The 134419-nt window shown below is 43.3% G+C and overlaps 1 protein-coding gene across 1 annotated transcript; it reads right to left on the bottom strand.

Annotated features, from left to right (window-relative positions):
- Window positions 1-19962: 19962 nt before the first annotated feature.
- Window positions 19963-103708, bottom strand: LOC137522292 (uncharacterized). The gene is made up of 12 exons (XM_068242322.1): window positions 103684-103708; window positions 101334-101441; window positions 82790-82914; window positions 70989-71270; window positions 64432-64551; window positions 53991-54116; window positions 46635-46794; window positions 41229-41327; window positions 33305-33429; window positions 20461-20742; window positions 20253-20378; window positions 19963-20157 (listed from the first exon to the last, which is right to left on the bottom strand). The coding sequence occupies exons 1-12, from the start codon at window positions 103706-103708 to the stop codon at window positions 19963-19965; spliced, it is 1773 nt and encodes a 590-aa protein (XP_068098423.1).
- Between the last annotated feature and the right edge of the window lie 30711 nt (window positions 103709-134419).

The raw sequence follows: 134419 nt of genomic DNA, 5'->3' as shown, positions 1-134419 counted from the left end.
GATGAAGTTATTGAGAAATTTAAAGCAGGCTTAGGCTACAAAAAGATTTCCAAAGCCTTGAACATCCTATGGAGCACTGTTCAAGCGATCATTCAGAAATGGAAGGAGTATGGCACAACTGTAAACCTACCAAGACAAGGCCATCTACCTAAACTCACAGGCCGAACAAGGAAAGCACTGATCAGAAATGCAGTCAAGGGGGGCGTGGCCGCAACAGGAGACAGGACGGAGGTGTGAGGCAATAGCTCCTGCTTCGGCTACATTAAAACTGCTCACAGCATGGCCAATCCAGCAGCACACACCACTAAAACAGCAGAGGAGATGGAGGTAGAGCTGGACACCAGCAAGAAAAGAAAATTGGGTGCCCTGCGTCCTCAGAAGCTCACTGACTATTTTGCAGAGCGGCCCCAGCGGCAGACACGCAGGTCCCAAGATGGCGATAACCCACAACAGGGCCTGACAGACGAGACCACACAGGCACTCTCTGATCAGCGTGCAACCGAGCGGGCTGCAGAGACTCAGATTACACCCTCTCCAGAGCTCTCCCCTTCCTCCAGCCCAGCAAAGAATAAACCTCGGATGGAGCTTGTGGAAGACAGTAGCACGGTAAGCCAGCCAAATACACACGCTGAGCAAAATACCTCGCTCTCCACTCTTAAAGAGACAGCTACTATTGAAACTTTTCCTGCAACTGAACAGGCAGCTTCTCAGGCTTACATCAAAGATATTTTACTGTCTTTTAAGGCATCCCTGTTCTCTGAACTGGCTACTATCACTTCTAATCTACAATCTGATCTAAATTCCTTAGGAGACAGGGTAGATGCTGTGGAATGTAAAGTGAGTGATTTAGTGAGAGAACACAATACTATGGTGGATGTTTCTGACTCACAGACAAATGATATCAACTGGCTCAAAACTAAGGCTGCTGATTTAGAAGACAGATCACGCCGAAATAATCTTAAACTGAGAGGTATTCCGGAATCAGTCCTGCCCCGTGATTTGAAGCCTTACATACAAAAATTAACCAAAGCAGCTTTACCAGATGCTTCTGAAATTGAACTTATTATTGATAGGGCTCATCGCCTTCCTAAACCTCCAAATCTTGCTAATCACATACCACGGGATGTTATTGTGAGATTTTTGTGCTACCATGTGAAAGACAATCTATTGTTTGCCTTGAGGAAGAAAGGTACCCTGCCAGACCCATTTACTAAGATACAAATCTTTGCAGACCTGTCTCAGCATACTCTACAACGTCGCAAAGAGCTGCAACCTATCACAACGGCACTTCGTGCAGCTAACATTCCTTACAAGTGGGGGTTCCCCACGAAAATCGTTTTTTCTCTGAACAATCAAGTTCACTCAATCTCGTCTGTTGCTGCAGGCCGCAGCTTGTTAACCCAGATGCAAGTTCACATACAGGATAACCCTCCCAAACCTTCCAAAAACCCCTTCTCCTCAAAAATACAACAAGATTGGCGCACTGTCACCTCATAGCCGAGGCCCTGTCCCCCCATTGGTCAATTTCCTTTGAGTATATACTACTCGATAGCTGTCTTATACCAATCTACTTCTCTTTGGAAGTATTCCTATCCCCCCACTGAGTGTAGGACTTGGGACATTGGTTCTACTGATTAATGATGTTTAACTATGTTATATGGTTATTATGTTTCACCGTTATATCATATGTTGTTCTGAACGTTATCCTCATCCAGCTTTTCAACATGATTGTAGCTGACTTACAATGTCTTATACATCATTTGGGTCTAATTCAATGTCTTGTATTTACTTATCTACTATGCATAGTGTACCATCCATAAAAATATCTTCTATTAATGCCAGGGGCATCAACTCGCCTTTTAAACGAAATCTTTTATGGAAGGAAGCCCGCCAACAAGCCACACAGGTATTATTGGTACAGGAGACTCACTTATTAGAAAGAGATACCAAATATTGTGTGAATTCTAATTTTCCAGTATGTTACCATAGCACCTTTAGTAAAAAGAAGAGGGGAGTTCTGCTGGCCTTTCACAAGGACGTTAAAGTTACGCCTATCTCAATCACGATAGATGACGCTGGCAGGTTCATTATATTTGTAGGAACTGTTAATGATCAACTGCTCACCTTAGTAACAATATATGCTCCAAATACGGCTCAAAAGTCCTTTTTGCAGAGAGTCTTAAAAAAAGTTAACGCGGTGAAAAGAGGTCTTCTTCTGGTGGGGGGTGATTTTAACGCATGTTTTGCTGCTATGGACTCTTCCTCTACCAGGGAAACCTCTTTACTGCTCATGGGGAAAACTATTCAATGGCATGACTTATATGACCCGTGGAGAATTTTACACGCATCCGAAAGGGACTATACCCACTACTCCTCAGTTCACAGATCCTATTCGAGGATCGACTATTTCCTAACTGAAAAAGTTCTCCTGCAGAATGTACTTGACGCCTCAATTGGACATATAACTTGGTCCGACCATGCCCCTGTACATTTAACTATCAAAGACACCTTATCTGCACCCAGGCCTAATCAGTGGAGACTTAATCAATCTCTATTGTCTGATCCTGTCATTTCTAAAGACATCTCTGATCATATTAGGGAATTTTTCTTGCACAATACATCTCCTGAAGTTGGTGTAGCAACAGTATGGGCAGCCCATAAAGCATATGTAAGAGGTCTATATATCAGACTAGGCTCCCAGCGGAAAAGGGAACAATTGACTCTCTCCAATTCTCTTTTAACTCAAATAGGAGACTTGGAGAAAGCTCATAAACAAACGAATGATCCCCTCTTATATCAACAATTATTTAGACTCCGCCAGGACCTGCGTAGCCTGTTCCTCTCTAAATATGATTATTACCTTCAGAGAGCAAACCTTACTAAATACTCCCAGAGTAATAAAGCTAGTACTCTCTTAGCCAACTTAATTAAACATAGACAAGCTAAATCAAAAATCCACACAATAATCCACCCTATTACTAAAGATAAAATACAAAACCCGAAATTAATAGCTGATGCATTTGCTGCCTTCTATAAGAAGCTATATAACTTACATCAAGACGACAAGACTCCTCAACCCACAGAGGACATAATTAATGAGTACTTAGCCTCTATTAATCTCCCTAGAGTTCAACCCTCTCACCTAGAAAAGCTTAACAGTCCCTTTACAATTGATGAGTTAGTCCGCACTATTAAATCATTGAAAAGGAATAAGGCTCCTGGTCCTGATGGATATATTAATGAATATTACTCTACCTTCGCTGATATGCTAGCCCCACATCTCCTCGTTCTTTTTAATTCATTTATCTCAGGACAACAGATCCCCAAAGAATATCTAGCAGCAACAATTAGTGTCATCCCTAAACCAGGGAAAGACCCTCTATGCCCCGCCAGCTACAGGCCAATCTCATTGCTAAATACTGACACAAAGTTGTATGCTAAACTACTGGCCAACCGTATGATGCAGGTTACACCTGAACTACTAGCTCCTGACCAAGTTGGCTTTACACGAGGCAGGCAGGCACCGGATGGAACGAGAAGAATGTTGAATATTCTTAGATATATAGAGCTCCGTCGGATGCCTTCTCTGCTCCTTACTTTGGATGCGGAGAAGGCATTCGACAGAGTTCATTGGGGTTTCCTAAGAGCTACGTTACTTAAATTTGGTCTTCAGGGTTCAATAAATACGGCAATAATGGCACTATACTCATCACCATCAGCAAAAGTGAATGCTGCCGGTTTTCTGTCAGATAGTTTCGACATCACTAACGGAACCCGACAGGGGTGCCCCCTTTCCCCAATCATTTTCGTTCTATTAATGGAAACAGTTGCTCAAAAAATTAGACAAAACGTAAACATTAATGGAATCACTATGCCAGACTCTACACATGTCATTAGCTTATTTGCTGATGACGTGGCATTAGTACTCACTAAACCCTTAATTTCCCTCCCAGCTGTGCTACAAGAACTTCAGGACTTTGCTTTAGTTTCTTATTATAAGCTAAACCAAACAAAATCATATGTACTAGGTCTCAACGTACCACCAGACTTGGAAAAATTACTGAAGACCTCATATCCTTTCCCTTGGTCCGACACCTCGGTTCAATACCTGGGTATCCACCTCCCACAACATACCAGCGACCTCTTTAAATTTAACTATGTTCCCCTCCTAGCACAAATTAGAAAGGAATCTCAAGAGTTGACAAAATTTACACTATCTTGGTCAGGAAGGATCGTATCCTTTAAAATGTTCCTACTGCCAAAGATTTTGTATGTCTTTAGGACATTGAATATCCCGCTATATAAATCTTATTTTAACGACTTTAAGAAACTAATTAATCAGTTTATATGGAAGGGTGGTAGAACAAGAGTGGCATATAATACTATGACTCTTCCAAAAAAACAAGGAGGGATGGGTCTCCCTAACATCGAAGTATATTACTACGCCACAAATTTAGAAATGGCAAGATATTGGTGGTCTAACCCTCCACATAAAATATGGCTGTCACAAGAACAAGCTTTATTACAGACAGACCTGCGAGATATCCTGTCTAGTATTCTCATAGGCCATAAATCCTTGACCTCAGATTTTCTCTCTATTAAAGCAACCCTCTTATCTTGGGAGTACTTTTGTAAATATCCCCCCAAGACTGGGAACTCACTCACACCTCGTATACCTCTCACTACTATACAATTATTAACTCCTGATTTATCACTCACCGGCTGGAAAGCGCGAGGCATCCTCTCCTTAAATGCCTTATACAAAGGTTTAGATATTAAGTCCTTCCAGGAGCTCCGAACACAATTTGAGCTGCCAGACTCATATTATTTTGCATATTATAGAATTTTCAATCTTCTCAATTCAAAAAAAATATATATCCCAGATGTCAATGAACATATTCTCACGCTACTGAATTCTAAACAACATCCCACAGGTGGTACGGTGTGTATGGTATACATATCTTCTATCGCCCAATCAATCTCCATTGCAAAAATATCTACAGACCTGGTCATATGATATTAATTTGACCATTTCATTACAACAGATTCTCCGGGCAAATAGACTACTTTTGCAATACTCCAAATGCAATTCCCATTGGGAACAATTTCAAAAAATATTTTTTCGATGGTATATAACACCTAGGAAATTGGCAAAATTTTCCCCATCTGGGTCAGATATATGCTGGAAGTGCAATACAGAGACAGGTACCCTGATCCACATGCTCTGGGAATGCCCATCAGTATCCCAATTCTGGTCAGAGATTAAAACAATAATTCGGACGCATTATGACCCGTCCTTTATGCTCTCTCCACAACTAGCTATCTTATTGATTGACATTGAGAAGATTGACACTGCTCACCGACAGATAATTTTACATATCCTTATGGCAGCTCATCATATCATTACCTCTAACTGGAAATCTCAGGAGACCCTGAGCTTAGATCACCTTATAGCCCTGGTAACCCAAAATATGATTATGGAACGTAATTTAAAAAACAGACAATCCCCGAATAGACCCTATACTACACTACCAAACAGCTGGAAGACATTGTTCAGTAAAGTGTAATATTTCATTTATACATGTTAAAGCTATTTCATCGCCACTCAGATGCTAAGTTATTAGGCTCAATTGTGCCAGTTTTACCCGGCTGCTGTTTACATTGGTGTTTGTTTCTTAGTTGAGTTTTAATATGTTAGATGCAATAAGAAAGTGTACTTTAATCTTCTATATTCAGAAATAAGATATGGCCTATACTGGGTGGTCATATGCATCCTACCATGATAGGTGTGCAGCTAGTCCAGCCGCAGAGGCCTTGTTAATGGACGGCTAGGATACCAATATTCTTGGTAATATACTGTATACTTTCATTTCAGTATTGTTGAAAATAGTGTTTTTTATGTTTGAACCTACCAACATTGAAACTACTTCATGACATCAATGTTGTTATAATACATGTACTGTTGATAAAGATAAAACAATAAAAATCTTTGTTGAAAAAAAAAAGAAATGCAGTCAAGAGGCCCATGGTGACTCTGGACGAGCTGCAGAGATCTACAGCTCAGGTGGGAGACTCTGTCCATAGGACAACTATTAGTCATGCACTGTACAAAGTTGGCCTTTATGGAAGAGGGGCAAGAAGAAAGGCATTGTTAACAGAAAGCATAAGAAGTCCCGTTTGCAGTTTGCCACAAGCCATGCGGGGACACAGCAAACATGTAGAAGAAGGTGCTCTGGTCAGATGAGACCAAAACTGAACTTTTTGGCCAAAATGCAAAACGCTATGTGTGGCGGAAAACTAACACTGCACATCATTCTGAACACACCATCCCCACTGTCAAATATGGTGGTGGCAACATCATGCTCGGGGGGTGCATCTCTTCAGCAGGGACAGGGAAGCAGGTCAGAGTTGATGGGAAGATGGATGGAGCCAAATACAGGGCAAACTGGGAAGAAAACCTCTTGGAGACTGCAAAAGGCTTGAGACTGGGGTGGAGGTTCACCTTCCAGCAGGACAATGACCCTAAACATAAAGCCAGGGCAACAATGGAATGGTTTAAAACAAAACATATCTATGTGTTAGAATGGCCCAGTCAAAGTCCAGATCTAAATCCAATTGAGAATCTGTGGCAAGATCTGAAAACTGCTGTTCACAAACGCTGTCCATCTAATCTGACTGAGCTGGAGCTGTTTTGCAAAGAAGAATGGGCAAGGATTTCAGTCTCTAGATGTGCAAAGCTGGTAGAGACATACCCTAAAAGACTGGCAGCTGTAATTGCAGCAAACGGTGGTTCTACAAAGTATAGACTCAGGGGGCTGAATAATTATTCACACACCACTTTGCAGTTATTTATTTGTAAAAAAATGTTTGGAATGATGTATGATTTTCGTTCCACTTCTCACGTGTACAGCTCTTTGTATTGGTCTTTCACGTGGAATTCCAATAAAATTAATGCATGTTTGTGGCAGTAATGTGACAAAATTATTGCCCCTATTCTTTCATCCATCTTCAACGAGTCCCTTCAGAGCGGGAAAGACCCCGCGTGCTTCAAGAGGTCCACCATCATCCCTGTCCCCAAAAAGCAGGGCGTCACCGACCTCAACAACTTCAGGCCCGTGACACTTACATCAGTCATCATGAAGGTTCTTGAAAGGATGGTGATCCCCCTCCTCAAGCTCTCCACTGAGGCCATGCTGGATCAGCACCAAGCACCAGTTCGCATACAGAGCAAACAGGTCCATCGACGACGCCATCAATATCTGCCTGGAGCTCATCCATGATCATCTGGACAAACCTGGCACGTATGCCAGGATCCTCCTTCTCGACTTCAGCTCAGCGTTCAATATCATCAGCCCCAAAATACTCCAGGAGAACCTTGTCGCACTCGGGGTCCACCTCACTCTCCGCCTGTGGATCACAGACTTCCTCACCAACAGATCCCAGGTCGTCAAGCTAGGCACCATCTCCTCTCAACCTCAGATTACAAATATAGGAGCACCTCAAGGGTGCGTCCTGTCGCCGTTCCTGTTCTCCCTGTATACGAATGCCTGCAGATCCACAGCGGACTCCGTCAAAGTGATCAAATTCGCTGACGACACCACCATTGTCGGCCTCATCACTAAAAATGATGAGGAAGCGTACCGCCACCAGGTTGAGAGCATCTGCCACTGGTGCAGGGAGAACGGGCTGGTCCTAAACACGGCAAAAACTGTTGAGATGATTGTTGATTTTAGGAAGCACGCCAATCCGTATTGATAACAAAGAAGTGGAAAGAGTTCCCTGTGTCCGTCTTCTGGGCACAACCATCTCCAATGACCTGAAGTGGAAGGCAAACACCTCCTCCATCCAGAGGAAAGCCCAGCAGAGGCTATACTTTCTCCGGCAACTGAAGAAGTTCGGCATGTCCCCGAAACTTCTGACCAGCTTCTACTCTGCCACAATTGCATCTGTCCTCTGCTCTTCCATCCTAGTCTGGTATGCCAGCTCCTCCGCCAGCGACAGACACAAATTACAGAGAGTCATCAGATCAGCGGAGAGAATCATAGGAAAACCACTACCCGCTCTGGGCCTCCTCTACCACTCAAGACTGAGCTCCAGAGCTTTGAGGATTGTAAATGACCCCTCACACCCCCGCAACTGCTTTTTCAGCCAGCTTCCTTTGGGCCGGAGGTATCGGTCCATCTACACCAGGACCACTAGACACAGAAACAGCTTCTTCCCCTCAGCTGTAAACTCACTAAACTCTCTCCACGCACTCCCCACATCAACGTGATCATGTTTTTGCCGCCACACATATCCTTCACACACCTGGGTGCTGTGTATCTATGCATAAATTGAGTGCTGTTTGCTTTTTTTTTTTCTCTGTATGTAATGTCTAATATAGTGTTGATCCTTTCTGATGTATTCTGTGTACCCTATCCTCCTATCCTGCCTGTATCCTATATGTGCCAAGACCAATTCTGGGCACGACCCAGTCGTGCTTGGCGAAAATAAAGATTCTGATTCTGAAAATGTGGAAAACTTCAAGGGGGCCGAATACTTTTGCAACCCACTGTATAGGGGGGGGGGGCTCCGGGGCTTAGTGTAGCCTGAATGGCTACAATGTGCCTGCTGGCTGTGATGCAGATGGTCAAAGTTGACCCTCATAGTGCATTATGGGGCGAATCGAACTTCCTCAAAAAGTTCGCCTGAAACCGTTCGCCGGCGAACCGTTCGCTACACCTCTAATTGTGGAGAGCTTTGTAGGTTAGGGTTAAGAGTTTGAACTGAATCCTCTCGTTAATTGGTAGCCAGTGAAGAGCTTGCCATAGAGGAGCAGCAGAGGAAGAGCGAGAGGAGAGATGAATGAGTCGAGTAGCAGAGTTCAGTACAGAATTGAGCGGTGCTAGTCTGTTAGTTGGAAGTCCACCAAGCAATATATTGCAATAGTCCAATTGAGATATAATAAGAGCATGTACTAACATTTTGGTTGTGTCATGGGAGAGAAAAGGTTGGATGCGTGCTATATACATACATACACACACACACGCATACATACACACACACACACACGTGCTATATACATACATACACACACACACACGCATACATACACACACACACACACGTGCTATATACATACATACACACACACACACGCATACATACACACACACACACACGTGCTATATACATACATACACACACACACGCATACATACACACACACACGTGCTATATACATACATACACACACACACGCATACATACACACACACACGTGCTATATACATACATACACACACACGCATACATACACACACACACACACACACACACACACGTGCTATATACATACATACATACACATACACACGTGCGATATACATACATACACACACACACGTGCTATATACATACATACACACACACACACGCATACATACACACACACACACACGTGCTATATACATACATACACACACACACACGCATACATACACACACACACACACACACGTGCTATATACATACATACACACACACACGCATACATACACACACACACGTGCTATATACATACATACACACACACACGCATACATACACACACACACGTGCTATATACATACATACACACACACGCATACATACACACACACACACGTGCTATATACATACATACATACACACACACACACGTGCGATATACATACATACATACACACACACACGCATACATACACACACACACATGCTATATACATACACACACACACACATGCATACATACACACACACATGTGCTATATACATACACACACACACGCATACATACACACACACACATGCTATATACATACATACACACACACATGCATACATACACACACACACGTGCTATATACATACACACACACACACACGCATACATACACACACACACACACCTGCTATATACATACATACACACACACACACGCATACATACACACACACACACGTGCTATATACATACATACACACACACACACGCGCATACATACACACACACACACGTGCTATATACATACACACACACACACGCATACATACACACACACACACGTGCTATATACATACATACACACACACACACGCATACATACACACACACACACGTGCTATATACATACATACATACACACGCATACATACACACACACACACGTGCTATATACATACATACACACGCATACATACACACACACACACATGTGCTATATACATACATACACACACACACACGCATACATACACACACACACGTGCTATATACATACATACACACACACGCACACATACACACACACACACACACGTGCTATATACATACATACATACATACACACACACACACGTGCGATATACATACATACATACACACACACATGCATACATACACACACACACACGTGCTATAACTTCCTGGGTCGTGGCTTAGATTCCGGTTGGAGAAAGCTAGCAAAGGTGGGGAGCAGCAGGGTGGGGGGGGAGAGGAGGCACACTATGGAAGGGTAGCTGATTGACAAGCTCAGGTAGATAGCAGGCTAGTGGCAAGCAGATTGTCGCTAGCCTGGTGGTATTTTTTGGGGGGATGGGGGGGGGGGCAGAACAACACAGAGGCATGTCATGGTGCACAGGTCATGTCTCTGTGTCTTAAGATTTCATAAAATCCGCCTCATGTTCTTTTTAAAGTTCATTATGCTGTTGTTTATCTTTCAGAGCAGAGAGGAAGTTCTGAGTTCAGGTCTGCTTTAACCTCCTTAGCGGTAACCCCGTGTGTGACACGGGGTAAGCTGCCGGAGGGTGCCGCTCAGGCCCTACTGGGCCGATCTTCATAATTTTTTTTTGCTGGATGCAGCTAGCACTTTGCTAGCTGCGCCAGCACCCCGATCGCCGCCGCCGCGCGCCCGATCGCCGCTATCCGGTGCGGCGCGCGGCCCCCCCCACCCCCAGACCCCTGCGCTGCCTGGCCAATCAGTGCCAGGCAGCGCCAAGGGGTGGATCGGGTCTCCCAATGACGTCCCGACGTCGCTGACGTCGCTGACGTCGGTGACGTCATCCCGCCCCGTCGCCATGGCGACGGGGGAAGCCTTCCAGGAAATCCCGTTCTTTGAACGGGATTTCCTGATCGCCTGTCGCCGGAGGCGATCGGCGGGGCTGGGGGGATGCCGCTGAGCAGCGGCTATCATGTAGCGAGCCCTGGGCTCGCTACATGATTTAAAAAAAATAAAAATAAAAATAAAACTGCTCCGCTGCCCCCTGGCGGTATTTTTCATACCGCCAAGGGGGTTAAGTCCCTATACGCAAACAGTGCTGATTAGATAATTAGCATTGCTGGGGAGAATGAGGTAGGGGTAGGTGCAGAGCTGCTCCCTCATTGTCTGGTATGTACAGTAGGTGCAACTAAAAGTGACAGGTACAAACATCAATGAGTAATCAATGCTGCGGAGAGGATGATCAGGTCACCTCTGCCACCACTGGACCTCCGAAACACCTCCAGACTGAGGTCCAGGGCCAGCAGGATAATACGAGACCCCTCCCACCCTGGCAGTCATATTTTCAACCCTCTCCCTAGTGATGAACACAAATTTCACATAATCGGAATACAAAATTTCAGGAAAAATCATAATTTTGTTTGTAAACGGAATCAGGAACCGCACAATTTTACGTAATTTTTGTGTAATTTTGTACCAATTTTAGTGGTTAACAGACAATTAAAAAAAAAAAAGACCTTGAAGTTTTTGAGAAAAATCAATTTTAAAAATGCAACTGAAACATGGTTTTTAAACCGTAATTTTTCTAATTTTTCCTGAACATTTTTCCTATTTTCCCTAAAACTACTTGTTTTTTTGTATTGTTCCCACTATTCTCCATAATATACATGGCAATTTTGGTGACGATGGCATGTGTGGTGACTTTGCTATTGCCCGCTAAAGTCGCAAGAATTTACACAAAAAATACATGAAAATTGCTGAAATTACTAATGGACTATACAAAACCATTTGAATATCCAAATTGTAATTCTGTATGGCTGTAAATGCGACATTTCACGTAATTGTAATGAGCTGATTAAGATTGGCCTCAATTCACTAAGATCCTGCTGGAGATAATAAGGCAAGAGAAAACTTACCTCCACACAGTGAGAGAGTTATTTTATCTCTTCATTCCTTAAGTTACCTCCTCTGTAGTTAAGTTACCTCTTCTGTAGTTAATTTACCTCCTCTGTAGTTTTTTTCACAAACAGTTAATAAACAGCCTGTCTTTAACTTCTGGAGTTATTTTAAGGATTGAAGAGTTAACTTAAAGACAGAAGAGATAACTTTAGGTTTGCCTGAGGTAAAATGTTTCCTGAATACGACATGCCTCATCACCATGGTGATAACTCTAGAAATGTTATTAAAGACAGGAGATAAGCTTAGTGAATTGAGGCCATTGTCACTACTTCTCCCCTCAAGGCTCCGCTACAGAACCATCAAAACCAAAGTCCCCAGACACAGCAACACTTTCTTCTTCCAAGCAGTCACCTCCTAAACTCAAGCCTCTTCCCAGCAAAACCTCCATCGTCCCTTGCCCGCCTCACTGGCATCCTTGCATTACTGGATCATGGGTGTCATAATGTCTTTTTGCCTGTCTTCAATGTTCGTTACTCACTGTACAGTATGTATTTGCAGTATAGTATGCAGGCAAATAGATATGAGAGCGAGTGCACACCAATGCCTTAAAACTTATTTGCAAATAAAACAGCGGTGCAACATCCGGATGAAAAACAGCTTTTGTCTATAACATTGTGGAGAGAAAAAGAAAAATCCAGGAGCTACTCGCCATGATTTACTTCAGTAAAAATTCAACTTTTAATGCAATTCTTCCAATAAAACTTGTTCCAAAGGTAAAAGGCAAAAAACAGCAATACTTATCAGACAGGAGGTAGTACAATTGGTGCGGAGGCAGGTCGACGATCGTTTCACCCCTCTATGAGGGCTTTCTCGAGACCATCTACCCCCTCAGTGAATCCCCACTCCTATATACCGGGTGGCCACTCCCTCCCCATCCATCGCAGGCCAATGGCAGCAACTCACCTCCCTGGCACACCTGTATGGCATGAGTGGTGTCCGTACAACCTCCAATCAGCCACTCAGAAGCATCCTATCAACGGAGCACGCCGTGCGCCAAACTCACGCAGGCGCATACCAAGGCGGGGCGCATCCCTTTGTGTCATCTATCCCATACCGCTCGTCTATTGGGGCCGTAAGATGACGTCATCCCGTACGCGTCAATCAGACGCGTGGACGCATAGGGGGCTGGGACCGCCCGTCCAATGGGGCCGTAAGATGACGTCATCCCGTACGCGTCAATCAGACGCGTAGACGCATAGGGGGCTGGGACGGGTTGCTGCCATCTTGTGGACCTTTTACAAACTACATCCACATTACGTAAATCTTAGAATCCGCAACAATACGGAACCACAAAGCTGGTCTGGAGGCTCGTTATAGCCACCTAGTGGCCGCTAAACTAACTACATTGACGTTGTGTGATGGTATAGTCCATGCAGTGTGGGGCCTACATCTCAGTGGCCCAAAAATGCACTCATGACTATATACCAACAGCCTGCGATCTGACCGGGGCTCATAGCCCCCAATACTATAAGAGTGGGGCACACAAAAAGGCACACACACATCATAGAAACTATTAAAAACAATGTAACAGTCATTAAAGTATTTCTTAAATATGAACAATGCAAAACATCAATTAATGGGTATTTTCCGGGAGGGGTGGGGGTGCCGCTCGGGTCCGCCTCTGGGCCAGATACATTGATGACATCCTTGTGGTCTGGGCGGGGAATAAAGTTGAGTTCCAGGAATGGATGGAAACACTGAATGACAATGACATCAATGTACACCTCACCTCGAATTGGGGAGGATTGGAATTGGACTTCCTTGACCTAAAATTGAGTATAATAGAGAATGAGGTCATTACAACCACATACAGAAAGGCCACAGCATCTAACATGGTATTGCACGGTGAGAGCTTCCACCCAAGTCGATTAAAGGAAAGCTTGCCATATAGCCAGATGGTGCGTATGAAACGTAACAATACGATTCCAGAAAAGGGCAGACAACAAATGTTGGAAGTGAAAAAGAGATTTAAGGCCCGTGGATACAAGGAAGATGTATTGAACTCGGCATTGGTGAGAGCTGAGGGATTGGATAGAAAAACTCTCTTAAAGAAAAAGGAGAAAACCAGAAAAAATTGTTTCTTTATGCACTTTTCCCACTCTCCTCTGGGTGATCATATTGCAGGAGCAATCAAGAGGAATTGGGGCCTATTGAGGTCTGACCCCCTATTGAAGGAGAAGTGCTCTCAACCCCCGTGTATTTCATTTAAAAGATGCAAAAATTTAAAAGATTACCTAGTGAAGAGCGAGTATAGAACAGAGCAGACTAGGACTTGGCTCAATCGATCTAGAGTTTTGGGAAATTTTATGTGCAATAGATGTATGTATTGTAGTTATCTGAAGCAGGGAAAGTGGTTCTCCTTTTTGAATAGCACTTATAAAACCCAGAAATGTTTCAACTGCCGTACAGAAATGGTAGTTTATGCAGTAGTCTGCCCTTGCAACTTAATGTACATAGGTAAAACTACCAGATCCATGGGGGAAAGATTCTCAGAGCACTTTAGGTCCATAGAAAGTGGCAAGGGAGCCAAGAGACTTATTGAGCACGTTAGAAACCAACATGGGGGCAACCCCGAGTGTCTACAATTCTTTGGGATAGACAAGGTGGTACAGAGTAGGAGAGGTGGGTTTAATGGTGATGAGAAACTGGTACAGCTAGAGAGTAGATGGATAATTAGACTGGGGACAGAGGGCCCATCAGGGTTCAATGATCGGATTGATATGGGGATGTTTTTGTGATTGATGATTTTTAACACTATGATCGTAAGGCACATGGGGATGTTTGGATGTCACCCAATGTGGCTGTCGTGAGTGTTATAAATAACCCCTTCCTTCTCCTTTTTCCTTGATGTAACGAAGACCGATGATGTGGATCTTAGACTTGTGGCTGGGTTGCCTGTGTTCCCAATCACTCAATTTTGAGATCAGAGGTCTATTTGTATGTAGTTTGTTCATTAAGGTGTATGTACATAGTGTGTTTTTTCTATTAGACCAATGATAATAGAGGATATATGGTAGGAGGTTCCCTCTGTATCTGTCCTCAATGAGGTCTCGTTAATTGATGTTTTGCATTGTTCATATTTAAGAAATACTTTAATGACTGTTACATTGTTTTTAATAGTTTCTATGATGTGTGTGTGCCTTTTTGTGTGCCCCACTCTTATAGTATTGGGGGCTATGAGCCCCGGTCAGATCGCAGGCTGTTGGTATATAGTCATGAGTGCATTTTTGGGCCACTGAGATGTAGGCCCCACACTGCATGGACTATACCATCACACAACGTCAATGTAGTTAGTTTAGCGGCCACTAGGTGGCTATAACGAGCCTCCAGACCAGCTTTGTGGTTCCGTATTGTTGCGGATTCTAAGATTTACGTAATGTGGATGTAGTTTGTAAAAGGTCCACAAGATGGCAGCAACCCGTCCCAGCCCCCTATGCGTCTACGCGTCTGATTGACGCGTACGGGATGACGTCGTCTTACGGCCCCATTGGACGGGCCGTCCCAGCCCCCTATGCGTCCACGCGTCTGATTGACGCGTACGGGATGACGTCATCTTACGGCCCCAATAGACGAGCGGTATGGGACAGATGACACAAAGGGATGCGCCCCGCCTTGGTATGCGCCTGCGTGAGTTTGGCGCACGGCGTGCTCCGTTGATAGGATGCTTCTGAGTGGCTGATTGGAGGTTGTACGGACACCACTCATGCCATACAGGTGTGCCAGGGAGGTGAGTTGCTGCCATTGGCCTGCGATGGATGGGGAGGGAGTGGCCACCCGGTATATAGGAGTGGGGAATCACTGAGGGGGTAGATGGTCTCGAGAAAGCCCTCATAGAGGGGCGAAACGATCGTCGACCTGCCTCCGCACCAATTGTACTACCTCCTGTCTGATAAGTATTGCTGTTTTTTGCCTTTTACCTTTGGAACAAGTTTTATTGGAAGAATTGCATTAAAAGTTGAATTTTTACTGAAGTAAATCATGGCGAGTAGCTCCTGGATTTTTCTTTTTCTCTCCACAATGTTATGTATTTGCAGTATGACCAATGCCAAGTGTACCACAAATACTGTAGTTCCGGGTACGAGAACTGTCCTACTTGACGTATAAAGCTGATTCTGTGCTCCTTCTGAATACAGCAGTTACCAATATACAACAGGAAGAGACTGAGTTTAGTGACCTTTGTCCTGATCTATGTTTTGCTTTGTAAACAATAACCTCCAAAAGAATAATTTTACTAAAGATTTAAGGCTGTAAAACTGAAGGGCGGCGCAATGAAGACTTACTTCTGGCTGTTGGAACTCGGTATGGTCGGAAAAGCCCACTTCCGATTCCATGGAAATTACCATTTCCGCCAATGCCGGTCTCTGTATTTCTGTTTTTACGATTTCCTTTTACGTTTTCCGATTTTTGATTTTTAAAGAGTATTTTATTAGTCAATTTTTGCATTAGAGAATTAAAAAAAATGGGGAGAAATCGTCAGAAAATCAGAATTCGGAAAAATGGAAACTGGAAAAATGGAAATTTGAAAATCGAAATTGAAAAGTCTTGTGATTGGTCCAAATTTACCACGGTGATCCGATTTTTGTAGAAAAATTCTCCATCCTCTGATTAGTCCAGTGCTTTTGGGTTCTGTGATCGTGCTAAAATTACCGAGCTGCAGTAAATTGGATTTCTGCAGATTCCAATTTCCATTTCCCAATTTCCATTTCCCGATCGGAAATGCAGAAGTGTCAATGCCACAAAATCGAAATGAGCACCCCTAGTTAAAACGCGTCGATTGATTGGGGTTATTTAAAATAAAGGATTTTCCCTAATAAAGCAAAATAAACTGTTACCTAGAGGATCAGGCGGATAAATTGGAATTGAAAAATTCAGGTAGAAATCATCAATAAAGGAAGTTTCACCTGTAGGGGGAACTTCAGTGGAGTTATTTGAAAAGAAAGAAAGAAATTACTTTTCTAGATATTGTTCAAATTTACCCATCTGTTACACTATTGGATAGGCATTACGCAATATGAATTATTGATTTTATCACTGTTGTAAGATACTGAATCTCCGTCTCCTGTATGTAACGCACATCATAGATTGCTACTCTGGCCAGTACTGATAGTAAACTGGCTGCAGGGTTTACTGATCCAACTTTATTGTAAACAGTAGGAATGACAGCATTGTATCTGGAAATATTATGAAAAAGAGCTTGTGTTTAAGAAATAAATCATAAATAGGAAAAAATTACATTTTTGTTGATTACAAGAAAAATAATGTATACATACAAACATTACAGTATTTTCACTCCTTTATTTTTACACAAAAACACATTTATTTCACAGCAAAACGCCTATTAGGTATGTCAATTCACTTAGTACTGCAGTGAGAGTTGCAATGTCTTCTACTTCCTGTAGACAGTTGCATACCAATAAAGTCGGCACTAAGTTCTTGTTATAGAGTTATTTATTGCAGTATAATAGTAAATGCACATTTTTACAATGACATTTCTGTAAACTGCAGAAATAGAAAATGAGCTTCTTCTAAAGCTTTGAAGTGGAGGGGCTCCTGAGCCAAATCATAGCACTTCTTATGATACAGAATGAGCCTGGCCTGATGAAGCAGGTATAACCTGAGAAACGTGTTGTTGTTTGTACCTCATAAAATATCTTTTTAGTGATGCTTTGAGGTAAGCTTGTTTTTCTTACCCTTTTATTCTTTTTAACCACTTAAGCCTAACTGGACGAGAAATCTCGTCCAGTTAGGCTGCGCGCACTCCCGCGGGTCGCGCGTGCTCCCCCCCGTGCGCGCTCCCGCTATTTGCCGTTAACCCAGTGATCAGTGAAAGGGATTATAGATCCCTTTCACTGATCGGACCCCCCCGGAGAAAAGCCGACAGCATCTCCTTAGACGCTGCGGCTTTTCTGACTTCAAAAAGTTCCCCGTCTTCATTCTTCTTCCTGGGAGCTCCCAGGACTTTTTGACTGTGGCCATCTTGTGGCCAAATAGTAAAACTACACCACATACATTTTTACTTTACACAGATACACTTTAGTATAATAAAAATTAACTGTTTACCTCCCACACCAAAAATTACCCACACACAATTTTTAATTAAAAAAAAAAAAAACAACAATAAAAAAGAAAAAAAACAAACATAACTCGTTACCTAAGGGTCTGAACTTTTTAAATATGCATGTCAAAGGAGTATATTAATATATATTTTTCAAATGATGGGCTTGTAAATAGTGATGGACGCAAATAAAAAGAAATGCACCATTATTTTCAAATAAAATATCGGCGCCATAAATTGTGATAGGGACATAATTTAAATGGTGTAATAAGCAGGACAAATTGGCAAATAAACTACATAGGCTTTAATTATGGTAGCATATATGAATTTCAAACTATAATGGCCAAAAGCTGAGAAATAATGATTTTTTTCCATTTCTTTCTTAATATTCCTGTTAAAATGGATTTAGAATAAATTAATTCTCACCAAAATGTACCACCCACAGAAAGCCTAATTGGTGGCGGAAAAAACAAGATATAGATCAATTCATTGTGATGAGTAGTGATAAAGTTATTGGCAAATGAATGGGAAGTGAAAGTTGCTCAGATGCAAAAAAAATTCAACCCTGTGGGCTTAAGTGGTTAAAGTCAACCTGAGGTGAATATACACTGATGAGATAAACAATTCTTTGTATCCCCCTACTTCTAAAAATGATGTTTTTAAAGTATCCCAGGGTTTTCTTTTATATTTAAAAATGTTCAAAGAAGGTTGAATGTTTTACTTGTCTTTCATCAGTGGTAGCCTATTAAGTGTCACAGAGTTAGAAAAAGGTAATTAGTTCATGTATTGTACCTCTCCCTGCCCTCAGAAGTTGCATTCTGCCCGGAAAACGTTTATGGCTGTAATTTGCTTATTGGTGATGTTTACTATATTCCCAACAAGGTACCAACAAGACAGAAGCTGTCACTCCCATGCCTAGAAATTAACTCAATCAGGCAACAAAATAAATCACGTAAAACAGCCCGGTTATGATTATGTTTTGGACTGTACATACACATTTATCTCATCAAGTCACACGTTGCCTCGGGTACACTTTAGGAGTTTTATGACAATAGGGGCACCTCCTTCATGCAGTTTCATACAGCTTTCTTAGATGAGTACTGGCAGTTTACAGTAGTTCCCACTGACACACTACCCATTTCTTTTCCTGGAGACTGACCCATATCCAACACCATCGGAGTAAAGACACACTTACCCTAGTTGCTGTCTTAGCCACTTGGGTTGGTGAGTACCCTTCTTCTTCTGATACTTTTTCCACTAGTACTTACATATTATACTATACAGGCCTCCTGTTTTCTCTCTGTGGGCCATATGCAATTCAGTTTTTCACCTTAATTTTCTCCTAGGTGATATTTTGAAACTTGTCAATAAAATGCGTTTTAAACCCCTAACAAGCAAAAAAATACACAAAATAATTTTGATAGTGCCTTTCTCCTACTTTTTGGTACTTTTTCCTTTGCAAATTGCTGAAAACATATTCTAAATTGATGAAAAATTATCTCCTAGGAGAAAACTCAGGAGAAAAAGTGAATTGCATATGGGCCATATTCTTTAGTACGTTACTCCTCCCTAAAGCGTTGAAGTAACAATTTCAGTAAAATAAATGTAACTTACTTGTGGTGATGTTGTTTCTTTTTTCCCCAAATATAAAATTGGTTACATCAATTATCTGAAGGTATTAAAGTGTTAATTGGAGTTCTAAGTTAATATTCATATTCCATAAGAGAACACTGCTTCCCACATACCTAAAAATCCATTCACATCTTCAGGATGTAGTCCATCTACTTTGAAGACCCATCGGCCAGTCACATTGACGTTACTCGTGGAAGATAGATTTACGATGTCTAGCGTCATGGAGCCCGGGAGTGTGTAGTATCCCGTGCTGTATCCACTATTTAGACCAGCCTGTAGAATGAATAAATAAGAAATAAAAATGGTGATTTGCAAGTTGTATCTAATCCGAATTACACTCATAGTTGCCGAAAGAATCACAAACTTACCAGTGCCAAAGGACCATCAGTTAGGTTGCTGCTGGCATTCACACTTGACCACTGCAGGTCATCATAATTTAATAAAACAAACGTGAGATTGCCATCAGAGCACAAAATGGCTTGGAAAGTGTTCACCTAAAGAATAAGAACATTGTATCTTATCAGATAAACAACTCTTCAGCATCACATTTTGCAGTTAGTGCAAAATTCAACATACTTTGTCTGTTGTAGATCCATAATAGGCAACTCTGTTCCATGTTGCCACAAATGCCCACTGGGCCGTGAAATTCACATCCCGGAAATAAGTCATGACATCAGAAGTGGCCCGAGACAGGAGATCAGGATCGGTGCTCTCACGATAATATACATCACCCGCCAACTGGTTATTTATGTTTGCCCAGAAGAGAGCCACAAATGGATTTCCAAAAGCCACGGGGAGAGCTTGTGGTGTATATTGTCCAATTTGAAAGTGAAAGGACAAGAGGCCATTGTTATTCACCTGTGTGGGATACAAAGTTTCAAGATTTACAGACTTTTTTCCCCACCTAAATACAAAGAGAATCATCTCTTTCAAGGCCAACAACTGAACAATATTACTTATATAACAATGAGCCACAAAATATTATATTACACATTATATTACACAAAAATATAGAATAAATAAAGAAAGGGACATGTGTATGTCCACAATGCTATTATCATTATCATAAAGTTTACCTAACATAAGTACTTGAAGAAGATAATTTTTCGGACTATAAGACTCACTTTTTCTTCCCCAAAAGTGGGGGGAAAAAGTTCCTGCGTCTTATAGACCGAATACAGGGAGTTTCCGACATACGAACGCCCGCCGCTACGAACCGCAGCCTTGCCGCGTTGTCGTGGACTCCCTGTAATGTCTGAGCTGTTCTCCTGCACTGCCCATATGTAAGGCGAATAGCGGCGGTTATCTCCTGTTAAGATAATTAGCATTGATCCCCGGCCGCCCACTGTATGTAAGCTAGATAGCATTCAATGACGCGCCTCCCGAACGGGCAAGTAAATTAGCATTCAATGACGCGCCTCCCGTCCGTGTTATCTAATTAGCATTCAATGACTCGCTGTTATGATCGCTTCTGCAGCGTTTACTGCTGACTGCAGTGGTATTGCAAACCAAGCAGTTCTAATGTCATTACATGCATTTGCTTGCATAGTTTGGTTTGCACTTAAACTAGTTGCTGATTCCATCTGCAGTCGCTCTGAAGTTAATGACAGTTTAATATGCTTTTGTGTAAACAAACATTGTCTGCTGCAGTGGAGGGGCGGTCCCTTTCCTGCAGGCTGCATATCATTGTCTGCCTTTTCCTGCTATCAGCCTGTGATTAATTACCATTCACTTGTGTGGGAATCTGCAGGTCTGCTCCCATTGGATGACCTCAGTATAAAGAACTGCTTCCTGCAATGCCTCATGGGCTATCATAGTCTCAGATTGTATCTGTTACTCTGCTCGTGCCCCACCTCGTTCCTGGTCCGTGTGGACTGCGCTGACTCCTGCGAAGGGGTCAGCGAGTCCTCCTAGTTCTGCTCTTGTTCTAGAAGTTGTTACTTGCTTGTCTTGTGTCATATATTGGTTCATCGCCAATATATACGCATACTTGCGCATTTTGTTATTTTCCTTGTATCCGTGTTACGTTGATATATCAGTGTTGCTGATATATACGTACACGAACTGTTTATTTCCTGTGTTCAGTTAGTCAGTTTTCCAGCACGTTTTGGTAGTTTGCGCGTATCGTGAACACCCGTGCTGAGCTAGTTATCCTGTTCCTGGTCCTGTTTGTGGATTGCGTTCATCTCTGCGAAGAGATAACGAATCCTTCTGAATCCTGTTCTGTTACTGTTTGTGGATTGCGTTCATCTCTGCGAAGAGATAGCGAATCCTTCTTAGTCCTGTTCCCTGTATTACTCCAGTCCTAGTCAGCGTTCCTGCTTATGTCATATATCGGTTCATTGCCGATATATACATATGTTAGTCAGACCTTACAAATAGTTTCATTGATAGCTGTAATTGTAATACGCTAGGAAAACATACTTATTGTATATTTATCTGTGTTACGTTCATCTATCTCGATCCTGCTATTTCCTGTCTCTCCTGTCCTGTCTTTGTGAGGCACGCCATCGCCGCAACGCATTGGCTGCCTCATTCCAGTCTGTCTGGTTTTGGACGCTTGCTGTCGCTAAGTAATCGCTAGCTAGCAAGCTTTCATTCTGTCTACCTGTCCTGATCTCCTCAGTCCTGGTTTATGCGCTCAGCGCTACTTTGCGCTGAGACGTTATTACGAAAGTGTTGTTTGTGGCTGTTCAGATCTGCACCGGCTCTGTGCACCACAATCTCCTATTGGAGTCAGTCCTCTCCTCCACTAAACTGGGGATATCCTGATCCCTTGTGCTGGTGTGTGTACCTCCTTCACGTCAGCTTATGTGTTGTATGCTGACTGTGGAGATTACACCTCCAAGCGTGACATTATGATAGCCCCATTACCAATCCCTATTGTGGGGGGAATTTCCAGAAATTATGACACTGTTTGTCAGGGGTCCTGCTCCTTTAAAAAATTTGAAAAGCTTGGTCCTGAAGTTACAGACAAATTTATATCAGAATTGGTTAAAGTTCTGGCCAATCCCGACTTTCGGGCTTCTGCAATTTCTACCTGGTCTGATTGGATCGTTTGTGCTCTTTTTAAGGGCAAACTTTTTGATTGGGCAATCGATGTCTTAGATCACACTCAGTTTAGACAAAGTCCTTTGCAATTTATAGCTTTTGTAATTCACAATTGGTTGCGCATAGATCCATTGCCTTTTCCTCTTAATGAACTCCTGGCAGCAGGCCAATCAGCTGCTCCTTCAATTGCTTGCAAGAATGAGCAGCAAGCAGAAAGTGTTACTGATAACTTTTCTTCTGCTAAGGCAGCAGGGTCTAAAGCCAAACGTAAACGCTCCAAAAGAAAAGCGTTACAATCAGCGGAGTCGTTGCCCTTAGCGACTGCGCATCAGATCTGTAACGAGACTCCACCATTAGCAGATAATGAAATTCAGTCACCATTCAGGGGAGTCAAATGGACCTATGAAACTACTAATGAACTTTCATTGCTAGCCAGGGAAAATAAAGGTTCTTGTTTAAATGAATTATCTGAATATGATTATGAAGATATATTACAGAGTATTGAACAGATCAATTTATTCGTGCAGCAAGGGAAATTTGCATACACTACAGTTCAACACTTGCTACAGGTACTGGAGATCCTTAGGAATAAGAAATCGGCCAATCACCTGCTAAAAAACCCAATGTATGTTTCTGCCACTAACACATTTGCAAACTATGATCAGCCGGAATGCTCAGCTGTTAAATATGCATGGGATCCTCCATTTGAGAAAGGAGAGATGGAAGCCCTGGTCTATGAATGGAAGAAAGATGCAAGTTCATTTTGTCAGTTTTACAGTGCAAAAAGTGAATTAGTATTGAATGCATGCATTAAGTCTGCCTATAACCTAATAAAAACTGGTGTGTGTGGGTATGACTTTGTGGCTCCATTGATCGATGTGTGGAGAATGATTCTGGACGATTTTTATGCGATTCAATCAGTTGATACCAGGGAAGACACACTGTCAAGTGGAGATTGTTCCACTTCCTCAGTTCCTGAGGACTCGCCTGCTTCAGCACCTTTGGCTGATTCAGCGAGTGATTCAGAGCTCCTTTTGTGTGAAATTGAAGTTCCTGTAATTCCACCCTGTACCATGGATAACTCAGTGTTACTTCCCAGTAAGACAGAAATTACTGATACTTCCTTAATCTTGCCCTGCACAAATTTCTCAGCAGAGGACCCAGAGGTCCTGCTGACTTCTGAGTCCAGCCTAGCCAGTACTCATGAGTCTTTGTTCAGTGAAACAGACACCAGAAAAATCTTGCCTGTCTCTGCAAACACTTCTGCAGAAATTACCTGTGTTAATAAAGTTCAACTCCTGTCTGATCCAGCAGATGCCAATAAATGCACTACATCAGTTTCTGAGTCCCAGCAATCCTGTCCAGAAATCTCAGAACCCCAGCATCTGAATTTTCCAATTTCACAATTGAATGGTGATTTAGATGCGCAAACATTGTGTTTTGATCTTCCTGTTTCTACACCTCACTCTAGTTTCAGGAATAACCCAGAGCGTCTGCTATGTGAGTCCGAAGTCGCAGAATTATTACCGTGTTCAGAAAAAGTTCCAGTGAACTTGCCCTGTACCATGAATTGTGCAGTAGATCTCTCCAATGAAACTCAGGTCACAGGATCATTATGCTGTCCAGCAGGTGCTTCCATGGTTTTGCCCTGCAGTGTGGACTGTTCGGTGATCCTGTCCAGTGAAGCTGTGGTCACAGAGTCTTATGCTTCACCCAGTACTTTGGATACTTCAAACCCTCTAGCAGAACAGTCTGAGGCACTGCTTACCTCAGTTGGTGTTGCAGTAATATTCACTTGTCTAGCAGCTGTTTTGGAATTACAGTCTGCTCTAATAAAACTTGATGAATTTCTGCCCAGCGAAGCAGAAGCCATTGAAATATTGTCCTCGTCAGCAAGTGTGTTGGATACCTTGCCCTGTACACAGTCTGATTTAACCAATGTTGTTGAGTCCCTCTCCGGTGTTGTAACAGCCGAGGAACTCCAGCCCTGTCCTCTGAATGTTTCAAAAGTCTTGCCCTGTAACATGGATAATTCTGACTCGCTGGAAAAAATAATAGAAATCTCAGAATTTCAGTCCGGGTTAATGAGTGTTTCTGAAACCCAGCCCTGTATCCTGGAAAATTCTGGTTCTCTGGCCGGTGTGGCAGAAGTTCCAGAGCCCCCTTCCTGTCCAGTGAGTTACTCAGTTTTGCCTAGTTCAGTGGGGATTGCTGCAATATTGACTTGTTTTGCAGCCTTTCATGAGCTCCAGTCCAGTGTATTTGATGAGTCTCTGTCTAGTCCAGAAGAAGCTATGGGAACCCTGTCTAGTTCAGTGCATACATCAGAAGATTTGCCCTGTCTTGTAAATGCCCCTGAACATGATTTGTTAATAACCCTGCTGGAATCAGCGACATCTAAGTCTGATCCTGCAGTTTTTAGTGAGAATCCAGTAACTATGAAGTCTAGTCATGATGATTTTTTTTTGCCCAGTTCTGGTTTCGGTCCTGTCTTGACTGACTTTGAGGTTCGCAGTTCCTTGACATGCCCAGAGGTTTCTCTTGTGCCGGTGTGCCCAGATGTGCTTCGTATGCCAGACTGCCCAGATGTGTCTGTGTTAGCGTGCTCACGTGCTTCCCTAGTGGAGACATGTTCTGATGTTGCCGGTTGGCCTGCATGCCCGGAGATGGTTCTGGTCCCTAAAAGCCCTGATCTTGATGTTTGTCCTTGTGACCCTGACTCTGGAGTTGCCCTGGGTTCCATAGGGGTTCTTGATAGTTCTCCATGTGAGCCTAAGGGGCGTTCTGACCTGTGGGGATCTCTTTGGAGCTTCCAAGTGTTCTGGGAGATCTCTGAGGAAACTTGTCCTGGTACCTTGGACTGGTTCAACAGTGGGTTTTGTGTTGGTAAGGACAGTTCCGGTGGGCATTGCAAAGGCTTTGGCGTTTTTGGACAGTCCTTGGAAGGCGGTGGGTATCGCGCAGAGAGTTTCTTGGGGTTGTTTTCTGGAAGTCGTGGTTCTGATGGGTGTCACACTGAGGCTTGTAGTGCTGACGGGCATGGTTCGGTAGGTTCTGGTTCCAATTGGTCTAGTTTTGGTGAGACTGATTCGGGAATTTGGTTTTGTCGGACGGATCCGACCTTCATGAATTTTCAGTCAGATCAGTTTGCTGGATTTCCCACTTCTGATTTTTTGGTTTGGGTGGTTCAGGAGAAATATGTCAGTTTTCATAGGCGTCCAGAGGCCGCGTTTAAGGGAGGGGGTACTGTTATGATCGCTTCTGCAGCGTTTACTGCTGACTGCAGTGGTATTGCAAACCAAGCAGTTCTAATGTCATTACATGCATTTGCTTGCATAGTTTGGTTTGCACTTAAACTAGTTGCTGATTCCATCTGCAGTCACTCTGAAATTAATGACAGTTTGACATGCTCTTGTGTAAACAAACATTGTCTGCTGCAGTGGAGGGGCGGTCCCTTTCCTGCAGGCTGCATATCATTGTCTGCCTTTTCCTGCTATCAGCCTGTGATTAATTACCATTCACTTGTGTGGGAATCTGCAGGTCTGCTCCCATTGGATGACCTCAGTATAAAGAACTGCTTCCTGCAATGTCTCATGGGCTATCATAGTCTCAGACTCTATCTGTTACTCTGCTCGTGCCCCACCTCGTTCCTGGTCCGTGTGGACTGCGCTGACTCCTGCGAAGGGGTCAGCGAGTCCTCCTAGTTCTGCTCTTGTTCTAGAAGTTGTTACTTGCTTGTCTTGTGTCATATATTGGTTCATCGCCAATATATACGCATACTTGCGCATTTTGTTATTTTCCTTGTATCCGTGTTACGTTGATACATCAGTGTCGCTGATATATACGTACACGAACTGTTTATTTCCTGTGTTCAGTTAGTCAGTTTTCCAGCACGTTTTGGTAGTTTGCGCGTATCGTGAACACCCGTGCTGAGCTAGTTATCCTGTTCCTGGTCCTGTTTGTGGATTGCGTTCATCTCTGCGAAGAGATAACGAATCCTTCTGAATCCTGTTCTGTTACTGTTTGTGGATTGCGTTCATCTCTGCGAAGAGATAGCGAATCCTTCTGAGTCCTGTTCCCTGTATTATTCCAGTCCTAGTCAGCGTTCCTGCTTATGTCATATATCGGTTCATTGCCGATATATACATATGTTAGTCAGACCTTACAAATAGTTTCATTGATAGCTGTAATTGTAATACGCTAGGAAAACATACTTATTGTATATTTATCTGTGTTACGTTCATCTATCTCGATCCTGCTATTTCCTGTCTCTCCTGTCCTGTCTTTGTGAGGCACGCCATCGCCGCAACGCATTGGCTGCCTCATTCCAGTCTGTCTGGTTTTGGACGCTTGCTGTCGCTAAGTAATCGCTAGCTAGCAAGCGTTCATTCTGTCTACCTGTCCTGATCTCCTCAGTCCTGGTTTATGCGCTCAGCGCTACTTTGCGCTGAGACGTTATTACGAAAGTGTTTGTGGCTGTTCAGATCTGCACCGGCTCTGTGCACCACAATCTCCTATTGGAGTCAGTCCTCTCCTCCACTAAACTGGGGATATCCTGATCCCTTGTGCTGGTGTGTGTACCTCCTTCACGTCAGCTTATGTGTTGTATGCTGACTGTGGAGATTACACCTCCAAGCGTGACACTCGCCTCCCGCCCCTGTAATCTAATTAGCATTCAATGACGTGCCTCCTGCCTGTGTAAGTATATTAGCATTCAATCTCCCGGTGTAAGGTATCGGTAATTAGCCGCGGGCATCACTCACCTGAGACAGGAAGCCTGTGATGAACAGCTGCTTGTCTCGCTCACACCTTCCTCTTAGTGACGGATGGTCGCGTATGTAATGACGCAACCAGGAAGTGCCGGCCCGGCAATAGGAGGAAGTTGTAAGCGAGACAAGCAGCTGTTTATCGCAGGCTTTTAGTCTCAGGTGAGTGATGCCGGCGGCTAATTACAGATACCTTACACCGGGAGATTGAATGCTAATTTACTTACACGGGCAGGAGGCACGTCATTGGGTATCATTCATAAAGAGGCTTTCGGTAGTGCGGGAAAACACCGTTCTTCTCCGCAACCGGTAATTAAGTCTTCTGGGTGGGCATTCATAAAGAAGTTGCCTGTTGCGATACAAGTGCGGAGGTTTTCTGGAGGAAGCTGGCGGTAGCGTGGCGGAAGACATGCGGAAACATAAAAGCTGCCCGATTCCCTCCGTGCGCTCCTCTGTCTGATGCTGCTTGGGAGGTCCGTCCCATTCATTTACATGTAATCCGCCCGCCTATCGCTACTGTCGAGCAAGCGGTATTTTCCTTCCGGATACCGCTTGCTCTAATCTTTATGAATGGACGTGTTTGTAACTTTTTCTAGATAAATCTAGAAAAACTCCGCACAAGGCGGAAATGTATCGCTCTGTCAGCTTTTCATGCGGAAAGAGCCTTTATGAATGGGGATTATGCTGAGTGGTCGGTAAAGTCACCGGTATTAAGCATTTCCGCATGCGGAAATGCTTTATGAATGATACCCATTGAATGCTAATTAGATTACAGGGGCAGGAGGCGAGTCATTGAATCGTAATTTACTTACAGGGGCGGGAGAGGGGTAATTAAATGCTAATTAGCTTATACAGGGAGGATACATGTAGCTAATTACCAGGGGAGAGATACTGGCTCGGGGGCAAGAGGAGGACATGAATGGGGACAGGAGGATGACTCCAAGGGGGACAGGAGGACACAAGGGGGACTGGAGGACATAAGGGGGACTAGAGGAGGATATATAATTGGGAAGAACATCTACAAGACGCTCCTGGACCATGGACGCACCAGATTTAGTATTTTTATTTTTTTCCCTGGTTTTTGCTCTCTAAATCTAGGTGCGTCTTATAGTCCGGAGCGTCTTATAGTCTGAAAAATACGGTATACATTTTTAACCCATTGTCAGTTCACAGACACAGCTTAGTTTCTTCTAGATACACTATCAATACAGAATATTGGTACCAGGTGCAATCTAGTCAACATCCAGAGACTATCTTTAATGTTTTTAGTACAAACACACAAACACACACACACACACACACACACACACACACACACAGACACATACACACACACACACACACACACACACACACCGTACACACACACACACACACACACACACACAGACACATGCACGCACACACACACACACACACACACACACACACTCACACACAAGCACACACACACACACGCACACACAGACACAAGCACACACAGACACAAGCACACACACACACACACACACACACACACACACACACACACACACACACACACACGCATACACATGCACACACACACGCGCGCACACACACAGACACACACACACACACACACACACACACACAGACACATGCACACACACACACACACGCATACACCACATACACAACACACACACACGAAAATAGCAGAAGAGGTAGAACAGGTCCTCAGAACCACAAATTGGACCTTGTTTGATCTACAATCAGCCTGCATGTACAGCCTGCTCACAGACAGGAAACTGTCAGGACCTAGGTCCTGACATCACACCATGGGAGGGGTGTCACTACAATATCAGCCATAAAGACCCCCCTGAATATATTCCAGAAAAGGTAAACATTTCTCATGGGAAATGGGGTCTCTGCTACTGATTGGGATGGAGTTCAATCCTTGGTTACACTTCCCTTTTGAAAGGACAACTGTAGCAAGAGGACTATGGAGGCTGCCATATTTATTTTCTTATAAGTAATCCCAGTATTTGGCAGCTCTGCTTATCTATTTGGCTGCAGTAGTGTCTGAATCACATCAGAAACAAGCATGCAGCTAATTTTGTCAGATCTGACAGTATTGTCAGAAACCCCTGATCTGCTGCATGCTTGTTCAGGGGTCTATTGCTAAAAGTATTAGCGGCAGAGGGTCAGCAGGACTGTCAGACAACTGGTATTGTTTAAAAGGAAATAAATATGGCAGCCTCCATATTCCTCTCACTACAGTTGTCCTTAAAAGATGATCAATGAATGCAAATAGTTCTGAGTTGATTCAGGATTATGCAAATTATGTATGCATATTTATACATCTTGAAAATGGACCAAATGAATTCCACCTTTATGGTATTTGATTGGTGCATTTTCAAACTGCATACATTTGCATACAGAGTTTGCATAATCCTATATCTCAACTCTGAATAATTTGCATCTCATTACCATGCCTATTGGTAGTGCTGCTGCTGCAGGTATAAATAATGAACAGATATATACCTGTAATTAATGACAGATAGTACTGTGCCAAATTCCTTCATTGCAACATTTTTCATAAATGCTTTAAAGCGGAACTGAATACTAAATAAATAAAGTGTTTCACTTACCTGCGGCTTTTACCAGCCAGCCCCTTCCAGCTGTCCTGTCCAGTGTCGGTCCTCCTTGATCCTCCGTTTTCCCACCTCCAGCTACTTTCATTACTATTGATGCGGCAACTGCACCTGCATGCCCTGGGCCACGTGTATCTTTCTTCACGTTCACACCCGCAGTAGCATCATGTGCTATTACCGCAGGACGCTATTGCGGGTGGGAACGCAAAGAAAGATACTTGTGGCTCGGGCAAAGTTGCCGTCGACTTACAAGTTGCCAGTAATGATGGTAACAAAACTAGCTGGAGGTGGGAGAACGGAGGATCGTGGAGGACCGGCGCAGGACAGGAAAGGCTGCAAGGGGCTTGCAGAAGCCGCAGCTAAGTATTTAGTATTCAGTTCTGCTTTAAGTAAAGTTTAAGTAAAGTTTGAGCAAAAAAAAAAGTGCCCAGTGTGGATACTTGCCTCAGTAGAGGGAAGCTCCTCTACTCTAGAGGCTTCCCCCATTCCACTCCTGGGGCACTCTGAAGCTCCCCAACAAGGGCTTGTCCATGGAGCTCACCCACACCGTGCAGGAGCAGATAGTTTGCTTCTGTGCCGTAATATGAAACCAAACAGGCTCAACTTTTTCCACCAAGTTCAATCAGTAGCTATTCTGTGTTGCACAATTCAGGTGCATTTGTTCATGTACAGTGGGTTGCAAAAGTATTCGGCCCCCTTGAAGTTTTCCACATTTTGTCATATTACTGCCACAAACATGAATCAATTTTATTGGAATTCCATGTGAAAGCCCAATACAAAGTGGTGTACACGTGAGAAGTAGAACGAAAATCATACATGATTCCAAACATTTTTTACAAATCTATAACTGCAAAGTGGGGTGTGCATAATTATTTGGCCCCCTTTGATCTGAGTCCAGTCAGTTGCCTATAGACATTGCCTGATGAGTGCTAATGACTAAATAGAGTGCACTTGTGTTTAATCTAATGTCAGTACAAATACAGCTGCTCTGTGAGGGCCTCAGAGGTTGTCTAAGAGAATATTGGGAGCAACAACACTGTGAAGTCCAAAGAACACACAAGACAGGTCCAAGACAGGTCAGGGATCAAGTTATTGAGAAATGTAAAGCAGGCTTAGGCTACAAAAAGATTTCCAAAGCCTTGAACATCCCAAGGAGCACTGTTCAAGCGATCATTCAGAAATGGAAGGAGTATGGCACAACTGTAAACCTACCAAGACAAGGCCGTCCACCTAAACTCACAGGCCGAACAAGGAGAGGGCTGATCAGAAATGCAGTCAAGAGGCTCATGGTGACTCTGTACGAGCTGCAGAGATCTACAGCTCAGGTGGGAGACTCTGTCCATAGGACAACTATTAGTCATGCACTGTACAAAATTGGCCTTTATGGAAGTGTGGCAAGAAGAAAGCCATTGTTAACAGAAAAGCATAAGAAGTCCCATTTGCAGTTTGCCACAAGCCATGTGGGGGACACAGCAAACATGTGGAAGAAGGTGCTTTGGTCAGATGAGACCAAAATGGAACTTTTTGGCCAAAATGCAAAACGCTATGTGTGGTGGAAAACTAACACTGCACATCACTCTGAACACACCATCCCCACTGTCAAATATGGTGGTGGCAGCGTTATGCTCTGGGGGTGCTTCTCTTCAGCAGGGACAGGGAAGCTGGTCAGAGTTGATGGGAAGATGGATGGAGCCAAATACAGGGCAAACTTGGAAGAAAACCTCATGGAGACTGCAAAAGACTTGAGACTGGGGCGGAGGTTCACCTTCCAGCAGGACAATGACCCTAAACATAAAGCCAGGGCAACAATGGAATGGTTTAAAACAAAACATATCTATGTGTTAGAATGGCCCAGTCAAAGTCCAGATCTAAATCCAATCGAGAATCTGTGGCAAGATCTGAAAACTGCTGTTCACAAACGCTGTCCATCTAATCTGACTGAGCTGGAGCTGTTTTGCAAAGAAGAATGGGCAAGGATTTCAGTCTCTAGATATGCAAAGCTGGTAGAGACATACCCTAAAAGAATGGCAGCTGTAATTGCAGCAAAAGGTGGTTCTACAAAGTAATGACTCAGGGGGCCGAATAATTACGCACACCCAACTTTGCAGTTATTGATTTGTAAAAAATGTTTGGAATCATGTAGGATTTTTGATCCACTTCTCACATGTACACCACTTTGTATTGGTCTTTCACGTGGAATTCTAATAAAATTGATGCATGTCTGTGGCAGTAATGTGACAAAATGTGGAAAACTTCAAGGGGCCGAATACTTTTGCAACCCACTGTATGAGGGGGAAAGTGGCACCCAAGAAATAAGATAACTGAGTTAAAAACATGGGAAAAAATGAGGTGGCTTACTTTAATGACGACAAATTCATCAGATTAATTCATTTTAGTGTTTACTGGCAACACGTTTGGTGGGTCTGCGTCCACTTGCTCAGGATAAATGGAAGTATATAAAGTGCCAAAAAGTGCTTCAAGACAAAATTCAGGAACCCTTTGTGGCTCTGCCACCTCTAGAACCATTTGAATGTTTTTGTAACAAGAGCACGACCACAGCAGTTTGCCTGGACACCGTGATCGGCAACCTCCCCTTGTGAGTACAAAATGTATGGCATCGGAGCTCCCGTTGTCTCTGTGCTTTTGATTTTACGGTTTTGTGGTGTGCCTTTTTGAATTGTGATCACCCTCCACAGTTGTTCATGTATGAGAGCGTGGCCACGAGCTTCCAGGGGGTCCCGTGCCCTGACGGGGTCTGCAGGAGGATGTAGGAAACCTCTGGAGCTTCCAGGGGATTCACTCTACCAAGGTAATTATCTAACTTTTGCCTCTCGTAAAGTCACAGGTTTACTTTAAGGCTTCTGCACCGTGTCGTATATTCCTACTCATCAATCATCAGCACCTCGGTATGTCGTTATACAGCTAAAAGTCACACACAGATTGTATGGTATGTTACACAGCTCTGTGGATTCAGTTTAACAAACTCACATAGAGATACGAGCGCCGACTGCCGAAAAGAGGGATTGCTGCGGAGAGAGAAATGACCGGAGATCCTCCATCATCAGACTTTATATTGACAATATCAATTCCTGGGCCGTATGGATAGAGAAGGTCTACAAAAAGAAAAAGAGAGAAAATTAAAACAAAAACAAACCAAAACACATATATTCACTTCCAGCTTGATGCACTCTTTTCAATTGACGCCTGAAATGAGAGGGATATGGGGGATAATGTATTTATTTCCTTTTAAACAATACCAGTTTCCTGGCTGCCCTGCTGGTCTTCAGCCTCTAATACTTTTAGCCATAGACCCTGAACAAGCATGCAGATCAGGTGCTCTGACTGAAGTGTGACTGCTTTAGTGGTCTGAAACATGCATGTTTCAGGTGTTTGATTCAGACACTACTGCAACCAAAGAGATCAACAGGACTGCCAGGCAACTGGAATTGTTTAACCACATGAGGACCACGGTGTTAACCCCCCCCCCCCCCCCCAGTGACCAGGCCATTTTTACAGAAATAGGACACTGCAGCTTTAAGTCCTCGCTGCAGGGCCGTACAACTCAGCACACAAGTGATTCCCCTCCCCTCTCCTTTTCTCCCCACCAACAGAGCTTTCTGTTGGTGGGGTCAGATTGCCCCCAGGTGTGTTTATTTATTTTTTATAAATACTTATTTTATTTTTTTTTCAATTAAATTTCCCTATTTTTTTTAATTATTTTAATACCCCTCCCTTCCTCCCCCTGTCTGCCTATCACAGCGATCGGCTGTGATAGGCTTCAGCCTATCGCCGTGGATCGCTTCTGTGGGAACAACCTTAGATCGCAGCGCTGTACAGACTTATTAGACGGCGGTTTTGCCATCTAACAGTCTCTGAGCTGTGATCGCCACTGGGAGACTGAAGGCGGACCTCCGTCATCGGAGCGGGGATACTCCCCTGCAATCCCCATTCCATGCCATTCACGCCACTCAACATGGAGTGGTCCTGGAGCTGCCGCCGCGTTCACGCCAAGAAGTTAAAAGGAAATAACAATGGCAGCCACCACAAGCTTTTTACTACAGGTGCAATTTTGCAACATCTACTTGAAGACCAACTAATCAAGACCTTTTTTTGTGAAAGGAATAGGAAGCTTTGCATGGTTAAAGCTCTTGTTTGCATTCATTTTTCCACTTTCTTAGTTCCACTATCTTAGTCAAACTTACCAAACAAACTAACCAAAATTTGGTAAGTGTGAATACTACATTTGGGACTTATGACAAATAGGTAAGAGGTCTGCTAGAAGACCCCAGCACTCATTATATGACTTTTACATTATTTTATTATTGAGGAGATTGGATAGCTTGGCACCATAAGCTTTCTCCATTTCATAAGTGGACAGCTCAGCTGGACCAGTTGGTTTCTGAAGAGTTCTCTGTTTCATAAGAAGTGGACATAATGCAGGGAAGGAAAGGGACGGCGGGTGCCATCATTACCTTAAAAAGTGGGGTAGTAGCTACAGTCAGGGAGGGCCTGCTTGATGACCAAAACTCTACTTATCGTTGGGAAAAGATTGCTAAGGGGGATAGGGTAAATTTACTAAAAGCAGGGATGGATTTTTACTTATTAACGCCCAAGGCCCACTATCACCTCACCAGCTGCCCCGAGACCAACAGCATCCTAGACCCCCCCCCCCCCCCCCCCCACATGTCAGGGATTAGATTGTAGATTTTTATTAGAAAAATATTATTTACTATTATAATACAAATAAATAAATAAAATAGTTTGACCAATTAATCATATCAATTGTAACAAAAAACAAGATCAAAGAAACAAGAAAAAACTGTCAATTCTGCATATATATGCGTAAATAAACGCAGGACTTCTATGTCCAAAAACAACAAAATCAAGATAACATTATAATACAATATTAATTCATTATGAAGACCTGAGCAGAAGAATGCTCAAACATACCACCGATTCAAACAACGAGACATGACTAATCAACACAGACCCAACACCTGAACGTATGCAACAAAAAACAATAACCAACACCACACAATACCTGACATCACCTGACAACAATCATACAAAATAAATGCACAAACACTTACAATCAAACCACCACATATTCAGGAAAAGGGCAAGTGTACACATACAACGATAAATAATCAAAAACCTGCACAAGACACACACAAAAAAAAAAAAAAAAAAACCCTTATCTCCAATACAATAAGAATAAGCTGAAAGGAAAACACCTCCAGTATGTCTGCGGCCAGTCATTTACAAAACATTTAGAAAAAGATTCAAAATCTAAGCAGTCTGTGATGAGAAATACAAAGCTCACCCAGAAGAGACGTCAATAGGCTAAGGAGGCCTAATGTTCTGCCAGGCAAGAACCCAGGCACCTCTGCCCATCCTACGCCTCTCCAAGCACCGAATCCTAGAAACCTCACCCAGAATACTGTTCACCACCACCTGAACAGGGAGGAATTTCTGCCTAATGCAAAGCTGACACCGTGCTAACCATGTGTGATGTCTGACAGCTAAACTAACTAAATACAAAGTGCACAAATCAAAACCCTGGCAACGTTTGAATGCTCCGTATGCCCACTCAGCATAACTCAGATGTGCCAGGAAAGGAATACCTAGGCTCCCACCCACCTGTTTACATACTTCCACATTAAAGGGGCAGTGAAGCAAAAAGTGGTCCATGGACTCCTCAGCACCACCACACTCCTCACGAGGACATCCATGTGCTTCCACCTTTAGACATTTCACGTTACCCTTAACGTAAAGCTTGCCTTGAAAGGAGAGCCAAGCGATGTCCCACAATTTGTTGGGAATCCGCGGCGAATTAATGAGCCGCAAACCCCCTCCAGATGCGTGCTTGGGCAATCTCTCAATTACAGTGAGTCATGAAAGTATGAGTCTACCACCCGGACTGAGAGTGCACGCCTCCCGACCGATTTGATATCCTCCACAGTCAATCCCCACTGCCTTAGCTTTCTCAGACACGGGGCAACGTAGGCCGGAAGATAGTCACGACGCGATGCCAAACTCTTCACTGGACCACTACTTTCCCAACTCGTGAGAGAAGTCCCAAACCAGTCACGAAAAATGCCTACCCAGTCAGGCGGGTTCTCTGCAAGCATGTTACCAAGATTATGTTTGATAAAAAGCAGAGAAAAGAAAACAATCGGGTTGACCATACCTAAGCCACCCTCCTGCCTGACTTTGTAGGTAATGTTTCTGCGCACAATGTTTAACCTGTTTTTCCAGAGCATCTGGAAAAACAGGTTGCATATCCTCGAATACAGGGATTGAGGCAAAATTGCAACATAGCTATTAGGGATTAGATTGTAGGCTCCTTTGAGGACAGCTAGTGACATGATGGCAGTGATTATATTGTAAGCTCCTTGGCGAGTGGCCAGAACATTCGATAAATGACAGGCAGCTTAGAGATCACTATAAGTGCCCGTTTGCTGCCTCTTCATCCTCCAAGCACCATATTTGGCTGTTGGTAGCCGCCCAGTGCTATGTGCAAACTGTGTGTCGCAGGACTAATGTTCTTCAGGCTAACTGCTAATGCCACCCTGCTGCCCACAGTCCGCCCCTCGCTTTCCTGGTTCCCTAGGCCATGGCCGTTTTGGCCTTGCCTGAAATCCGGCCTGACTTAGAGCCATGTTATTGGTCATGGTAGTACTCTCCTTTCTCTGGTTCCAATTTCCTGACAACCCAAACGTGCATGGTGGATAAGGGGTTAAGTTGTTTTTAACAAGAGCACAATACAGTAGAATGTTATTTTAAGATGATGCCATTTACCGGTTGACTCAAAAAAAATGATCAGTGAGGCTTCACAAGGGTTGTTTGCAAACTTTTGCCTAAGTCATTTGCGCATCGTCATTTTACCCAATATTACAATAACTATCAGTAACACTTCCTATATATTGGTATGTAGTCCTGTCCTACCAGTAATATTAAGCCTAGGCTACTTATTTATGGCAGCCATCTCCTCCCAGTGCACTCTGGGAGACCAGGGCCCAATTAATTTTATCTCCTGCGTTTTCGTCTAGGTGACATTTATAAGCTTGTCAATAACATGCCCTCTAAGCTACCAGAAAGCAAGAAAATGCTCTAATTAATTTGGATAGTACTTTCTCACCCACTTTTTCGTATTTTTTTTTTGTGCTGAAAAGTTATTTTAAATCGAAGATGAAAGATTATCTCCCAGGAGAAAACTCAGGTGAAAAGGTGAATTGCATATGTGGGCCCCGGGGGTTGCTTTTTGCATAATTCAGAACATACAACAAACATTGTGCAGGGATGTAACTGGCCAGCATCTAAGATGTCACCACCTGTGATAGATTTAAAGGGGAACTGAAGAGAGAGGTATATGGAGGCTGCCATATTTATTTCCTTTTAAGCAATACCAGTTGCCTGGCAGGCCTGCTGATCCTCTGCCTCTAATACTATTAGCCATAGCCCCTGAACAAGCATGCAGCAGATCAGGTGTTTCTGACTTTAAAGTCAGATCTGACAAGACTAGCTGCATGCTTGTTTCTGGTGTGATTCAGATACTACTGCAGAGAAACAGACCAGCAGGGCTGCCAGGCAACTGGTATTGATTAAAAGGAAATAAATATGGCAGCCTCCGTATACCTCTCTCTTCAGTTCCCCTTTAAGAAAGTAAAAGAGGGCGAGGCAAGATTTTAAAATAAGCAAACACTGACTAAATAATTTATAAATAAATATTGTAAAATATAAACAATTCTAATCTTTTAGTTACGTTAAGTATTGTTTTTCTTAAAAGTACTAAAGAGCTATATGCATATGGACTTACAGTACAGTCTTTCCTTACATTTTTAATGTTAGACTTCAAATGGACTTTAAAGGGCCATTACCACAAACAATTATACAATGAAATTAAAATACACGTAAACACATAAACACATACAAATAAGAGGTACAGTAAGTCTGACAGAACTGACATGTATTGGACTAGTTCATCTCTTCAGAGCATTGTTCATTCCTTACAAACACACGCTCTGGAAAGAATCTATACAAAGATGCAGGCCACCCTCCCACCTATTGCAACACTATTTTGGCAGTTGAACTGAGCAATGACCATTTACTGAGTGCTTTTAATAATAAAGAAAACATTAGAATCCCCCATAAGGAGATGGGCTAGTCCAAAACCTGTCAGTTTTGCCAGATTGCTTACTACCTACCTACTGTAAATGAAAACAGCAAAGGAGAAATGTTTATAGCTCAATTACTCTGTAAGAAATGTACTTCTTACATGCATTTGTTTACATGTACTTTAAATGTTACAATTTTCACAATAGTAGTCCTTTAAAGGGGCACTATGGCAAAAAATTGTAAAATTTAAAATATGTGCAAACATATACAAATAAGAAGTACATTTTTTCCAGAGTAAAATGAGCCATAATTACTTTTCTCCTATGTTGCTGTCACTTACAGTAGGTAGTACAAAATCTGACAGAAGCGACAGGTTTTGGACTAGTCCATTTCTTAATAGGGGATTCTCAGGGATTTATTTATTTTGAAAAGCACTTAGTGAATGGAAGTTGCTCTGTCCAACTGCCAAAAAACTGTGTAGCGAGCAGGGAAGCTGGGCAGCATCATTGTTTAAATCCTTTTAGTGAATATCTTTATAAAGAATAAAAGCCTTGCTGAGAATCCCCTATGAAGAGATGGGCTAGTCCAAAACCTGTCACTTCTGTCAGATTTCTACTACCTGCTGTAAGTGACAGCAACATAGGAGAAAAGTAATTTATGGCTCATTTTACTCTGGAAAAAAACGTACTTCTTATTTGTCTGCACATACGGTATTTTAAATTTTACAGTTTTTCGCAATAGTGCCCCTTTAAGTATTGGAGTTACAGCACTTTTTGTATTTGAATGAGGATGTTGAAAACTTAAAGTGAACCTCCGGACTAAAAATCTACTCACCAGAACTGAAAAGGCTTGGTATTTCTTTAACAGTTTCACAGCATCAGAACTTTGTTTTTATTACCAAAGCATCATTTTTAGCTGCATTTATAGCTAAGCTCTACCCATCAAAGAAAAAAAGCCCGGGTTTTTTTCCCTGATGCTGTGTAGAGCATGATGGGATTTCCTATGTTGCCTAGCAACTGGGAGAGGTGCTCAGGACACAGGACAGTTGGAACTGTGTCTCATACTCCCTGTCACCTCCTTTCAACCAAAAAGATGGCTGCTGCCATCATGAAATCAAACATTTGCCTGTTCTTTTAAAACAGGGCGGGTAAGAGATTATATTACCTATCTATTTTAATTAACATAACTAATGTAACTTAATGACAGTATGTTTGTTTAGGCTGGAGTTCCTCTTTAAAGTAGATCTGATAGAGTAGCAGAAATGTGGAATGAAGTAGTATAGGGATCTAGGGATGAGAGATCCCAGTGTGCATGTGCGTCATTGCCATGGCAATGGCGTTACCACGTTTTCTGTATCTGTGTATTTCCACGACAACGATGCATATGAGCACTAGGCTCTCTTATCAGTGCCACTGCCTAGCGTCTGCCTGCAGATATCTGCGGGGTCCTCCCTGTGCGGATCTCCCGCAGTTGACTGAAGTTAGCTTGCGGCAGTTAAAAATATATATCGGCTAAAACGGACGATTTTCCGCATACAGGAAGCTGCCATACTGTGCAGGGAGGCACTAAGCAGCAGTTAATTTATGTGGGGGGAAAAAGGTTATTTCAAGCTCCCCTTTCACTTGGCTTAGCCAACATTGTCAGACGTCAGTGTTACCATTAGAGATGGCCTGAAAGGTTCGCACAAACAAGACGGGTTCGCGTTTACATCGAAACGCGAACTTTATGCGAGTTCAACCCGCCCCCTATACTACATCATTGGGCTAAACTTTGACCCTCTACATCACAGTCAGCAGACACATGGCAGCCAATAAGGCTGCACTCCCTCCTGGAGCCCCCCATTTTTCTGGTGCGTGTACATGCCTAATTTTTCTGGCTGCACTGCGGCTGCAACAACAAAACAGAAGGCATGTACATGTGTCAATTCCCCTCCGCGATCGTTACCTTGCCGCGGTAAAGGGGCTTGCGTATCAAAATAAAGCAATGACCGGCTATAGGAGTGTGTTGGGGGGCAAACCTGACCCAAGATAATAAGGTCGTTGCTTCATTGTGGACAGACCAAATTCGATCAGCTGGACAGTCAGTCACTGTTGTTCTGACATTGAGCTACCCCAGCCCGACCATATGGGCTTGAAAACCGCCATCGCCTGCACTCTGGTCATGTTGCGCACCAGTCCAGCACGGCCGTCACTACACAAACAGCTGTTTGCAGTGCGTTACACAGTGAGTTTGGTGTGTCAGTGTGAAGCAGAACTCTAATTACACTCCCTGATTGATGTATACACATGCAAGATGTTTTAAAGCACTTTTTGCTTCCAATTTAGTAATGCAATGTGATTTCTGCCCTTAAAACGCTGCTGTGCGTCAAATCCGTAATTTTTCCTGGGACCTTCGGTGTCTTTCCCACTCCGCCATGCCCCCCTCCAGGTGTTAGACCCCTTGAAACATCTTTTCCATCACTTTTGTGGCCAGAATTAATGTTTGTAGTTTTGAAAGTTCGCCTGCCCATTGGAGTCTTTGACGGTTCGCGATGTTCACCAGTTCGCAAACTTTTTCGCAAATTCGTGTTCGAGGTTCGCGAACCGAAGATCGGAGGTTCGAGACATCTATAGTTATCATTCATTGACTTTGTAATGAAATTTAATTAAAACTATTTTTTTTTAATCTAATTACCCCTTTCTTTATAACTATTAATTGCTGTCTATATGGTCTGGTTTATATTTTTTACGTAATTTGTGACTGATGTCCTTTAGCAATGTCTGGTTTAAAATATTTTTGTAATACATGCTTATACCGGTTTCAAATATTGGCTGATGTTGCTGAGAGAAGATGGACAATTCAACGATGGGGATTGGAATATCTGTAGCCTCCACAGGCACATCAGTAGCATTATCTGCAAAAAAAGTATAGAGATGAATGAATACGTTGTAGCGTTATTTTGCTTTCCTTTTAGTTTATTAGCTTACCTTCATAGTTTTTACATGAGTAGTGTTACCACTATCCTACTAATATAATAAATGGGAAAGTTCGGATGTTTGGATGTTTGTTACTCGATCACGCAAAAATGGCTAAACGGATTTGAATGAAATTTGGTACACACATAGTACATTACCTGGAATAAAGTATAGGATACTTTTTATTCCCATAACCAAAAAGGGGGCGGGTCATAAGTGGGCGGAGACAAATACAAATTTTACTGGGAAAATGTAAACAGCAGCCATTCTTACACTGTTAATAGTAGGGTTCTTAAAGTTTGCACAGTTGGTTACTGGGTGACTGGGGTTAATATTCAGAAAAGTGGGTGGAGCCTACAAAAGGCAATCAAAAATTACCTATTGATTTTTCAGGGGAATATTTTATTGCTGCCATTCTTGCACTGTTAATGGCACAAGCCTCAAACCTGGTACAGTTGATCATTGCGTGACTGGGGTTTAAATTTATAAAAGGGGGTGGAGCCACAAACACCCAATATGAGTTGTTTCATTTTAATGCAGGTTATTGATGCCAAAGACAGCAAAGCTCACAAACTTGGTAATTGAGTAATTGATTAATTGTGTGTTAGGGTTAGGAAAAGTGGGCGCAGCCAGCACTTGCAAAATACATAATCGGGCAATGCTGGGTCATCAGTAGGCGGAGACAAATGCAAATTTCACTGAGAAAATGTAAACTGCAGCAATTCTTACACTTTTAATGGAAGGGTTCTCAAACTTTGCACAATTGGTCACTGGGTGACTGGGATTAATATTCAGAGAAGTGGGTGGAGCCTACAAAAGCCAATCAAAATTCACTTATTGATTTTCAAGAGGGAATATGTAATTGCTACCATTCTTGCACTGTTAATGGCACAAGCCTTAAACCTGGTACAGTTGGTCATTGGGTGACTGGGGTTAAATTCAGACAAAGGGGTGGAGCCACAAACAGCCAATCATATTTGTTTAATCTCAATGCAAATAACTGATGCCAAAAACCACAAAGCTCACAAACTTGGTTATTGAGTAATTGTGTGTTAGGGTTAGAAATAGTAGGCAGAGCCAACACCAGCCAAATACAAATTTCACTGAGAAAATGTAAACTGCAGCAATTCTTACACTTTTAATGGTAGGGTTCTCAAACTTTGCACAATTGGTCACTGGGTGACTGGGATTAATATTCAGAGAAGTGGGTGGAGCCTACAAAAGCCAATCAAAATTCACTTATTGATTTTCAAGAGGGAATATGTAATTGCTACCATTCTTGCACTGTTAATGGCACAAGCCTTAAACCTGGTACAGTTGGTCATTGGGTGACTGGGGTTAAATTCAGACAAAGGGGTGGAGCCACAAACAGCCAATCAGATTTGTTTAATCTCAATGCAAATTATTGATGCCAAAAACCGCAAAGCTCACAAACTTGGTTATTGAGTAATTGTGTGTTAGGGTTAGAAATAGTAGGCAGAGCCAACACCAGCCAAATACATACCCGAACAATGTCAGGAAATCAGTGGGTGGAGAAAAATATTTCATTGCGCAAATGTAAACTGCAGCCATTCTTACACTGTTAATGATAGGGTTCTCAAACTTTGCACAGTTGGTCACTGGGTGACTGGGATTAATATTCAGAAAAATGGGTGGAGCCTATAAAAGCAAATCAAAATCCACCTATTGATTTTTAAGGGGAATATTTAATTGCTGCCATTCTTGCACTGTTAATCACCTGTACCTGGTACAGTTGGCCATTGTGTGATTGGGGTTCAAATTCAGAAAAGGGGTGGAGCCACATCCAATCAGATTAATTTTATTTCATTGCAAATTATTGATGCCAAAGACCACAAAGCTCACATACTTGTTCATTAAGTAATTGTGTGTTAGGGTTAGGAAAAGTGGGCAGAGCCAACACTAGCCAAATACATACCCGGGCAACGCCGGGCATCCAGCTAGTCTATAATAATTACAAGCATCACTAATACAGAAGTCAAGTGGGTAGTCCGTAGTGTTATAACTTTCTGAATCAGTATTGCAAAAGTCCAAAGTCCATAGGAGGTTAGCACACTTTGGGCCATAACCTATTAATGGTGATAAGTAGTTTGCAGATGCAAGCTACTTATCACTTTCCCATTACACGAGGATTACTGGCAAATCCTATTACCCATTTTCTGCGCGCGATGGACGATCATTAGGGAGCATTACTCAGGCGAATGTTTTACTCTTAAAAAAACATAAAAGCAGAGCGATCAACAGTAACAAGAACTGCAACACTAATGCTGCTAAGTAATCAATGTCCTCTTTGGCGTAAGCCTAATGCTGTCCAAACAAAGTTCATCCACATTTGATAAGTATAGGCTCTTCACTGTAAAACTTCCTCCAAAGAAATTGATAAATTTCTGTCACAGCGCTTATCACTATACGCTCACCAGATCGGTTGGCCAATCTTTTCAGATCAGCAGTCAGCGTTTTTGGCCTTGCCAGCAAGAGATTCCTCCGATCACTTCACCAGCCTCTCCAGGAATCCGACCATAGGCTCAGAATAAAACAAGGGAAATGCAATAGTGTGATACCATTTGGATAGAGCTTAATATTATCACCAGTGCACCCCTTTTCCAGAACAGTGCCACCAACGTGCTTCCACCATAAACAGATACACAAGGCGCTCACCAGATGCACTGGCCGACCCGCAACAGACCAGCAATATAGCGTGTTGTTATAACTTCAGTTTTTGGGATAAAGGACATCCTAGGACTCAAACAAAGCCGACCATAGCATAATTCCGTTTGATTTTAATAAGTAATAAAAGTAGTGCACTTACAAATTTGCAGTAAAACATGCGCATATAAAAAAACGTAGCACAGGATCCTCCAGCGTCTCCTCAGCTCCTTAGGCTCCGCGGAGCCTAAGGAGCTGAGGAGACGCTGGAGGATCCTGTGCTACGTTTTTTTATATGCGCATGTTTTACTGCAAATTTGTAAGTGCACTACTTTTATTACTTATTAAAATCAAACGGAATTATGCTATGGTCGGCTTTGTTTGAGTCCTAGGATGTCCTTTATCCCAAAAACTGAAGTTATAACAACACGCTATATTGCTGGTCTGTTGCGGGTCGGCCAGTGCATCTGGTGAGCGCCTTGTGTATCTGTTTATGGTGGAAGCACGTTGGTGGCACTGTTCTGGAAAAGGGGTGCACTGGTGATAATATTAAGCTCTATCCAAATGGTATCACACTATTGCATTTCCCTTGTTTTATTCTGAGCCTATGGTCGGATTCCTGGAGAGGCTGGTGAAGTGATCGGAGGAATCTCTTGCTGGCAAGGCCAAAAACGCTGACTGCTGATCTGAAAAGATTGGCCAACCGATCTGGTGAGCGTATAGTGATAAGCGCTGTGACAGAAATTTATCAATTTCTTTGGAGGAAGTTTTACAGTGAAGAGCCTATACTTATCAAATGTGGATGAACTTTGTTTGGACAGCATTAGGCTTACGCCAAAGAGGACATTGATTACTTAGCAGCATTAGTGTTGCAGTTCTTGTTACTGTTGATCGCTCTGCTTTTATGTTTTTTTAATATTTTTGTGAGTGTTACACACACTTTTTATGCAGTAAGCGAACCAGATTGATATAGGAGAGAGGAAAGCAAGGAGGTAGCGAGGAGCGCCAGGTTTTATGTTTATTTGAATGTTTTACGCTGTGGTTCTGTCCTTCAGTACCATGGCCTTGTTCCCCAGAAATTGGCGTGCACCCACCAAATCATCTTCCACCACTGCATCTGGGGGTCTCTTTTAATAAGGAGACCCCCCAGAGCTCCGGCCACCTCACATCACCAAAACCCCCTGCAGCTGCACTGTCACCCCTGATCAGTTTACCTACCACCGCAAAACATCAGTCGCCCCTTGCCGCAAGTGGCGATGCTGTAATTACAGTCTCTTGCCCCCAGCAAATAATCTTTAACCACTTGAGGACTGTGGTGTTAAACACCCCCAGTGACCAGGCCAATTTCTCATAAATGGGCCACTGCAGCTTCAAGGCCTCGCTGCAGGGCCGTCCAACTCAGCATACAAGTGATTCCCCCCCCCCCCCTTTTCTCCACACCAACAGAGCTTTCTGTTGGTGGGGTCAGATCGCCCCCGGAATTGTTTATTTATTATAAATATTTATTTACATTTTTTTTATTAAATTTTGCTATTTTTTTATTAATTTCATAACCCTTCCTCCCTCCGTCAGCCTATCACAGTGGATCGCTTTTGTGCCTCCCAGGGGCACAGCCGTGTGCCACGGCTGTCCCCAGTGCAGCGCTGTTGTAGATCGCAGCACTGTACACTGTTAATAGATGGCAGTTTTGCTGTCTAACAGTCTCCAAGTGGCGATCGCCGCTAGGAGACTGATGGCGGAGCTCCGTCATTCATGTGGAAATGCGTGTGCATCGGGGCGCGTGCTCTCGTGCGATCCCCACCTGCAGCCATTCATGTGAGTGATCCTGGGGCTGCCGCCGTGTTTACGCCAATTGGCATGGATTGGTCGGCAAGGGGTTAAAGCTCCTGCCGGGGCTCCCCTTTGTTCCACTGTCTGGACCACTTTCATTGCTCTTTGCAGGTCTAAGCTAATGCTCATGTCTGATGGGAAGCATCGCTTCCCGGCAGCATGGAAAATGTAATAGGATAGGGTGTAAATAACTCGCTGGGTGATTATATTGCCCAAGGGAATTTTTTTTTACCACTCTGAGGGGGGGGGGGGGGGGGGTGTTACCTACAATTGGATTAGGCAATACTCCCATCGCCTAATTTAAGAACTCACTTTACTATTTACTTTTTAATTCTTCAATGCACGACTCAACAAATCAAGCTGGCTATTGTTGTGGGGCATCTGAGGGTCCCCTTTATAAGAACAAGTGCACTCACCTCAGTCTCTGGCCTCTGGTCGCAGTGCTCCATGCCTCTCTACATCCTTTCTGATACTACCTCCTTCACAGCCATAATAAGGAAGTATCGGGAGGATGTAGAGGGGTGTGGAGTGCTGCGGGGAGATGCAGCACCCAGAATGAGTGAATCCCCTCTGCTGCAGCCCGCATCTAAATGCATTGTTTCTGTTGTGACTCAGATGACAAACATTTACACTTTTGCAAGCTCATCCCTGTAACCCAGCAAAAGAAGCAGGCAAATTGCTGATAGATAATGCAGTCATTTTATTTAGAAATGTATATCTCTGAAAATAAGACAATATAATTTCCTTCTTACCCAATATTCCAGAGACATCCTCAGGGTGGAGCCGGTCCACTCTGAACACCCATCGTCCAGGCACATTGACGTTACTTGTGGACGATATATTGACAATGTCTAGTGAGAGGGAGCCGGGGATGGTATAGTACCCGGTGTTGTAGCCACTGTTTATTCCAGCCTAATAGAGAGGCACACAATAAAACACATGCAGATTAAGGGCTTGTTCACACTATGAGCATTTGCGTATTTATTTAAGCACTGGCGATTTTAGAAATCACCCTAAAAACGCTTGTGCAATGATTTCCTATGAGAGTGTTCACATATGAGCAGCTCGCTTTCAAAAGTGCTGCCTGTACCACTTTCGGAGCACTTTGGCTCAATGGAAGGTAGGGAAATCACAAAGCGCTTGAAAAAGCCCTTTGTATTGCGATTTCCTGAGCGCTTCTATGAATAAATACATTGGGCTTGATTCACTAAACCATGATAACTCAAATATATCACACCTTATCAAATATATCACACCTTATCAAATATATCACACCTTATCAAAGATATCACACTTATCAAAGTTAACATGCCTTATCAGAGTAGCATAGCGAGTGTTACAAACTTATGCCTGCTGATTGGTAATGGCACTCATCCTGCCCTGAGCCCCTGCGGGTTCGTAGTGCTCTCTATGCTACTCTAAGGCGTGTTAACTCTCTAGTAAGGCCACATCTGAAATATGGAATTCAGTTCTGGGCACCACATTACAGGAAAAATATTGCAGTTTTAGAGCAGGTGCAGAGACGAGCTACAAAATTGATACGTGGGATGGAAGGTCTCACTTACCAAGAAAGGTTAGATAAACTGGGTTTATTGGTTTATTTAGTCTAGAGAAAAGACGCCTTAGAGGGGATCTAATTAACATGTATAAATACATCAGAGGGCAATATAATAGCTTGGCGGATGAGCTTTTTGTCCCTAGGCCTTCTAAAAGGACTAGAGGACATGATGGGCATGGAGGAAAAACGTTTTAGCCATTTATTTAGGAAAGGGTTCTTTACAGTAAGAGTGATTAAGATGTGGAACGCATTGCCACAGGAAGTCGTTATGGCAAACTCTATACCTGCATTTAAAGGGGGCTTAGATGCTTTCCTTGCGTTGAAAGACATCCATGGCTACAATTACTAGGTAATGCCTAATGATGTTGATCCAGGGATTTTATCTGATTGCCATCTGGAGTCAGGAAGGAATCTTTCCCTTTTGGGGCTAATTGGACCATGCCTTGTAAGGGTTTTTTCGCCTTCCTCTGGATCAACAGGGATATGTGAGGGAGCAGGCTGGAGTTGTACTTTGTACTGGTTGAACTCGATGGACGTATGTCTTTTTTCAACCAAAATAACTATGTAACTATGTAACTCTGATAAGGTGTGATATCTTTGATAAGGTGTGATATTTGAGTTATCACTGTTTAGTGAATCAAGCCCATGGTATTTTTTCATTTCTGGGTGAAAGAGTTCTGACTGACATTAGGAAGTGAAAAAAATCATCTCTCTGCAAAAGCGCTTAGAAAAGGGCAGGGAAACGTGATTAAAATATTGCCATAAATGGCTCAGCGCTTGCGATAGCGCTGGCGATTTATAATGTGAACATAGCCTAGCTGGGATTTTTTTTTAACACAGTGATACTAGTTAAAATAGTTTTATTAAACTACTAATCCATTAACTAACCTGTAAATCTGAATATCTACTGTACATTATGTCAAAGATTTTTTTTTCATGCTTAGAAATCAGAAGGTTCTCCATTTAACACAACAATGTTTAAAAAAAAAAAAAAGATTTTGAATATTATTATTAATACTATATATCTGTGTAGTGCTGGTGTCTTCAACAGAACTTTATACAGACGTGTCTCTGATTGTCTATCAGAGAAACCTATTTGAGATAGAGATTTTCAGAGCAATTTTTGAATGAGTGCGCATTGTTGCACATTCATTCAAGCTGAATCACTCCCCAAAAAATGCTGCATGCAGCACATTTTCCAAGCAATTAAAAAAAAGCAATGCTTCTGTGGGAACACCCTCATAGGGTTACAGTAGCCATTTACTTTTCAAAGTGCTGGCAATTTGAAAAGCGCTCAGACGTGCTCTTGGTGTGCAGCAGCCCTAACTGGAACTGGAACTTCAAATTTCACTCAGTTGCAGCTGGCTAACTTCCTATTTGTTTGCCTGTATCATTAGGTGAACAGGATGGGGCCGAGGCAGAGGCGAGAGAGGCTCCAGCCTCAGGGCGCAGTGTAGGAGGGGGCGCACACAACTCACTCCGCTATCATTCCCCTATTGTGTTTAAAGCAGAGAGAAATAAGAAAAGGGGATACATGGTGGTGACTGCAAGCCAGATAACTAGAGATTAATGTGTTGGGGGCCCTGGGGCGCCTCTTAGTCTAATAGCAATCAGTGTGTGACGGCTGGGGTGGAAGGGATGGAGGGGCACACTTTGGTGTCTCAGCTTTGGGTGCTGGAGGACCTTGTCCCGGCTCTGGGTGTGAAAATCAGCGGTGCTCAGCAAGATTTCGGATATCCGAGTTACCCAGATAATCCAAACTTTTTCAGCTATCCGACCGGATTCAGATTCCGGATACCTGGGCCCAAATCCAGATAGCAATCCTCGGATAGCTGTCAGGCAATCCGGATATCCGCGGATATCCGCAGATATCTGCAGATATCCGACTATTTAGATACTGTAACTAAGAAGATGACGTCCATGACGTCATTGAGCCAATCAGAGGGCTCCCAGGGGCTCCCAACAGAAGCCCTAGCAACCGATCACAGAAGGGAACCCTGGCCAGCGACACCTGACCTCATTGAGCCAATCAGATAGGGCTCCCAGCCTAGCACCCAATCACAGAAAGGAACCCTGGCCAGGCCCCCTGTATAATAAGGAGGGCTGCCATGATGAGAAATATCGTCCTTGCTTGTCAGTGCTCACTGAGAGACATGCTCCAGTGCTGCTGGCCTAGCAAGTGCTGTATACAGTGATAAACCTAAAGCTGTTCAGTGATTAACCCCTTATCTATCACTACACTATTGTATTGGTAATTAGGTAGCTAGCTAACTTGATTCCATTCAGTGATAGTCAGAGTGAGTGCTGCAGGGCTGCTGCAGGCAGCTGCTATGTGTCTGTGTGTGTGTGCTGTGCACAGACCAGGCCAGCTGCTACCTGCTGGCCTGCTATTAGCATTAGCTACAGTATAGGTTAGGTTAGGGAATAGGATTACTGTGTTATTGTGTAGTTAGTACTGTAGTACTGCAGTCAGTGCTAGTTAGTTGTTAGAGTAGTAGTACTACTGTGTTAGCTTACTACAGAGCTGCTGTGCTGTGAGCAGTGCCAGTGTGACAGTTAGTGTGCACTAGTGTCTTCTCCTCTGCTGTCTGACTGTCACTTGGCACTTTGCCAAGTGCCAAGTGCCACGTGCCAAGTGCCACGTCCGGCATGCTCCTGGCAGATGTTACACCTGCTGCTGCTGCATTGCCCTGCACCTGCTGCCTTTGCTGCTCACACTGCCAGGGTGCCACAGGCCACTGCTGCTGTGCTGATACCACCTATATTTAACCCAAACCACAATTGCTGCATAATTTTTGGAGGTGTCTGGGTTGAAAACTGCCATGTCCAGCGGCGGTACAAGGTCCTCCAGCACCCAAGGCTGAGACACCAAAGTGCGCCCCTCCATCTCTCCCACCCCAGCCGTCACACACTGATTGCTATTAGACTAAGAGGTGCCACAGGGCCCACAACCTCTCCAACACCTTAATCTCTAGTTATCTGGCTTGCAGTCACTGCTATGTATCCCCTTTTCTTATTTCTTTCTGCTTCAAACACAATTAGGAATGACAGCTGAATGAATTGTGCGCCCCCTCCTACACTGCGCCCTGAGGCTGGAGCCTCTCCAGCCTATGCCTCGGCCCGGCCCTGGCCATGTCCCAAATGTGCGGTTGGACTTTGGACACAATGTGGGCTGCACAACTGCTATCTGTTTTTTTTTTTTAAAGGGAAACACTAATTGATGATGTGGGGACTTACCCCCCCCCCCCCAAAAAAAATGGCTGTCAATTAACATCAGAACTAGGTAGTCCTGATGTTAATTGACAGCCATTTTTTTGAGGGGGGGGGGGGGGGGCTAAGTCCCCACATCATCAATTAGTGTTTCCCTTTAAAAAAAAAAAACATGATGCTACAGGCCTCATTTACATAAAAAAAAAAATTAAAAGCAATTTAAAGGCCATTTCCGGTTTTCTATCCAGATATCCAAATACGGGCGGATATCTCGGATACTGGGTTCGGATATCCGATTCGGATTCCAAAAGTTCAAACTCAGATATCCGATTCAGATCGGATATCTGGGTATCCGGATCCGAATTCAATTTGATTCGATTTTGAAAAGCGGTATCCGAGCAGCACTGGTGAAAATGACATTTTCGTGTCCCAAGGCATCAGCCTTAGGTTTGTACATAGAAAAACTATCATTCTTCTCCAGGTGTACAAGGAATACCTTTTTACAGATCTTTGAATCAACCTGGGAATGATCAAGACATTGTAACACAATAGTAGGAACAACCCTGCTGTCAGAATCCGCTCTGCTGGCCTTGATTCCCTGGACAGTTTGTTGGTTTCCTATGCAGGTTGCATAGTTCAGTCCAGGGAAAAGAGGCCTTTTTGTCAGTTTGCAAGGCTGACTGATTTGCATTCACTTATCTTGCTTGTCTGCTTCATTTGAAGGTTTTCAGTATAAATGTCACTTCCTCCCAGAATTCCTTGCTCGTCATAGGTTCTGTTTGGTGAAGACTGACTTTAGAGCCTCAGCCTTTTTGTCTTAGTCTCAGTCTTATTGCTGAATATTCTAGTGTAGTTAATTATTGGGGAGTGCACTTTGCACTCCTATTAGTGCTGTCAGATTTGTGTATTATTTGTACTGTCTAGTTGTGTCTTGTCCTGTACTTGCGATTACACTGTCTCCAGTGGTGGCTGATAGTGAATCGTTTTGTTTGTTTTGTCTAGAGTGAACGCTTGCTGTTGTCTGGTGTTAGGCAACTGATTAGCAAGCGTTCGCTATTTGTTTGTATTTGTTTTCCGTGTTCATTTGTTAGTCAGGGTTAGTATGCTTTTGTCACTGTTGCGCTTAAAGCGGTATCGTCATCATAAACATCAAATGTTAACAGCAACTGGTCTGAGTGTATTAAGTTATAAAGATGCTAATGCTGCATTCAAAACTTTCAAAACTTTTTCTGCTGTTATGATTTAGAGTTATCACATACTTAAAGAAAACCTGAACTGAAAATTAAGCGACAAAATAAACATACACATGTCATACTTACCTCCTGTGTGGTCTACTCTTCAATTTCTTTTTCCTCTCCTGTGTCCTGTTTGTCCACTGTGATCAAGGGGAATTCTCCGTCCTCCATTTTGAAAATGGTTATTACCCCATAACAGCTTCCTGGTCAGCACACTGTTAAACTGTAACATTGCCCACTTGAGCCATAGGGAAACATGGACACATCAGTTCTCCTCTCAGCTGTAACTGACAGCAACTAATATATAACTGACAGCAACTGATATATTTCAGTTCTGACAAAATGTTGTCAGAACTGGAAGGGATCACTGTAAGAAGAAAATGGTGAGCTTCTGAGAGGAACTGATGGCAAGGTAACTATGTAATGTTCATTTGAAGTTATCTCATGGGTTTATTTTAAATGATTTTACTCAGTGCAGGTTCTCTTTAAGGAGCACTGGCCCTTTAGTAGTCATGCCAAAGAATTGCATGCTGGGGGTTCTTTTTATCTATAATCTATTCCTCCTCTTCCCTTTATTTCCCTGCCAGCTACTTATCTGAAACCTAATCCCCTACTCACTTGTGTTTACAAGCAAGGCTGAGGCAACTCAGCAATTGGAGGAGACAAGAAAAAAAGTAAAGGGCAGAAATGACATCACAAGTTAGCCTTAACTGTGGGCAAACGACATGGCCCCCACCAGGAACAGAATTCTCATCATTTACTATATAACATTCACTGAAATCAAAACGTGGACAGTATAATACATGTGTTATGTAAGTAGATCAAGTATTTATCTACTTATATATGTGTTTTTTTCCCTGGCATAGTATGGCTGATCCTACTGCTTTAAAGGAATACTGTAGGGGGGTTGGAGGAAAATGAGTTGAAGTTACCCGGGGCTTCTAATGGTCCCCCACAGACATCCTGTGCCCGCGTAGCCACTCACCGATGCTCCAGTCCAGCCTCCGGTTCACTTCTGGAATTTCAGACTTCAAAGTCTGAAAACCACTGCGCCTGCGTTGCCGTGTACTCCCTCCCACTGTTGTCCCCAGGAGCATACTTGGGCAGGCACAGACCATACTGGGCCTTTGCAGTACGCTCCTGGTGACATCAGGGAAAGCGAGGACACGGCAATGCAGGCACAGTGGTTTTCAGACTTTAAAGTCTGAAATTCCAGAAGTGAACCGGAGGCAGGACCAGAGCATCGGTGAGTGGCTTCATGGGCACAGGATGTCTGCGGGGGACCGTTAGAAGCCCCGGGTAAGTTCAACTCTTTTTCCCCCGACCCCTTACAGTATTCCTTTAACGTGCGGTGACCTTGCTATTAACACGCTTGTCACAGTTGCGCATATCGTGCGGTGACCGCGTTTAGTTAGTTCATTTGTTATTTTCTTTGGCGTTTAGATTGTGGTTGTTTGCTGTGTCTTTCATTTCTCATTCATGCTTTGTCTTTGTTCAGTCTTATGTTTCTAACAGCAATCGCCTTTCTTGCAGTTGGCTTTCTTACTCTGGTCTGTTCAGTTGTGATATGTCTACCGTCGCAGGGTGGGGACTAGATTAGTGGACATTCATACAGTCTGTCTTTGTTCGTACTCGTCTTGTGTTGCTGATAGCAATCGCCTCTCTTGCGATTGGCTTTCTCACTCTGGTTTGTTCTGTTGTGATATGTCTACCGTCGCCGGGTGGTGACTAGGTTGGTAGACATTCACATAGTCTGTCTTTGTTCTTGCTCTCTTCTGAGTTGCTACTTGTTTAGATTACCTGGTGTTGCTTTATCGTGCAATTTCAATCTGGCATCTGTGGATGTACAGAGGATTTGTTCCTCTGTACTCCACAGCACCACCTGTTGGTTGGAATTCCCCTCTACAAATATATACTGGGTACTCTGCTTCTGTGGTTGTGGGGGTTTCCATCTGCTTCAGCGCACTTGCTGTGCACTGACGGTGGAAAGCGACTCCAGATCATTACACCTGCCATGTTTGCTAGAATCATGCAATCTATGAGAGATTTCGAGAGAGTTTCCTTTCAGCATCAGGTAACCCCCAAAAAGTGAATCCCAAACTTACCAATGCCAGAGATCCAACATGTATTAAATCATTCCCTCCAAGGCTCGGCCACTGGATGTCTTTGTAATTTAACAAGACGTAGGTGTGATTTCCATCTGTGCACACAACACCTTGAAAAGTGTTGACCTAAAAAAAAAAAAAAAAGCAAGATCTGAAAATAAGTAATACCTAAAAGTGTTGTAGACTCGTCTATTTGAAAAGGGCGCCTGGAAAAAGGGGTGCCTGGTGTAGCCCATATATGCCAAATTCGGCTTCAAAAATGGCGCCTGGTGCAGCCCATATGCCAACTTCGGCTACAAAGGGAACCTGGAATAGCCCATATATGCCAAATTAGGCTAAAAAAGGCGCCTGGTGTAGCCCAAATATGTCAAATTCGGCTACAAAAAGGGCACCTGGTGTAGCCCATATTTGCCAAATTTGGCTACAAAGGGCGCCTGGTGTGGCCGAAAAAGCTAGTTTTAGTTTATAAAAAGGATGATGTTATAGGCAAAATTTGTTGGGCTATAAAAGGGCTCTAGATATAGCTGAGAAAAGTGATTACTATGTCCTAACTTCTCCCTACTCTCACACAGAACCCTCCCCTGATGGTGCCTAACTCTAACCCCTCCCCTGATGGTGCCTAACTCTAACCCCTCCCTGGTGGTGCCTAACCCTAACCCCTCCCTGGTCATTACTATGAACTAATTTCTCCCTACTCTCACACAGAACACTCCCCTAACCCTAACCCCCCCTGGTGGTGCGTAACCCTAAGACCCCCCCCAGGTGGTGCCTAACCCTAAGACTCCCCTGGTGGTGCCTAACCCTAAGACTCCCCTGGTGTTGCCTAAACCTAAGACTTCCCTGGTGGTGCCTAAACCTAAGACTCCCCTGGTGGTGCCTAACCCTAAGACTCCCCTTGTGGTGTTTCACCCTATGTCCCCCATGGTGGTGCCTAACCCTAACCCCCCCAGCGGTGCCTAACACTAAGACCCCCCCGCTTGTGTTGTCTAATCCATACCCCCCTGTCCCCCCGAATCAAAAATCTCGGCTGTAAAAGGGCGCCCTTTTGTAGCAGATTTAAAAACCTTGTAGCCAAAAACTTTGTAGCTGAATAAAAAATTTCGGCTACAGTAGGGCGCCCTTTTGTAGCCGAAAACCTTGTAGCAGAATAAAAAATATGGGCTACAAAGAGGTACTCTTTTGTAGCAGAAAACCTTGTAGCCGGAAAAATATGGGCTACCAAGGGGCGCCGGCTTGTAGCCTATATCAAAACTCGGGCGCCCTTTTTACCACCTTGTAGCCGATATTTGCAGAAATAACATTGATGTCTATGGAGACGCCCTTTTCATATAGGCAGCTCAGGCGCCCTTTTCAACTGATCCCGTTGTAGACATAAAATGCACTAAGCAGTGTTTATTAAACCTCAGAGCATCTCAACTAGGAAATGCACACTAATAATATAGTAGTTACATAGTTGTTGGGTTGAAAAAAGACATACAATCATCAAGTTCAACTAGAAAACAAAGTACAACTCCAGCCTGCTCCCTCACATGTCCCTGTTGATCCAAAGGAAGGTGAAAAACCCTTACAAGGCATGGTCCAATTAGCCCCAAAAGGGAAAAAATTCCTTCCCGACTCCAAATGGCAATCAGATAAAATCCCTGGATCAACATCATCGGGCATTACCTAGTAACTGTAGCCATGGACGTCTTTTAACGCAAGGAAAGCATCTAGGAAAGGCAATGCATACCACATTTCAATCACTCTTACTGTAAAAGAACCCTTTCCTAAATAAATGGCTAAAACTTTTTTCCCCCATGCGCAGGTCAAGTCACCTAGTCCTCCTTTTCAAGAGCCTAGGGACAAAAATTATCTCACTTTGTTTTAAATGTCTAATTTATTTTAATAATCACATTTTTTACTATTTGAAAGATTCATTCCAGGCTGCCATCATGTGCTGCATGTGCTAAATGAATGAATCTCTTGGCTGCAACAAAGCATGCTGGGAAATGTAGTTTTGTGTTGTAAGTACATCATCACAGAAGTGAAAACTTGCAGGAACTGGTCATCATGAGTCATGCTGTTCAATCTAATCTCTCAAGTAAAATTGAAAATTGTAGTTTCTGGGGGGGCTCAGCGCATCTCTGAGCAGAGGCCATTCAGAGGCGGCCTGGTGATTCGCTGATCTCACTTTTTTTGCGCAATTTTACTTGGTAGCGCGCCCAGGCTATGCATATGCATAGGTAGGATTTAGTTAGTGTTAGGTCCCCTCCCATGGAGGAAAGACTTCTTCGACAGTGGGAGGGACAAGTACTTAACAAGTTGCATGCAAGCTGTTATAGGAAACTAACATCCTCCAAGTGGTAGACAGGTCATGTGTATGCTCAGTGTGTATTTTATCCCATAAGTGGGGCTTGCACTCTTTTGCAGGTAAGCACTCATCTGTTTTTAAGTAGCGCTGTTCATTTCTTTGCTATGTTTTAATTTATTTCTGGTCAGCTGCTCCCACTTAACAGTTTTGCCTTTGGTGTATATGCAGAGCCTCTGTTTGGGTTCAAGGTGCGTTTGTAGTTTCTGGGGGGGCTCAGCGCATTTCTCTGAGCAGAGGCCATTCAGAGGCGGCCTGGTGATGCGCTGATCCCACTTTTTTGGCGCAATTTTCAATTTTACTTGGTAGCGCGCCCAGGCTATGCATATGCATAGGTAGGATTTAGTTAGTGTTAGGTCCCCTCCCATGGAGGAAAGACTTCTTCGACAGTGGGAGGGACAAGTACTTAACAAGTTGCATGCAAGCTGTTATAGGAAACTAACATCCTCCAAGTGGTAGACAGGTCATGTGTATGCTCAGTGTGTATTTTATCCCATAAGTGGGGCTTGCACTCTTTTGCAGGTAAGCACTCATCTGTTTTTAAGTAGCGCTGTTCATTTCTTTGCTATGTTTTAATTTATTTCTGGTCAGCTGCTCCCACTTAACAGTTTTGCCTTTGGTGTATATGCAGAGCCTCTGTTTGGGTTCAAGGTGCGTTTGTAGTTTCTGGGGGGGCTCAGCGCATCTCTGAGCAGAGGCCATTCAGAGGCGGCCTGGTGATGCGCTGATCCCACTTTTTTGCGCAATTTTCAATAAGTAACAAAAGACATGGCACCCAGGGGCTTTGTGCAGCAATAAGCTGTATTGGAGCAGCAAGGTAACACACACATTGTTTCGGGCGGAGCCCTTTGCTGCTCCAATACAGATTAACTTATACAAAAAAGGAATGTTTATAATGACCTTTCCTGTGTTTCCAATGTAATGATCCGTTCCAACCCCTAATATAAAATATTAGTTATACATATTTAATAATTAATATTTGTTGACATTTAATGACCAATATGTAAAATGTTAAATGAATAATATGTAGCTGCCACACTAGAAACCAGTTATTCCGTTATCCAGCCATTTATTAGCCAGCTATAGATACACCAACATTTCAGGGCCAGTATTATCACCTTCCTCAGGGAGCAAAAAAACCCCAACTATTTAAAAACTGACACAGGGGCTGTATTAGGTCCTGAAATGTCAGTGTATTTATTAGGTCCTGAAACGTCTGGGCGGCCGCTCTGCTGCGGTGCCGCGCCCCCGTGCTGTCCCCCTGTAGCCCTGGGATCAGTGAACGGGAACATGGTTCTCGATCACCGATCCGTGTCCCCAGCAGAAAAACCAAAGCGCTCTTACAAGAGGCTTCAGTCTTTCTGCACATAAAATGTTCGCGTCCCCCTTGTGCTTCCGGTTATCGAGAAGCACAAGGAGGGGAAAAAACTCAAGGTGGCCATCCTGTGGCCAAATAGTAAAACTACAGCTACATATTTTTTTACATTACAATTTACACATATAATAACATTAAAAAATAACTGTTTATTTCCCACACCAAAATATTACCCAAATAAAATTTTTAATGGAAAAAAAAATTACAATTAAAAAAAAAAAAGACATAAATAGTTATCTACAGGTCTGAACTTTTTAAATACGCATTTGAAGGGGGTATACTACGTTTTTTAAATTATAAGCTTGTAAATAGTGATGGACGCGAAACGGAAAAAATGCACCTTTATTTCCAAATAAAATATTGGCGCCATACATTGTGATAGGGACAAAATTTAAATGGTGTCATAACCGAGACAAATGGGCAAATAAAATACATAGGTTTTAATTATGGTAGCATGGATTATTTTAAAGCTATAATGGCCGAAAACTGAGAAATAATGAATTTTTCCATTCTTTTCTTATTAATCCTGTTAAAATGCATTTATAAAAATAATTCTTAGCAACATGTACCACCCAAAGAAAGCCTAATTAGTGGCGGAAAAAACAAGATATAGATCAATAAATGGTGATAAGTAGTGATAAAGTTATTAGCGAATGAATGGGAGGTGAAAATTGCTCTGATGCATAAGGTGAAAAATCCCTGCGGGCTGAAATGGTTAACAGTTGAGCCCATATGGGTCTAACTGGTTTCCAGAGTGACGTGAGCATATGGAATTTATGCACATTAACCGTCTCCCGACCGCCTAACGCCGATGTGTGGTGGGAGAGCGGCTCGCTGGGGACCGCCTAACACCGATTGAAGTCAAAGTGCGGTGGGCAGGATTAGCAGGGAATGTGCGATCGCTCACGCGCGTGTTCCCTGCCGAAACACAGAGCGGGGATTTGTCATCAGGCTGCCGGCCACGGTCAGAGCTGCCAGGCTGAAATAAGGGAAAAAAACAATCAATATGCGTACAACGCTGCGATCTAATGCAACACTGTACAGAGGAAAGCTCTGTCACTTAACTGTCCCCAGGAGAGGCTCACAATCTAATCCATATCATAGGCTGATGCCTATGTATGCATCATGTTGTGTATGGATCGCAGTCAGGGCCAATTTAGGGAGGAGGGAAATAAAAAAAATACGATTTTTAATAAAAAAACCTTTTAAATTATTCATAATAAAAAAAAAATTGCTGCAGCAATCAGAGCCCACCAATAAATGCTCTATTAGCGGCAAGAAAAGGAGGTAAAATTAATTTGGGTGCTAAGTTGTATGACCGAGCAATAAATCGTTAATGTGGCGATGTGCTGAATTGTAAAAAATTGCCTGGTCACTAGGGGGGGTATAAACCGCTGGTCCGCATTCAAGAGGTTAAAGTGTTTCTTTAAGACTCTTACTTATGACGTGGGAAAATACAGAACATTATGTTTATTCTATTTTTCCTTATACTTAAACCATTAACTACTTAAAATTAATTAAAAAAAAAAAAGGCAACACTAAAAAATCCTGACAGGCTCATCAGGTTTACCCTATCAGAAGGAAAAAGGTTGGGTGAGTTCATCATCATTTGTTAATCTGATGAATGTGTACTTTGGCTGCTAGTTATATTTGACAAGTAGGGTATGAGCTTGCTAATGAAACACATCTTTCTCCAGGCTCATACCATTCTTGTGAAATATAGCTTAAAGCAAACCTGAACTGAAAATTAAAAGTTAAAATAAACATACACACGTCATTCTTACCTTCCGTGTAATCTACTCATCAATCTCTTTCTTCTCTCTTTGTATTCTGTTTTTTCCCCTGTGGTCAATGGAATTCTCCGACCTCCATTTTGAAAATGGCCACTACCCCATAACAGCTTCCTGGTCAGCACACTGTTAAACTGTAGTATTGCCCGCTTGAGCCATAGGGAAACATGGACATTACTTTTCTCATCAGTTGTTCTTTCAGTTATAACTGACAGCAACTTATATATAATTAATAGCAACTGCTATATTTCAGTTCTGACAAAATCTTGTCAGAACTGGAAGGAATTGTTGAAAGAAGTAAATGGTGAGCTTTTGAGAGGAACTGACAGCGAGGTAAGTATGTAATATTAATTTGCAGGGGCATCATGTGTTTATTTTAAATAATTTTACTCGCTTCAGGTTCCCTTTAAGGCCAGATTACACATTCTGTGTAATGAGGCACCCACCCCACCTCTTGGTTTTTTCCACTTTGTTTCACTATTTTTCAGTTTTGCCTTGCTTTGCCAATTTTTAAAATAAATAGTTAAAGGTTTAAGTGACCTACATAAAATGTTTAGTGAAACGTTCTTCAAATTAAGGTAATCACAGAAGACACAGAAGACTCATAGTTACATAGTTTGGTTGAGAAAAGACATCCGTTTAACCACTTCAGCCTTCAGTTGTTTTTCACCTTATGCATTCGAGCACTTTTTACCTCCCATTCATTCACCAATAACTTTATCACTACTTATCTCAATAAATTGATCTAAATCTTGTTTTTTTCCACCACTAATTAGGCTTTCTTTGGGTGGTACATTTTGCTAAGAATTATTTTTTTCTAAATGCATTTTAACGGGAATATTAAGAAAAAAGTGGAAAAATATCATTATTTCTCAGTTTTCGGTCATTATAGCTTTAAAATAATACATGCTAGCATAATTAAAACTCACTTATTTTCTTTGCCCATTTGTCCCGGTTACTACACAATTTAAATTATGTCCCTATCACAATGTATGGCACCAATATTTTATTTAGAAATAAAGGTGCATTTTTACAGTTCCGCACCCATCACTATTTACAAGCTTATCATTTAAAAAAATAATAGTAATATTCCCTCTTCACATGTATATATGAAAAGTTCAGACCCTTTGGTTACTATTTATGTTTTGTTTTTTTGTAATTTTTTTTAAATTAAAACATTTATTTAAGTAGTTTTTGGAGTGTGGGGGTAAACAGTTAATTTTAAATGTACTAAATTGAATTTATTAAAAAAAATGTATGTAGATGTAGTTTTACTATTTGTCCGCTAGATGGCCACAGTCAAAAAAACTTTTTTTTAGTCCTGTAAGCGAGCTCTCTCGCTTACAGGAAGTGAAGGGAGGATGGGAAACTTTTTTTTTTTCTTTAGAAAGATCGGGGCTTCTAAAAGAAAACTGTGTTCCCATTCATTGATCACCAAGATAAAGAGCGGTGGCACGGGGGCCCACGGGCGTATGCGGGAGTGCGCAGCCACGCAGATGCAACCTTTTGGACGTAATAGCAACGTCCAAAAGGCGAAAGTAGTTAAATAATTACAATAATAATAATAATAAATACCAACCTGAACCTACACATATTCCAGTTGATCCAGGGGAAGGTGAAACACCTCACAAGGCCTGGGGCAATTAGCCTTAAAAGGGAAAAAATGCTTCCAGACTCCAGATGACAGTCAGTTAAATCTCTGGATCAACTCTTCTGGGACTTACCTAATAATTCTAGCCATGGTTGCCCTTCAACTCAAAATCGAAAAGCCCCTTGAGGTTTAATTAAATAATTTTTTATCATAATCTGTGAAAAATGTTCTTTCTTTAAAGGAAAGTGAGGTACTGAGATTGTGAAATCTTCTTTCACTAGTCATAGCACATACAGTAGATTATTTAAGTGGATTTGGATGTAGAAAACAGTAGAGCTTCATACCATTGGTGGGCCGAAATTTTGCATGTGCGAAATTTCGCATCGAAATTTGCCATTTTCCATCGTAACCGTAATGTGTAATTTATGGGAGTATGCGTAATAAATTGCGTGTGCCCCGTAATTATGTATCAAAATTTCGCATAACTTCGTAATTTCACGAAATTACGGTTCATTACGAAATGAGTCATTTAGTATCTTTTGACGCATATTTTGATTTATGTACGCTTACAAATTTCCGCAAGGTATTGTATAGACGCGCATGCGCTATTTAATGCGTATGTTTATACGCATTGTAAGAATGATTATATGCATTAATATACAGTGTATAGTATGCGCATTGGCAAGTTTAACGCGGTTTTTCAGGCGTAAGTAACGCGTTGTTTCGTTACGCAATTTGGTTTACAAGCGTAGTACTGTAGCCGTAATTACGTTATACCCGTAATGTCGTAAAATACTACGCGAAGTTTAATGCAAAGTTTTACGATGCGAAAAACTTCGCAAAATTTGCGAAATAAAGTCTTTGTCCATTACGAGCACCACTGCTTCATACATTTTCAATAAGATAAATAGTAAAATGATGATCCATAGCTTTTTTATGAATGCTGTGTGGGGTCAAGAAGACTATTTCCCATTTTTTTAAATATTTTTTCCATATCCTCTGAATAAGATGCAGTTTCTGAGGGTGGAGAATAGTGTTTTAACAATTACTGAACTTTACTTTTTTTCTCCCCTCTGTACACAACAATCAATATAACCAACATGTGATTCTGAATATCCTTATCCAGCCATCCACCACTGATAAAGAGGGGGGTGTATTAGCTGTCTATAGACCAGAGTTATAAGGTCAATAAAGATGTATGTAGATCCACAGTTGATTCCAAGAGAAATGGTCAAATTGCTACATTGTTCAATGGGTGTAGTAGATAACGGGCAAGGCATCAATCCACGTACAGGTATGTATGTATTTATGTATGTCCTTTGCTCTCCGCCTTTGCCATGTGTACCACAACCAATTCCGAGGACGCCAACAGCGTACTCGGCGAATAAAAGTGATTATGATTCTGATTCCACGCACTTAGGGATTTATGGTGGTTTTAGTAAGGGTACAAGAACACCGGCCTTACAGCCGTTTTGCGAGGACTCCTGCTTCCTCAGAGACCTGTTCATTTTGGTCTCTGAGGAAGCGGGAGTCCCTGCGAAACGGCTGTAAGGCCGGTGTTCTTGTACCCCTATTCTATGGTATGCCCTGTATGCTGAAACCACAATAAATTGCTAAGTGCATGGTTTGATGACTCGCCTGTTATCTACTCCGCACATTGATGGGTTCTATTGTGAGTGCACATCCAGGGGTGGGCAGCAAACTGAGTTGCCAGCATTTGCATTTGGTGCCGACCTCACCTTTCTACACACATATCCTTCCTTGTTCAATTCTTGTATTTATGCACCAAATAATGAGGTGCACATATGAATGATGAATCCTCTAAACGTATAGCATTTGATAAATTATTTTTTTGAAATGAATCCAAAAAACTAAATAAACGCACACTAGGGTTACATTAGCAAACTGACTCTATTGCTAAAAAAACAAACACAAAACCAAAAAACAAACAAAACCCACCCCCTGTAATATCCTAATGATTCTGTTCCCTCTCCACCCAAACTGTTTTGTTAATTGCTTTCTCAGGGGCTCGAAGAGGGATCAACAGAAGTAGCAGCAGCATTTATATGTAGAAGAGTAGCAATAATTTATCATTCAGTGTTTTCTAACAAGCAGGGCTTTTTGGTGCATGCCGCGTAGCGCCGAAGCTTGATGCAGCTATAGGAGAAATGCTTTAGTCCGCGGCCCGCACATGGGTAATTCAGGAATCTGGTGATTGCCGAACCACGAATTACTTCTTCCTCCGAGTTGCTACGACTCAGAGGGGGAATAGTAATTAATGACAGCAGGGTGAGCTGTCATTGAGCTCACCTTGTTTTGAAATAATGGGCAGCGTAATGCCATGTACGCATTTTCTAATCGCTGTAATGTGGTAATTTTAGTATCAAAAACCAACAAAAAAAAAACTAAATATAAAATAACAAAAAATTAAATTTTTCATAAATATGACTGGATAATGGATTGTAGTGGCATTGAGCTTTTTAACCACTTCAGTCTTCAGTCAATTTTCACCATCCGAGCAATTTTCACCTTCCATTCATTCACCAATAACTTTATCACTACTTATCACAATGAATTGATCTATTGTAATGCTTGGGGGGTATACTTTCTGAGTCAGCATGTGTGCTCAAGACTTTGTAGCTGGGTAATGGAAGAGGCTACACAGGTGGCCACAGGAGTAATGAACAAGGGAGCAAGATTGCCCAGAGCAACTGCAGCTCTTGGCTTCCGATACCGCCTATCACGCTAGATGCTATGTGATACAATACACAACAGACGTAGTCGGTAACAGGCTAGGGTCATACACGATAGATCAGATGGCAGTGGTACAGTGGACTAGACAGAATCAGAGTCAGTAACAGACTAAGGTCATACACGATAGATCAGATGGCTGCGGTACAATGGACTAGGCGGAATCTAAATCGGTAACAGGCCAAGGTCATACATGTTAGATCAGATGGCTGCAGTACAAAGGACTAGGCGAGAGAATGGTCAGTAAAGCTAAGGTCGTATCTAAGTCAGTCTGGCAGTCGCATTGAAATACATTAACTGAGTAATGAAAGTCGCATTAATATACAATGGCTGCTTAGTGCGACGCCACACTAATCCTCACGCTGAGTAACAGGACAAACAGACAGACGGAATGCTTTGCCAATCTAGTCGCTGCCCGAGGGACGGCAAACATTCACACTGACATAAACAAGACAAACAGGTAGGAGCGTAACTAATGGCAACCGCTGCTTCAGTTACGTCCTCAGGAACAAGGCAAGAAGGATAACTACCAGTCACCAGCATGGTGAAGGCAGTCTCCAAATAGCAGGATAGTGGACTTCAATTACCTGCCGTGGGTGCAGCAAACATCCAGCAGGCATGGAAATACAAAGCAAGGCAATACACAATATTTTCACAGCACGGACCCAGCAACAACTTAGGGAGCTGTACGCTATGTCGGGCCGAGTCTGAAATGGGAAGCAAATTCCCACACAGCTGAATGGTAATTACGGTACTCAGTCCTGAGCTGGCTTGAGTACAAGCTGCTAGCTGACTGTGAAAAATGACTCTCATAACAAATACATGAAATATTATGCAACAACATGCATGTAGAAAATCCAGAGCTATCTGGCTGCAGTTCAACTGCAGCAAGCAATAGGAGGAATCATGACAGCATCCTGAGCTGCTCTGAACTGCAGAGTAATTGCAAATTAAAATGAGACTTATTGCGAACCGAATGCAAGCGGATAAGTCAGAACTGCTGGACAGAACATGCTACAGGAGAGATCCTGACATCTACATCTTGTTTTTTCCGCCACCAATTAGGCTTTCTTTGGGTGGTACATTTTGCTAAGAATTATTTTTTCAAAATGCAGGAATAATTAAGAAAACAAAATGGAAAAAAATCATTATTTCTCAGTTTTAAAGGGAACCAGAGACGAAGCACTCTTGTGTATTTTACCATATATATCAGTAAGAACATTAGAGAAAACACTTACCATGCTCTCTGTTTCATCCTCACAGCTAAAAGTGTCTGTTATCAGCTGTGATAAGAATCCCGGACTGAGCATTCAATCTGGCTTTGCAGGGAATAATTATAGCTGAGTCATTATAGCAGAGCCACAAGGGGGCAGGCTTGGGCTTGAAAAGACACCAGAGAAGACAGACTCAGCTATAATCTTTCTGTAGCAAAGCTAGACTGAGTGCTCAGTCGGGGATTCTTATCACAGCTGATAACAGTCAGATTAAACAGAGAACAATGAAACAAAGAGCAGATTAGGTGTTTACTGTCATGTTCCCACTGATTTATAAGGTAAAATACAAGAGGGTGCTTCATCTCTGGTTCTCTTTAAGCCATTATAGCTTTTAAATAATACATGCTTCCATAATTAAAAACCCATGCATTTTATTTGCCCATGTGTCCCGGTTATTACACCATTTAAATTATGTCCCTATCACAATGTATGGCACCAATATTTTATTTGGAAATAAAGGTGCATTTTTTTTTAGTTTTGTGTCCATCACTATTTACAAGCTTATAATTTAAAAAATATTAGTTGTATACCCTCTTCACATGCATATTAAAAAAGTTCAGACCCTTAGGTAACTATTTATGGGTTTTTTTATTATTTATTTATTTTATTTTTTTTAGTTAAACATTTTATTTGGTTATTTTTTGGGTTTGGGAGGTAAACAGTTAATTTTAAATGTAATTTATTGTGTCTTTTTGTAATAAAAATGTATGTGCATGTGGTTTTACTATTTGGCTACAAGATGGCCACAGTGAGATTTTAGTTTTTCTATCCTGTGAGCGAGAGGAGGATGTGACATATATATATTTTTCTTTTCAGAAAGACTGCGGTCTCTGAAAACAGTTTTTATACCGGGGACTTAGATCAATGAATGGGAACAATGTTCCCATTCATTGATCTCCGGGCTATTGGGGGTAGCACAGGAGCACGCCAGCGCACGCATGATCGGCGGTTTCAGTCTCCGAGCAGCGATCGCCGATGGGAGACTGAAGGCGGAGCCTTCCAAGCGGAGATGCGCGTGCATCAGCACACGTGATCTCCTGCTAGCCACATAGAGAGCTGTTCACACCAATCGGCGGTCCTGGGGCTGCCGCCGCATTCATGTCAGTCGGTATGGAGCGGTCCGCAACAGGTTAAATTAGGGCATTGAATACTCGATTGTTAGGCTGCTTAACATCCATCCAATTAACACCCATCCAATGAAGGACATGGGTGGCATTTTTTTTTTTTGTGAGTCTATCCCATGTCCTCAAATCCATATTATCCAAGATTGATAAATGTTTGCAGACAATCATTTCATCATGTCCTTTTGAATTTAAGCCCCATCTACACCATACAGTTTTAATCTGGCATGTCCGATCGGGATTCGATTCGATTCAATTTGCCATTGTTTTGCAATGGCAAATTGAATCGAATCGAATCCCGATTGGACATGTCGGATGGAATTGAATCAAATCAATGAATCGAATCGGACAAAAAATTGTATGGTGTAGATGGGGCTTTAGGTTGAAGAATACTGGTTTGAGGACATGGTCTAATCCCTCAAGCAAGATGCACCCGTGACCTTGTCAATTGTTAGTGAAATAGTCTAAACATAGAAAAGTGAACAGCAAAATATATTTCCAATTATTTTTTTTTAATTAAGTGTGGATCTGCACAAACATGTAACAACTTACATGAGAGGTCCATTAGACCTTATAGCCCAAACAATGCCTGTTATATGTAAATAATGCTCTCTGCTCAACCAGCAGAATTTAAAGGGGAACTGAAGAGAGAGGTATATGGAGGCTGCCATGTTTATTTCCTTTTAAGCAATACCAGTTGCCTGGCAGCCCTGCTGATTCTCTGCCTCTAATACTATTAACCATAGCCCCTGAACAAGCATGCAGCAGATCAGGTGTTTCAGACTTTAAAGTCAGATCTGACAAGACTAGCTGCATGCTTGTTTCTGGTATTATTCAGATACTACTGCAGAGAAATAGACCAGCAGGGTTTTTGACATTTAAAGGGGAACTGAAGTAAGAGGTATACGGAGGTTGCCATATTTATTTCCTTTTAAGCAATACCAGTTGCCTGGCAGCCCTGCTGGTCTATTTCTCTGCAGTAGTATCTGAATAACACCAGAAACAAGCATGCAGCTAGTCTCGTCAGATCTGACTTTAAAGACTGAAACACCTGATCTGCTGCATGCTTGTTTAGGGGCTATGGCTAATAGTATTAGAGGCGGAGGATCAGCAGGGCTGCCAGGCAACTGGTATTGATTAAAAGGAAATAAATATGGCAACCTCCGTATACCTCTTACTTCAGTTCCCCTTTAAATGTCAAAAGGTATCAATGGCATAGTATTTAGTATTACCCAGTGACTCTACCTTATTCAGTAATCATCCTTGGTGGAGTCCAATGTTGTTAATGGAAAGAAAAAGCCATTGATAAAATGTATACTGGACTGTTTGCTTAGATGATATAAGTTACAGAAAAGTAAACAGAAGGTATCTGTGCATGCATTTATACTGTGACATAATTTCACATCAAAATTTGCAATGTGAAAAAGATCGTAATTAATTTTGTAATTGTAATAATTTGTAATTTTGTGTAATTTAATGCCCATACATGCTATTGCCACCAAAATACATTCTACATATGTTGAGGGGAATAATGGGTAGAAGTCAAAAAAATATTTCAAAAAGACCTTGTAGTTTTTGAGAAAATCTTCTGGCTGTAAATCCAGAGGAATTTAAATAGCCCCAGGGGTTTGAACCCGGGTTCAGTAAATTGCGAGTATATCAGTGATAAAGTGCAAAAGATCCCTAGTGGCAATTCGAGAAAGATGATCAAGATGATAACAAAAACCACACAGTGCTATCAATATGATGCAAAAAGTAATAATATGCAATATGATCATAACATATATTGTGAACACACAAATTCCTATGAAACTGAGATACACATTCCCAATAAGTGACTATGATACTGCATACTGCGCAAGTAATAGAGTGAACAAAAGAGCAATATACTTATCCGGATGGGAATGCAAGCAGCAGGCAGGCAAGAGGGAGAGAGGACCCCAGGCGGATGTGCTATTTAATGATCTATTATCACAATTAACTTTTTTAGTGCTTTATATATATACTAGCTGGACGCCCAGCGTTGCCCGGGTACGTATTTGGCTGGTGTTGGCCCCGCCCTCTTCTCCTAATCCTAACGAACAATTAGTTAATGACCAAGTATGTGAGCTTTACGGTCTTTGGCATCAATAATTTGCATTGAAATAAAATAAATCTGATTGGCTGTGGCTCCACCCCTTTTCTGAATTTGAACCCAAATCACCCAATGGCCAAGTGTACCAGGTACAGGTGATTAACAGTGCAAGAGGCCTGCGCCATTAACAGTGCAAGAATGGCAGCAATTAAATATTCCCCTTAAAGAGAACCCGAGGTGGCTTTGAAGAATATTATCTGCATACAGAGGCTGGATCTGCCTATACAGCCCAGCCTCTGTTGCTATCCCAAACCCCCCTAAGGTCCCCCTGCACTCTGCAATCCCTCATAAATCACAGCCATGCTGCTGACAAACAGCTTGTCAGAGCTGGCTGTGTTTATCTCTATAGTGTCAGTCTGCTGCTCTCCCCGCCTCCTGCAGAACTCCAGTCCCCGCCTGCATCCCTTCCCTCCCTGCTGATTGGAGGGAAGGGACGGGGGCAGGGACCGGAGCTATGCAGGAGGCGGGGGAGCAGCTGAGACTGACACTACAGATGTAAACACAGCCTCACAGCATGGCTGTGATTTATGAGGGATTGCAGAGTGCAGGGGGACCTTAGAGGGGTTTGGGATAGCAACAGAGGCTGGGCTGTATAGGCAGATCCTGCCTCTGTATGCAGATAACATTCTTTAAACACACCTCGGGTTCTCTTTAAAAATCAATAGGTAGATTTTGATTGGCTTTTGTAGGCTCCACCCACCTTTCTGAATATTAATCCCAGCCACCCAGTGACCAACTGTGCAAAGTTTGGGAACCCTACCATTAACAGTGTAAGAATGGCTGCAGTTTACATTTGCGCAATGAAATTTGTATTTTTCTCCACCCACTGATTTCCTGACATTGTTCGGGTATGTATTTGGCTGGTGTTGGCTCCGCCTACTTTTTCTAACCCTAACACACAATTACTCAATTACTCAATGAGCAAGTTTGTGAGATTTGCAGCCTTTGGCATCAATAATTTGCATTGAGATTAAACAAAATTGGCTGTTTGTGGCTCCACACCTTTGTCTAAATTTGAACCCCAGTCACCCAATGACCAACTGTACCAGGTTTAAGGCTTGGGCCATTAACAGTGCAAGAATGGCAGCAATTAAATATTCTCCTTGAAAATCAATAGGTGATTTTTCAATGTCTTTTGTAGGCTCCACCCACTTTTCTGAATATTAATCCCAGTCACCCAGTGACCAATTGTGCAAAGTTTGAGAACCCTACCATTAACAGTGTAAGAATGGCTGCCGTTTACATTTTCTCAGTGAAATGTGTATTTGTCTCTGCCCACTGATGACCCGGTATAGTCCGATTATGTATTTGGCTGGTGTTGGCTGCGCCCACTTTTCCTAACCTTAACACACAATTACTCAATTACTCAATGACCAAGTTTGTGAGCTTTGCGGTTATTGGCATCCATAACCTGCATTAAAATGAAACAAATAAAATTGTTTGTGGCTCCACCCCCTTTTATCAATTTAAACCCCAGTCACCCAATGATCAACTGTACCAGGTTTGAGGCTTGTGCCATTAACAGTGCAAGAATGGCAGCAATGAAATATTCCCCTGAAAAATCAATAGGTAATTTTTGATTGGCTTTGGTAGGCTCCACCCACTTTTCTGAATATTAATCCCAGTCACCCAGTAATTAACTGTGAAAAGTTTGAGAACCCTACAATTAATAGTGTAAGAATGGCTGCAGTTTACATTTTCCCAGTAAAATTTGTATTTGTCTCCGCCCACTTATGACCCGGCGTTGCCCGCTTATGTATTTGGCTGGTGTTGGCTGTGCCCACTTTTCTAACCCTCACACACAATTAATCAATTACTCAATTACCAAGTTTGTGAGCTTTGCTGTGTTTGGCATCAATAATTTGCATTGGAATGAAACAAATCTAATTGGCTGTTTGTGGCTCCACCCCTCTTTCTCAAATTGAACCCCAGTCACCCAATGATCAACTGTACCAGGTTTGAGGCTTGTGCCATTAACAGTGCAAGAATGGCAGCAATGTAAATATGCAATGCAATATAATTAATCCCAGTCACCCAGTGACCAATTGTGCAAAGTTTGAGAACCCTGCCATTAACAGTGTAAGAATGGCTGCAGTTTACATTTTTCCTCAATGAAATTTGTATTTGTCTCCGCCCTCTTTTTGGTTATGGGAATAAAAAGTATCCTATACTTTATTCCAGGTAATGTACTATGTGTGTGCCAAATTTCTTTTCAGCTATTTTTGCGTGATCGAGTAACAAACATCCAAACATCCAAACTTTCCCATTTATTATATTAATATTAGTAGGATATGTAATACTGTTTATGCTAATCATTATTGATGCTACAGGCAGCATGAATGTTTTTATTGTTTTTATGTTTCTATAGTGATGTTCTGAATTGTATTGCATAAAATTTGTATTTACTTTTGAATACTATATATGTGTGGTGCTGGTTTCTAAAGGGCCTAGTTCTGTTGTCCTCCTACAGTTTCAAAATCGGTCCTAGCACACATATTGATAGTGTTGCGGAGTCACTGCTACTGCCTTAAATCTTCTGGCTGCTATTGCTGCAGCTATGCCAGATAAACATTCTCTTTAAAAAGATAACATTTCCAGAGTAAAGCTTTGTGTACCTTATTCCCTGAAGACCCATAATAAGCAACTCTGTCCCATGTAGCCACAAACACCCACTGTGCTGTGAAATCCTTATTGTGGAAGTGGCTTCTGATGTCTGACGTGGCTCGGCTCAGTAGATCGGGATCGGTGCTCTGTCGATAATAGATATCTCCTGCTACTTGATTATTTATGTCTGCCCAGAAGAGAGCTAGGAATGGATTTCCATACGCCACCGGCAGAGGCTGAGCTATAAATTGTCCAGTGCGGAAATGGAACGATAGCAAGCCATTGTTGTTCACCTGTGAGGGCCAAGAAATACATCATTAGTGTGTCAATGTTTTTACCTTAAAGTGGACTCTTGCACAGAACAGAAGGAAAACAGAGAAATGCACCCTATATACATGTAGAGAGTTTGGTCTGTCTAATTTCCGCTCATCTGTGTCCAATCACAAGTTGTAATTTAATCTCTCAGCTGTGTCAGCTGACTGCCACGGCAGATAAGCTCATTTGAAAGCACAGGATGTTAACAATATGTCTGCTTCCATGAAAGCAGGAAGTAGACACACTGCAGATTTATTGCAGGATTTGTATCAGCTGCAACAACAACAAAAATGTTGTTCTTTAAAGGTTATTATGCTGGTGCTTCTCTTTTATAGCAGAGAGGAAGTTCAGAGTTCAGGTCCGATTTAAGATACTTTCGGAGTCAATATTGTGATTGTTAGGTAAGATTGAAGAATGTGAAGAGATTATTATTTATGCGCTGAGGGTGGAGTGAGTCTACTTTTTAGAGTAAGCCTGTGAATATCGTAAAATGTATTTTGCAGGAAAAATGTATTTTGTGGGAAGACATTATTGATAACCTTATCTGTGTAAAAATACAAGTGTTCCCCAAAAATTCTAGAATAGCCAAATTGGTCAAATTTGCTTGTGACTTCATGACTCCACCCACCTATTCCTCCTCCCCCCATCCCATCATCAACCACACAAGTAGTAATTACTAGGGGTGGTAAGAATTGCCGATACCACACATGTAGTAGTTACTAGGGGTGGTAAGAATTGCCGATACCACACATGTAGTAGTTACTAAGGGTGGTTACAATTGCCGATACCACACATGTAGTAGTTACTAGGGGTGGTAAGAATTGCCGATACCACACATGTAGTAGTTACTAAGGGTGGTTACAATTGCCGATACCACACATGTAGTAGTTACTAAGGGTGGTTACAATTGCCGATACCACACATGTAGTAGTTACTAAGGGTGGTTACAATTGCCGATACCACACATGTAGTTAGTAGTTACTAGAGGTGGTTAGAATTGCCGATACCACACATGTAGTAGTTACTAGTAGTGCTGTTCATCAGGATTCCGGATATCCGGGTAACCCGGATATCCGACATTTTTTCAGCTATCTGACCGGATTCAGATACCGGATACCTCGACCCAAATCCGGATAGCTATCTGCGGATAGTTGGCTGGCCAATGCCGATATCCACGGATACCACGTATATCCGGCAGATATCCGACTATTGAGATACTGTATGATGTCCAGGACGTCCTGGAGCCAATCAGAGGGCTCCCAGCAGAAGCCCTAGCAACCAATCACAGAGGGGAACCCTGGCCAGCCCCACCTGACCTCATTGAGCCAATCAGAGGGCTCCCAGCCTAAACCCTGGCACCCAAACACAGAAAGGAACACTGGCCTTCCCTGTATAATAATGAGGGCTGCCATGATGAGAAATAGCATCCCTTGCTTGTGAATGCTCACTGAGAGACATGCTCCAGTGTTGCTGGCCTAGCAAGTGTGTATACAGTGTAAACCTACAGCTGTTCAGTGATTAACTCCTTCACTATTACTACACTATTGTTAAATCGTTAATTAGCTTGATTTCACTGTGTGACAGAGTGTGAGCTCAGGGCCGCTGCAGCTGCTATGTGTCTGTGTGTGTGCTGTGCTCAGACCAGGCCAGCTGCTGCCTGCTGGCCAGCTATTAGCCTTAGCTAGCTACAGTATAGGTTAGGGATTAGGGAATAGCATTACTGTGTAATTGTGTAGTTAGTACTGTAGGTACTGCAGTCAGTGCTAGTAGTTGTTAGAGTAGTAGTACTACCATGTTAGCTTTCTACAGAACTGCTGTGCTGCTGAGCGGTGCCAGTGTGACAGTTAGTGTCCTCTCCTCTGTTGTCTGACTGTCACTCGGCACGTGGCACTTGGCACGTGGCCCTTGGCACTTTGCACTTGGCACGTGGCACTTTGCACTTTTCACATGGCACTTTGCACGTGGCAGGTGACACAAGGCACTTGGCACATGCAAGTGCCAAACACGTCCAAAGTGCCACATGCAAAGTGCAAAGTGCCACGTGCAAACACAAGCAAAGTGAAAAGTGCCACATGCAAAGTTCCAAGTGCAAAGTGCCACATACAAAGTTCCAAGTGCAAAGTGCCACATGCAAACATGTGCAAACTGCAAAGTGCCACATGCAAAGTGCCACGTGCAAAATGTCACGTGCAAACACGTGCAAAGTGCCACGTGCAAAGTTCCATGTGCAAACATGTGCAAAGTGCCACATGCAAACACGTGCAAATTGCAAAGTGCCACGTGCTAACACGTGCAAAGTGCCACGTGCAAACACGTGCAAAGTGCCACGTGCAAAGTTCCACATGCCACTTTGCACTTTGCAGGTGGCACTTTGCACGTGGCACTTTGCACTTTGCACGTGTTTGCATGTGGCACTTGGCATTTTGCACGTGGCACTTTGCACTTTTCACGGGTTTGCACGTGGCACTTTGCACGTGGCACTTTGCACGTGGCACTCTGCATGTGCCACGTGCCAAGTGCAAAGTGCCACGTGCAAACACAAGCAAAGTGCAAAGTGCCACGTGCAAACACAAGCAAAGTGCAAAGTGCCACATTCAAAGTGCTACGTGCAAAGTGCCACGTGCAAACACATGCAAAATGCCACATGCAAACACGTGCAAAGTGCCACGTGCAAAGTGCCACATGCAAACACATGCACAGTACCACATGGAAACACGTGCAAAGTGCAAAGTGCCACGTGCAAAGTGCCACGTGCAAACATGTGCAAAGTGCCATGTGCAAACACGTGCAAAGTGCCATGTGCAAAGTGCTACATGCCACTTTGCACTTTGCACTTTGCAGGTAGCACTTTGCATGTGGCACTTTGCACTTTGCACATGGCACTTTGCACATGGAACTTTACACGTGTTTGCACGTGGCACTTTGCATGTGGCACCCTGCATTTGCCACGTGCCAAGTGCAAAGTGCCACGTGCAAACACGTGCTAAGTGCCACGTGCCAAGTGCCACATGCAAAGTGCCACGTGCAAAGTGCCACGTGCAAACACAAGCAAAGTGCCACATGCAAACATGTGCAAAGTGCCACGTACAAAGTGCCACGTGCAAAGTGCCACGTGCAAACATATGCAAACACGTGCAAAGTGCCACGTGCAAACACGTGCAAAGTGCCATGTGCAAACATGTGCAAAGTGCCACGTGCAAACACGTGCAAAGTGCCACGTGCAAACATGTGCAAAGTGCCACGTGCAAACACGTGCAAAGTGCCACGTGCAAACATGTGCAAAGTGCCACGTGCAAACATGTGCAAAGTGCCATGTACAAAGTGCCACGTGCAAAGTGCCACGTGCAAACATATGCAAACACATGCAAAGTGCAAAGTGCTACGTGCAAACACATGCAAAGTGCCACGTGCAAACATGTGCAAAGTGCCATGTGCAAACACGTGCAAAGTGCCACGTGCAAACATGTGCAAAGTGCCACGTGCAAACATGTGCAAAGTGCCACGTACAAAGTGCCACGTGCAAAGTGCCACGTGCAAACATATGCAAACACGTGCAAAGTGCCACGTGCAAACACGTGCAAAGTGCCACGTGCAAACATGTGCAAAGTGCCACGTGCAAACACGTGCAAAGTGCCACATGCATACTTTGCATTTTGCAGGTGGCACTTTGCACGTAGCACTTTGCACTTTGCATGTGTTTGCACGTGGCACTTGGCACTTTGCACGTGTTTGCATGTGACACTTTGCATGTGTTTGCACGTGGCACTTGGCACTTTGCACGTGGCACATGTTTTCAGGCACTTTGCACTTTGCTTGTGTTTGCACGTGGCACTTTGCATGTGGCACTTGGCACGTGGCACTTAGCACGTGTTTGCACGTGGCACGTGGCAAATGCAGGGTGCCACGTGCAAAGTGCCACGTGCAAACACATGCAAAGTGCCATGTGCAAAGTGCCACGTCCGGCATGCTCTTGGCAGACGTTACACCTGCCGCTGCTGCACTGCCCTGCTCCTGCTTCCTGTGCTGCTCACACCGCCAGGGTGCCACAGGCCACTGATACCACCTATATTTAACCCAAAACACAATTGCTGCATAATTTTTTGGAGGTGTCTGGGCTGAAAACTGCCATGTCCCAGTTGTTAGACGTTGGACACAATGTGGGCTAGGCTGCACGACCGCTGTCTGAAACCTAGGCCTGATGTTAATTGAAAGCCATTTTTTTTTTGAGGGGAGATTTTAAGTCCCCACATCATCAATTAATGTTCCCCTTTAAAAAATAATGATGCTACATGCCTCATTTACCCTAAAAACCCTTTTCAAAGCAATTTAAAGGGGACCGAGGCTGCACTAAGCAATTATAAGGAGTGCAATAAAAATTGTAAAAAAGAAATTAGGAAGGCAAAAATTGAAGCTGAAAAACAAATCGCTAGGGATATCAAATCTAACCCAAAAAGTTTTACAAGTACATTAACTCTAAAAAAAGAAAGGTTGACTGTATAGGACTCCTAAAGGATGAGGGTGGGAACTCAATGGTGGATGACCAAGGTAAGGCAGAGTTATTAAATGCTTTCTTTGCCTTTGTCTTCACAAAAGAAACAGCACTGTTGCAAATTACAGAGGCAGAAGAGTCTCAATCTTCTAACTGTAATATTAAATACTTAACGCAGGAAGAAGTGAAGGCAAGACTAAATAAATTAAAAATAGACAAGGCACCTGGCCCGGATGGCATGCATTCTCGGGTTCTAAGGGAATTAAGTTCAGTTATAGATAAACCCCTTTATCTTATCTTTTGTGACTCTCTTTCAACTGGCAGAGTCCCAGTGGATTGGCATACAGCCCACAATTTCCCATTATTTAAGAAGGGCAAAAAATCAGATCCAGGAAATTATAGACCTGTAAGCTTAACATCAGTTGTATGCAAACTATTTGAGGGGTTACTAAGAGATACTATACATGACTTCATACTAGAAAATAATCTTATTTCTCAGCATCAACATGGGTTTACTAAAGACAGGTCCTGTTTGACTAACATGCTCAGCTTTTATGAGGTAGTGAATGCTAATATGGATATTGGGAATGCTGTAGATGTGATATACTTGGACTTTGCAAAGGCCTTTGACACTGTTCCCCACAAAGGTCGGGTGCAAAAGTTGAGGATGCATGGACTGGGGAAGAGTCTGTGTGCATGGATAGGGAACTGGCTAATGGACAGAAAACAAAGAGTTGTGGTCAATGGATCGTACTCAAAATGGGAGACTGTTAGCAGTGGGGTCCCACAGGGGTCTGTTCTGGGTCCAGTGCCCTTCAATTCATTTATTAATGACCTAGTAGATGCAGTAGTGAGCAATGTTGCTATTTTTGTAGATGATACAAAATTGTGCAGAATCATCAACTCTCAGGAAGATAGTGTCATATTGCAACAGGATCTGGATAGGATGGCTATATGGGCACATACATGGCAGATGAAATTCAATGTTGACAAATGTAAAGTCATGCATTTTGGACGTACTAATGGTCTAGCACCATAAAAAATAAATGGGATACAGTTGGGGACATCAAACTTGGAGAAGGACTTAGGATTACTCATCGACAACAAGTTAAATAATCGTATTCAATGCCAAGCAGCTGCAGCTGCAGCTAACAAAATTTTGAGGTGCATTAAAAGGAAAATAAAAACTCGAGATGCTAGCATAATATTGCCCCTGTTTAACTCTCTAGTAAGGCCACATCTGCAATATGGAATTCAGTTCTGGGCACCACATTACAAAAAAGATATTTCAGTTTTAGAGCAGGTGCAGAGACGAGCAACAAAATTGATACGTGGGATGGAAGGTCTCACTTACCAAGAAAGGTTAGATAAACTGGGTTTATTTAGTCTAGAGAAAAGACGCCTTAGAGGGGATCTAATTAACATGTATAAATACATCAGAGGGCAATATAATAGCTTGGCGGATGAGCTTTTTGTCCCTAGGCCTTCTCAAAGGACTAGAGGACATGATCTGCGCATGGAGGAAAAACGTTTTAGCCATTTATTTAGGAAAGGGTTCTTTACAATAAGAGTGATTAAGATGTGGAATGCATTGCCACAGGAAGTCGTTATGGCAAACTCTATACCTGCATTTAAAGGGGGCTTAGATGCTTTCCTTGCATTGAAAGACATTGATGGCTACAATTACTAGGTAATGCCTAATGATGTTGATCCAGGGATTTTATCTGATTGCCATCTGGAGTCGGGAAGGAATTTTTCCCTTTAGGGGCTAGTTGGACCATGCATTGTAAGGGTTTTTGCGCCTTCCTCTGGATCAACAGGGATATGTGAGGGAGCAGGCTGGTGTTGTACTTTATACTGGTTGAACTCGATGGACGTATGTCTTTTTTCAACCAAAATAGCTATGTAACTATGTCACTATGTATCACTTCCGGTTTTCCTATCCATATATCCGAATCTGGATACTGAGGTCGGATATCCGATTCGGATCTGGATTGGAAAATTTTGAAATCAGATATCCGACCTGGATCGAACGTTCGTGAACCGCAATAGACTTCAATGAAGAGGCGAACTTGAAAATTTAGAAACATTTATGCTGGCTAAAATGATAGAAAAGATGTTTCAAGGGGTCTAATACCTGGAGGGAGACATGGTTGAGTGGAATAGACATCAAAAGTCCCAGAAAAAAATCTGGATTTGACACAAAGCAGTGTTTTAAGGTCAGAAATATCATTGAATGTTCAATTGCAGGCCTACACTGCTTTACAACATCAGGAAGTGTAATCCAAGGGAGGAGGAGGAGGAAGGAGGGACTTCCTCCTCCTAATGAGGAGGAGGGTGCAGTGGCTGCATGGTGTAATGGTTAAGCGCTCTGCCTCTGATGCAGGAGACCAGGGTTTGAATCTTGGCTCTGCCTGTTCAGTAAGCCAGCACCTATTCAGCAGGAGGCCTTAGGCAAGTCTCCCTAACACTGCTACTGCCTATAGAGCACGTGCTAGTGGCTGCAGCTTTGGCGCTTTGAGTCCGCTAGGAGAAAAGTGCAATATAAATGTTATTTATTTGTCTTGTCTTTCAGGGAATTGTAGGATTTCAAAAGCCAGCTTACATAACTTGGCCGGGAATCGAACCCAGGTCTAGTGCTTGGTAGGCAGCTCTCTTCACCACTATACCACCACCAACACTACATGCTGTGCCATTATGATATATCCAAGAGAAAAATGAGCTTGCTTAGGGATTTGTAGGATTTCAAAAGCCAACTACCGCGTGGTAGCCAACTACCGCGTGGTATAATGGTTAGGATAGCAGCCTACCACTTGGTAGGCCTGGGTTCGATTCCTGGCCAATGTATGTGAGTTGGCTTTTGAAATCCTACAAATCCCTAAGCAAGCTTATTTTTCTCTTGGATATATCATAATGGTACATGCTAGGCTGGCCTCAGCATGTAGCATTGCAGTGTGTTGTGTTGGTGGTATAATGGTTAGGGTAGCAGCCTACCATGCGGTAGAGCCAGATTCGATTCCTGGCCAATGTATGTGAGTTGGTTTTTGAAATCCTACAAATCCCTAAGCAAGCTCATTTTTCTCTTGGATATATCATAATGGTACGTGCTAGGCTGGCTTCAGCATGTAGCATTGTAGTGTGTTGTGTTGGTGGTATAATGGTTAGGATAGCAGCCTACCACGCGGTAGGTCTTAGTTTGATTCCTGGCCAATGTATGTGAGTTGGTTTTTGAAATCCTACAAATCCCTAAGCAAGCTAATTTTTCTCTTGGATATATCATAATGGTGCATGCTAGGCTGGCTTCAGCATGTAGTGTTGGTGGTGGTATAGTGGTGAATATAGCTGCCTACCAAACACTAGACCTGGGTCCGATTCCTGGCCAAGGTATGTAAGCTGGCTTTTGAAATCCAACAATTCCCTGGAAGACAAGACCCTTCTCCTCCTCCTCCGGAGGAGGAGGAAGCTGTGGTGGGGTGCAATATAAGGAATAACAATCAACCAGGACCAAGCTAACTGTAACGATTGGTGTCAGTAAGCACAGATTTTCTGTTTATTGGTGATCTGCAGTATCACCAATAATACAGATGCTATATCTGATTATATGGTGATCTGCAGAATCACCAATAATGCAAGTATAGCGTGACATGATACTATCAGATGCAAGAAGGTGCTTGGCGCAATAGAGTATCTCTATAGGGCACAGAGATACTACCTCCAGTAAGCTGGAACAGCAGACAACAATAATATACAGTGTAAATTCACAAGTATGTGTAAAAGTCCACCACACAGTAATTCCTCAGAGGTGTGGTTACCTCTGAATGGGAATCCCGTGTGTGAGATCCTCCAAAGGACGGAGTGGAGGAGTCTCGGCCTCTAGCAGCAAGGGTTTGCTAGTGGCGGTCGTCTCAAAGAGGCAAGCCTCTGATAGAACCCTACAGTGGGAGACGTTCCACTCAAGGCAGAAAGGTCAGACACAATGAGGTTCGGCAACAGATCAGGCGGCAACAGTACAGAAACGTGAGACAAGAGAATAGTCGGAAACCAAGCTAATAGTCAATAACGGTACGGGCTGGCGAAGTACAGAATCAGGAAGCAGAAGAATAGTCAAGACAGGAACAGAATCATACACGATAAATCAAGACAGTATAATATGTGTATACAGTATATTGGCGATAAACCAGTATATAACACAATATCAAATACAAGGCTGACTAGGTGTGACAAGAGCCGGGGTCCTGCCAGATTATCACACGGGAACTGACTAGGTCTGAGTGCTGACACGGGGTATCGCAAACACAGACGAAGTGTGACTGAAAAGCACTTCCTTATATACTGCCTGGGAGAGAAGTCTCCAGATCAGCTGACACACTTTCTAGGGGTATCAAGGCGTGCCTGGTGCGCGCGTGCACCCCCTAGAGGCAAGATGGCAGAGCCCCGATGTGCAGCACGCCGGTGAGTGTGGCGCGGTGCACCTGGAGGATCTTGCACAGCGGATGCGGCCAAATTTCCGCATTCCGCATTGGAAACTCTCATGCTGGAACGGATGCGACCATATTTCTGCAATCCGTCCGGCGTCGTGGGATTTTCGTTACACTAACAAGCCTACAAGAGCCTAACTAAGCTTTCCCTAGCAGAGTCTGTCAGCAGCTGTCCCTTAACTAATTACTGTAGGCAGACGAGTGAGTAAAATGGCAGGAGAACCTTGCCTTTTATAAGGGGGGGTGGGGCTCCAGGAGTGAGTGTAGTCTGATTGGCGACAATGTGCCTGCTGACTGTGATGTAGAGGGTTGAAGTTGACCTTAATGGAGCATTATGGGGGCGAATCGAACTTCGGCAAAAGTTTGCCTTTGCCGGCGAACGCAAACCACCTAAAGTTCACCTGGAATCGTTCGAGGGCGAACCGTTCGGGCCATCTCTATTGCTGATACCACACATGTAGTAGTTACTAGGGGTGGCTACAATTGCTGATACCACACGTGTAGCAGTTACTAGGGGTGGTTAGAATTGCCGATACCACACATGTAGTTAGTAGTTACTAGGGGTGGTTAGAATTGCTGATACCACACATGTAGTTAGTAGTTACTAGAGGTGGTTAGAATTGCCGATACCACACATGTAGTAGTTACTTGGGGTGCGTAGAATATCCAATACCACACATCTAGTAGCTACTAGGGTTGGTTAGAATTGCCAATACCATACATGTAGTAGTTACTAGCGGTGGTCAGAATTGCCAATTTCCAAATCCGACAGAATTGCAAATTTCACCAGGTAATTCCAATTTCTGCCATTTATGTTACTGTAAACACCAGCAACTTTCACGGTTAATTGCAAAGCCTATATAAATGCAATCTTATTCTTCACCAAATTTGCCGGGTATATTTGCCCTTGCGGATTGATTTATGTGGGGATGACCACACAGATACTTAAAATGCGCATCTCTGCGCATAAGTCAGCTATCCGCTCGGGCACATCTGAACAAGCGGTTGCTAGCCATTTTTCTGCCTGTCGCCATAATGTTAGCCAGTTGAGGGTCCAGGTGATTGACTCTGTCCCCCCGCCACGCAGGGGGGGGGGGTGATAGGGTCAAATTATTATTGAGACGGGAGTTGTTTTGGATTAGGAAGCTGGATGCCCTTTGTCCAGGGGGTCTTAACCGGGAGTGCGAGTTGGGTCCATGTGTTTATAGATAGATGTCTTGTTGTTTATTGTTTGGTCTGGACGCCTGGAGTCTTCTTTTTGGGTTGGTTCTGTTTTTTTTCTCTGATCCTTCCCGACCTGCGGCCACAATTGGTGGCCGCCGGTCGGGGGGGAGAGGAGCTTATAGCAAAATTTATTATTATTTGTTTGAAAAAAATATTTATTTATTGACTATGTTGATTTGTTGGCTCTCCTGGACTGGCCGCCGCTGATATGTGGCCGCCAGTCCGGGTTGGCCTTCAAAGCATATTTTTTTTGATTTTTTGCCTGTTTCTTTCCCGACTGGCCGCCAGGGATGGACGCCAGTCGGGACAGAATTGGTAATTTTGTTCTCGCCAGCCCAGACTGGCCACCGCTATTAAGGCGGACGCCAGTCTGGGAGGGTGAGATGTGGTTTATTTTTGTTGTGACGTTCGGTGTCTGGCCGCCGCTGTGGGTGGCCGCCAGACACCTAGCGTGAGTTTTGTCATTTTTTCCTTTTTATTTTTTTCAGATTTTTCTTATTATATATTGTTGACACTCATTCCTATTAGGGTTAGGAGCATGTACATTTTTCAATCTGTAAAGATCAATTTTATGCGTAACCGGTATAGGCGATTGGATTGAAACGTCTATGGTTTAGACGTTTTTTTGCTTCCTTGTGTTTACACGTACGTTTATACGCATACGCATTAATTTTAACCATATGCGGATATCCAATGCGGATTTCCGCGTGGTTATAGTATTGGAATATTGTTTTTACGCGTACGTTTTTACGCATACGCATTGAACGCAACCACATGCGGATTTTCAACGCGGATTTCCGCATGACGGTTGAATGACATTTTTTCCATTCAGAACATGCTCTACCCTCATTGGTCGGCCCTCCAGCGGCCATTTTAAAATGATTGGAGTGTATAAATAGATGTAGTTCCCCATCAGGTCCTCCACCAGATGGGAGGGCCTGCAAGTAGGAACTTAACCTAATTGGTTGATGACAGGGCGTCCAGACCATTTTGATTGGCTCCCTAGTGGAGCAAGGACTATTTAAGGCTGATTGTGTTTCATGTATTCAGAGGGCTTGTCAGCTTGAGAAAGAGAGGAGGCGCCTCTTGAAACGTCGCACAGACTTGCCCTTTTTGTCTTTTTGATGCTTTAAATAAATAAAAGAGCTTATAATACACTTGAAGACGGTGCTGGGTCTCTTCTCTTGGGGTATATTTAGGAGAAAAGTGTGGACAATTGTAAAAATATTTCTAAAAAAAACCTTGCAGTTTTTGAGATAATCGATTAATAAACCATTAATTGAGAAACCATTATTGTCTAACTCACATAAACATAAGAGTGGTTATGTCCAAAAATAGGGAGATCAATGGAGAGAGGTATAGCTGGGGTACTTCCATCATCTGACTTTGGAGTAGTACCGTCTATTGCGGGTCCATAAGGGTAGAGGAGATCTAAGACAAAGAAAAATACTCAGATAAGTTAGAATTGTCATAACAGGTTACCGTATTTAGTATTTCTAGTTATAGAGGATTCACCAGCGTTCAAAACTTATATCACTGCAGAAATTATTGGGAGGTTTTGTGCAATAGCTCTGGGCATACAAGCAGTTACTGTTGCCTGAGTAGAAGAGAGGAAATGACCGGCATCAGAACGCATGTAGCAAAGATTGGGGGTAACAGGTGTTAGGATCCTCTGTGAAAGCCAGTGGCTCGGGGTGGCGCTGTTTAACAGTTGCGCGCATGGCGGTGGGGAGTATCCCTGGGGTGCGTTAAGCCCTTTATGCATATGATTATGTATTATGTGTGTGTGTGTGTGTGTGTGTGTGTGTGTGTGTGTGTGTGTGTGTGTATATCCTACTAATATAATAAATGGGAAAGTTTGGATGTTTGGATGTTTGTTACTCGATCACGCAAAAATGGCTGAACGGATTTGAATGAAATTTGGCACACACATAGTACATTACCTGGAATAAAATATAGGATACTTTTTATTCCCATAACCAAACAGAGACAAATACTGGAAAATGTAAACTGCAGCCATTCTTACACTGTTACACTGGAGGTGTGTTTAGCTTCTAAGGGTACAATGGTTAATTTGCATATATTCAGCAGTGTTGCTCTGGGAGACATCTCAAGCTCACTCCAACCTGAATTATCGCAAATTCTTTCTGTTTTAAGAAAGCAAACTTTTGTTTTTCTTAACATCTTAGTAAGGGGGCTTTTAGGACCATTGTAGTCCCTTATACACTCCAATGAGTTCTGGGTCACCATGACCTTGCTGGTTAGTCTGTACCTCTCGGTTGTTACAAGCCCTACTCCATAGAGCCAAATTATTCCATGCCATACACTGATGAGAATCAAACAATCCAAAACAGTCTGTATGCATGTTGCATTATTATGGCTCTGTACAAATTAACAAACTGACACATCATTGCATTCCAGTGGTTCTGAAGGTGTGTTTAGCTTCTAAGGGTAACAATGGTTAATTTGCATATATTCAGCAGTGATACACTGGGAGACATCTCAAGCTCACTCTAACCTGAATTATTGCAAATTCTTTCTGTTTTAAAGGGAAGGTCATCGGACGTCCGCCGGGCTGTACTGCGCATGCGCAGTAGTTCTGCGCATGCGCAGTACAGCCCGGCGGACGTCCGATGACGTCAGCGCGCCGGCGTGGGACGCAGAAGTCCCAGGAAATGGAGCGCAGAAGAGCCCGACCTGGCAGCCGGCCTGGCCAGGTCGGGTCGGGCACCGGAGACCACCGGGAGCCTGCGGAGCGGCGGCGAGGGCACCTCCTGCCTGCCACGGGCTGGAGGAAGCCCCAGGTAAGTGGAAATTTATTTTTATTTTTTTAATCCCCTCCCTGAACCTTCCCTTTAAGAAAGCAAACTTTTGTTTTTCTTACGCTGTGAATGGTAGGGTTCTCAAACTTTGCACAGTTGGTCGTTGGGTGACTGGGATTATTATTCAGAAAAGTGGTTGGAGCCTATAAAAGCCAATCAAAATTCACCTATTGATTTTCAAGGGGAATATTTACATTTCTGCCATTCTTGCACTGTTAATGGCACAAGCCTCAAACCTGGTACAGTTGATCATTGGGTGACTGGGGTTAAATTTCAGAAAGGGGGTGGAGCCACAAATAGCCAATCAGATTTGTTTCATTCCAATGCAAATTATTGTTGCCAAACACCGCAAAGCTCACAAACTTGGTAATTGAGTAATTGATTAATTGTGTGTTAGGGTTAGGAAAGTGGGCACAGCCAACACCAGCCAAATACATAAGCGGGCAACGCGGGGTCATAAGTGGGCGGAGACAAATACAAATTTTACTGGGAAATGTACACAGCAGCCATTCTAATGCTACGTACACACATGCGACAACGATCGTTCGTTAAGAACGACGAACGAACTTTTAATTGATGAAAGAACGACCTAAGTAAAGATAGTTTTAAAATGTGTGTAACGATCTGATCGTTAGAACGAACGTTACATCACAGAAAGCAACTATTGCGCCTGCGCATAAAAATGAGAAGTTCCATGGAGAAATAGTGAAATGCGCATGTCAAGCCTAGTACGAACGATCGTTTCCAACGATGTACTACTTTTGCAAACGATCGTCGTTGGTTAAAATCCGCCGAGACAGAACTTTCTTTTGTAGCGATTTGGCTCGTTCGTCGTTTGCCTTAATAGTCGGTGGTTCGTTTTTTGTAACGATCGTCGTTGGTAAAGATCGGGGAACGATCGTTACAAACGACTATAGTCGCATGTGTGTACGCACCTTTACACTGTTAATGGCAGGGTTCTCAAACTTTGCACAGTTGGTTACTGGGTGACTGGGGTTAATATTCAGAAAAGTAAGTGGAGCCTACAAAAAACAATCAAAAATTACCTATTGATTTTTCAGGGGAATATTTCATTGCTGCCATTCTTGCACTGTTAATGGCACAAGCCTCAAACCTGGTACAGTTGATCATTGCATGACTGGGGTTTAAATTTATATAAGGGGGTGGAGCCCCAATCAGCTAATCTGATTTGTTTCATTTTAATGCAGGTTATTGATGCCAAAGACCGCAAAGCTCACAAACTTGGTCATTGAGTAATTGAGTAATTGTGTGTTAGGGTTAGGAAAAGTGGGCGCAGCCAACACCAGCCAAATACATAATCGGGCAATGCTGGGTCATCAGTAGGCGGAGACAAATACACATTTCACTGAGAAAATGTAAACTGCAGCAATTCTTACACTATTAATGGCAGGGTTCTCAAACTTTGCACAGTTGGCCACTGGGTGACTGAAATTAATATTCAAAAAAGTGGGTGGAGCCTACAAAAGCCAATCAAAATCCACGTATTAATCTTTAAGGGGAATATTTAATTGATGCCATTCTTGCACTGTTAATCACCTGTACCTGGTACAGTTGGCCATTGGGTGTTTGGGATTCAAATTCAGAAAAGGGGTGGAGCCACAGCCAATCAGATTTATTTTATTTCAATGCAAATTATTGATGCCAAAGACAGCAAAGCTCACAAACTTGGTCATTAAGTAATTTTGTGTTAGGGTTGGGAAAAGTGGGCGGAGCCAACACCAGCCAAATACATACCTGGGCAATGCCGAGTCTTCAGTGGGTGGAGACAAACACAAATTTCACTGGGAAAATGTAAACTGCAGCCATTCTTACACTATTAATTGTAGGGTTCTAAAACTTTGCACAGTTGGTTACTGGGTGACTGGGGTTAATATTCAGAAAAGTGGGTGGAGCCTACAAAACACAATCAAAAATTACCTATTGATTTTTCAGGGGAATATTTAATTGCTGCCATTTTTGCACTGTTAATGGCACAAGCCTCAAACCTGGTACAGTTGATCATTGGGTGACTGGGGTTAAATATTTAGAAAAGGGGTGGGGCCTAAAATAGCGAATCGGATGTGTTTCATTTCAATGAAAATTATTCATGCCAAAGACCACAAATCTCACAAACTTGGCCAATGACTATTGACAATTGTGTGTTAGTGTTAGAAAAAGTGGCCACAGCCAACAGCAGCCAAATACATACCCTGGAAACATTAGGACATCAGTGGGTGGAGAAAAATACAAATTTCACTGCTAGAATGTAAACTGCAGCCATTCTTACACTGTCTGTCAATGGCAGGGTTCTTAAACTTTGCACAGTTGGTCACTGGGTGACTGGGATTAATATTCAGAAAAGTGGGTGGAGCCTACAAAAGCTAAGCAAAATTCACCTATTGATTTTCAAAGGAGTGGAGCCACAGCCAATTAAATTTGTTTCATTTCAATGCCAATTATTAATGCCAAAGACTGCAAAGCTCACAAACTAGGTCATCATCGAGTAATTGTGTGTTAGGATTAGAAAAAGTGGGCAGAGCTAACACTAGCCAATTACATACCCGGGCAACGCCGGGTGACCAGCTAGTATATATATATATATATATATATATATATATATATATATATATATATATATATATATATATATATATATTGTGCTTTGCAACTTATTGTGTGTATATTCTGCCTCTGAAGAAGCAGGTTGTTACCGGCAAAACAGCTGTCAGGCTTATACAGTGGCTGGATGGTGTAAGGTTAAGGGCTCTGCCTCTGACACAGGAGACCAGAGTTTGAATCTTGGCTCTGCCTGTTCAGTAAGCCAGCACTGATTCAAGACGAGACATTAGGCAAGTTTTCTTAACACTGCTACTATCTATAATTACACCCCCTAACAATGTGATAGACTAAAAAGTTGTTTTTATTTATAGATATACATATGCACTGAGGGAGATACGGGTACCTTGGCAGCTGGAAACAGCTGTTATTTTCCAAAATGCAACAAGGCTCACAGACAGGAAACAGTCAGGACCAAGGTCATGATATCACACTGTGGGAGGGGTTTCACCACAAAATCAGCCACACAGACCCCCCCCCCCCCCCCTGCCATTGATTTATTTGAAAAAAGGTAAAGATTTCTCGTGGGAAAGGGGGTATAAGCTACTGATTGGGATGAAGTTCAATCTTTGGTCACAGTTCCTCTTTGCCCAAATAAAGTCACTTGTTCTGCTCTATGTGCCATCTGCCAAACTCGATGTGAAAATGCAGTCTTGTCGCTTGTAGTAAGCCCCCTGGGGTTTTTGAAAGAACGACACAACAACAAAAAATTCCATTTTTCTGACATAAGTGTGTTAAACAGCCACAGGCTAAAAAGTTAATAGTCTTCTGTACTGCAGTGATGTATAATTACAACTAGGGTTGTCCCGAACAGTTTGCACGCAAACTTATTCTTGTGAACAACACAAGTTCATGTTCGCATCGAATCGCAAACTTTATGTGGGTTCGACCTGCCCCCTATACTACATCATTGAGCTAAACTTTGACCCTCTACATCACAGTCAGCAGACACATGGCAGCCAATCATGCTGCACTCCCTCCTGGAGCCCCCCCCCCCCTTATATAAGGCAGCAGCGTCGGCCATTTTCTCACTATGTGTGCTGCTGTATTAGTGAGAAAAGGGAGAGACATTGGAGAGATAGGGAAAGCGATAGTTAGGAGGTCTGTTAGCTTGCTCCTTGCTGATATTTGTTGATGAAAAGAACCCCAAAACAGCTCTTTTGAGAGCTAATGTTCTTGTGATGTGTTTTTTTTTGTGGCCCACTGACACTGCATATACAGCCCTGTCTGTCGCAGCTGGCCCTTGCTAATTGCTATACTGTGCCAGGCCCAGCACATTCAGTGCCTAGTGTGACTGCTGCACATTGTATTATAATACCAGTCACTGCATACATTTCACTGCATCTGTGTGACCGCACGCTGTTTTGAATACCACTCACTGCATACATTTCACTGCATCTGTGTAACCGCACGCTGTTTCATATACCAGTCACTGCATACCTTTCACTGCATCTGTGTGACAGCATGCTGTTTTATATAGCAGTCACTGCATACCTTTCACTGCACCTGTGTGATTGCACATTGTATTAGTCAAGTCAGTGCATACCTTTCACTTCATCCCCCAATATGGACAAAACAGGCAGAGGCAGAGCCAGCGGCAGGCCACCCGGCAGGTCTAATCGAGGTCGTGCTGTTGTGATTTCATGTGGCCCTCGACCAAAGTACAGTGTTCAGAAAAATGCAAGTGCCATCAACCCCCAATATTGTCAGGACGTAGTTGACTATTTAACACAGAACACCTCATCTTTCTCAGCTTCCGCACGGAACCATGACATATCTTCCTCCTCCTGCTCTGATTCTAGCACCCCACTTAACACTCCATCGGCAGCCATCACCAAAGTGCCATCATCCCAGGGTTCAGCTGTGTGGAAAAATTTTTGTGTGTGTCTGCCTCAGATGAGAGCAATGCCATCTGTACTCTCTGCCACCGAAAATTAAGCCGTGGAAAAATTAAGACCCGCGTAGGGACAACTACCTTACGAAGGCACATGATGAAAAAGCACAAACTGCAATGGGATGATCACCTGAAAAAAAGCAGCACACAAAAGCAAAGCCACACACCGCAGTTGAAGATAACAGGCTGCAATTATTTCTCAAAAAAGGCAAGGCAAGTGGTGTCATCTCTGGCACACAGTGTTGGGTCAAGGGTCCATCTGACCATGGATGCCTGGTCTGCAAAGCACAGTCAGGCCTGCTCGAAGACTAAGTCAGTCCCCACACACAGCATCTCTGCCTGCATGCCGTGTGACTGCCTGCACCATAAGTCGGTCCCCACACAGCATCTCTGCCTGCAGGCCGCTTGACTGCCTTCTCCACCACCACCAACAGGGTCCTGGACTCCAGGTGGATTCCTGAATTGTTAAGGCCGCTGCTAGCAGCGGCCGCTTTAATAATTTTTCTGGTGCCTGTACATGCCTAATTTTTCTGGCTGCACTGCGGCTGCAACAACAAAACAAAAGGCATGTACATGTGTCAATTCCCCTTCGTGATTGTTACCTTGCCGCAGTGAAAGGGCTTGCGTATCACAATGAAGCAATGACCGCCGGCTATATGAGTGTCTCGGAGGGGGGGGGCATACCCAAGGTAATAAGGTTGTTTGCTTCATTGTGGACAGACCAAATGTGAACATCTGGGCAGTCACTGTTGTTCTGTCATTGCGCTACCTCAGCCCACCTATATGGGCTGGAGAACCGCCACGGCCTGCACTCTGGCCATGGTGCGCACCAGTCCAGCAAGGCCATCACTAAACAATCAGCTGTTTGCGGTGCATTACACAGTGAGTTTGGTCTGTCAGTGTGAAGCAGTACACTCATTTCACTCCCTGATCCATGTATACACACACAATGTTTTCAAGCACTTTAGGCCTACAATTTAGGAATGCAATGTGATTTCTGCCCTTTAGGGATTATAGGGGTGCATCAAATCCGTAATTTACCCTTGGACTTTTGGTGTGTATCCCACTCCGCCATGCCCCCCTCCAGGTGTAAGACCCCTTGAAACATCTTTTCCATCACTTTTGTGGCCAGAATTAGTGTTTGTAGTTTTGAAAGTTCGCCTGCCCATTAAAGTCTATTGCGGTTCGCAATGTTTGCTGGTTCGCGCAAACTTTCTTGCAAGTTTGCATTCGCGGTTAACGAACCAAAATCCGCAGGTTCTCAACATCTCTAATTACAACAGCACAATTAGGGAAAGAGGCGCCTTGATTTGAATAAAAAAAATCCAGAAGGTCCGCACACTCAAAAAGTAAACTTCCAAGTTTTATTCAGACAACGTGACAACGTTCCATTCAAAAAAAACAACAATTCGTTTTGGGGCCCCGTGGGGTCCCCTTTGTCAAGGCACCATTCTGTTTGTGTTGTCCCGTTGTCTGAATAAAACTTGGAAGTTTACTTTTTGAGTGTGCGGACCTTCTGGATTTTTTCGTTTGACTTATATGGGTCCTTGCACCTCAATCGTGGTGTGCAATCTTACATCGATCTGCTGATTTGAATAAAAGCTTTTAAATATATGGATATATAAACGATCAAGATGAACTTTTTTTTAATTTTTAATTGATGATGTATACAATATCATCAATTGAAACCCCCCCCCCTTTTTTTCTTCTTCTTTTTTTTGTATATAATTTGTCATTTTTTCCATATATATATATATATATATATATATATATATATATATATTAGAGTAAGTGCCTCAACCTTCAAGCAAGAAGAAGAAGTAGCGCCCCGCCCCCAGGGCCGGTCCAAGCAAGAAGAAGGGGCTGGTCCAAGCAAGAAGAAGAAGTAGTGTCATATCAAACCAAGGGCAAAGAGGGATAATTTGCATATTCAGTAACAGTGCATTGTGGGTAACCACAAATGTTCACTTATAGCTGAATTATTGCAGATTTGCTTCTGTTTTAAGAAGGAAAATTACACCGAGCTTTGCTTTTTTTTAGTAGAAAGGCTTTTTGGTCTCTTTTATTCTCCTATACATTCTTAGTAGTTTGGGTCACCCTGAGCTGCTTGGTTACTCTGTTGTACTGGTCCAAGCCCTATCTCATACAGCCTTATCAATCCCTGCTATGTACTGATGAGGATCAAACGGCTGAAATAGGCTGTCACATGTGGGTTTGATATGACGGTGTAAAGCTTAAAGGTAACCTTAAGTGTGGCAAAAATAAATGATATTTTCTCACCTGGGACTTTCCTCAGCCCCCTGCAGCCGATCGGTGCCCTCGCTGTGTCTTGGAGATCCTCCCGTCCTCGCCGGCGACCACTTCTGTTTTCGCCGCCAGGACCCGACAGGCATGGGAACGCGAGTGATTATTCGTGTTCCCAGCCACAATATCGCCCCCTATGCTGCTATTGCGGCCAGGAGGCTGCAATAGCAGCATAGGGGGCGATATTATGGCTGGGAACGTGAAGAATCACTCGCGTTCCCATGCCTGACGGCCAAACCGGAAGTGGTCGCCGGCGAGGACGGGAGGATCTCCGAGACATGGCGAGGGCACCGATCGGCTGCCACACTTAAGGTTACCTTTAAAGCTATAGGCTTGCTTCACTTAGCAAGGGTGAAACTGAATAATTTGCATATTTAGTAGCGGTGCATTGTGGGTAATCACAAATGTTCACTTATAGATGAATTATTGCAGATTTTCTTCTGTTTTAAGAAGGCAAATTACACCAAGCTTTGATTTTTTTAGTAGAAGGTCTTTTTGGTCCCTTTTATCCACCTATGAATTCCGATTGGTTTGGGTCACCCTGAGCTGCTTGGTTACTCTGTTGTACTGGTCCAAGCAATATCTCATACAGCCTTATCAATTCCTGCCATTTATTGATGAGGACCAAAAGTCTGAAACAGGCTGTCACATGTGGGTTTGATATGGCTGTATAAAATTTAAAGCTATAGGCTTGCTATTAGAGATGGGAAGTTCGGATCTTTTCAATGATCCGGATGATTCGAATCGGATCATTGAAAAGATCCGGATCTTTGATCTGAATCTTGGATCATTTTACTAGGGAAGCATTCGGGGGGGTGAAATGACTAGCAGGGCAGGAGAAGGGGAGGGGGGTGGACGCACAGAGAAGGGGAGAAGATGGACAGAGGGCAGGGAGTGGACAGAGAAGGGAGGAGGGACGAGCAGGGAGCAGAAATGTTTGTTTGCACACAATACCCACATGCTGCAATCATATGCTTTACATATATTTCACCTATATGTTCATCTGTATACTCTGAATGCAAGTAAAAGAAAGCATTCCCAGAAGATGAGTGCAGCTGTTTAGAGCGAGTGCAGGAGGATCATATTGCTGCAATCACAGTGCCTGCAAAGTTACTGAGCCAAAAGTTTCCAATGTGTTCACTGTGCACAACTACGGAACAGACAGCCTATAATGAGCAGCACATTTCAGCCAGTATGTGTGCTCTACACATATCTGGCAGTGGCACCCACGTCCCCTCTACCTGTCCCTGCAAGGCTGGCTCCCCTGAGTCCCCTCCAACAGAGTGATCCATATCTGCTCTGCTTCCAGGACCCCGCTGAGAGGGGGCGTGTCGCTCCTGCTCCCGCCCCTTTTGCGATCCGAATCACTCATTTTGATGATTCGGATGATTCGACTCACAAAATAGATTCGGATCAAAGATCCGAATCGTTCATGATCCGGACAACACTAAACATCAGTGGTTCTGGATGCTTGCTTGGCCTACTAAGGGGAAAAGGGGTAATTTGCATATTTAGCAGCAGTGCATTGTGGGTAACCACAAATGTTCACTTATAGCTGAATTATTGCAGATTTCCTTCTGTTTTAAAAAGGCAAATTACACCAATACAGTGTGCGGCATTGTAGGAAGTGACGACAGTGGAACGCACGATGGAACACGGAAGAGGTGAGACATCCCCGCCCGCTGCCTCTTACTAATAGTGGCGGCTGCTACTGTGCTTAAGCAGGAGGGGGACCCAGGTGAGGGGGGGGGGTTCCTGCTGAGCTTAAGCTGGAGGGGGAGTGCACATGGGGGACGCAGTTGAGGGGGGGGTCCAACCCCCTCCCCGCCGCTGTGCCCAATACCCCCTTCCTGCCCTCTACCCTCTTTTGCGGCGTATGATACGCCACGGGTCGGCTAGTATATATATATATATTAGACTAAATCATCAAGTTTGCTCTTAGATATGAGACACAGTAGTGTGTTCTCCTTGATGTGTGTGTGCGTGCGCATAAATATGTGTTTGCATACGCACAGCATGGAATCAACTATTAGGGCATGGATAAATCTGCTAAATTAAATCATGTTACGCTATTTATTTATATGCACTCTGACCATTATTATTTTTATAATTCTTTATGAAATGTGTATATGTCAGCGCTGCGTAATATGTCGGCGCTATATAAATACTAAATAATAATAATAATAATAATAATGTATGTATATTGAGGAACTCTTCCTGCTGTTCTAGGCACTGTATTGGCCTGAGGAAGTGGGCTCAGACCCGCAAAACGCGTTGCCTGTGCTCAAAAAGAAATCTTTTGTAAGTTTACAGAGATTTCGTCATTGAGGTAAGATACCTCATTTTTCTTTTTCGTTTTTAAACTGGTTTTAAAAGCTTTTATTCAAATCAGGGCGCCTCTTTCCCTTATTGTGCATAGTTATACCCCCGTACATGTTTGTCCAAGGGGTGGTGACAGAACACCCGTTGTTTTACCACGGTTAATGTTTTGTCCATCCTTTTTCATCTAAGAGAGCGACCGCAACCAGGTCCGTCCAGGATCACCCCGAGTGGAGTCGGGTTTATGGTCTCCACCTGCTTCCTGTGGTCGGTTGCCCCTTGCAACCCTCCTTTGTGAGTAGCCCTTTCAATCAATTCATTTCTCCACACACCTATTATTGACATACTGCACTATCTGGCTCCCTTTTTTGCCTCCTGTATTTTTTTCCATAGGGTGCCAAGACACCCCAACCATAATTGCTAATTACAGCAGAGTAGTCAGAAAAAGAAAACCATATGCTTAAAAAAAATATTCAATAACATAAAAAGGCAGTAGAAGGGTATTGAAGGGATTGAGTGTAGGTAAGTAGCAAGAACCTACTGATTAAGGGCTGGTGCACACCGAGCGGCTTTTTGGGCGTTTTCAGATCCGCTTGCGGCTGCGGATCTGCTTGGTCAATGTATCTCAATGGGGTGGTGCACACCAGAGCGGCAGGCGTTTTGCAGAAACGAAAAATGCCTGGGTGAGGCATTTTTTGGATTTCGGATGCGTTTCTGCCTCAATGTTAAGTATAGGAAAAACGCAAACCGCTCTGAAAAACGCCTGTTCAGAGCGGTTTTGCAGGCGTTTTTGTTACAGAAGCTGTTCAGTAACAGCTTTACTGTAACAATATATGAAATCTACTATACTAAAAACCGCAGCAGCAATCCGCAAAACGCTAGCAAAACGCCTCATTAAAATAAAAAAAAGCGTTTAAAAATCTGCTAGCCTTTTGCGGATCTGCTAGCGGGTTTTGGTGTGCACCAGCCCTGACTTCAGGTAGCTAGTAACCACTATAAGCACAAAGAGAAAAATTGGACAAATTCATCTTAAGGTGGCCACTAACGGTCCAATTACTAGCGAAAAATTGTTTGAGCGATCAGAAATTCTGATCGGATTGGTTGTTGATGGGCTAGCTTCAGCTAGTAGTGTTGGTGGTACAGCAGTTAAGGTACTTGCCCACCACACAGTGAGACCTGGGTTCAATTCCCAACCAATGTGAGTTGGCTTTTATGTTACGAATCCTTAAAGGGAACCTAAACTGAGAAGGATATGGATTTTTCCTTTTAAAATAATACCAGTTGCCTGAATCGCCTGCTGATCCTGTGTCTCTAATACTTTTAGCCACAGCCCCTGAACAAGTATGCAGATCAGGTGCTCTGACTGAAGTCAGACTGGATTAGCTGCATGCTTGTTTCAGGGTGTGATTCAGCCACTATTGCAGCCACAGAGATCAGCTGGACTGCCAGGCAACTGGTATTGTTTAACAGGAAACATCCATATTACTCTCAGTTAAGGTTCCCTTTAAGCAACCTAATGTTTCTCTTGGATTGAGCAGAAATGGTACATGCTAGGCTAGCTTCAGTTAATAGTGTTGGTGGTACAGCGGTTAAGGTACTTGCCCACCACCCAGTGAGACCTGGGTTCAATTCCCAGCCACGGTATGTATGCTGGCTTTTGAAATACTATAATTCCCTGGCAGATGATACCTTCCTCCCTCCGGTAGGAGGGTGGAGGGAGTGAGTAATATACAAGAGCCTAATTAAACTCTCCCTAGCAGAGTGTGTGTAGCAGCTGTCCCTTAACTAATTAGTGTAGGCAGACGAGTGAGTAAAACGGCACAAGGACCTTGCCTTTTATAAGGGGGGGGGGGGGGCTCCAGGCGTGAGTGCAGTGTGATTGGTGACAATATGCCTGCTGACTGTGATGTAGAGGGTCAAAGTTCTGCTCCATAGAGCATTATGGGGCAAATCGAACTTCCGCAAAAGTTCGCCTTTGCATGGCGAACGCGAACCACCGAAGTTCGCCTGGAACGGTTCGCCGGCAAACCGTTCGCTACATCTCTTGCCTTAATGCGATCTTTGTGAAAAGAACAAAAAAAAACAACAACATTTCTAAACATTTTGTCAGTTTCCTCTATCAATTAGATTACCAACCAATGCTCTCTACTGGAGTAAAGAACTGTATTTAATACAGTAAGTCATATATATATATACATACACATATACATACACATACACACAGTGGGATGCAAAAGTTTGGGTACCTTGTCAATCGTCATGATTTTCCTGTATAAATTGTTGGTTGTTACGATAAAAAATGGCAGTTAAATATATCATATAGGAGACATCCACAATGCTATTTGAGAAGTGAAATGACGTTTATTGGATTTACAGAAAGTGTGCCATAATTGTTTAAATAAAATTAGGCAGGTGCATAAATTTGGGCTCTGTTTCAGCTGTCTGTTTCCACAGTTAGGAACATATTGAGGAAATGGAAGACCACAGGCTCAGTTCAAGTTAAGGCTCAAAGTGGCAGACCAAGAAAAATCTCGGATAGACAGAAGCGAGGAATGGTGAGAACAGTCAGAGTCATCCCACAGACCAGCACCAAAGACCTACAATATCATCTTGCTGCAGATGGAGCCACTGTGCATCATTCAACCATTTCGCGCACTTTACACAAGAAGATGCTGTATGCGAGAGTGATGCAGAGGAAGCTCACAGCACAAACAGAGCCACTTGAGGTATGCTAAAGCACATTTGGACAAGCCAGCTTCATTTTGAAATAAGGTGCTGTGAACTGATTAATTATTTGGGCATAACAGGGGGTGTTATGCATGGAGGAAAAATAACACAACATTCCAAGAAAAACACCTGCTACCTACAGTAAAATATGGTGGTAGTTCCATCATGCTGTGGGGCTGTGTGGTCAATGCAGGGACTGGGAATCTTGTCAAAGTTGAGGGATGCATGGATTCCACTCAGTATTATTCTGGAGACCAATGTCCAGGAATCAGTGACAAAACTGAAGCTGCGCCAAGGCTGGATCCTTCAATAAGACAACGCCCGTAAACACTGCTCAAAATCCACTAAGGCATTCATGCAGAGGAACAAGTACAATGTTCTGGAATGGCCCCAGACCTGAATATAATTTAAAATCTGTGGTGTGAGTTAAAGAGAGCTGTGCATGCTCGGAAGCCATCAAACCTGAATGAACTAGAGATGTTTTGCAGTGCATCTCATCAGGATTCCGGATATCCGGGTGACCCAGATACCCGAATTTTTTTCCACTATTCGACTGGATTCGGATTCTGGATACCTGGGCCCAAATCCGGATAGCCATCTGCGGATATTTGGGCGCATAATGCGGATATCCGTGGATATTGCGGATATCCGGATCTGAAATACTGTAACTAAGGAGATGACATCCTGGAGCCAATCAGAGGGCTCCCAGCAGAAGCCCAAGTAACCAATCACAGAGGGGAACCCTGGCCAGTCCCACCTGACCTCATTGAGCCAATCAGAGGGCTCCCAGCCTAAACCCTGGCACCCAATCACAGAAAAGAACACTGGCCAGCCCCCCTGTATAATAAGGAGGGCTGCCATGATGAGACGTATCGTCTAGCTTGCTGAATGGCCACTGAGAGACATGCTCCAGTGCTGCTGGCCTAGCAAGGGCTGTACACAGTTATAAACCTAAAGCTGTTCAGTGATTAACCCCTTCACTATCACTACACTATTGTTAAATCGTTAATTAGCTTGCTTGATTTCATTGTGTGATAGTCAGAGTGTATGGTGTGCTGCAGGGTTGCAGGCAGCTGTTATGTGTCTGTGTGTGTGCTGTGTACAGACCAAGCCAGCTGCTGCCTGCTGGCCAGCTATTAGCCTTAGCTAGCTACAGTATATCTTAGATTAGGGATTAGGGGATAGGATTACTGTGTTATTGTGTAGTTAGTACTGTAGTACTACAGTCAGTGCTAGTAGTTGTTAGAGTAGTAGTACTACTGTGTTAGCTTTCTACAGAACTGCTGTGCTGTGAGCAGTGCCAGTGTGACAGTTAGTGTGCACTAGTGTCTTCTCCTCTGCTGTCTGACTGTCACTCAGCATGTGTCACGTGGCACTTGGCACACATCACATGGCACTTGGCACATGTTACGTGTCACGTGGCACTTGGCACATGTTACGTGGTGCACGTGTCATGTGGCACTTGACACGTGCAACGGGACCAGTGCCATGTGCCACGTGCCAAGTGACAGGTGACAGGTGACACGTGCCAAGTGCCACGTGCCACGTGACACGTGACAAGTGCCACGTGCCAAGTGCCACGTGCCAAGTGCCAATTGCCACAAGCCAAGTGCCACTTTGGGATGTCTTCTTTACAAAATGGGATCATTTGGGGGGTATTTATACTATCCTGGAATTCTAGCACCTCATGAAACATGACAGGTGGTCAGAAAAGTCAGAGATGCTTCAAAATGGGGAAATTCCCTTTTTGCACCATAGTTTGTAAACGTTATAACTTTTACCCAAACCAATAAATATACACTTATTGTTTTTTTTTTTTTTTTTATCAAAGACATGTAGCACAATACATTTGGACAAAAATGTATATAGAAATTTTACTTTATTTGAAAAATGTCAGCATAGAAAGTAAAAAAAAATCATTTTTTTGACAAAATTCATCTATTTTTTGATGAATATAATACAAACTAAAAATCACAGTAACAATCAAATAGCACCAAAAGAAAGCTGTATTAGTGGCAAGGAAAGGAGGTAAAATTCCTTTAGATAGTAGGTTGTATGACCGAGCAATAAACTGTTAAAGCTGCAGTGGTCTGAATGGAAAAAAAGTGTCTGGTCCTTAAGGGGTTTTATGACTGCAGTCCTTACGTCATTAAACACCAGACTATGACCCATTACTGGCCTCACCTGCATGTCTGGGAACCTCCCTTCGACTATAATCGACTCATAGGGAGGTTCCCAGACATGCAGGTGAGGCCAATAATGGGTCTGGTATTTAATGAGCACCTTCAGGCAAGCGATTCAGCTCTGATCTGGGCTATTTGTTGCTGTGGGTTGTGGTGGGGGTTTATTATATTCCATATATCATGTGTAATTTTGTCATGACGAAACTCAAATGATTGAGTGAAACTAGCACTAGTTGATGTTTGCACTAGCACTGTATATATAGATAGCACCCTTGTATGTATCCACAGCAATCCTTATACCTTCTATGAAGGTTCTTTTTACTACTACGTAGATTGTGCACCAATAGACCTTTGACACCTCAGTGGTCTTTGACACGTTAAGACTGATCTCATAGATAGTATACCCGATATATATGTTCCTGGCCAGTGGGAATAGCTACACCCTGTTGTTGGGATATTTACACAACCACTAGTGTGAACCAATATACAGGGGGGATCAGCAAGGACCTCTCATAGACAGAACATATTTGTGAAAATGTGTCATATATGAGTGAGGGTTTCCCAAATCCAAACGGGCGACACGCATACAACATTTATCCCACACCAGATATATTGCTTGACACCATCTGCTCTGCTTATATTATATTTACTATTTATTGTCAGGGATGAGCAGAAACTACGCCAGTGCGAATTTACGCATCGTAGCTCGCATCTACGCATCGTAGTTCGTAGGCGAAGTCTCAAAACTACGCTTACGATTTTACGTGTAGCGAAGTACCGTTACGCGTAGTTTACGCCCCTACTCGTAGTTCTCATGTGTATTGCGAAGTAAACTACGAGTGCGTCTATTTTTCCGCGTACGATTGTATGCATACAAAATTACGCAATGGAAAGGGGAATGTACGCATAGAAGAGTTACTAGGACAATCATTTGCAGAGGAATTAATGCGTACATTTTTATGCATACTGGCTTAAGCGTCCGCATGTAATACGCTACGCACTATGCGTAATTGCGTATTTTAACGCGTAGTCTACGAAATGCATATGAAGCAAATATTTGATTTTGAAGCCGTAGGTTGGCGAAGCGTAATTGCGTAAAACTACGCGTAGTTCCAGCGTAGCGAAGTTGGCTGACTACGACCAACCCTGTTTATTGTATGATGTACTACCCGTAAACCCAGGTCGGTGTATTTTTGATGGGGTGATCGGTGGTGACAAACTCGCGTCATTTTTGGTACTGTAGGGTCAGGTCCTAACGGACAATAGTGTTTGATAATTAACAAGGTTGCCCAAACTGTCGCATCCCACTGTATATATATATATATATATATATATATATATATATATATATATATATATATATATATATATATATATATATATATATATATATATATATATTGCCCCAGGTGGCATCATTTCTTTGAAGTGGTGCTTCCTTAACATTTTATTATTTTAATTATTGTATTTTTGGGACTATAAGACGCTCCAGGCCATAAGACGCACCTATGTTTAGAGGACAAACACCAGGGAAAAAAATACTAAACCTGGTGCATCCATGGTGAAAGGGCTTCTTGTGGATTATGCCCCCTTTGTACCTCATGCCCCCTTGTACCTATTGTGTCTCCCTGTGTCCTCCTCGGTCCCCCTTGTGTCTCCATGTGTTCACCTCTGTCCTTCTATCTGCCACTTTGTGCCCCCCCCCCCCTTATGTCCTCCTCTGTCTTCCTTGTGTCCTACTCTATGCTCCTTTGTGTCCCCCTTGTGTCCTCCTCTATGCCCCTTTGTGTCCTCCATTTGTCCCCCTGTGTCCTCCTCTGCTTCGGCACAGTACAGGGAGTCCCCGACATTGCGGCGGGTTGGAGGTTGGTATTAGCAGGCGTTCACAAGTCAGGAAATCCCTGCATTTGGACTATAAGATGCGGTGACTTTTCTCTTTTTTTTACCACTTTTGGAGGAGAAAAGTGAGTCTTATAGTCCAAAAAATACAGTATTCTGTACACACCAGGGCGCCAATATATCTTCATATTGTCTAATAAGACGGTGTTTGGGGCAGTAGAAGTGTGACATAGGTTATTAACCTCCCTGGCGGTAAGCCCGAGCTGAGCTCGGGCTATGCCGCGCAGGGGGAGATCTCAGCCCCTGGTGGGGCGATTTGTGCGCTGTAAATTGCTGTGCGCGCAGCCAGCACTTTGCTAGCCGCGCGCACAGCTTGATCGCCGCCGCTCTGCGGTGATCGGCCGCACGCAGCGGCTGAAGAGGGCCCCCCGCCAGAGCCCTGCGCTGCCCGGATCAATGAGTTCCGGGCAGCGCTATGGGCTGGATCGGGTGTGCCTGACGTCAGGACGTCGGCTGACGTCCATGACGTCATCCCGATCATCGCCATGGCGACAGGAGAAGCCAAACAGGGGAACGCGTTATATACGCGTTCCCCTGTTTGCTATAGATGCCGGCGACGATCGGACTAGAGGGCCACATGCGCCCTCTAGTGGTGTTTCATGTAGCTACCACTCTGGTAGCTTTACATGAAACAAAATTTTTTTTAAAAAAAAAAAGGATTTTTTTAAATTAGGAAAAAAAAATTAACCGCCAAGGAGGTTAAACCAGTTATCATTTAAGTGTCTGATTATTGCTTTTTATTTTGAAATTGCCATTGCCCCTTCTTTTAGAGGAAAGCCAGACATCTTTTAACATTATTTGGTATGATCCATGCACAATTCCCTTTCACATTATAAACCTTAAATAAACTTTAAAATCACATTGAAAGCAGAACAAGATAAAAGTAGTTAAGCCTCGGCAAGTCTGATCCTTAAATCATAAAGATCCCTAGAAGATATTTTTTCATGTATTGTTTAAAATAATTTTTCAGCATTGCGTAATAGGAAAAATACCAAAAATTAGGTGAAAAGAACTCTGAAAAATGTATTTTCTTGCATGCTTAGCTTTATAATGAACACATGAATTTGCAGTGATATCATGGCATACCTTCTCCCAGAATGGTTGGAGTATCGGCTGATCCAGTTGCCAGCGGAGACTGTGAGTTGGTAGAAAAGGTTGTTACAGGCGTGCCAGTTAGAGGGTGGAAAATGGCAACTGGAAAATTAGAAAACATAAAATAAGTTAAAGCAACTTGCTGTATGTCTACTCTGGTCACTTTTACAGAGCATGAAGCAGCTCTAGGGAACTTAACAGAGTCAGGTATGATCAAATGTGTCCTGTGCCCTGCTGTGTGAATGCTTCACTTTCCCCTAATTTACCAATGTCGCCTGTCCTCATTATTATCTGTATCCAAACTGCACCCAAACTATCACGTTGTTGATCGGTAAATTGCATTGTGTGTACCTAGCATGATGTCCCACCATACTGTATTGTGCGTGGCTGAGGAAAAACCTATCAGAGATCCCCACTTTTAAAATCCTGGGTTTGCCCCTGTTATTGTACTGTGTGTGGCCACATTAAGCTGTGTCAATATAACTCAGCTTCTGGTCTTGCCTCTAAAGGGCAAAAGATATGTTACGTTAGCTACTATGAGACTTTACAGCAATAACACTATGCCCTTATTCACTTCCCTTTTTCACCTAAATTTTCTCCTAGGCAAGATTTTCACACTTTATCAGTGGTGGGCCGAAATTCGCAATTACGCATCATAATCGTAATGCAAAATTTCAGAGAAAATTGTAATTCATTTCGTATGTAATAGTAATATTTCCAAATTTCACTGATTTTTTTGCGTAATTTTGTGCCGATTTTAGAAACTAAGAGCAAAGCCCCATACATGCTATTGCTACCAAAATTGCTGTATATGTTAGGCAGAATAGTGGGTATAAGTCACAAAAAATAATTTTTCAAAAAGACCTTGTAGTTTTTAAGAATCTTGATTTTAAACATGCAAGGAAAAATGGTTTTTAAGCTGTCATTTTTCTAAGTTTAAAAACCATTTTTTACTTGCATTTTTAAAATCAAGTTTCTCAAAAACTATAAGGTCTTTTTGCAAAATTCTTTTTTTGACTTGTACCCATGAGTCTCCTTAACGCAAAATTTCACAACATTTTATGCAAAATTACGAATGAATACATGTAAATCGTAACTACGTATAATCGTAATTGCAAAAATGTACGTGAAATTTAGCAAAATCGTAGTTTGATGATTATAATCATCTAAAATACCTTTTAAGCCACCAGCAAGCAACGGAATAATTTGAACAGTACCAGCAGAGTGCTGGAGAGTATTTTGAAATAGAAGATGAGAAAATATCTCTATGGAGAAAATTTAGTAGTAAAACTGAATTGAATAAGGGTCATTGTTTATAACATGACAACCTACAATATTTTACCAAGAAAATCAGTAATATGGAAAATAGACCAACCTAGGAAGTAAAATTCAAATATGATCCAGAGGTCCATGTGTAATTTGGTGATTCTCTTTTCTCTATTCCACCATGCAGCCTTCTCTTATCTACTAAGAGGGAACAAAAACAGTTTTAAAAATAAACATGTAGAGATACCTTACTAATGTAAATGCATTTCATCCTCCACCTTACTAATGTAAATGCATTTCATCCTCCACCTCTTCCTGTAAAGTGTAAAGTTATATTTCTTTTGCCCAAAATGACCATTTCATAAATTCAGCAAATTCGAGGATGAGTCAGCTACACAGAAAATAGGGATAAATTCCGTTTTGTACAAATTTTTCTCATCTCACCCCTTTTCTGCTCTTTTTCAATAATGTAATTTTTATTAGGCACCAGACACTTGGTTGATAACGTGTTTCGCGGATTGCAGTCCATTTCCTCAGAACAGAACAAAAAGTGTCTTAAAGGGACACTATCAAAGTTTTACTTTTTTCCTTAACACCTTTAATAGGGAGAAAGGTGACATGTAGTGGTCGTAAAAGGAAAAAAAAAACATCCGTCACCTTATCAGACCTTACGTATGGAGAGCTAGGAGTGGAGTAGGGTGATGGGCTGTGTGCGGCAACAAGAATATGTAAGAAGCTTTCTCCCTCTGCACTGTTGTGTTTGGAAAAACAAATCCCGCTATACTAACAAGAGACCAAGGGCGTAACTAGAGGGGAACAGCCCCGTCAATTGTATGGAGCCAGAGCTGTGTGGGGCCCAACTACTAACTTCCCTTCCGGTGTTTTGTGGCTACACTTGTTATGGGTGTGAAGATCATGATGGCCACACCTGTTTTATAACCCTTGTAAGATGGGCTCCAAGGATGTAAAGGGCACCAAGGGGAGGCAAAAAAGTAAAAAAAAGTAAAACTTTGATAGTGTTCCTTTAAACCTGCATTTTTCAAGCAGTGAGCACCTACATGACTATTATTTGGGTTACTCTCTTCTTCATAGAGGTAAGCCATTTTCAAATAAGGCTTCTACACCTACACAACATTTTTTTGGGGCACCTCCTCCCTCCCAGTGGTGTAGCTCACACTAACTTCCCCCGACTTCACCTAACACTCACCCTCTGCCTATGCTTACCTTTAATTAACCTCCCCACTCTCCTCTCCCTAACACTATCCTCCCCCACCTATGCCTCACACTAACCTCCCCCAGGGCCAGGTTTACCATAAGGCACTGTAGGCACGTGCCTACATTCACCTGATCATGGAAGGGTAGCTCACTCCCCCCTCCCAGTGCATCCCTCCTTCCCTATGCAGAGTCCTGAGCAGATCGTAAATGAGAGGTTACTCACCCTGCTCTCGACAGTCCACTGACAAGATCTCCCTTCAGTCAGTAGCACCTCTAGCTACTTTATACTGAGGTTCTGCTAGCTATCTTATACTAAGGGGCACCTGTAACTACTTGTGATATATGAAGGGAAATAAGGGAGAAGTGACAGCCAGCACAGTTGCGGTGCAGTTTGGTGGGGGTTTGCAGGTTCATGGAGCATAAACTCTAAGGGGTCAGGACATCTGTGCCTATAAGCTCCTGTGGGGTAAATCCGGGTCTGACCTCCCCACACCTACACCTAACACTAACCTCCCCACCTATGCCTCAAACCAACCCTTTGGTAATGAGTTCTGTGCCACAGCCAATTTTCTCATCCCCTCTGCTGCCTCTGCTGGCATCCAGAGTTCAGCTATATAACAGCCAAACTCCAAGTGCCACTTAGTGGCCCCCATTGCTGCCCATGCTTGTAGCTGGAGAGTTTGGTGCTCAAATAACCCCATGTTCTGCTTACTCACCCCACCACCAATATCCAGAGTTTGGCTACACGGTGGCCAAACTCTGAGCCCTGCTTACTTGCCCCACTGCTACCTATGTCACTAACAAGAGTTTAGTTAGCTGAACTCTGGGGCCAGATTTACACAGTTAACACCGCTATAGATACAAATAACATTGTGGTCTATGGAGGTACCTGATATACCAATCGGGTGTATGCTCCATAATTTCCTGCCTTGACTTAGGTATGCCTGAGCAAAGCATAGAGATGGCCTGTGGTTAGTGTCTGCAGACCGTTCACAGTGAACATTTCCTGTTCTCATTTAATGCAAACTTTACGCAAAGTTTGTGTTTGACCCATACTTTAACTTTACACTTTATTACCAAACGCCTCCCCATAAAAGAAACAAACCTGGCAGCCGTTTTACATTCTGGTAGTGTAGGGAGAGCTGTGCTGCTGGTTGAGAGGCAGATAGATAGAAGTCCTGTGTGATCCAGTGCCGTGTAGCTGCTTCCATATTTAATCTGCTCCATGCACTTAACCAAAAACCTAAAAGGGACTCCAAAAGTCCCTTCGAAGACTGATCCTGCTATTATTTTGTTGTTGTTGTGTGTGGTGTCGTGTGTAGCTAGCTTATAGTACACACCACCAGTTTAATATAGTGTAGTGTGTGGCTGCATCACTTTTACAGCCCTTCACTGTGCTAATAAAGTGATTGAGTGGCCGCAGTGTACTTTAAAAAAAATGTGTCACCTGACATTGTCCCACAATGGCTATCATTCATAAAGCATTCCCACATGCGGAAATGCTGAAAACAGCTCACTTTACCGACCACTTTGCAAAATGTGTATTCATAAAGGCTGTTTCCGCATGAAAAGCTGGCAGAGCAATAAATTACCGCCTTGTGCGGTGATTATCTAGAAAAAGTAACACAATTTTAATTCATAAACATTAGAGCAAGCGGTAGGCGGCCGGGGGATTACCGCTCCCTAGGAAGTAGCGATAAGCATGCGGAATACATTCAAGTGAATGAAGACAGACCTCCCAAGCAGCAGCAGAGAGAGCTGCGCACGGAGGGACTCAGGCAGCTTCTCTGTTTCCGCAAGCTTACCGCCAGCCTACCAACAGCCTTTTTCTGGAAATCTCCGCACTTGTATCGCAACTGGCAACATTTTTATGAATGACCACCCAGAAGTCTAAACTACAGAAAGCGTTATTCTCCCGCACGGATTTTTGTTACCAACCACACTTTTATGAATGATTGCCAAAGTGTTTAAAGGAACACTAAAAATTAACATTTTTTTTAATTGAGATAGGAATTGTTTGGGAAGTACTGCTAAGTACTGTTTATTTTCTGTTATCAAAATACTTTCACACTTTACTGATGTCAAAACTGACGGCAGAATGATCCATGAGGGGTATGGGGAATTCCCTCACACTTCATCTGTTACCGCTATGTGTGTGTGAGAGAAGGCAGCAGCTGCAGCTTCTGTGTCCTGTGTCTCTGACTGAAGTGTCTGAAGAGAGCAGAGGAAATGTAACTTGTTATAAACATTTGTAGTTGTCTGTGACACCACAGCTTTTCATACTTTTTTGCTTTTAGAGAAAAATACTCTGTATGCAACACTGGCTGTGCGTTGAAGTAGACACCCCTTCTGCAGTTGATTTGTCCAAATAAAGTTCTACACTCAATAAATTAAAGTTTTTGCCTCTGATATTTAACATGAAAAGCAGGAAAATGTTTACACAGCTACTTAGACATTATTTCTACGTTGTCACTTTAGAATAGTTGGTTTGATAGTGTTCCTTTAACCTTTTCCGGACTGCACTAGTTGAAATCTACATCCTGTGTGTGGCTGCTTATTTCTGACAGGACATAGATTTGAACATCGCCATCGCACGTTCTCACAGCTCCTGCGATTGTGCCGCTCTCCCACCACCGCAGCTCACGCCCTCTGCTGTAAATATGATGGCTGGTCAGGATCTGATTTCATTGGCTCCTGACCACGTGATCATTGTGGGCCAATCCCATTGACTTACATTGATGAGTCAGGCCAATGAAAGTGGCTCCTGACCGGCTCACAGAGCTCTGCCGTCATAGCGATGGGAGAGTCGAGGGGGCCTGGGGCAATGGGTGAGCGGCGTGACCATTGAGAGCAGCTGGTCTGTGTGACCATTCGACGGTAAGCCGTGTTTTGTGGTACCAGCAGTCTCTGGTTCTTAAGGTGCCAGAGACTGCTGGTACAAAAGTGTTTAACATCACTGTCTTTGTAGTGCAGTGTTAGACCCACATGTGCAAACAGCAGATTGTGTGATCGCACTGTACTTGTGTCACTTCATCAGACGACAATACACAAAACATTTCACATCACTGTTGAGTCTGCAGTGCAGTGTTAGGCCCATACTTCACAAGTAACAATTTTCGGAGGGCATTTTGCCGTAAATTTCCCTCTGCCAGGTCACTGCCTGTGTTTTCAACACCTTTTTGAAAGAAATTGTTGCTGCAAATATGCACTGAAGGTTTTTGAAGTTCGATATTCAATGTTAATGTCAACAAGGTACGCCACAAACGTTTTGTTTGTTTTGTTCATCCATCACTAAGCGTACTGTTTCGGGGGAGGGTGGGGGGTGCAGAGGTATGGCGCACGATGGAGTGACAATTGACAGGCAGGGTAAGGAAACAATGTCTTAGTCCATCACTGTCACTTGAAGATTTGACTTGCTGGCTCATTAAGCAGCCTCAGGGTACAGTCTTTGCAAAGTTGTTATTATAAGTACTTCAACAGAGATATCCTAAGGCGTTTAAAAAGTAAATTTAACCTTGTGGAAGCCATGGGATAGCTTTAACCTTTATTGTTCAGGCAGAGATCAGCACACGCTGCAGCTACGGTAGCTTACATTTTCCAGTGAAATTTGTATTTGTCTCCGCCCCCTTTTTGGTTATAGGAATAAAAAGTATCCTATACTTTATTCCAGGTAATGTACTATGTGTGTGCCAAATTTCTTTCAAATCCATTTTTTGCATGATCGAGTAACAAACTTCCAAACATCCAAACTTCCCCATTTATAATATTAGTAGGAGATATGTACATACACACACACATATACATGTACATACATGTATATATACACACACACATATACATACATCCTACTAATATAATAAATGGGAAAGTTCGGATGTTTGGATGTTTGGATGTTTGGATATTTGGATGTTTGGATGTTTGTTACTCGATCACGCAAAAATGGCTGAACGGATTTGAATGAAATTTGGCACACACATAGTACATTACCTGGAATAAAGTATAGGATACTTTTTATTCCCATAACCAAAAAGGGGGCGGAGACAAATACACATTTCACTGGAAAATGTAAACTGCAGCCATTCTTACACTGTAAATGGCAGGGTTCTCAAACTTTGCACAGTTGGTCATTGGGTGACTGGGATTAATATTCAGGAAAGTGGGTGGAGCCTACAAAAGCCAATCAAAATTAACCTATTGATTTTCAAGGGGAATATTTACATTGCTGCCATTCTTGGACTGTTAATGGCAGAGGCCTCACACCTGGTACAGTTGATCATTGGGTGACTGGGGTTCAATTTCAGAAAGGGGTGGAGCCACAAACAGCCAATTAGATTTGTTTCATTCCAATGCACATTATTGATGCCAAAAACTGCAAAACTCACAAACTTGGTAATTGAGTAATTTATTAATTGGGTGTTAGGGTTAGAAAAGTGGGCACAGCAAACACCAGCCAAATACATAAGCGGGTAACGTGGGTTCATAAGTGGGCGGAGACAAATACAAAATTTTACTGGGAAAATGTAAACAGCAGCCATTCTTACACTGTTAATGGTAGGGTTCTCAAACTTTGCAGAGTTGGTTACTGGGTGACTGGGATTAATATTCAGAAAAGTGGGTGGAGCCTACAAAAGCCAATCAAAAATCACCTATTGATTTTTCAGGGAAATATTTCATTGCTGCCATTCTTGCACTGTTAATGGCACAAGTCTCAAACCTGGTACAGCTGATCATTTAGTGACTGGGGTTTAAATTTATTAAAGGGGGTGGAGCCACAAACAGCCAATCTGATTTTTTTTCATTTTAATGCAGGTTATTCATGCAAAAAAAGACCACAAAGCTCACAAACTTGGTCATTAAGTAATTGATTAATTGTGTGTTAGGGTGAGGAAAAGTGGACGCAGCCAACACCAGCCAAATACATAATCGGGCAATGCCGGTTCATCAGTAGGTGGAGACAAATACAAATTTTACTGAGAAAATGTAAACTGCAGCAATTCTTACACTGTAATGGTAGGGTTCTCAAACTTTGCACAATTGGTCACTGGGTGACTGGGATTAATATTCAGGAGAGTGGGTGGAGCCTACAAAAGCCAATCAAAATTCACCTATTGATTTTCAAGGGGAATATGTAATTGCTATCATTCTTGCACTGTTAATGGCACAAGCCTTAAACCTGGTACAGTTGATCATTGCGTGACTGGGGTTCAAATTCAGAAAAAGGGGGTGGAGCCACAAATAGCTAATCAGATTTGTTTAATCTCAATGCAAATTATTGATGCCAAAGACCGCAAAGCTCACAAACTTGGTCATTGAGTAATTGTGTGTTAGGGTTAGAAAAAGTAGGCGGAGCCAACACCAGCCAAATACATACCCAAACAATGTCAGGAAATCAGTGGGTGGAGAAAAGTACAAATTTCATTGTGAAAATGTAAACTGCAGCTATTCTTACACTGTTAATGGCAGGGTTCTCAAACTTTGCAATTGGTCACTGGGTGACTGGGATTAATATTCAGAAAAGTGGGTGGAGCCTAAAAAAGCCAATCAAAATTCACCTATTGATTTTTAAGGGTAATATTTAATTGCTGCCATTCTTGCACTGTTAATCACCTGTACCTGATACAGTTGGCCATTGGGTGATTGGGGTTCAAGTTTAGAAAAGGGGTGGAGCCACATCCAATCAGATTTATTTTATTTCAATGCAAATTATTGATGTCAAAGACCGCAAAGCTCACAAACTTGGTCATTAAGTAATTGAGTAATTGTGGGCTGATCCTGAGAGGGACAGCTGATATTTCTGGTGAGCGTATATATAACTGCTTGTAGCAAGAAAGGTGCAAAGTGTCATCCTTTTTGACAAAGCCTGGAGGAAGATATGGGACTGTTTGCCTGTTTTTAATAGTTGATGCAATGCTGAATGTTAATTTTAGGTTGTAAAAGTGTTATATGTACCCATGTGTTTTTAGCTGTATTTAAACTGTTGAGCGCCCTGTCCATACCATATATATCTAATTGTGTGTTAGGGTTAGGAAAAGTGGGTGGAGCCAACACCAGCCAAATTCATACCCGGGCAACGCCAGGCGTCCAGCTAGTATATATATATATATATATATATATATATATATATATATATATATATATATATATACCATCCTTCTTCCTACACGTGTCTGCCTGCTTCACCCACAGCACCAAAACTGGGTCACAGGCTGCTAAAACCCTCCACCTCCTACCCACAATTCACTGCTTTCCTGTGTCTCAAGCAGAAAAATAATGAACACAATACTAAAAATCACACGATTACCGCATAACTACTATCGCTTTTATGAACTTTTATCGAACACTCTTTGCATCAATTTACACCTCCTACCGGCAAACACTCCTAGAGGTCAGTAAAATAATGGTGAATTGCTCTAAAAATTTTAAATTACAGTATTTGGTAAAATACTCACTTTTTTTTCTATTACCGAACTTCGTCCTGTGAATTGAAGCTACTGCAGTAATATTATGTAAAGCTACAAAGGACCCATTACATCCACCCAGATGAGAAGAAAGAAATAGCATTCCCTTTTGTCACACATGTTATGAGTGTCTGAAAAGTACAGAATGCAGACAGATTACTTCTAGGAATTAACACGAGACGTTGTTGAAAGGCAGACATGACGTAACAACAGGTATGTGATTTAAACAAAAAAAAATATTTGTAGAAAAAATGTGACTTCTATCTGTGTTGCTGCACCCGCTCCCTCTGTCACATTGGCAGCACAGCATCCGTGTATGGGTCAAGAGGCAAATTCATTGGCTTCAGACCCCACAATTGCTGTGAGCCAATCATGGCAATCCCTCCTCTTGTGTTAAAGATACTCTGCAATGTAAAAAAAAAAACCTCTGTAATGTAAAAAAAACCCCAACCAAGAGCAGATACAATCGGGTTCGGCTATTTACGCCTAGCTCAAATGTCCGCCGACTACCTTAAGTAAAAAAAAAAGAAGAGTTTTACTCACCTGGGGCTTCCAGTAGCCCCCTGCAGCTGTCCGGTGCCCTCGCCGTGTCCCTCCGATCCTCCTGTCTCCGCCGGCAGCCACTTCCGGTTTTGCTGTCAGGAGTGGACAGGCTGGGAACGCGAGTGATTCTTCGCGTTCCCAGCCACAATAGCGCCCCCTATGCTGCTGTATGCTATGTGCTATATGCTATAGCAGCATAGAGGTCACAATTGTGGCTGGGAACGCGAAGAATCACTCGCGTTCCCAGCCTGTCAGCTCCTGATGGCGAAACCGGAAGTGGCTGCCAGCGGGGACAGGAGGATCAGAGGGACACGGCGAGGGCACCGGACAGCTTCAGGGGGCTATTGGAAGCCCCAGGTGAGTAAAAGTCCTTTTTTTTTTTGCTTAAGGTACGCTTTAACATTGATTTTCTCACGAAGTACAAGGGCTTTTTGAAAGATTTTTTTTCCTCGTTCCCACTCTTCTGCTTACCATACCCTGAAAATTTGTGTGTGTCTAGCACCTATAAGGGCTTTGAAATTAACCTCCAAAGTCAGTGGCATACCGTATATCGGTAATGCGAATTTCTGCCTTTTACATTTCCACCGACCTTAACATTGATTTTCTCAAAAAGTACAAGGTATTTTTGAAAGCTTTTTTTTCTTCTTCTTCCCACTCTTCTGCTTAACATACCCTAGGGGATTTGCTATTAATCTCTAAAGTCGGCGGCATACCTCATATCGGTAACGTGGATTTTCTGCATTTTACATTAGTTAATGGTCACCATAGGTGGTAGAAGGTAGAAGTACCACATTTTCTAGGGTTTGTTAAGCAGAAGAGTGGAAACAACAGTAATCTTTCAAACAGACCTTGTGCTTTTTGAGAAAATCAATTTTAAAGTTGGCGTAAATTTTTGTGAAAATTTCCGCAATTTACGCCAAAATCCACCTACCACACTTTTATTACCGATTTCTGAATTTCAATGCGGAAATGCAATTTCCGATCGGAAATGCGGAAATTGCATTTCCACGAAATCCAACCAAGCATCCCCGCTGACAATTACTTTAGGATAAGCAATAAGCTTGTACTGTGTAGGAGACCTAACACGAGGCAAGGCTAAGGTAAGCAGAAGGGTAAGTTACATAGTTACATAGTAACATAATTAGTTTGGTTGAAAAAAAACTGGGTCACGGGCTGCTAATACCCTCCACCTCCTACCCACAATTCACTGCTTTCCTGTGTCTCAAGCAGAAAAACTATGAACACAATACTAAAAATCACATGATTACCGCATAACTACTGTCTCTTTTATGAACTTTTATCGAACACTCTTTGCATCAATTTACACCTCCTACCGGCAAACCCTCCTAGAAGTTAATAAAATAATGGTGAATTGCTCTAAAAATTTAAAAATACCGCATTTGGTAAAATACTCACTTTTTTTTTCTACTACCGAACTTCCTCCTGTGAATTGAAGCTACTGCAGTAATAATATGTAAAGCCAGGGCCGGATTTACCATAAGGCACTGTAGGCACGTGCCTACAGGCGCCTGATGATGGAAAGGTGGCTCACTCCCCTCTTCCAGTGCAGCCCTCCCTCCTTCCCTATGCAGAGTCCTGAATAGAGTGTAAATGAGAGGTTACTCACCCTGCTCTCGGCATTCCACTGATGAGCTCTCCCTTCTGTAAAGGGCATCTCTAGCTACTTAATACTGAGGTTCCTCTAGCTACCTAATACTTGGGGGCACCTCAAGCTACTTATTGAGGGTACTTCTGGCTACCTAATGCCAAGGGACACCTGTATTTACCTATGACGTGCAAGGGAACTAAGGGAGAAGAGACAGCTGGGACAGCCAGCACACTCGTGGTGTGGTTTGGTGAGGGTTTGTCGTTCATGGAGGGGGGAGACTAAGGTGCCAGGACATCTGTGCGTATAGGCTCCTGTGGGGTAAATCCGGGCCTGTGTAAAGCTACAAAGGACCCATTACATCCACCCAGATGAGGAAAAAGAAATAACATTCCCTTTTGTCACACACATTATGAGTCTCTGTAAAGTACAGAATGCAGACAGATTACTTTTAGGAGTTAACACCAGACCGATCGGAAATGCGGAAATTGCATTTCCACGAAATCCAACAAGCATCCCTACTGACAATTACTTTAGAATAAGCAATAAGCTTGTACTGTGTAGGAGACCTAACTCGAGGCAAGGCTATGGTAAGCAGAGGGGTTTGTTACATAGTTACATAATTAGTTTGGTTGAAAAAAAGACATTTGTTCATCAAGTCCAACCAGAGACAAAAACACACCATCCTGAACCTGCACATAGCCCAGTTGATTCAGGGGAAGGCAAAAAAACTTACAAGGCCTGGGCCAATTAGCCTTAAGGGAAAAAATCCTTTCTGGCTCCAGATGGCAGTCAGATAAATCCCTGGATCAACTCTTCCGGCAATTATCTAAACATTAAAGCCGTGGATACCCTTCAACGCAAGGAAAGCACCCAAGCCCTCTTTAAATGCAGATATAGAGTTTGCCATAACGACTTCCTGAGGTAAGATGTTCCAGATTTTAACCACTCTCACTGTGAAGGACCCCTTAGCTTTTGTATCGCCCACTGATGTATTTATACATGTTGATCAGGTCACCTCTCAGTCGCCTTTTTTCCAAGCTAAATAAGCCAGTTTGTCCAACCTTTCTTGGTAAGTGAGATCTTCCATCCCTCTGATTAATTTAGCTGCCTGTCTTTGAACCTGTTCCAGAAACTTAATGTACTTTCTATAGTGTGGTGTCTAAAACTGTATTCCATACTGCAGATGTGGCCTCACAAGGGATTTATACAGAGGGAGTAGTATACTAGCATCTTGAAATATTATTTCCTTTATATGCAACCCAGAATTTGCTTTAGCTACCGCTGCTTGGCATTGTGTAAGATTTCTTCTTATCAACCAGTATTCCTAAGTCCTTCCCCAAGTCTGATGTTCCCAGCTGTGTCCCATTTATTTTATATGATGATCTACCATTGGTAGATCAAGGTGCATGGCTTTACATTTCTCAACATTACATTTCATCTGTTCATTCTGGATCTACATACCTCTGTGTGTTGCCTGCTCCTCTCCACATCCCCCCCAGTCCCGGTAATCGATCTTTGAAAAAAATTGACTTTTATCTAAAAACTTTCAGACAGGAAGAGGCGGGCTTGTGGCAATGTTCCCTCCTATCACCCTCCCATTTCCTCCTCTTCCCCGCCCCATTCCCTCCCCTTAAGAGAGTGATTACAGGGCCTGGAAGAATGAGGAGATGATGAACAGACAACACACAGAGGTATATGGATGCAGCATGAACATACCACTGTGGTTACCTTGCGTAACTTGATCGAGTCAGATTTGCCTTCTTAAAACAGAAGGTACTTGCAATAATTCAGCTTTAAGTGAGCATCTGTGATTACCCACAATGCACCGCTACTGAATATGCAAATGGTCTCATTATGCCCCTGTAGCCAGGATTGCATCTAGAACCGCTGGTGTCTAGCAGGCTATAGCTTTAAATTTTACAGAGCAACATCAACCCCACATGTAGACAGCAGTGAAGCTCATCCAGATTCCAGATACCTGAGCTATCCAGATATCCGAACTTTTTTATGGTATCCGAAATGGGATACGGATTCCAGATAGCTGGATAAATCCGGAATGCACTACCCGAGTGAATCCTGACACGTATTAGGTATCTGGAAATCCGTCCAGATACATGTTCAGGTTCCCGGATCCGGATAGCGTAATCACGGAGATGACGTCCATGACGTCATTGAGCCAATCAGAGGCCTCCCAGCCAAAGCCCTAGCAACCAATCACAGAGGGGAATCCTGGCCAGCCCCTACTGTATATAAAGCGGGCACCATGATGCAAATCTCGTCCTTGGTTGTGACTGCTCACTGAGAGACATCTCCAGTGCTGTTGGCTAAGTAAGTGCTGTATTACTGTGCTAAACCTAGCGTTACTGCTCCTAAACACCTGTACTACACCAGTATTTTATTGTTATTTAGTTAGCTAGCTTGTATTTTGATTTTAGTCAGTGTGACAGTCAGACTCAGTGCTGCAGCTGCTAGGCTAGGTTAGGGCCTGCTGTGTGCACAGGCTAGGCCTGCTGCCAGCCATAAGGTGCGTACACACATGCAACTATAGTCGTTTGTAACGATCGTTCCCCGATCTTTACCAACGACGTTCGTTACAAAAAACGAACCACCGACTATTAAGGCAAACGACGAACGAGCCAAATCGCTACAAAAGAAAGTTCTGTCTCGGCGGATTTTAACCAACGACGATCGTTTGCAAAAGTAGTACATCGTTGGAAACGGTCGTTCGTACTAGGCTTGACATGCGCATTTCACAATTTCTCCGTGAAACTTCTCATTTTTATGCGTTGGCGCAATAGTTGCTTTATGTGATGTAACGTTCGTTCTAACGATCAGATCGTTACACACCTTTTAAAACTAACTTTACTTAGGTCGTTCTTTCATCAATTAAAAGTTCATTCGTCGTTCTCAATGAACAATCGTTGTCCATGACTGTACGTAGCATTAGCTACAGTATAGCTTGTAGGTTATTAGGGATTAGATTACTGTATTACTACTAGTCTTATATTGTGTGTAGTTAGTTGTTAGAGAGAGTACTACTACTGTGTTAGCTTCATTTACTACAGATAGTTACTGCAGTGCTGCTGTTAGTCAGTCAGTGTGTGACAGATAGACAGTTAGTGTGTGTTCCTGTCACTCCGTCAGTTGAAGTTCTACTAGTACTACTACAACTAGTCTACGACTACCAGTTATATATAGTTAATTTGTATTGCGTTAGCTTACTTTAATTGCAGTGCTGTTACAGTGTGACAGATAGACAGACAGTTAGTGTGTCAGTGTGTGCTACTCTGCTGCCTGTCACTCTATTAGTTGAAGTTCTACTACTGCTACTATCTACTAGTACTACTGATCTGAATAAAGTACAAGTACCCCACTTCATTTGGACGCATATAAAGTTGTACTATGTCTGCTGGCACTGGCAGCCGGGGGAGGGCAGCATGAAAAACAAGGGCAAGAGGAGAGGGAGCAGCATTGCCGCCACCGTCGGCAGTTTTGCCACGTCAGTGTCCATTCCACTGCTAGCCACTGGCCATGGACACACTGGGTGCCCAGCTGTTAGGGGGAGTCACACTGCAGAGGTGTAGCAGCATGTAGTAGCTGTTTTCCAGCAGGGTCGTCGGCGCACATTGGAGGAGAAAGACGCCGAGCCTGTGATGGAGATGATGGTGGATGAGCAGGCCACCACCAGCTCTACAACAGAGATCTCTACCCACCGCCAGGGTGCACACAGAACAAATCTTCTGCTGCCAGTCTGCCACCAGCTATTACACCACTACAATAGCTGTAATTTGTTGGAAAAAAAAACCTGTTTATATTTTTTTGAGATATCTGGGCTGAAAACTGTGATGTCCCAGTCGTGCATTGGACACAATGTGGGCTGCACGACCGCTGTCTGGAACCTCCTGATGTTAATTTACAGCCATTTCTTCTTTTTTTTTTTTTTTTTTTTGTATTATAACTCCCCACTTTAAAAAAAACACAATGCTTCATGCATCATTTACTATAAAAGATGCGTTTTGGAAGCAATTTAAATGCCACTTCTGGATTTCAATCCGTATTCTGGATTTCAATCCGGATATTGGGTTCGGATATCTGGATAGACTCGGATTTCCAAATGGTTCGAATTCAAATATCTGGATTTATCCAGATTTTTTGCTATCCGGATCCGGAACAATCCAGATATCAAAAAGAGGTACCTGAGCACCACTGGTAGACAGCCTGTTTTGGACTTTTTGTCCTTATCAGTACATCAGTACATAGCAGGGATTGATATGGCTGTATGGGATAGGGGTTTGGACCAGTACAACACAGTAACCTAGCAGCTCGGGGTGAACCAAACCAATACGCAAGTATAGGGGACTAAAAGAGTCAGAAAAGCCCTCCTACCAAAGATTTTTAGTAGGAGGGCTTTTTAGTAGGCAAGCTTTTTGGTCTCATAGATAGTTTTTCCTAGCGGTTTTGAGTCAACCCGAGCTGCTTGATTACTCTGTTGATCAAGTCAGGTGTCCTTCACATGTGGTTAGGAGCAGGCTTGCTCAAATCCAAATTTGGGAGACATCCTGATAGTTCTATCCGGATATCTCCCAGTAAAGCTGTGCGGGGGGGGGGGGGGGGGGGGTGTCAATCTTACCTGTATGATGTCTTCTTCAGTCCATCCCTGGCACCTCCCACGATGCGTTCCATGCGGCGGTCACGTGACTACACACACTTCCTTCTTCCGGGTTGAAGGAGGAAGTGTTTGTAGTCACGTGATGCTCGTGGACCGCATCGTGGGAGGAGGAAGTGTTTGTAGTTACATGACCGCCACTTGGAGCGCATCGTGGAAGGCGCCAGGGACGGACCGAAGAAGACGTCATACAGGTAAGATTGACTCCCCCCGCACAGCTTTACTGGGAGATATTCAGATAGAACTATCCGGATGTTTCCCAAATTTGAATTTGAGCAAGCCTGGTTAGGAGCCAATTCAGTGGCAAGATTTTTGTTTTTTTGGTTTTGGTTTTTGTTACCTTCTCTCTGTAAACAGCATAAATACTTTGTATATAGTTTGGACAGCACAAGTGTGCCTGTCCCAGAAAGCTAAAGCCCTCCCAACCTAAACCCTGTGTTACACTAGGCATAAACTTTTATAAAATCAGAAAAATAGCAGACTTACTTTGTCTTGAAAATCAAATAATAAGCAAGAAAAAATACAATGCAATGAGTGATCAGTATTGCTTGCGAATTTTCGCCAAAGTAATTTTCGCGTCGAAAATAGCATTTTCAATTACAAGGAAGTATTCATGAAAATATATTACATTTTCGCAGAACGGTCAAAGGAAGCAAATTTGCGAAAATTAACAGAAAACATGAAAGATCGTTATTTTATCACGAAAATTCACAAAAAGTGCAAAATCATTTCTTTTTAGCATGAAAATTAGCAAATATTTGAAAAATAATCTGTAATAGCGAAATTATTTTTGATGGCCTTTTTCTCTTAAAAAAAATCAAATTTAACATTTTCACGAATATTAATGCAAAAAGAATATCAGCATTTTCGCTCATCACTGTGAGTGACATAACCTGGAAAATATTTGTATTTAAAGAATCATAAAATAATTTTTTACCAATCACATATCTCTTTTACCTTCTGCTGTGGTTGTGACAATGGAACAATTGTTTTGTGAAATTAAACTGTAGAAAAATCACCACCGCCACATTCCGTAATCTTTAGTAACCTTAAATAGAATTGTACCGTGGGCAGAGTCAGTGCTGGGGGCAATGCATTACAATGGATTGTGGTAATACCTCACATACTGTACTGTTGACGTTGACGTACAAATGACGTTGTTGCACATATTAGGAAGATGAAGAGAAAAATGATAATAGACTAAAGCACCTACATAACTGACAACCAGTTTATGAGCATACTGCACACTTGATTCTCGTAAAACAAAAAGCAGACCTACTACATTCTGTTTTGCACAGAGGCGTCGCTAGAGCTTTCAGTGCCCGGGGACAAAGACCATTAACGCGTCCTCTATGGAGGGGCCGCACCAAAAGAGGGGCGTAGCCATGCAACATAATGTGGGTGTGGTAATGGGCGGGGTCAAATATACATGACCTTAGCAGTGGTGCAAAAGGTCTGCCAGGGAAGTTTGAGCTCTGCCATAGTGTTTCCCCCCAAAATACATGTAATCTGAGACAGCATTTCACCAAAACTACATGTAATTTGGCAGAGGTTCCTACAAAATACAGATAATATGGCAATGGTTCCCCCAAAATAGACATAATCTGGCAGCAGTGGTTCCCCCCCAAAAAAATAGTTAATCTCTCAGCAGTTCCCCCCAAAAATACAGTTAATCTGACAGCAGTTCCCCCAAAGTAGGTGCCCCCAGTATAGGTAACCAGGTCTATAGGTATACCCAGTGGAAGTAACCAGGCCTGTAGGTGTCCCCCAGAATATGTAGCCAGGTTTATATGTGTCCCCAGTATAGGTAACCAGGTCTATAGGTGTCCCCAGTGGAAGTAACTAGGCCTATAGGTGTTCCCAGAATAGGTAGCCAGGTGTATATGTGTCCCCAGTATATGTAGCCAGGTTTATATGTGTCCCCAGTATAGGTAACCAGGTCTATAGGTGTCCCCAGTGGAAGTAACTAGGCCTATAGGTGTCCCCAGTGGAAGTAACTAGGCCTATAGGTGTTCCCAGAATAGGTAGCCAGGTGTATATGTGTCCCCAGTATATGTAGCCAGGTGTATATGTGTCCCCAGTATATGTAGCCAGGGGTATAGGTGTCCTCAGTATATGTAGCAAGGGGTATAGGTGTCCCCAGAATAAGTAGACAGGTCTATAGTAGTCCCCAGAATAGGTAGCCAGGTGTATAAATGTTCCCAGTATAGGTAGCCAGGTCTATAAATGTGCCAGAATAGGTAGCCAGGGGTATAGATGTAAATGTAGCCAGGGGCATATGCCCCCAGTATATGTAGCCAGAGGTATATGTATCCCCAGTATATGTAGCCAGGTGTATATGTGTCCTCAGTATATGTAGCCAGGGGTATATGTATCCTCAGTATATGTAGCCAGGGGTATATGTCCCCAGTATATGTAGCAAGGAGTATGTGTCCCCAGTATATGTAACCAGTGGTATATGTCCCCAGTATAAGTAGCCAGGGGTATATGTAGCCAGGGGTATAGATGTCCCCAGTATATGTAGCAAGGAGTATATGTCCCCAGTATATGTAACCAGTGGTATATGTCCCCAGTATATGTAGCCAGGGGTATATGTAGCCAGGGGTATAGATGTCCCCAGTATATGTAGCCAGGTGTATATGTGTCCTCAGTATATGTAGCCAGGGGTATATGTCCCTATTATATGTAGCCAGGGGTATATGTCCCCAGTATATGTAACCAGGGGTATATGTGCCCAGTATATGTAGGCAGGGGTATATGTCCCAGTATATGTAGTCAGGGGTATATGTCCCAGTATATGTAGCCAGGGGTATATGTCCCCAGTATATGTAGCCAGGGGTATATGTCCCAGTATATGTAGCCAGGGGTATATGTCCCCAGTATATGTAGCCAGGGGTATATGTGCCCAGTATATGTAGCCAGGTGTATATGTGCCCAGTATATGTAGCCAGGGGTATATGTGCCAGTATATGTAGCCAGGGGTATATGTCCCCAGTATATGTAGCCTGGGGTTTATGTCCCTATTATATGTAGCCAGGGGTATAGGTGTCCCCAGTATATGTAACCAGGGGTATATGTGCCCAGTATTTGTAGCCAGGGGTATATGTGCCCAGTATATGTAGCCAGGGGTATATGTCCCTAGTATATGTAGCCAGGGGAATAGGTGTCCCCAGTATATGTAGCCAGGGGTATATGTGCCCAGTATATGAAGCCAGGGGTCTATGTGCCCAGTATATGTAGCCAGGGGGATATGTCCCAGTATATGTAGGCAGGGGTATATGTCCCCAGTATATGTAGCCAGGGGTATATGTCCCTATTATATGTAGCCAGGGGTATAGGTGTCCCCAGTATATGTAACCAGGGGTATATGTGCCCAGTATATATAGCCAGAGGTCTATGTGCCCAGTATATGTAGCCAGGGGTATATGTCCCTAGTATATGTAGCCAGGGGAATAGGTGTCCCCAGTATATGTAGCCAGGGGTATATGTGCCCAGTATATGAAGCCAGGGGTCTATGTGCCCAGTATATGTAGCCAGGGGTATAGATGTCACCAGTATATGTAGCTAAGGGTATAGGGGTCCCCAGTATACTCAGCCAGGTGTATAGCTGTCTCCAGTATATGTAGCCAGGTATATGGTAACAGGAAAAAAGGGCGCCGGCAGCTAGTGGACAAAAAGGGTGCCACCATTCACTCCAATAATAAATATCGTTTAATGGGCGCCGAACAGGAAAAAAGGGCACCGTAGATTATTAATGCTTTACAAACGGCGCCTGGAGATTTTTGATGTTATATAACTGTGCTTGTGATGATTTAAGTTTAGAAAATGCACCCGTGACAAATAACGTTTATAAAAATACTAAACATATTAATCGTATTTAACTAAAACAATATTTAAAATGTTATCCCTTACTGTTTGTAAAACATTATTATTCACAAAATAAAGCGATCAGTACGTAAAGTAAATTGCAATATATTTTTTACAGTCACTATTTGTAAAACATTATTATCCACACAATAAAATTAATAACAATGTTATTCTTTAATGTTTGTAAAACATTATTATTCACAAAATAAAGTGATTAGTACGTAACGTAAATTGCAATATTTTTTTTACAGTCACTATTTGTAAAACATTATTATCCACATAATAAAGCGATTAGTAAGGGAGGTGGTTAGGGTTAGGCACCACCAGGGGGGTGGTTAGGGTTAGGCACCACAAGGGGGTTCTAAGGGTTAGGGATAGGTACAGGGAGGGTTCTTAGTCAGAGTAAGGTTAGATATAGTTACAGTACAATATACACCACCAGGGGGGTGGTTAGGGTTAGGCACCACCAGGGGGGTGGTTAGGGTTAAGCACCACCGGGGGGGTCTAGAGGTTAGAGATAGGTACAGAGAGGGTTCTGTGTGAGAGTAGGGTTAGGTATAGTTACAGTAGAATATACACCACCAGGGGGGTGGTTAGGGTTAGGCACCACAAGGAGGCAAGGAGTATATGTCCCTAGTATATGTAGCCAGGAGTATAGGTGTCCCCAGTATATGTAGCCAGGGGTATATGTCCCCAGTATATGTAGCCAGGTGTATAGCTGTCCCCAGTATAAGTATCCAGGGGTATATGTGTCCAGTATATGTAACAAGGGGTATATGTGCCTAGTAAATGTTATCAGGTAAATATGTGCCCAGTATATGTAGTCAGGGGTATATGTCCCCAGTATATGTAGTCAGGGGTATATGTCCCCAGTATATGTAGCCAGGGGTATATGTGCCCAGTATATGTAGCCAGGGGTATATGTGCCCAGTATATGTAGCCAGGGGTATATGTGTCCAGTATATGTAGTCAGGGGGTCTATGTGCCCAGTATATGTAGTCAGGGGTATATGTGCCCAGTATATGTAGTCAGGGGTATATGTGCCCAGTATATGTAGCCAGGGGTATAAGTGTCCAGTATATGTAGGTAGGGGTATATGTGCCCAGTATATGTAGTCAGGGGGTCTATGTGCCCAGTATATGTAGTCAGGGGTATATGTGCCCAGTATATGTAGCCAGGTGTATAGCTGTCCCCAGTATATGTAGCCAGGGGTATATGTCCCCAGTATATGTAGCCAGGGGTATATGTGCCCAGTATATGTAGCCAGGTGTATATGTGCCCAGTATATGTAGCCAGGGGTATATGTGCCCAGTATATGTAGTCAGGGGGTCTATGTGCCCAGTATATGTAGTGAGGGGTATATGTGCCCAGGCCAGTATATGTAGTCAGGGGTATATGTGCCCCGTATATGTAGGCAGGGGTATATGTGCCCAGTATATGTAGTCAGGGGGTCTATGTGCCCAGTATATGTAGTCAGGGGTATATGTGCCCAGTATATGTAGTCAGGGGTATAGGTGTCCCCAGTATATGTAGCCAGAAGTATATGCCCCAGTATATGTAGCCAGGGGTATAGGTGTCCCCAATATATGTAGCCAGGGGTATATGTGTCCCCAGTATATGTAGCCAGGGGTATAGGTGTCCCCAGTATATGTAGCAAGGGGTATATGTTCCCAGTATATGTTATCAGGTATATATGTGCCCAGGCCAGTATATGTAGTCAGGGGTATATGTCCCCAGTATATGTAGTCAGGGGTATATGTCCCCAGTATATGTAGTCAGGGGTATATGTCCCCAGTATATGTAGCCAGGGGTATAGGTGTCCCCAGTATATGTAGCCAGGGGTGTATGTCCCCAGTACATGTAGGCAGGGGTATAGTACTCCCCACAATAGGTAGCCAGGTGTCCCCCCCAGCAGGAGGAGTGGCAGCGCAGAGAAGGGGAAGCGGTAGGCACAGCAGTGGGGAGGGGGGAGGTCTCTTCCCCTTCCCTCACCTTAGGGCTCCCCCTCCCTCACTCCCCCCTACAGATATGAGCGGCGGACCGGGCCTGCAGCAGAAGACTTACTCTATTCAGGGGCGTAGAGAGATCTGTGCTCCACTACTCTGGTCTAGACTAGACCAGAGTAGTGGGATCAGAGTAGTGGCGCACAGATCTCCCTGGGCGGGAATAGAGTAAGTCTTCTGCCATGGGCCCGGCCTGCCGCTCAAATCTGAAGGGAGGAGTGAGGGAGGGGGAGCCCTTAGGTGAGAGAAGGGGGGGAGACGTCCTCCCTTTCCTACCACTGTGCCTACCGCTTCCCCTTTTCTGCGCTCCCCGCAGGGAAATAAATAAATATTAAAACACTAAAAAAATCATGGTCACGGCTGGGCGCCTCTAGGGACCCAGCGGCCGGGGGCAAATGCCCCCCCCCCCAGCTATGTCCCTGGTTCTGCAGCACATACAGTATGGGTAATTCCTAAGACAGCTCTCAGAATCCAGACCTCTTCTGAAAGGTCGATAGGATGTCAAAAATAATCCTGTAGTTATGTAAAGCAGCACTTTAAACTGTACAGTGGGTGCGTTTAGTTCCGCAGTGCCTTAATTTGGGTGGGAGATACTACCAGTAATTTTAATATCGGTAATATCTTGCTACTGAACAATCCCCCTCCCCCGGACACCTATCACTAACTCCTCCCCTCTTTTAACCTGACAATATCTAGAGCGTTGCAACTTGCCCGGGGTCTCCAAGTGGTCATTTTGCACTGTGAGAACGTGAGGATGCAAGAACTCAGCAGGAAATTTACAGCTCTTTCTGTTGCGAAATTAACACCTTACAATCGCCACTACTGTTCATAGACTTTGAATCACATTGTGTTTAGTGTTGCTCAGCTACCCCCGATCATGGATTTGAATAAAACCGGCCACGGCAGTCCCAAAATCCAGATAAGCTGTGATTGTAATCCAGATTTGAAACTGACTGACAAATTTGACTCAGATTTTATCCGTGATTGCTGTAAAATCGGTGATCACGGGTTCGTGATCCGGATTTGACTTTAAAGAGACACTTAAGCCAGGAAAAGAAATTAATTTTACTCACCTGGGGCTTCTACCAGCCCCCTGCGGCCCGCAATAGCGCTAATTACAGTTGGGAATGCGGAAAAAGCTACGCGTGGCCAGTCCTGACGGGCCTGTCTGCAAAAACGAAACTAGCTGGCAGCGGGGGACCAGAGGATGAGTGAGTGGCTGCGAGGGCTCAGGACTGCTGCAGGGGGCTGGTAGAAGTCCCAAGTGAGTAAAACTCTTTTTTTTTTCTGGCTTAAGGTTCACTTTAACGTTATTAGCAAGACCCCCGTACATACCCCAATCCCCAGAATTGCATGGATAATAAAGGTGATCAGTGGCTACAATTTAAAGGGATACTGTAGGGGGTCGGGGAAATATGAGTTGAACTTACCTGGGGCTTCTAATGGTCCCCCGCAGACATCCTGTGTTGGCGCAGCCACTCACCGATGCTCTGGCCCCGCCTCCAGTTCACTTCTGGAATTTCTGACTTTAAAGTCAGAAAACCACTGCGCCTGCGTTGCCATGTCCTCATTCCCGCTGATGTCACCAGGAGTGTACTGCGCAGAAGCAGACCATATTGGGCCTGCGCTGTGCGCTCTTTGTGACATCAGCGGGATCGAGGACACGGCAACGCAAGCGCAGTGGTTTTCAGACTTTAAAGTCAGAAATTCCAGAAGTGAACTGGAGGCGGGGCCGGAGCATTGGTGAGTGGCTGCGCCAACACAGGATGTCTGCGGGGGACCGTTAGAAGCCCCTGGTAAGTTCAACTCATTTTCCCCTGACCCCCTTACAGTATCCCTTTAAAAGACAAAATCAAAAAGACCCATTATTTTTTGAGAAAATCTCATTTAAAGTTTCCAATGAAAATGTATTCATGATTAAATCCCACCAAAGCCCACCGGTTAATAGCAAAGCCCTCTTAAATGCTTTAAACACCAAATTTGCAGGATATTTTAGGTAGAACAATGGGAAGAAGGGAAAACATTTTTCCAAAAAGACCTTATAGTTATTGAGATAATCGATTTTAAATGTTCAAAGGAAATTTCAAAGTAAAAAAGTATACATGTAAATGCGGTAAATACATTAACTATCATTTACACCAGGGGTCCCCAACCTTTTCCGGCCCGGGGACCACTTTCTGACCAAATTTTTCTCCGGGGCCCGCGGGGGGTGTAGCGTCCTAGTGGACAGCGTCGTGCACAGCGGGTTACCGGGGGGGGGGGGGCATAGCTAGCATAGTTGCCCCAGTATAGGGAGTTTAGTTGCCCCAGTATGGCTAGTACAGTTACCCCAGTATAGCTAGTATAGTGCCCAGTAAAGCTAATATAGTGCCCAGTATAGGTAGGTAGTGCCCCAGTATAGCTAGTATAGTGCCCAGTGTTGGTAGGTAGTGCCCCAGTATAGCTAGTAAAGTGCCCAGTATAGCTAGTATGCCCCAGTATAGGTAGTATAGTGCCCCAGTATAGTTATTATGCCCCAGTATAGCTAGTATAGTGCCTCAGTATAGCTAGTATAGTGCCCAGTTTAGCTAGTATAGTGCCCCAGTATAGCTAGTAGTGCCCCAGTACAGCCAGTATAGTGCCCCAGTATAGCCAGTATAGTGCCCCAGTATAGCTAGTAGTGCCCCAGTACAGCCAGTATAGTGCCCCAGTATAGCTAGTATAGTGCCCAAGTACAGCCAGTATAGTGCCCAGTATAGCCAGTATAGTGCCCCAGTATAGCTAGTATAGTGCCCCAGTATAGCTAGTAGTGCCCCAGTACAGCCAGTATAGTGCCCCAGTATAGCCAGTATAGTGCCCCAGTATAGCTAGTAGTGCCCTAGTACAGCCAGTATAGTGCCCCAGTATAGCTAGTATAGTGCCCAAGTACAGCCAGTATAGTGCCCAGTATAGCCAGTATAGTGCCCCAGTATAGCTAGTATAGTGCCCCAGTATAGCTAGTAGTGCCCCAGTATATCCAGTATAGTGCCCCAGTATAGCTAGAAGTGCCCCAGTACAGCTAGTAGTGCCCCAGTACAGCCAGTATAGTGCCCAGTATAGTGTCCCAATATAGCTAGTAGTGCCCCAGTACAGCCAGTATAGTGCCCAGTATAGCGCCCCAGTATAGTACCCAAGTATAGCTAGTATAGTGCCCCAGTATAAGCGCCCCAGTATAGTGCCCAAGTATAGCAGCCCCCACTCCCCCCCCCCCCCCCCCGCGGCCGCCGCTGCTGCAGTTACCTTACATTCCCCTCTCTCTCTCGCCGGAGTGTAAGTCACAGCAGTGCGCCCCGCTGCTGCTGTGATGGAGAGGGAGGAAGCAGGAAGGAGAGAGCGGTTCCCATAGTAACGGCGCGCCGCTACAGGAAGCCGCTCTTTCTCTCCTGCTTTCTCCCTCTCTGTCACAGCAGCTGCAGGGCGCGCTGCTGTGACTCACAAGCTGACAAGAGGGAGAGAAGGGGAATGTAAGATACCAAGCGGCCGCCAGAGATAACAGCAGCGGCGGCTGCAGAGGGGGCGGGGCGGAGGCAAGAGGACAGTCCCGCGGCCCAACTGAAAGCGTCCTGCGGACCACCAGTGGGCCGCGGACCACAGGTTGGGGATCCCTGATTTACACCATTTAAATGTACACTATTTTCCTTTGAACATTTAAAATCGATTATTTCAAAAACTATAAGGTCTTTTTGGGAAAAAAATGTCCCTTCTTCCCACCGTTCTACTGTTACTATATCCTGCAAATTTGGTATTTATATCATGTAAAGGGGCTTTGCTAAAGACCACTTGTCACGCTTCTGGTGAGCTAATAGCGTAACTAGCACTAGTTACACACAGTAAATAAGCGTAGTCAGTTTCGGACCTGAAGTCATACACACAGTCAGAGATATCGAAGTACAAAATCGTTGAGAGAAATCGAGTCAGTTATTAGGTAGGGTCATACACGTGAATCAGATGTAGGTCTTAACAGTAGGACGAGGCAGAAGCATAATCAGGGACAAGCTGAGTTGAGCACTAGTATCAGAAGGCAGTGGTACAAAAGGATTAGGCTAAAGCAAGGCCAAGGGTCAGGCAAGAGGTTCGGTACACAGAAAAATATACAATAGATAATATTACAATAATAATAACTGACTAACTGGAGTACATATATATTGTGTGTCTACACAATATATTAATGTAGCTCATGGAATCTATCTAGGCTAGGAACCAGCGAATTGATTAGTATCAAAGCCAACGAGTGACTGATAGCTCTGGCCTTAAATACACATGATCACTACCGCAAAACCACTCCCAAATTAGATGATGCTTCCCACAAAGTGATGTCACAAAAGTGACATCACAGCTGACATCACTAGATCCTCCTCCTTAGCCTACAGTATAAGGCTTGTCAAAAGTCGCGCGTGCACGATTACCTGTACTGCGCATGTGCGCGCCAGAACTAACTGCCGTAGGGACACCGGTGATGCTGCCAGAGGATGTCGGCACAGAAGCCCCGTTGCTTGCCCGGACCAAGCCGGAGATGCCGCGGGACCTGCCGCTGGAAGATACATTCCCCCCCCCCCTTCCCTGAGGAGTAATCTCCGAACACTCATTACCTGTAGAGATGGCCCGAACCTCCGATTTTAGGTTCGAAAACCGGGTTCGCGAACTTCCGCAAAAGTTTGGTTCGCGTGAACCTTCGCGAACCGCAACTTCAATGGGGAGGCGAATTTTGAAAACTAGAAACATTTATGCTCACCACACAAGTAATGGAAAAGAGTTTTCAAGGGGTCTAACACCTGGAGGGGGGCATGGCGGGGTGGGATATATGCCAAAAGTCCGGAGGAAAAATCTGGATTTGACGCAAAGCAGCGTTTTAAAGAGAACCAGAGAGGAATAATTAAAAGTTATTTATACATACCTGGGGCTTCCCACAGCTGCAGAAACTCTAATCGCTCCCACACTGCTGTCCTCAGCTTCCTCCGTTCGCCGGTACGGGTCCCGTCACTTCAGCCCGACTGGTCAGTCGATCGTAGCTGAAGTGCTCTCCTTGCTTCCCTCTCCAGCGACTGCTGGAGAGATACGCAAACAGCGCACTTCACTGGCGTAGGCTGGCCACACCCCCTGGAAAGACGGGACCCGCACCGGCGAACGGAGGAAGCTGAGGACCTCGGCGTGGGAGCGATTAGGGTTTCTGCAGCTGCGGGAAGCCCCAGGTATGTATAAATAACTTAACCAGTTCGGCCTATCTGGACGAGTTTCCTCGTCCAGATAGGCACTGCTGCTTTCCCAGCGTGGTGCGAATATAATTCCCATTCACCGATCTAACTTCCCCGCAGAAATACCGACGCTTTCTCTCCAGAGAGCGCGGTATTTCTGCCCCCAGGAAACTTTTCCCCAGCATTTTAGTTCCTGGATGCGAGATCGTTCGCATCCAGGACTTTTTTCACTGTGGCCATCTTGTGGCCAAATAGTAAACTGCACCCACATACATTTTTGATAAAAAAAAAATATAATTTTACATTTAAAATTAGCAGTTTCCCTCCCACACCAAAAATTACCCACATACACTTTTTTTATAAAAAAAAAAAAAAAAAAATACTACAAAAAAACAAACAAAAACAACATAAATAGTTACCCAAGGGTCTAAACTTTTTAATTATGCATGTCAAGAGAATATGTTATTATATTATTTAAAATTATAAGCTTATAAATAGTGATGGACGCAAATTGAAAAAATGCATCTTTATTTTTAAATGAAATATCGGCACCATAAATTGTGATAGGGACATCGTTTAAATGGTGTAATAACCGGGACAGATGGGCAAATAAAATACATGCGTTTTAATTACGGTAGCATATATTAATTTCAAACTATAATGGCCAAAAACTGAGAAACAATGAATTTTTTTTCCGTTTTTTTCTTATTCTTCCTGTTAAAATGCATTTACAGTAAAGTGGCTCTTAGCAAAATGTACCCCCCGAAGAAAGCCTAATTGGTGGCGGAAAAAAAAAGATATAGATCAATTCATTGTGATAAGTAGCAATAAAGTTATAGGCGAATGAATGGGAGGTGAACGTTGCTCGGATGCATGAGATTTTCGGCACTGCGGCGCTGAACCGGTTAATTATTCCTCTCTGGTTTCCTTTAAGGGCAGAAATCACATTGAATGCTAAATTGCAGGCCTAAAGTGCTTTAAAACATCTTGCATGTGTATACATCATTCAGGGAGTGTAATTAGAGTACTGCTTCACACTGACAGACCAAACTCACTGTGTAACGCACCGCAAACAGCTGTTTGCGCAGTGATGGCCTTGCTGGACTGGTACGCACCATGGCTAGAGTACAGGCCGTGGCAGTTTTCAAGCCCAGATGGTCGCCGGGCTGTGGTAGCTCAATGATAGAACAAGAGTGACTGTCCAGCTGGTCAAATTTGGTCTGTCCACAATGAAGCAACGACCTTATTATCTTGGGTGTGCCCCCCCGAGACACTCATATGGCCGGCGGTCATTGCTTCATTGTGATACGCAAGCCCCTTTACCGCAGCAAGGTAATGATCATGAAGGAGAATTGGCACATGTACATGCCTTTTGTTTTGTTGTTGCAGCTGCAGTGCAGCCAGAAAGATTAGGCAGGCATGTACACGCACCAGAAAAATTATTATAGCGGCCGCTGCTAGCAACGGCCTTAAAAATTCAGGCATCCACCTGGAGTCCTGGACCCTGTTGGTAGTGGCGGAGAAGGCAGTCACACAGTGTGCAGGCAGGGATGCTGTGTGTGGGGACTGACTTAGTCTTCGGGCGGGCAGTAGCCCTCCGGGATCCATGCCTCATACTGCGCTGAAGTTCCTTTCTGACAGGACGCTTGAGGCAGGGCAAGACAGAAGTTGGATGGCAAATTGGTACTGCTCTGGCCACAGGTCAAGCCTGCGCACCCAGTAGTCCAAGGGTTCATCGCTGCTCACAGTGTTTACACCCACACTTAAGGCCAGGTAGTCTGCTACCTGCTGGTCCAGGCGTTGGTGGAGGATGGATCCGGAAGGGCTAAGGCGAGGCGTTGGACTATAGAATGTCCGCATGTCTGACATCACCATGAGATCGCTGGAGCATCCTGTCCTTGCCTGCGTGGACATGGGAGAAGGATTACTGGAAGTGGTACCTTTATTGCATTGCGCTTTGACATCACCCTTAAATGCATTGTAAAGCATAGTTGTCAGCTTGTTCTGCAAGTGCTGCATCCTTTCTGCTTTCAGGTGAGTTGGTAACTCCGCCACTTTGTGCCTATAACGAAGGTCTAGTAACGTGGCCACCCAGTACAGCATTCCCCTTGAGTTTTTTTTATACAGGGGTCCCTCAACAGGCTGGACAGCATGAAAGATGCCATCTACACAAAGTTGCATCCAGACATACTATCCATCTCCTCTTGCTCTTCCTCATTGACGTAAGGTAAGTCCTCCTTCCCCCAGCCACGAACAATACCACGGGAACGTTTAGCCGCACAAGCCCCCTGCGATGCCTGCTGCGGTTGTTCTTCTGCCGCCTCCTCCTCCTCCAAAGAACCAACTTCCTCATCATCCGAGTCGGACTCCTCTTCCCCACATGACTCTTCCTCCTCCTCCCCCCTCTGTGCTGCTGCAGGTGTTGAGGAAACATCTGGTTCTGATGAGAATTGATCGAACAACGCTTCCTCCTGTAACTGTTCCTGTTCATGCTCCTCCACAGCTTGATCCACCACTCTACGCATGGCACGCTCCAGGAAGTAAGCATACGGGATCAAGTCACTGATGGTGCCTTCAGTGAGACTCACCAGGTTTGTCACCTCCTCAAACGGCCACATGAGCCTGCATGCATTTCTCATGAGTGTCCAGTTGTTGGGCCAGAACATCCCCATCTCCCCAGAGTGTGTCCTTCTACTGTAATTGTAGAGGTACTGGGTGATGGCTTTCTCCTGTTCTAGCAGGCAAGAGAACATTAGGAGGGTCAAATTCCACCGAGTCGGGCTATCGCAAACGTCTCACCAGCAACTTGTTTCTCCGCTGCATTTCCTCTGCCTCTACCTGTTTTGTCTCTTTTGTCCATATCGGGGTGGATGAAGTGAAAGGTATGCACTGACTTGACTAATACAATGTGCAGTCACACAGGTGCAGTTAACAAGTATGCACGGAGTGGTATATCACACTGCATGCGCTCCCGTAGGTAGGTGGGTGCACTGAACAACAGGTAAGTATATGCAGTGATGGGTATTACAATGTGCACCTGTCACACACAGACAGGTACCAGACAGGCACAGTGACACTGCGTGCGCTCACGTAGGTAGGTAGGTGCACTGACTGAAGTGAACAACAGGCAGGTATATACAGTGATAGGTATTACAATGTGCACCTGTCACACACAGACAGGTACCGGACAGGCACAGTGACACTGCGTGCGCTCATGTAGGTAGGTGGGTGCACTGTGAACAACAGGTAGGTATATGCAGTGATGGGTATTACAATGTGCACCTGTCACACATAGACTGGTAGCGGACAGGCACAGTGACACTGCGTTAGCTCACGTAGGTAGGTGGGTGCACTGAAGTGAACAACAGGTAGGTATATGCAGTGATGGGTATTACAATGTGCACCTGTCACACACACAGGTAGTCACTGAATGTGCTGGGCCTTGCAGTGGCACACACAGTAGGAATTACCAAGGCTGTCTATGCAACACAAGTGTCAGTGGGACACACGCACAAAAAATAGATCACAAGAACAAGATTAGCTCTCAAAAGAGCTGTTCAGGGTTGCTTTTTTTAGCAATAAGAATCAGCAAGGAGCAAGCTAACAAGCCTACAAGAGCCTAACTAAGCTTTCCCTATAGGTCTCGAGTCTGCACAGCAGCTCTCCCTTCTCTAATTACTGCAGGCACACGAGTGAGTCCAATGCCTGACGCTACCTACCTTTTATAAGGGGAGAAGTGGCTCCAGGAGGGAGTGCAGCCTGATTGGCTACAATGTGCCTGCTGACTGTGATGTAGAGGGTCAAAGTTGACCCTCATGATGCACTATGGGGGCGAATCGAACTTCCAGAAAGTTCGCGGTTCTCCGCGAACGCGAACCACGCCACGGAAGTGCAGCGGGAACCGTTTGCCGGCGAACCGTTCGGGCCATCTCTAATTACTTGGTTTTTTAGGAAATTTCAGATGGAAATCATGAATCAATAAATCAGCATGCATTTGACGGGCTGATATCCAACACCTCTCCTCAGGACCATACCCCTTCCAGTCCAGCAAATACTGCAAAGAATCTCGAACCCTTCTTGAATCTAGAATTTTCTGAACTTCATATTCTGATTCACCATCTACCTCAACTGGAGGAGGAGGAGAAGGCAAAATGGTGTTGGCATCTGGTTTTAAAAGGAAGACATGGAAAGACTTGACTCCTCTATTAGACTGGGGCAGTGCCACCCTATGCACCACATCATTGATCTTCTCCTGAATGGGATAGGGGCCAATAAATCTAGGGCCCAACTTTGCAGAAGGCTGGCGCAAGGGAATATTGCAAGTAGACACTCACACCATATCTCCCGGGGAGAACTCGAACTCAGGCGAGCGGCTGGCATAGGCATAACATTTCTGACGAGATATGGCATTCCGCAAATTTTGCTGAACTTGAGGCCAAACTTGCTGAATGTGAGTGCTCCAATCCTCCAAGGCTGGAAAAAAGGAGGTAGTGGATGGAAGAAAGGTAAATTTGGAGTTCTGACCCGTCACTATCCAAACCGGTGATAACTTGGTGGAGGAATTAGGTAGGTTGTTAAAGGGACTCCAAGCAGTGAAGAAACTATGGAAAGATGCATATCATTTTAAAGCTCTCTTTCTCCTCTTTCCAATGATATATAAATCGCTGCCCTACGCCTTTTAGTTTTCGCTATTTTCGCGATTGAAATTGCAGCGGCCGCGATTTCGATCGCGAAAATAGAGAAAACTAAAAGGCGTAGGGTGACGATTTAGGTGTCGACAGAAAGAGGAGAAAGAGAGCTTTAAAATGATATCCATCTTTCCATAGTTACATTGTATTACATAGGGCGACTTTTTCTGCTGAATGGAGCTGCTGACTTTGAGAAAAAGTCGCCCTGTGTAATACAATGTAACTATTGAAAGATGGATATCATTTTAAAGCTCTCTTTCTCCTCTTTCTGTCGACACCTAAATCGTCACCCTACGCCTTTTAGTTGTCTCTATTTTCGCGATTGAAATCGTGGCCGCGACAATTTCAATCGCGAAAATAGCGAAAACTAAAAGGCGCAGGGTGGCGGTTTATATATCATTGGAAAGAGGAGAAAGAGAGCTTTAAAATGATATGCATCTTCCCATAGTTTCTACACTGCTCGGAGTCCCTTTAAATGCAAATTCAGCAAAGGGTAAGTACTCTAGCCACGATTCTTGGCAGTCTGAGACAAAACATTGTAAATACTGTTCTAGTGACCTGAAGTCATTAGACTTCTGAATTGGAATTCCAAATTCGAGTCCGACTGGAATCGAAAGTCCATAACTAGTGAAAAGCTGCACAAGGCAAGAGGCTCTGTTTTACATTTTTAACACCTGCACTAATCCCGACACAAGTGATGAATTTCTCATAATCATAATTTTGCATCGTAATTCAAAATTACTATAGAAAATCATAATGTGAAATCTCTGGAAAAATTGTAATTCATTCCGTATGTAAATGTAATCAGGAACCGTGATTTTTCAATTTTGCATAATTTTCATGTAATTTCTTGCCGACTTTAGCGGTTATTAGCATAGCCCTCATACATTGTACTGTCAACAAAATTGCTACATATGTTAAGCAGTGGTGTAGCCAGGGATGGTCGTAGTCAGCCAACTTCGCTACGCTGGAACTACGCGTAGCTTTACGCAATTACGCTTCGCCAAACTACGGCTTCAAAATCAAATATTCGCTTTGTATGCATTTCGTAGACTATGTGTTAAAATACGCAATTACGTGTAGTGCGAAGCGTAGTGTACAGTATGCTGATGCTTATGCCCGTATGCAGAAAAATGTACACATTAATTTCTCTTTTTGTATAAATGCTTATACCGGGACCTCTTCTATGCATATATTCCCCTTTCCAATGCGTAAATTTGTAATCATACAATCCCACACGGAAAATTACACGCAAGTAACGCATTCGTAGTTCACTACGCAAAACACATGTTAACTACGCATAGTGGTTACTTCGCTATGTGTAAATTCGTAAGCGTAGTTTTGAAACGTCACCTATGAACTACGATGCGTAGATGTGAACTACAATGTGTAAATTCGCACTGGCGTAGTTTCTGCTCATCCCTGGGTGTAGCTAAGAAGCTATGGGCCCTGGTGCAAGTTTTACATCGGGGCCCCCCAAGCACTCTATAAATAACAATTGATACGGAGCAACTACAGTGTCACAGGTGCAAGAAGGGGATGGGGAACAGCTTGT

The sequence above is a fragment of the Hyperolius riggenbachi genome, chromosome 6, assembly GCF_040937935.1.
Source record: "Hyperolius riggenbachi isolate aHypRig1 chromosome 6, aHypRig1.pri, whole genome shotgun sequence".
Classification (NCBI taxonomy): domain Eukaryota; kingdom Metazoa; phylum Chordata; class Amphibia; order Anura; family Hyperoliidae; genus Hyperolius; species Hyperolius riggenbachi.
This window is presented reverse-complemented; position numbering and strand designations above follow the sequence as displayed.

What these genes read in the sequence shown, in the direction of transcription:
- LOC137522292 (XM_068242322.1), bottom strand. Translation starts at nt 103,708, where the DNA reads ATGGCTTACCTCTATGAAGAAGAGA. An exon ending in ATGGATCTACAACAGACAAA is followed by an intron (nt 20,379 to 20,460) that starts GTATGTTGAATT and finishes CTTATTCTTTAG; the next exon opens with GTGAACACTTTCCAAGCCAT. An exon ending in CTGATGGTCCTTTGGCACTG is followed by an intron (nt 20,158 to 20,252) that starts GTAAGTTTGTGA and finishes TTCATTCTACAG; the next exon opens with GCTGGTCTAAATAGTGGATA.